This window comes from Pelobates fuscus, chromosome 4 (genome assembly GCF_036172605.1).
Source record: "Pelobates fuscus isolate aPelFus1 chromosome 4, aPelFus1.pri, whole genome shotgun sequence".
NCBI classification, from domain to species: Eukaryota; Metazoa; Chordata; class Amphibia; order Anura; family Pelobatidae; genus Pelobates; species Pelobates fuscus.
In genome coordinates this window covers 184,005,561-184,149,739 of record NC_086320.1, presented here as the reverse complement: position 1 = coordinate 184,149,739, position 144,179 = coordinate 184,005,561, and positions in this window count along the sequence as shown.

The window sequence follows — 144,179 nt, the reverse complement described above, 5'->3', positions numbered from 1 at the left end:
AATGCAAATAATAATTACCGTAGGCTGAAATATAATCACACTATGCTCCCTACTGCGCTAGGTTTGAATATGCATACCCTTACTCCTTTTCTCTTCTGTACCCTGTTGCAATGATCTTGACTCAATAAAAAGTGTCAAATTGAAAAAAAAAGCTATAGAAATCTATACACAATGTATGTCCTTTAGCTTACAATCTAAGGAAATTAATTATTTTAGATCATTACATAAATTCAAATGAGAAAAAGCAGCTATTAACTACTTGGGGGTGAAGATTACTTATAACATCTTAGAAATGGCGGAGTACAATTACTCACTACTACAAGAAATAAAAAGACAATTCAAGATATGGAGTAAAGTTGAATTATCTTGGTAGGGGAGAATAGAGACAACAAGAGCATATATGGTACCAAAATGAACATACCTATACAGAACTATACCACTCAGGGTAAATACGGAAATGCTACATAAATTCTACTCAAAACACTACTCAATCTTTAGATACCCACAAGCCCTTGAAGGGGGTATCACGATCTATAGAATTTATGCGATGTTTGGAAACCCACTGATTAAATGGGAATCTAATATAAACAACACCTTTGGAAATCAAGAATGGAAACAAAGTATAAAGTTAGTGAAGAAAAATGTACACTGTATAAATTTGATAGAATCATTTCAAAATATTATATAGGTGGTATTTGGTTCCAACCAAATTAAATAAAATCAACATCATACACACCGATCAATGTTGGAGATGTGGTAACAGCAGACGAACCCATTACCACATTTGGTGGCAAAGTAGAGAACTAGACAATCTCAAATTAAATTTTACTATACTATTGGAGAAGATTTGTGCCCGAATTTGACCCCCTAGCTCCTCCTTCTTCATATGGACCTACCAGAGTGGAACAATCCACTTATTAATCTTTTGATTCAATTACTGATGGCCTTTAAAATTAGCATAGCAAGGAATAGGAAACAGCGAGGAAAACCAGAGTTGTACGAGATAAAAAATCAAATCAAGTATCAGTTTAGAATGGAGAAGGGTTACAATCTATTATCTAACCAGTTAGACTCCTACTCAAAGATTTGGTCACTTTGGGAATCTTTCCCCTATGTCAGTTAAGATAATGAAAACTCAGATCTTCTCTCCCTGTGTCAGTATGAAGGTGGTATGAATTTAATAGATATGTTTTAATCGATACTCGAAAAAGATGAGATTGCTATAACTTTGTACAAAATGTTTTACTATCAAATATATGTATCTGTAATTTCAAACTGTTAATAATGTAAAAAGTTTTTCAAAAAATTCATATAAAGAATTATAAATATAAAAAAAGATCATTGGCACAAATGGTGACCAAATAATCCTTTGTTTGTAAAAATACACAAAATAAAAAATCAAAATCAAATATATGTGTGCTCGGCTGTTTTGTCCAAAATGTTTAGTACATTGTAGCAGAGAGAGAGTATTTTGAGTGTTGTTCATTTGCGTAAACAACCATGGCCGAAGATTCATTACAGTACTTTATTTTGGCGTGTGCAAGATGCTTAATTAAAATGTACTTAAAGATTTCCCTAGATGGGAGTAATAATTCTGTCTGTAAGTCTGGAAACTGTTTTAGTAGAGTAAAATGAAAGAGGTCCAGGCACTCCTTGGTTCAAGACAGGCACTTTATTGGAACCACAGCAGCAACGTTTCAACCCAAGAGTCTTTGTCAAGCTGGGTCTTGCTAGGGTCTCCCACACATATTGGAGTACTCATAGAAGAATCTATTTGATTTACTCAAAGAGTGCAGCATTTTCTGGGAAAGTAAGTCCTTAAGTTTCTTGCGTGTCTGTCAGTTTTAGGTGTGCATTGTCCGTTGAGAGTCTTTTATGGTGTTTGTAGAGGAGCTTCCTGTACCCCGGCTGGGTACCTCCGTCATGGATCGCTTCCTAGCTGGAACCGGAGAAAACTGCAGCTCTTCTGCCCCAGTCACCATTGCTTGACTGGGGTCCTTCTGGAGCTTTCCAACCCGACCAGGCTGCATCTCTCCTTTCAGGCAGGTATGGTCTCCTCTGCCTATTCCACTGCAGCCCTTCTTCCCGACAGTTATCGTCCTCTCTGCCTATTTCACTGCAGTCCTTCTTCCAGGCAGTTATCCACCACTAAAAAAAATAGAAGTTAAAAGCTGCGCCACTAGAAGAGTAAATAAATAGTCCAGATAAAAGGGAAAGTCCAAATAAAATAAGTAAAATCTTAGCTGGATAAATCTTCTTTAGGTAGGATAGTCTATATAATACTGGATGGGGAACGATGTCCTCGTCGTCCTTCCACAGGTAAATCCAATAATATGAAAAGATAAAACAAATATCCAAAATAGTGTAATATATTCAATTTAAAATTAGGAGCTCCTCTGAATACTATATTAGGACGTTCTGGTAGAATTTTATTTAGGGTGTCATCTTGTTTTAAAATATGCCAGTGTTTTTTTTATAATCTTTTTTATATTTCCACTTTTATTATTAAAATCAAAAATAATAGGGAGGGGCATAAATTCACCTGTATCTTTATATCTCTATCTAAATAAAATTCTACCAGAACGTCCTAATATAGTATTCAGAGGAGCTCCTAATTTTAACCCCTTAAGGACACATGACATGTGTGACATGTCATGATTCCCTGTTATTCCAGAAGTTTGGTCCTTAAGGGGTTACATCTCTCCTGACTAAAAATTTTACTAGAGAAACAAAAACTAAACCCTCTTTATCCCTATTTCCTAAAATTAAAGGTTTCTGCAAATGCAAATCGTGTATAGTTTGTAGAACTACCCATTCATCATTACCATCTAAAATAACTGAATTTACCTCTAAAATAACAAACAAGGTTTACAAAATTGATGATTTTATCAACTGTACCACAAAAAATGTGATTTATCTGCTGGAATGCCCTTGTGGCCTCCAATATGTTGGAATGACCACAAGGTGCTTCAAAACAAGAATAAGCGAACACTGCAGAAACATTAAAAATGGATATCTGAATCATTCAGTGTCCAAACATTTTCTCATACATAATAAAGACCCAAAAATTTTAAAATGTATGGGTATTAAGAAATGCTCTGTCTCTTGGAGAGGAGGAGACATAAAAAACATATTGGGACGAATAGAAATGAAATGGGTATATGAACTTAAGACTCTGATACCCCAAGGCTTAAATTCAGACTTTGATTTGTATAATTTTATCTGATATTTTGTGCCTTTTTATTCTGTATCTTCCTATGGTATCATCAGTTTTTATGGTTCCCATCTATATTTTACATAGTTTTATCTTATGTTTTATTTATACATATCTGTTCATTTCTAACATATGTTATTATTATTTCCTGTTTCCACCCATTTATTTATAAATTCCCCTTGCCCTTGTATTTACTTATTTTATCCCCTTGTATTATTATCTTTCCCCCTATATTGTTTATTTCCCAACACTCTGGTTCCCTAATCCAAATGGCTGCAGCTACTGTGCTAGCCGATTTCTAATTTACATATTCCCCGCCCATTCTCCCGTCACTGGTGGCTAGTGTTTCCACCAGCGTGTGTCCCTCCTCCCCTTCTAGCTATCTATCCGATTATGCGCATGCACGCACGCACGCTAGTGCGCATGCACGTGCGCTTGTAAAGACTACATTACCCATAACCCCTTGCGGCTAGCGGACCACGTGACCGCAATCAAAAATGAGTTATTAAGCAAAAAAATGCTCGTTTTCAAGCGAAACAATGCTTGTATTCAAGTGCCATTAACTCCTATGAAAGAATACTAGCATTAAAAGTGTATTTTAAATGTTTTTATTTATGTCACATTTTATTTCAGTTTCTTGGAATTTGATTGGCTAACCTCTGTTTTAGGCACCATTTCTTAACATCTGTACCCCTATTTAAAGTCATCCTGCCAGGTTATATGTTTTATTCCATATTGATAAAGCCATTATAGGCGAAACGCGTTTATGGACATTTTAATTGTGTATTTTATATATTAAAGACTTTTTGGTCACTTTTTCGTTTGTGCCAATAATCTTTATATACACTTTATCCTTTACCTGGCATTTCTTACCTTGGGACTCCAAGCAATCCTTGGTGGGGATTATTCCACCTACGCTATCATCAAGGAGCAGTCAGCCTGCTCCACCCTTGTGAGTACCATTTCATTCATTTATTTTATATATTTATTATTTTATACAGAGAACACTATTGGTTGTGTCTTTTTATTCTCTTTGAGTGGCATTTTTCCTCTGAAGATAAGAATAAGCTGCAGTATATCCTACAAGCAGGGATCTAAACCGCTGTACACGTTCCACACTAGAGCTAGCTATAGCTCTACCAAATGTGAGTGCTATACTTTTCTTACTTAATTTGTCACACTTTAGTGAATATATTACACTATTTTGGATATTTGTTTTATCTTTTCATATTATTGGATTTACCTGTGGAAGGACGACGAGGACATCGTTCCCCATCCAGTATTATATAGACTATCCTACCTAAAGAAGATTTATCCAGCTAAGATTTTACTTATTTTATTTGGACTTTCCCTTTTATCTGGACTATTTATTTACTCTTCTAGTGGCGCAGCTTTTAACTTCTATTTTTTTTATTGTGTTTTAAGGGTTTTGAGGGATTCCCTTTTAAAGTTGCAGCCTTGTTCTGGTTTTAGCGCTAACCCTTTTCCTCTATTTTTATAGTTATCCACCACGGCCTGCAATGTGATTTCTATTGCCTTTACAAAGGCACCTGCGGCTCTCAGGCCTAGCTCTCTTGATTTATCACAGGGCTAAAGGGATCATGCAGCCCGCCAACAGGTACAACAACTCTGTAGTTGGGATACCTTAAAATTCACACAGGACATTGTTCCAAATGGAACTAACATAAAAATACATTATTGTTTTTCTTGGAACTGGCCCAAATGCTCCTTACATGTAACTTATGGTGACAATTTAATAAAAATAGAAATAATCAAAACATATCAGAAAACATACAGGGAATAATAATAACACAATAACATATATACAAAGGGGTGGGGAAGTCAATAACCAACACAAAATATATCTCCTGCCTGCAGAATTAGCAATATGCAAATCTACTTAAATATGCAAATTAACCAGCCTTGCTATTTAGGTAGTGCATATTACTGTTGCTACCAACAGAGGACGCTTCACAGGCTCCATTGCCAATTCCACTAGTTGGTAACAAACATCAGCAGGACAGGAGAGCACACAAAACAATTAATAATATACAAACACATAATAAACACCCTGCACCTATAATGGATACAGGGTGACTTAGACATGGAAACAATTTAGGAATTGTTGTAAAGTGTCCTTCTTCTCCTAGTGATGGTGACAACCGTCACAGTGTTGAATAAGGTTCGCTGCTTGCTGGACTAGATCTAATGTAAATCAGGCTTGTTCTTTTTTACATTTGCTGATGTAGTGCCCGCAGATGATGCCTTTATACATCTCCCATACTGTTAATGGTGGGCAGTTTGGGATCGTATTTGTTTTGAAATGTTGTGTGAGCACTTGATGCTCCTGAGCTGCATCATCCAGTTCCATGAGTACGTTTTCATTCCTCTGATATTCTTTGGGCTTAAACAGAGGGGACTTCAGGTCCATCAACACAGGTGACTGGTCTGAGTCACACATGATTCCTACGTCAAAGAATATTAGGAGAAGGAGAAATGCACACCAGAATATCATGTATAAACCAGGGTACACCACCCTCCAACAATCTACAAGACCCAATCCTCATTGGGACCCTAAAGCAGTGCAAATACAGTGAGATTGGATATTGCTCACTTTTCTTGATGTCTCTGTCCTAGGGAAGAGGGGGATATTAAGATGGCCTGACTGCCCTGACAGCACAAACAGTCCTTCTCGGAACTTCTCAAGTATGAGTAATGTCTAAGCTAGGAAGACATGTTGTCTCTTGCTAGGACTATAGTTACATGCAAATTTTTTGAACAATAATAATGATATTTCTTTTTACTATTCATTACAGTTAAATACTTAAATGGTCCATATGACAAGTTGTTGATTTTTAAGATAAATCATAAATGATTAATGAAGATATTGCAACTTTTTTTATAGAATTGTATAAAATATTCATAATTGTTGATGAAAAATAATATAATTTAATGCATAGCTAAAATGGATAAACTCACAAACAAATTGCGCAAATGAAACTAATTGTACTTTAAAATATATGTAAATTGTATTGCATTCAATAGCAACATTTTACTTTTTTACACTTCTAAAAATGAATTATAATTATGTTATTTTACTGGAGAAACATGATCCATGTTTCTGTATGCTTCACTTGAGCTTGTTATTATTTCCTTTAGCATGATAATTAATCTATCGTGTAAAGATTTGCATACATAGTTTTTGCTGCGTGATATGTACTGTCAAATTAAATAAATAAATAGAAAAAATATATAGAGTAGAAACTGGCAATATCTCCAAACTATTATTTGAATATCTGAGTGGCACCCTGTTATGACTGTAGTTCCACAACAATGGGAAATAACTATCAATATATACAACAATTAAAGACCCTAAGGTTACAATTAATGTACTTGGTTTTATGTTATAGTGTTTGAATTTGTAGATAATAATTGTGAGGAAAAATGTACATAGACATAACAGACAAATAACTGAATAAATTAAACTTGTAACAGCGTTCTGAAGAGTGAAAGAGCTGATAGCAGCTCAGAATGTGAAGGCAATAACCAGATATTCTCCTGGGTAAATACAGAATAATTAACTTAAACTGAAGGAAAAGAGCAGAAATCTGTGAAAAGGAACTGTAGCAATACAATATAAGCACATGAAAGCAATCATACACTATCATGCAAATCATGCAAACATGTATAAGTATGTAAAACTCACAATGAGTAAACCATAAATTGTAAAAGGTAAATGATTATCAAAGTGAAAATACAAATAATAAAAACATTCCTAACAAAAAACTGGCCAAAATAACAGAAAAAGATAACAAGTTCCCACCCGAGTGGGGATGGGAAGTAGCATTCGCCTCCTGTCATTAAAATTAAGATTAAATGTACACTAACGATGGCATAATCTACAATTTTATTACATGACAGGAGGCTTCATATTTGCTTTTTTAATGCTAAGAAAGCATAGAAAAAGAAGCATGAGAAGAGGAATGAAAACAGAAAATTCTAAATGTTTATTTACAAGTTTAACCCCTTAAGGACTGAGCCAAATGTACAAGTTGTGAACAAAACAAAACGTAAACAAAACCTGGCATTTGCGCTATATGTCTGTCCAACCGTAATTCACCTCTTTCATATTAAATGCACCCCCCCCCCTTATTGTATATCATTTTATTCAGGGGGAACAGGGCTTTCATTTAATATCAAATATTTAGCTATGAAACATAATGTAATATGAAAAAAATGGGAGAAAATAAGAAATTTTGTTATTTTTTTAGTTCTACATGACATTTTAACTGTCAATGTCATAATACTGTTTACTTTTACTGCAATAAAATACACATATTTGTATTCAGCAAAGTCTCACGTGTAAAACAGTACCCCCTATGTACAGGTTTTATGGTGTTTTGGGAAGTTACAGGGTCAAATATAGCACATTACATTTGAAATTTAAATTCGCCAGATTGGTTAAGTTGCCTTTGAGACTGTATAGTAGCCTAGGAATTAAATTTACACCCATAATGGCATACCATTTGCAATATTAGACAACCCAAGGTATTGCAAATGGGGTATGTCCAGTCTTTTTTAGTAGCCATTTGGTCACAAACACTGGCCAAAGTTAGCGTTATAATTTGTTTGTGTGTGAAAAATGCAAAAAACGCCAATTTTAGCCAGTGTTTGTGACTAAGTGGCTACTAAAAAAGACCCCATTTGCAATACCTTGGGTTGTCTACTATTGCAAATGGTATGCCATCATTGGGGTAATTTTCATTATTGGGCTACCATAGGGTCACAAAGGCAACGTAAGCAATCTGGCGAATTTTAAAGTGAAAAAAATGACACACAAGCCTTATATTTGACGCTGTAACTTTTGAAAACACCATAAAACCTGTACATGAGGGGTACTGTTGTACTCGGGAGACTTCGCTGAACACAAATATTTGTGTTTCAAAACAGTAAAAAGTATTGCAGCAATAATATCGTCTGTGTAAGTGTTGTTTGTGCGTGAAAAATTCAAAATATGTCACTTTTACTGGCGATATAATCGTAATGCATTTTACTGTTTTGAAACACTAATATTTGTGTTCAGCGAAGTCTCCCGAGTAAAACAGTACCCCCCATGTACAGGTTTTATGGTGTCTTGGAAAGTTATAGGGTTAAATATAGTGCTAGCAAATTAAATTACCTACACTTTCGGCATGGGTTGTCAGGCAGGTCCCGCTAATTGTAATTAATTAGGATACCTAATTATGTAAAAATATTACATAAATATATGTGTAGAATTAATATATATAAATATATATATATATATATATAATTTTTTTATATTTTTATTATATATAGTGATATATATGTATATATTTAGGTATATAGATATATATATATATGACTTCATTCTACGTGTATTTTGATATAATATATATATATATATATATATATATATATATATATATATATTAATATCACAATACAGTTAGAACGAAATAACACACATCTATATATTTTTTAATTATTTATTTTTAATTATTTTTTTAATTTTATTTTTTTACGTATTTACATATTTTTTTATATTATATATAAATATATATATATATAACAATAATTATATATTTAATCAGTATCAGTCTACGTGTAATTTGATATTAATATATGTATATAATTATATATATATATATATATATATATATTAATAGTAAAATACACCTAGACAGTGTATGTGTGTGTATGCATATGTGTATATATATATATATATATATATATATACACACTTAGATCATATATATATATATATATATATATATATATATATATATATGATCTAAGTATATAATTTTTTTTTTTACACTTATTTTAATTTATTTCATGTTATTTCCAGCCAGCAGGGGGACTACCTGTCATTACAGTTAGTCCCCCTGCTGGCATTGCTGCAGCCAGCTATCCCGGCCATGTGATTGTGAGGTCCTCGCAAGGACCTCACTCTCACATGGCCCAGGGGGGCTGCTGGAGGGCGGATGTGCCGCGGGGGGCTCCCTGGGAGTCCCCCCAACCGCGATCGCCGGCTTGGGATCGCCGGCTTGGGATCGCCGGCGACCGGGTAAGTAAAAAAAAAACGGAGGGCGTACAATTACGCCCGGGGGCGTTTAGAGCCGCTTAAAAAAGGACGTAACTGTACGCCCTCCGGTCTTAAGGGGTTAATCAACCAAAAGCAATATATCTGCAGAAGACTCACCTGACGATATAAGGCACAATGACCCAAACCGAGTGAGCCCCTAATACAAGTTTCATCTCCCACTATTGTAAGAAGCAAATGGGTCTATCTTGCTAGAGTTATTGTAGAAATAAGTTAATGTGGTTAAGTAGCTGACCTGTTCTCAACCATTGCAAGGGAGTGGTAACCTCACTGTCACATAGAATGGGTAAAAAATGGTAAAAATGGGTAAAAATTGTAGAGGAATCCAAGTTAGTATGAGGAGAAAGGAACAAGGCAGTGCCCTCTGGAGAGAAGGAAAACATTTCAAAATCCTGAGGAAGAAAAGTAGGCAAAATAAAAAAGTGAGAAATAAGAAGTAAATAAGTGAGACAAAAAAGGACTAGTATATGTGCAATAAAGGGATGAAAGTTCCCCTTCAAACATTAGCTACTCTAGGAATTCCATGTGTAAGATGTCATCTTCCCACGAGTCTCAGAGCAAGACCATAGTCACCTGCAGTAGTTCATTGACATTCCAGGAGCCCCATAATCCATCCAATCCATCAGAAATAGACAGTCTTACAGTATGAGAGGATGTGAGAACCAGCAAGGAGGAGAGGAAATGTTGGTAAAATAAAAGTTTTAATGTTCTGGGTACAAGGCTTTGCTTTGCCATAGATGAGCTACAGGAGAATGGACATCTGTTGGGAGTGGATCTGATGAAGTACTCTCACTAGCATTGTGAATGGTGGAAAGGCATTACCCCATTGGCCAGGAATGCATCCACCACCATGCAATCTGAATCTAGCAGCCAACTGTAGTACCTTAGAAACTGACAATTGGCCTATGAGGCAAAATGATCCACTCTGAGAGGGCCTCTCAACTTGTCTAGGAGGTGAAATATGGACTGTGTCAGATGACAGTCACTGCTGTCCCTCTAGTGGCATGAGAACCAGACAGCTGTCTGGTTGTTCACCCTAGAAAGTTATTCTGCCTTGAGAGTGATGTTTTATGTGAGGCAAAAGCTGTCAATGGACTTCATGACCTCCATCCATAACAGAATACAAACAAGCATGTATAAACAAGGGAAATGAAAGTAGCGCAAAAATAGTAAAAAACACTAGTATAAATAAGAAAAAATAAAATAAAAGATATAAAGGATACCTCGATCTGGCTCTTTTGTAGAAGAATTTCCCTGACCGAACTGAAGCCATATTTCTTTATATTGGACATTTTATTGTTATTATTATACTTTGGTCTCTTTTATTATGTTAGTTTATTGCTCTTCCAGGGTAGCCCATGTGCAGAGCTTTGCTAAAGAGCTCTTGCATGAAAAAAAGGCCCTGTGTAATGTGCAGTGCTGTGTTTGCCTGTGACTTGTCTCTGTTGACCCATTAAGCGGGACCCTGCCCTTGGTCATGTGATGGGTAGTTGTTGCACCTTTCCAGTGCATTTGGAAGAGGCTTATGGTCCTTGGTAGAGACCTCATACTCACTTACGTCCTATCCTTCTCAAAGCATATTACACACAGAGAAATTAGAAGTTGGCTTGCTGGGTAATTGGGTAAGTAATCTAGACAGTGCCCACTTAATCATTAATCATCATTCGGAAGTCTTATGTTAGAAGAGGGGTGTCACTCAAAATTACATTGTGGGGTGTCTGAAATATCTTCCTGTGGATGATAGGGTAGATATTAATTTCATGTCAGCCAGGGTGGTGTGGTGTGTTTACCTGTAACTTGCAACTGGGGCTCACCCGTTATGCAATATTTTTATATCCCTGGACCACTAGGAAGCAATTATCCAGCCTACATTGACTGGTTACATGGAGGGAATTGTGCCAAAAGGGAGCTTATCCCAATCCCTTTGTATGGAAAAGTACCAATCAAAAGCCCCACAGGGGGTTCTCCTCTGATGAGGCAGATATGGAAGGGCCAAGTGTATATATTCAACAGTGCTGGTGTTATTCCCAGTATGTAAAAATGGGACTCACCATTAAGTCCATAGTATGAGCTATGTGCAGAAACTGACATGAGACGGCTGATCCAAAATTGTATTTCATGGGTGTGGCAAAACTAGCCACTTAAGACTGTATTTCCATTCATGCGATGTTGTAGCTTTAAGGCGATTTGAACTGTGCATGTTCCCTTTTCTGTATGTGATGCGAACGAGAACATTCGTATGCTGGCGGCATGAAAGCCACCAGCATTCATACAGTAGTGTCACGAACAGTGAATTTCAACACTGTTCGTGAAACGAACAAACTACCGAATGGGAGACCACACACAGAAGGTCGTGTGGCTCCCATTACAGATCGCAACATTGTATCTTTCAGTAGTTAATAGATGTTCAGGGTGGCCGCTGTTCGGATACTGACCACGCGGCGGTCAGCCATCTTGGATCCTTTGTTAGCCCAGCAGTATTTTGCCGTTGAGTGCCTGGAACTAAATTCGGCTACTCGACGGCACGAATACCGCTGGAATTCCAGGCCGTTCGGGAGCACCGGACTTTCGGTATTTTAACTCTGCATGTGTATTCGTGACTTTGGTGAAAAATGTGTGTTCAAGTGTACTTCGTGCGGCGTTCAGCTAATTGTGCTGGGATCTGAGCAGTATTTTCACGAAGTTTGCGCTCAGACCCCAGCTATCTGCCCAATGGTCATTCGGTATAATAACACGAATAATGTTAAAGTTATATATTTTTATGTAAAAAGCCAGTTCTGCTGCACGGATGGATAATCCACTTAACTGACTATTCTAGTGGGAGTATCCTTCTCATGCAGCAGTGCATGGTGGGAGAAATGTCCTGGTTGTTAAGTTCCCCATGTAGTCCCCTACTGTACAACCCCTGTAAAGTCAGTAAGGAAACCCCTTGCATGGGGAACCACATAAATACTGTGACCTGTGATTAACACTTCAGTTGACTTCCAGCCTATGTGTCATCTAGTTCTTGGGAAGTAAGGATTTATATAACGCTACCGGGATTATTGTATGCTGTACTTGTTTTACCTGGATTATTCTATGCTGTTCCTGTCTACCAGCGGAGATATTGTGGATTATACTACTTCTCCGCTACAATTGGTGGCAAGCGACGGGATTTCAAACACACAGCAAACCAGTGTTCGGCAGTAATCACACGAATAAAGAAGAGAAGCAGCAGTTCAACGGAACAAACCATTCGGATAAAACCAGTGTTCGGTAAATATGTCAAAATATACGAACTGGTGAATGGAGTCGAACTATGCAACATTGAAACGGACTATGCTGAAATAATTATTGGAAGCAAGGGGAAAAAGCGCCAGCAATAAATACAAAACGACCCTTGTGGCAGCACTCATGGAGGGAGACAGAGAAACCACTGCAGCAGCTGCACGGGAAGCAGAACATAGCAAATTTGATACAGAGCTAAAGAGCAGGCTAGCCTTTTATCCAGAGGCCACCCCCATGGAGATACTGTCCCGACTGATGGCGGACGTACAGGAGTACCTGGTGGTCAGACCTCCAAGCAAATCAGCAAGCCAGAGAAAAAGCCACAACGCCTGTCAGCATTACCTCGGGGAAAGCCAAAATTCCCTATCAAGCCTTTAAGAGCTATACAGAAGCTGATGGTGATGTAGATGACTACCTGCAAGATTTTGAGAGGTTGTGCCAACTACACGACATCAGCGCGGCGGATCGGGTGCCTCTACTAGCGGGGAGACTTTCCTCAGAGGCATACCGGCTAAAGTTTTGGGACATTAGGAAACCGAACAAAGACACAAACAGAGTTGGCACACCGCCTGCAGCGAGCCGCAAAAGGGTGGTTGGAAGCCACCCAAGTTAACACTCTGGAGGACCTGTTCCAGCTAATGGTCATGGAGCAGTTCTTCGACGGGATACCCCCCATCTACAAAATTGGGTAAGGGGCCGAAAACCACGCACGCTGCAAGAGGCAGCCAAGCTGGCAGATGAGTTCCAAGATACCAGGAGGGACCAGCGTACCCAACACCGACCGGTATATGCACCTACAACACCGTTACCAGCTGTGACCTCAACCATCCAGCCATGACCAGGGGTAAGCCAAAATACCTACACCCCTAGGTACCCTACCCATCCTCCGATCCGTTGACACACCTGCAACCAGCAGGAGCATATACAGCGAGACTGCCCCCACAACCGACCCAGGCCAAGCTGGAATATTGCAACATCCAACAACCGAGCAGCCATGCACTGTGTACAAGCAGAACAGTACGGTGCACCCTCATCAGCCACCCCAATGGAAGTTGAACACGCTGAAGGCCTGGCACCCAGTGTTTGCAGACAACTAACTGCTATTAGCTTACAGTGAAAAACTTTTTTCTTTGTAAAGGCACGCTATAGAGACACCAGATATGAGTGCCAATGTGCACTTGCAGAGGTTGGCAGAGTACACGCTGTAGGCCTGACACGCCCACTTGAAGACAAGTAACTGCTATTCAATCTATAACAGTGAAAAAAGTTTTTTGTTTTAAATGCACGCTATTGTGACACCAGATATGAGTGGCAATGTGCACTTGCAGAGGTTGGCAGAGTACATGCTGTAGGCCTGACACACCCGCTTGAAGACAAGTAACTGCTATTCAATCTATAACAGTGAAAAAAGTTTTTTGTTTTTAAAAGTCAAGATTAAGCTATTGTGAAACCAGATATGAGTGGTGGCACTGGGCAAATGGGCACAGTATCCACTGAGCCTGACACAGAAGCTGGCAGACAACTAACTGCTATTAGCTTACAGTGAAAACGTTTTTTGTTTTTAAGGGCACGCTATAGTCACACCAGATATGAGTGGCAAAGTGCACTTGCTGAGGTTGGCAGAGTAACTTTCAAAAACTCTATAAAACCTGTACATGGGGGTCTTGTTCTACTCAGGAGACTTTGCTGAACACAAATATTAGTATTTCAAAACTGGAAAATGTATCACAACAATTATATCATCAGTAAAAGTGCTGTTTGTGTGTGAAAAATGCAAAAAAAGTCACTTTCACTGACAATATCATCGCTGTGATATGTTTTACTGTTTTGAATCACTAATATTTGTGTTCAGCAAAGTCTCCCGAGTAAAACAGTACCCCCCATGTACAGGTTTTAGGGTGTCGTAGAACGTTACAGGGTAAAATACAGTGATAGCAAATTAAATTCTCTGGACTTTCGGCCTGGGTTGGCAGGCAGGTCCCTTAAATTGCAATCAATAAAATAACTTAATTATGTAAAAATATTACATAAATACGCACGTAGAATTTAAATATATATGCATATTTATATATTTGAAGTCTACGTGTATATTTATATCATTATTTATGTAATTTTGTATATGGACATATGAATAGTTTGCATTCTTTTTATTTATTTATATATACATAGATATATATACAATTTCATTCTAAGTGTATTTTGATATAAATATATATATATATATATATATATTAATATCAAAATACAGTTAGAATAAAATTTCGTATAGATATATAATTTTTTTTAATTTTTATTATTATTTTTATTTTTTTTAATTTAATATAAATTATTTATTATTCGTATTTTATAATAATATATATATACAATATATATAGTTATTATATATATTATATATATACGTGTGTAAATTAATTATAAGTGTATTTTTATATTAATATATGTACATATTAATATAAAAATACACTTAGCATGACATTATATATATGATATATAGACATATATTATATAGGTATAATATATGTCTATATATCATATATATACACATATATAATAATATTTTTTTTTATTAACTTTCACTTTAAATTTTTTTAGGATTTTACAGTTGCAGGGAGACTGCCTGTCAGCACAGACAGTCCCCCTGCAGGCAGACACATGGACACCTATTGTGACCATGTGGTCGCCCTGTTGGGCGATCACATGGCCACAGGGGTCCTAAACCGCCATGGGGAGACTGTCTGGGCTGCAGGCAGTCTCCCCACACCGGGAGCACCGACGATCGCCGCCGGGGGAACGACGGCGATCGGGTAAGTACATTGGACGGTTAGGACGGTTCAGGACCGTCACCGGTCGGCAACGCAAAAATGCCGATGACGGTCCTGAACCGTCCTCCGTCCTTATTTGGTTAAGCTATTGTGACACCAGATATGAGTGGTGGCACTAGGCAAGTGGGCACAGTATCCACTGTGAGCCTGACAGAAGCTGGCAGACAAATAACTGCTATTAGCTTACAGTGAAAACGTTTTTTTGTTTTTAAGGGCACGCTATAGTCACACCAGATATGAGTGGCAAAGTGCACTTGCTGAGGTTGGCAGAGTACACGCTGAAGGCCTGACAACCAGACGCTTGCAGAAAACTAACTGCTATTAGCTTACAGTGAAAAACTTTTTTTCTTTGTAAAGACACGCTATAGAGACACCAGATATGAGTGGCAAAGTACACTGGCAGAGGTTGGCAGAGTACACGCTGAAGGCCTGACACCCAGACGCTTGCAGACAACTAACTGCTCTTCAATCTATTACAGTGAAAAAAAATGTTTTCTTTTTAAATGTCAAGCTTAAGCTATTGTGACACCAGATATGAGTGGTGGCACTGGGCAAATGGGCACAGTATCCACTGTGAGCCTGACACAGAAGCTGGCAGGCAACTAACTGCTCTTCAATCTATTACAGTGAAAACATTTTTTTTCTTTTTAAATGTCAAGCTTAAGCTATTGTGACACCAGATATGAGTGGTGGCACTGGGCAAATGGGCACAGTATCCACTGTGAGCCTGACACAGAAGCTGGCAGGCAGGCAACTGCAATTACATTACACAAAAAAAAGAAGCAGACTGATGTTTTAGCCCTAAAAAGGGCTTTTTGGGGTGCTGTTCTTACAGCAGAGATCAGATGAGTCCTTCAGGACTGTAGTGGACACTGATTACCCTAGCCTAGCTATCAATTTCCCTATCTAATGAGCAGCAGCTACACTTTCCCTCCTCTCACTAAGAATGCAGCTTCAGAATGAATCTAAAATGGATGCTGGGAGGGAGGTGGGAGGGTCTGGAAGTGAGGGTCTGCTGCTAATTTGCTGGAATGTGTCTGCTGACCGTGAGGCACAGGGTCAAAGTTTGCTCAATGATGACGAATAGGGGGCGGATCGAACTGCGCATGTGTTCACCCGTGGCAATGAACGCGAACACGCTATGTTCGCCAGGAACTATTTGCCCGCTAATAGTTCGGTACATCACTAGTGATCAAAAGCTAACTTGGTGGTGCCATAGTTTATGAAGGCATTTGTGTATATTTTAACAGATCACTCATGTCCCACTACTGCAAACGCCACATATTTGTATTCTTCTTCTGTTCTCCACTACTATGATATCCCACATGTCCCCCAATCCAAACCATAATCTAGCTCCTTTTCCTACACCTAATCCAACTTTGAATTCTACCAATAATATGACCCAAATCCTACCTGTAGTTTGACACTACTCTGGTGCTAATCCAACCAATAAGTAGCCTTTACCCAGTACTGACGTCTGCAAAATGATTTCCTAGCTCACACTGGCCCTCTGTACAGTGTGACTGCACTGTTATACTGTAGCTGCAGCACAAAGAAATAGGTACAGGGCTGCTGGCAGTGCACAGCACTGATCCTGCTGCAGAGGGAAAGCAGGGAGAACCTGCTAAAAGCATTTTTAATTTTTAAGCACTGCTCGGAGATACCTGGAGTCTGGGGACAGTGAAAGAAATACCACAGCTGAATATTAAAGCGTTATTAGCAGCACTCACTTTGAGTCAGTCAGGATTTTGTCATGTACTCCTTAAGTAGTTACAATTATTAGTTTTGAAATTGAAGGCATCATATAGACATTTTTTTTTCATAAACAACAACCATTAGCTGTGTGGGTTGTCCAAAACCTGTGACTCATTATTAGTATTGCATGAGGGTAGAAACTAGAATAAAAATGACATACTGCAAACATTTACATATTAATGTATTGCTTTTATTAAATCATATTTTAAAAGCTTTTAATAACATATGTATATGTCAGTAATTTTTTAAGACTTAATGCAAGTTATTCAAATCTTAAAACACTACTGCACTTTCTGATTTTCATTATAATTTGATACATAAAGTATGTAAATATGCAAAAGCATATTTGAAAACATAGTATAGCATGTTTTATATTTTTTTTAAAAAACTGTAACCTTTAGATACTTAACTGTGATCAAATACACATTAGGTTCTTAATTTAAATTATTTCTTAAATATCAATCTTTTATCGGATGAACCTTATCTTGTTAATCATGTTTACACTAATAAGAATGGATTAAAGTCTGTATCTGTCCACTTTATTAAATCCTTGCAGTAATTTATGTTAGTTTAACAAAATATGCCAAATAGGAAATGTAATTGCTTCAAAGTGCATAACCCATCACTATCAAACACTTTTTAAAATGCAGATTGCTTTCACAATGGCAAAGGAAAACCTAAATGATTTTATTGTAATTATAGTTTCTACTATTATAATTGTTTTGCACTGGAAAAACAATTAAAATTTAAAATTATAATTATAAGTGTGTTTGATCTCCAAAACACAAAAATGCTGGACTGAACAAACCATATTCAATGAATGACTCTGTCAAAATGTAATGCATTTCTATACATGTAACAAAGCTGGGCACACCCACATTCCCCAACGCATGCACATCTATCTATTTTATATGTACAATTGTAAAGAAAACACGAGTGAGCAGGCAAACCATATTTCTTGTATTTCTTATGGGATTCAGATTCATATATGGTAATATATTCATAGTCATAACTATAGGTTATAACAGAATGGCACAGTCATAAAAGAAAACATGGCAACAAAGAAGAAAAATGAAATCACCCCTGTTCAAAAGTCTGCATACTCTTACTTCTTAAAACGATGTATTCCTCCGTTTAGGATCAATGACAGCGCATGGTCATTTGTAATAGTGCTCTATGAGGCCCCTAATTCTTGTAGGTGATATAGCTGCCCATTCATCTTGGCAAAATGCCTCAAGTAATGCAAAGTCTTTGTTCATCTTGCATGAACCACACGTTTGAGATCTCCCCAGAGTGGTTTGATGATATTAAGTCAGGTGACTGTGATGGCCACTCCAAAACCTTCACCTTTTTCTGGAGAGATCTGATAAGGTGAGATGGGACAGGATCAAGCAGGCAAGTGGTGGGGCGAGAGGAATGGAGAAGTGCAGCCATCTCTTGTTCAGTAGCCGGGGAGAAAGTCTGAAGTGTAGGAAAGTCATGATCTACGTGTGGTTGAGAAAGAGAAAGGCAGGGTGGGGAGAATTCTTTCCTTAGCTGTTCAATCTTGTCGGTAAAGTAGCATGCAAAGCTCTCGTCTGTAAGGTTAGTTTGAGGGGTGGCCACGGCAGGGCAAAGAAGAGAGTAAAGGAGTCAAAGAGACGCCTGGGGTTGCGGGAGCATAAACTAATGAGAGAGGAAAAGTATGACTGTTTGGCGAGGGCAAGGGCTGCGCTGTATGAAGACAATATGGATCTATAATGGAGAAAGTCTGACTGGATGCGAGACTTCCTCCAGGAGCGTTCAGCACAACAGGAGCATTTTTGCAGGTAGCGTGTTGATTTAGTATGCCATGGTTGGGGGCGTGTCCTCCTCGAGGCGCTTATTTGGAGTGGGGCTTCAGCGTTCAAGGCAGAGGTGAGAGTAGTGTTATATGTGGAGATGGCCAATGAGGGACAGAAGAGGGAAGGGATGTATAAGAGTTGCAAATCAATGTCAGCTGACAGCTGCTGGAGGTCAATGTGCTGGCTGTGAGTCCTGGGCAACCTTAAAATGTGTCTCTTGGGCTCTGACTGAAATAGAAATTTTGGGTTTAGATAAAAAAAAAAAACATTAATTATGCGTGGAGAGATATGCAGGTATAGAAGTGAAAGAGGGCAACTAAGGGAAGACAGCAGAGGAGAGGAAATGGGAGATTTAGAGATAGGGGGCATGGTAGAGTTCAAATATGTGAAAATGTTGTACATAAATTAACAGGAAAATAAGTTCAATAACAAAACACTAACAGAAAATAAAGTAAGTTATCAGTTAAGCAGATAGACTGTAGGGAAGTAGGACAGCAAAAGTAAATTAAACAGGACTAAAAGTGCTGATATTCTTGTGAAAATTATACAGAAATGCTACCTTAGCACAGGGCCGGTGCAGGGATTTTTGCCACCCTAGGCAAAAAAAAAATGTTGTGCCCCCCCCCCCATATGCTTTGCCCGCAATATGACATTATCACAATGCCCCACCTATACGATCTGCCCATGTCATGACAGTCCCACCCCTTTTTCAACATTTTCATTATTAACAAAATTATTGTTGCAATTAAGCATATTTAGAATAGTAGAGAATAACTTGCCATCACTAAAGAAACAAGCTACAGTGGTTTTGGTACCTATAGTCTCCCTCTAAGGACAAAATAGCCAAACTTGCAACTGGCTGAATTGGGGTGTTTTCCTCCATTTGGATATTGCGAAATTCACTTTGATTTTCTAAAAATTCACACTTATGAATAACCTGTAAAATATAGCTTCAATTGTACATTTTACCGACCCCCCCTCCCCCTCCCCCTCCCCCTCCTATGGTTGATGTAGTGTTGGTGGGGATCAGCTTAAAGCGCTACAGAGTCAGTAACAAAAACATGTATCCCCGATACTATAGTGCCAAAATAACTATTTAGATGTCTGGCCCACCTCTCCATCTTGAGGATCTCAGCCAATCCAATGCTTTCCTATAGAAAAGCATTAGTAGGCTATTGCACACGCGTGGGAAATCACTGCACCAATCAGCATCTCCTCATAGAGGACATGAATCAATGCATCTCTAAGATGAACTTTAGCTCCTCCATGCAGTGTGTGGAGATGCTGAGCGCCAGTGCTCCACACAGTGCAGTACTGACCCAGGTAGCACCTCTAGCGGCTGTCTGAGTAACCGCCACTGGAGGTGTCCTCAGGCTGCAATGTTTCCATTGAAAAGCCTGCAGAGACAGGATATTTTCAACAGAACAACTTTATTAAGCTGTAGTGGTTTTGGTGACTATAGTGTCCCTTTAATGTGAGGTAAATTAGAGATTATTGGTACTATAGTAGATTGCCTACTTACCTACAGATGAGGACAAGATGATGATGATCTTTGGCTGCAGTCTGGCTCTTCGGTCTGGTGTAGAACAGGCTCTCAGGAGGCTGCTTGCAGTTGCTCAGAAAAAAACAATGCCCTGGGGGAACATGAAGCATCTTAATTTTTAGCAGGCCACCTCCTTGGCTGTCCGATATGCTAGCAGGCACTGCTGATGCCCACTGGCCAGCTATACTTCTTCCTTGAATGCAGCATGTCTGACTCCGCCCCTCACATGTCTCTATGCACAGGGGTGGGAGGGGGTGAACAGTAGGAGTGCACAGTGTGCCCTTGCACTTCCTGCAGACCTACTATAATGCAGACTACAGGAAGCTAACATCAGATGGTTTAGACCTCAGACAGCAATGTGTCTTAAACAGTGGCACAACTAATGTAGTGAGTGCCCTGGTGTGAGAACTTTTTTGGGCCCCCCCTCTAGTGCAAGCATAGCCAAAAGGTAGATCTCCATCTGTCGTACAACTCCCACACTGCTATATCAGCTGGGGATCTACCATTTGCCAATCCTTGCAGTGTTGTATTTGTGAGCAGCGTTTGTGTGTTTGAATGTAATCGTGTTTTTGTATGGAGTGTGTGTGCGCATATAGGGGTGTATTTGTATGTATTGTTGCTATTAGAATGCAGTGGTGTTTTTCTATTGTTTATGTTTGAATGCAGGGGTGTTTGTATGTAGTGATGGCTTTTAAATAAGGGTGTACATTTGTGTGTAGTTTGAATGAAGGGGTGTGTTTGTATATCATTTTGGCATTTGACTGCAGGTGCGTGCTTTTCTGTAATGTTTGTGGTTATTTGCAAGGGTGAGTTTACATATAGTGTTGGCATTTGATTTCTGGCATGTAAGCGCATATACACATATGCTGTCACAAACATACATATTTGCACAGATACACATACACAATGACATATACATACATATTTACATAGCAATACACATTGACCCACAGATACACACACTGGCACACAAATAAACACCTAGATACACACTAGCACATACATAGATACACAATGAAGAATACAGACATAAACAGATACACACATATAATCACACAGACACATACACACTCGTACACTGACGTATACTTACACAGATACACACACAGAAGCACTAACACATACACACACTAAAAACAAAAACAGAATACCATGCACTCAGATCCTGCACATATGCTCAGGCCTTCCACCAAGGGGGCGCTCTGTATGTAGGATAGACACTGCTAAATCCATCAATGTAGTATCAAAGAAGAGAAACACAGGCAGCACTCCACGATATAGAAGGTGAATTTATTCGTGGGTTCACCACCTCACCAAAATAAGTGCCACATTTCAGCTCCTAAGAGCCTTAATCATGCATAAGGGATACAGCATAATAGCAGTGTTTAAATAACCCCAAAACCAATTAAGTTAATTAAAGATTACAATCACATGTTAAAATATATGTATCAGTGACATTTAAAAACAAGACATGGAATCTACTCAAGTATAGGATCAGGATTTAAAGATGCAGTAATATATTATACAATCACATAGTAATACACTCATCACTAGTTAATATTCCATAGCATAAAAGGGTTAAATATTCTGTCTAGTACAGCATACATTTACCCATGCAATAAGTTAAATAACAATAATTAATTAGAAAGTACTATATAAACAAAGTCTGTTCGACTAAACAGTCAGAGTCTTAAAGATACAGTGACCTATTATTTAATAGCATGGTAATGCGCTCATCTATGGTAAATATTCCATAACATGAAGAAATCCGATATCATATCTAATGCAGTAAGTTAAATAAGCATGTTTTTAATTCACATAGCAGGCAAAACATTTTTAGATATTAGATTAGAAAGTACAATACAAATAAGTCTCTTTACATGAATGATCCAGATCTTAAAGGTACACTAACTTAATATGCAGTACCATAATAATATAATCCTCTACAGTAAATATCCCATAACATGAAGAAAGTATGATGTCATGTCAAATATAACAGATAGGACTAATATCTAGAACTATATAAAAAGTTAGCAAAGTATCAATGACTAATTTCAGAGATTTCTCTCAACCCCGGTTTATGGCACTTTTCCGTGCCATAACTGTAATTCATGTAACTATTATTAAAGGTGATACTTTTTTTTTATCCTCAAACAGGCAAGTCACATATCATTAAACATTTTTTTTACATGTAAATGTACGTATGTTATTTATGCCCTCAAATGCCCATGTGGCCTTCTCTATATAGGGGAGATGAAAGTCTGTGAGCGACTTAATAAGTGAGTTCCCTTTTTTTTCATTCTGATAGCACAACTATCAGAATGAAAACGAAGGGAACTCCCTGTACCTGCTAATTTTTTGAAGCATAATCATATCATTTTCAAGTTATTGACCATGTGCCCCCATTGAGGAGAGGTGAGAACTTAATAGTGAGTTTTCCTTTATTTCCCTTTTGTGATTGGGTGTTTACTAACCATGATATAGTTAAAGTGCTTCTTGAAGTTATATTGTACCCTCTTGGAACCACCCAACATGTGGTGGTGTTGTTATGGTACTTTTTAGCAGTAAACCAAAATGTTTAAATGTCTATCTGTTCCTGTCCAAATCAATAAAATAAATTGCGTATATACGCTGAAGTAATTAAGTCTGACACACAAGGTTCAGGTTAAAATAACTTCGAGAAAATTTATTGGCAAGTGATTAAAAAGCGGACACGCAGGTCCTTTTAAGAGACATTTTACGTCATCATTGCTTATTAGAATATCAGTAAATAAACATCATTAATTGGATTAATTGTCAAGTGTCGGGATTAGTGTCCACCTATCAATATTATTAATTGGCTCAAAAGACTAAGTGGTTAATCCCGTGTCCACCCACCAAGAGGTGGGATTGTTCTGGACACGGGTGGGGGACAAGGGGTCTTGAGCGTCATTTTACACGGTCGGTGATCTCAGGCCTCGTGGCCAGGTGCAAGGTCTCTTATGAATAGAACATTTCATTACTACTGTGTTCGCATGGCCTTCAAATTATACTTTGTTGCAAATCTAAGGAAAAGTCAGCAATTCCTGTGTTAATCATATCTTTATAGAAAATACAGTCTTTGTTCTATTGTATTAGATGTGCTGGGAAATTCTGTCATGTAAGGTGATTTTAAAATGAACAAGTTAGGTTATGAGGACAAAATGGAGGATTGAAGAAGTCAGTTTAGGGGGACAAAATGGAGGATTGTCACAGTATAAAGTTAAAATGGAGTTAGTGCAATAATTGAATACAAATACAATAAGGTTTTTTAAATAATCCCACATCAGTCCCCCCTATGAAATGTTAGATTCTAAGAGATAAAACTTTATTAAGTTAGTACCAGGAAGACGTGTTAACCCAAAGGCACAGAAACCCCGTGGCCGCTAGCTAGGTGTTAATGCAAAGTGCAAGGCTGTCCCTAGATCTGACCCTAATAGGCTAACTCATCCGTCAGTATGGCTCTCGAACACTTCACACCCAAGGGTATCCCATGGCAGCTAACCCACCACTTCTCCACATGGGGCCTTTACCATTCACTGACAGATGCTGTCCCTGAGCTAGTCCCTTCCTAGAATTCCTGCACTTTATCAACAAAAGGGATTGTTTGCAGCGGCAGACAGGGTGAGTTGATGTCTTGGAAATCTTGGTCATCAACTTCAAGATGGGCGAAAGTGGGTGCCGCTTGGTCAACAGTCTTCAGGAGGGATTTTCTCAGACATGGGAGAATACAACAAAAGAGAAGAGCAAAGAGAAAAAGAAAAATTAGTATAGCCATACCAATATGCATTAAAGCCTTTTGCCATCCCGTCATCCAGCCAAACCATCTTTCCCAGGGATCTTGTATCCCAGAATTCCTTTTCAACTCTATAGACAGGTCATTTAATTTTTCTATGGCTAATGTAACTTTACCATTAGGGCCTGTGTTTTCTGGGATATAGGTACAACATGTCAAGGTGTCGGGCAAAATTTTACAAACCCCTCCTTTTTCGGCTAAGATCATATCTAGGGCCATTCTATTCTGGAAAGCCATTTGGGATGTGGCCTGCAATTGTTCGGCCAATCCCTGGAGGGCGTCTCTGGTATAATTAACAAAACGCTGTTGATTATAATAAATGTAGTTTATCCAATTTAAATTCTTGTTTGTGGTAACTATGGCAAAAAGTGATTCAAATCCTGCAGCAACTTCATCTCTCGCTTTAAATTCATTGGGCACCCCCCTAGGCACCCCAATGGCATCAATATAAACATGAGGATCAAAACTTCCTTTTACTGGGGCGTCACGCTTAACCTTAGTGTGCCTGGACTCATGGGTGACGAGGTGTGTGTCAGAGATGATATGTATAGGCATAATAGCTTTAGCCAAAGTACACTCCCCCCACCATTCCTTGTCCATTCTGGATCTTAGCTGTAAATCCCCACACAACCAGTAGATATCCCCTAATGACCTGGTGTGAAACTGCAACAAGTTCATAGAGACACTCCTGTAGGTAGCACAATACCCCTTAGAGAAGTTACCCAAGAATTTACCAATTCCATCATAATTAGCATAACAAGTGTAATTACCTTTATACACGGTAATACCATCTGGGGGTTTGACATCCTTGGTTAGGAGAGGATACTCCTTTGTCCATGCAATACATATGGACCTGTTAAAATCATAGTGATAGGCAAAAAGGCTTAAAACACATTCCTCTATATCTACTGGCAGGATTAGAGGTACAGTACCCAGGTGAGGCCGGGCACCACCACACACATAGCATGCAGTCTTATTATGCTTATTAGCATTATATTTCATCCATTCTAACCATAAATTTACATCATTAAAACCTGTTTCAGCGGCCATGGTATCTTCAAAGGTGGGGTTAGCAATGGCCATCATGTCTTGAAAGGTCTGGATGTGAGGTTTTAATGGGTTAGGGACCATATGGGTGGCCCCTTGCCACTCAGAAGAGTTGCACATATCTTTTAAGAAGAAATGCCCTAATTTACGGTAGGAACCCTTTTTCCAATACATTCCCATCACATACTGGTCTGCATCCGTTGGGCTTGGATGCTCAATGTTAAGGATTAATTTCATTGGTGTACCCCCCCCCAGGCTTTCTCAAAGTCATTCTCTGGAGAAGGGATCTACCTTGATCATCTACTTTAGATAAGGCACTTTTTGGCTTGTAACCCCAGGCAGGCCCGGCATTCCATCCCGCCGCCCCCCAATGATTACAATTGTGCCCCCATTGCTTGTCAACTACACAAACATATGGATCTTTTGAATGAGGGATATCTCTGTAAATACTCTGGATTTGTGATGTGGGGAACGGGCATTCTACAATATCACAATAGTCAAAGGTGTAAGTAGCCACATGGGTGCATGATGAATTGTACCAGAAGGTATACCCACTAATATCTTTGGTGATGGCTACTTGTTGGGCCTTTATGAGGCTGATTAAGGAGAAGATGTGCCAGAGGTACATGCTTGTGCGGTATCTGCTTCCTCTGGGGCAGGAGATTTCTTGCAGTGGGAAGCGTGGATCCAATTTGGCCTACCGGCCAGTTTGACGGAAGTTGCGGTAATCAGGAGAACTTGGAATGGACCGTCAAATCTTGGTTCCAGGGTATTTTTCCGCACAAACTTCTTGACCAGAACCCAATCTCCGGGGAGCAGGTTATGGGCACCTGTATCCAATTCGGGATCTGGAATTGAAGAGAAAACTTGGGCATGTATTTTGTTTAAGGCACTTGCAAGTTCAGTTACATAATCTACTAAAACATCTGATTGGAGCTGTAACTGCTGCGGATAATAACAACCTAGTCTGGGTGCTGTCCCAAATAGAATCTCATATGGGGACAGTGAATGCTTCCCTCTAGGTGTGTGCCTAACACTAAATAAAGCTATTGACAGGCTTTCTGGCCAGGGCATCTTTGTTTCTTGTGACATTTTTAACATTCTGGCCTTTAGAGTGCCATTCATGCGCTCTACTTTACCACTACTTTGTGGGTGGTAAGGGGTGTGGAAGGCTAAGGTCACCCCTAGAGCAGTCCAAATTTCTTTAGTCACTGTTGCTGTAAAGGCTGGGCCTTGATCACTTTCAATGACTTCTGGGAGTCCGAACCTACATACTATCTCTGTAAGTAGGCGTCTTGCGGTTGTTTTCGCAGTGATATTGGCCACTGGGTAGGCCTCTGGCCATCCTGAGAACATGTCCACTATGACTAGTGCATATTCATGGGGCCCACTCTTGGGCATCTGGATGTGGTCAATTTGAATTCGCTGGAAGGGGTACATGGGCTTTGCCAGGTGTTTTGCAGGCACCTTGATTGGTCTTCCTGGATTGCATTTTGCACAAATGACACAGGCCTTACAGAAGCTGCTGATCAATGTTGTGATTCCGGGTGCTTCATAATACTTCTGTATGAGGGCGGCCATTAATTCCTTTGACAAGTGTGCAGGCCCATGTGCCCATTGGACAACTGCTGGATATAAATTTTTGGGGAGACAGAATTTGAAGTTGTTGTAATATACTCCGTCCTTTTGGACAGCTCCTTTCTTTTTCCATTTCTGGATTTCTTCAGGAGTGACTGCAGCTTGCTGTTCTCGCAAAATTCGCAAATCAGTAGGAAGAGTTTGCAGAGCAAAAATAGGGACTTCTTCTTCTTCTTCTTGTCCGGACACGTCTTCATCCACTTCCTGCAAATCCCTGGCTGCTAGCTTAGCAGCCTGATCAGCCAAATGGTTGCCCATTGCTTCATCTGTATCCAACTTCCCATGGGCCTTTACCTTCAAGACGGCCACTTCTTTAGGGAGTAGGAGGGCATCCATTAGCTCCTTGATTGCAGTACTATGCTTGACTGGCGTACCGGCGGTGGTAAGAAATCCTCTTGTCTTCCAGATTAGGCCGAAGTCATGTGCCACGCCTAGAGCATATCTTGAATCTGTATAGATATTGGCACGTTTTCCTTCGGAAATTTTGCATGCTGAAGTCAGAGCCTGTAATTCAGCTTCTTGCGCAGACATTGCTGGTGGTAAGGATGATGATTTGATAACTTCATCTGTTGTGGTTACGGCATATCCTGTATGGTATCTTCCTTCTTCATCAGCATATCTTGAACCGTCCACAAACAGGGTAAAATCCGGATCTGGTAATGGATTCTCGTGCACGGTTGGTAGGTGCACTGTCTCCATTTTCATCTGTTCAAAACAGTCATGAGGTGTTTCGGGGTCATAATCATTCACTATGACCAGATCTTGAAATTCTTTTTCTAGGAAGTGGCGTGGCCATGCTTCCAGAAGGTCAGTTGTTGGGTATTTGACAATACCATTTTCCTGTAGCTGTTCTTCATCCATGGTGGCCCATAACTTTGCCATGGGCCCAAGATCATTCCATGACTTTGTCTTCAATTTGGTAACAGGAATATGTGGGATAGCAGTATCCCAATGGCGGTAGAGGTAGTTAAGTTGTTGAGGTAGTTGGACCAAGACCATGCTATTGCCTTCAGAGTCACAATAGAAATCTTGAGCAGTGAGCTTAACATCAGTCCAATGGTAGAGCTCATCTTCATAGCAAGGCTCGGGAGTAATGTCTGGTTTGTACCACATGGTACAGAAGGCGTGATCTGGGCCTTCACAGAGAGGCTTTTCACCTTCATAAAATGTCAAATGTGGATGCATGACTTTCTTGATACATCCACAAAGCAGGTAAATGTAGGTTTCATCTGTGATAAATCCATAATAGATACCCCCCTCAGGGAGTGGAAGAAGAGTGGATGGGTTAAGAACTTGACATCTTTGGATGGAAATGTTGTCAGGTAGAAGAAGATGGCACTGGAGGCGTAGGTGTCTGGCTGGAGACACGTGCTTGAGCTGGACTTGGTTGATGATGGCAGAAATGTCATGAGGGGCCAAAACAACCAGGGGGTGGCCAAGGACCAGGTCTGAGGTTCTTTCTATGAGCTCTCTTGCAGCAAAAACAGCCCTGAGACAGGAAGGAGTCCCTCTGGCCACAATGTCCAGTTGACATGAGAAATATCCAATAGGCCTCTGGCGGCCTCTTAAGTCATTAGTTTGGGTGAGAACTCCTGTTGCGTGGCCTTGTCTTTCAGAGACAAATAATTTGAAAGGTTTGGAGTAATCAGGTAGGCCCAAGGCAGGAGCAGAAGCAATGGCACGCTTGAGAGCATTGAAATTGTCCAGAGCTTCATTAGTTAAACAGAAAGGGTCAGACTTAAGTGCGTCATAGAGGGGTTGCATGAGCAGGGAGGCTTCTGGGATCCATGCTCTGCAGTAGGAAATGAGGCCTAGGAAGGCATGGAGAGATTTTGAAGTTCTTGGAGTTGGAATATCCAGTACGGCTCTTACCCGGTCCCGGGTAAGATGTCTGGTACCTTGAGATAGGCAATGTCCAAGGAAAATTACTGAGGGTTGGCAGAACTGTAGCTTGATGAGTGAAGCTTTGCATCCTTGTTCTGCCAAATAACAAAGCAGGCTAATTGAGCACTTTTCAGTAGTGGGTATATCATCTCCACAGAGCAGCAAATCATCCACATACTGAAGCAGAACAACTTCTGGGTGCTCGGCTTGCCATGGGTCAAGGATGGTGGCCATGGCCTTTGCAAATTGACTTGGTGAATTTTGTGCCCCTTGGGGCATGACAGTCCAGGTATACTGTTGCATCTCATGGGTGAAAGCAAACAGGTATTGGCAGGATGGGTCCAGTGGAACACTGAAAAAGGCATTTGCTAGGTCAATGACTGTGAAAAATTTTGCAGATGGTGGGACTCCAGAGAGCAGAGTATGGGGATTTGGTACAAGAGGGGTGTCCAGGACGGTAGCTTCATTAACAGCACGGAGATCCTGAACCATCCTGTACTTCTCTGGCTCACCTTTTGGAGTTTTCTTTTTCACAGGGAATAATGGGGTGTTGCATTCAGATTTGCATTTCACTAGGGCACCCTTCTCCAAGAGTGCCTTGATGTGGGTAGAAATGGCAGCAGCCTGTGCTGGTTTTAATGGATATTGTGGTTTTCTTGGTAATTTAGCCCCTGGAATAAGCTTTACCACCACAGGGGGAACATTTAGGTGACCTATGTCCTCTGGGCCTGAGGACCATAACTTGGCGGGCACCTGTGTTTTTAATGCCTCTGGGAAATTGGACCTTAATTCTGCTGCTTTCTCACGGGGCTTTTCTAAATGCAGCATTAGAGGCAAGGAGCACAAGGCTGAGGTGTCTGATTCAGATAGAGGTGTGGACATTTCTACCTGTCCATCCGGGGTGAAGGTAATGGATGCTTGCAGGCGTGAGAGAACATCAGCACCTAACAGGTTAATTGGGCATGTGGAGGATACCACAAAGCGAGCTAGCAGGCTGGAGCCAACTCGGAGTGGAGTTGTTAAAGGGCTATGTCTTGGCTGGCCATCCACTCCGACACAAGAGACATCAATATTTGACAGAAAGGATGGATCTGGCAGGTCTTGTTCACGGAGAACACTACGGGCTGCACCTGTGTCAACTAGAAAGGTGGTAGGGTGGCCTTCAATGGGCAAAGTCACTGTGGCAAGTGGCCCCCCTTTATCCCCTGTAGACACTGCCATTACAGGGGTTACAGACACAGGCTTGCCAATTTCCTAATCATCGGGTTCCTCAATTATCGGAACCTCTTTTTCGGCCTTAGGGGCCGGGGCAGGCCTGGATGGCTTTCTTGGCTCTCTCTTGGGTTCTGGACAGTCACTTTTAAAATGTCCCTTGGCTTTACAATTAAAGCAGAAACCATCCTCTGGTCTGGTGCCCCTGGGGACAGGGGTACTGCGTGATACCATAAGAGGGGCAGAGCTTGGCCTTCTGGGGGTCTGGGCAGATTCTAAGCCCCTAGCAACTAAAAGTAGGGTATCCAGGGGAACAACCTTATATTCAGGGCGTGCAGCAATGATTCCCTTGCGTATAGAGTCCTTAACACCTTGGACAAACGCACCTGACAGCATTTGTGAATGAATTTTGTCAGTAAGATCAAACCCCAAATCTGTAAACATTTGATACAGTCTTGCATGAAACCTTTCCACTGATTCTCCTTTATCTTGAATAACATCAGTAAGGCCAGCAGCCTGATCTGCAAGTTTGTCCTTAGCCCATTCTTTTAATTGGGTGCAAAAAGTTACTCCAGAGGGGTAATCAACATCACTGTTGAGCTGATCTGTACTGAGGTGTCGGGCCATACTTGGCCAATATGCATCCCCTGCTTTAATAGCACAAATGCTCAATAGATCACGCCATGCGGCTGAATAAGTCTTTTGAATTTGAACTATCCCTCGGTAGAAGGGCATGGGCTGCTTTTCTGGGTCCGGGAGTGATTTCATCAGAGCACTAGCTTGAGTGGGGTTAAAAGCTACATATTTAGGAGGGGCCTGTTCTCCCCGACCCTTGTGGCCGAAGGGATCATCGATAGAACGATGAGATGGGGCTCCTGCAGCAAGTTCCGATGAGACATGGGACACCCTGTCCATCTCGTCATCATCGAATTCTATGATATTGACTCTTCTACGCGGTGCAGGTCCCGCGTGAGGTGAAAGGGTCGGTGGCTGGGAATGAGCCCCAGATGCAGGGGTGGCTAGCGAGTCGTAACCTGGGGACAGGTAGTCGCCGGGAATTACTGGCATCAGGGCTGAACTGGGAGCCGCCATATTGGAGGCGGGGAAAGGAGTTGCTTCAGGATTAAGGGAAGGAGCGGCGGCCATATTTGATATGGGCACTTCCGGGGTAGATTGGGCCGGACTGGGCATGACCGGAACCTGGGGAGTGGCTTGGGGAAAGGGAGGGTAACCGGGGTAGGGCAGGGCCATGGGATATGGGAAGGGGTAGGGCCAGGCAGGGGAGGGCAAAAGAGTAGGGTGGGCAGGTACGGTTAAGGAGGTAGGATATTGGACTGGGGCGGAGCTGGTTATCGGAGGAGACAGGACAGGATTAGTAGGGATGGATGCAGAAAGAGGAGTCGTAGCATGGGAGGGAGGGGTAGTTAGCTGGACGGGTGCTGATGGAAGGGGATTAACCATAGAGAGGGATTGCAGGGAGGAGGCGGCAGATGAGATGTTAGGATTAGGCATGGAAGGAAGCGTGGGGATGGCTGAGGATGATGGGACCGTTAGAGAAAGGGAAGGGGTAAAGAAAGATCCATCAGAATTCAGGACCGGGCAGACAGGGGAGGTGATGGGATGGGATTCGGGAGGATCGGGAGTGGGGAACATAGTCAGCTGGCTATCACCTATGGCTGACTGAACCTTGGGGACGGACATCCCCTGGGCGCCATTTTGGGGCGCTGGCTGAGGGTAAACCCCAGCAACACAATTTTTATGATACACAAACAATTTTACACCTTTGTGATTTACTTCTTCCTCAACCCAACCTTCTAACTGAATAGCCTTCGCTACTCTGTACCATGCTTCAGCAGTCTTTAATAAACCATTATCTGTAAGCTTGCCTTTCATTTCTGCTAGTAACTTGCGCCAACTTTCTGGTTGCAATCTCCCACATGTCGGTACAGCAATTTTACATACTTTTGCAATCTTTTCAACACCTTTAACCATCTCTTCACCCTCTCTGTTCTCTACCAAATCACATGCTAACCAGCCCTTGCTGGGCTTATCTAAATCCTGTCCCATAGTCCCTTTACCCCTATACCAGCGTCCTAGATATAGAGAGAGAGAGGGAAATTTGAACAAGAACGTCTACAATGCTCGACTGCCACCCGAGAATCTTGGGACTTTCTCAGGTGCGTCTTCCCAAAACGTAGACTAGTCACTGAATCCGCCTACCCGGGGTGGTAGACACGGATTGGAGCGAGGTGAGAAGTGTGTGACCAATCACTTCTCTTTTAAGAGGAATGGGAGTGGATAGTATAACAATATAGAGAGTATAGAAAAGATGAAAGGCAAGGAAAAAAAAAATCCTTAGAGACAGACACAGGAGTACATGAGACTCCTCTTTAAACAAACAAGACAACAATACAGTTGAAATACAGTGTATGCATCACAGTTCAAATGAAATCAACAGTAATTCCTTTCCTTTACTCATGTGCTTACTCCAAAGTCACCTCCCTCAACCCCGTAGTGCCCCTATAAGACCCACTTATAAGTCTCACTACCACAAATAAACAGAAAAACTGGAATTCCACCAGCCCCCAGCGCTCAGGGCGGCGGTTACCAAGAGAAAACTGGAATCCCCCCAGCCGAAGCTGAGGTTTACCAAAACTGGAATCCCCCCAGCCTCGGTACTCGGGACAGTGGTTACCAAAATTGGAATTCCACTAGCCCCAGTACTCGAAACTGTGGGTTACCACGTGCACAATGAGGCTAGCTAAGCTCTCAGAGTGTCACGAGAAGGATCACAGGAAATTATGAGTCTACACAAAATCCACAGTTCCAACAATCCCCTTTTTCCTTACAGCCACAGCCACGAGGCTCCTAAAAGAGGTAAACAGGCAAAGAAGACCCCCAGGAACGCATCCACAGGTCAACCCCCCTTTTTCCCTACAACCACGGCACCGTGGTTCCTAAAAGGAGTAAAACAGGCAACAGAAGACCCAGGCAAATCCCCTCGGGTCCACCCCCCTTTATCCCAAAAGGGGCAAAATACAAACAGATAAACAGACAAAACAGAAGACCCAGGCAAATCCCCTGCAGGTCCACCCCCCCTTTATCTCAAAATGGGGAAACAGGCAAACAATTCAAACACAATTCAAACACACCCAGGCAACAGATAGACTAAAATGCAGGTAAACAAATGAGTAACGAGACACCGGGCAAGATATTACCTGTCTTTGATGTCCTCCCGGGAAGCAGTCACAGACACGTGGACGGGTCAATCAAAGGGGCCGGAACGTACCGGTGGCTCTGCAGAAGTCTCTACCGTGTATCTGGAGGTGATCAATCTCCCTTCCTTCCCCCTGGATTCCTCCGTCCACCCTTGTCTTCCTTAGGACGGCTCACCGGCCGGACATAGCCCGATGCCCCACGTTGGGCAGCCAAGTTGTTATGGTACTTTTTAGCAGTAAACCAAAATGTTTAAATGTCTATCTGTTCCTGTCCAAATCAATAAAATAAATTGCGTATATACGCTGAAGTAATTAAGTCTGACACACAAGGTTCAGGTTAAAATAACTTCGAGAAAATTTATTGGCAAGTGATTAAAAAGCGGACACGCAGGTCCTTTTAAGAGACATTTTACGTCATCATTGCTTATTAGAATATCAGTAAATAAACATCATTAATTGGATTAATTGTCAAGTGTCGGGATTAGTGTCCACCTATCAATATTATTAATTGGCTCAAAAGACTAAGTGGTTAATCCCGTGTCCACCCACCAAGAGGTGGGATTGTTCTGGACACGGGTGGGGGACAAGGGGTCTTGAGCGTCATTTTACACGGTCGGTGATCTCAGGCCTCGTGGCCAGGTGCAAGGTCTCTTATGAATAGAACATTTCATTACTACTGTGTTCGCATGGCCTTCAAATTATACTTTGTTGCAAATCTAAGGAAAAGTCAGCAATTCCTGTGTTAATCATATCTTTATAGAAAATACAGTCTTTGTTCTATTGTATTAGATGTGCTGGGAAATTCTGTCATGTAAGGTGATTTTAAAATGAACAAGTTAGGTTATGAGGACAAAATGGAGGATTGAAGAAGTCAGGTTAGGGGGACAAAATGGAGGATTGTCACAGTATAAAGTTAAAATGGAGTTAGTGCAATAATTGAATACAAATACAATAAGGTTTTTTAAATAATCCCACATCAGTGTTACTTTAGGAATGTTCATAAACATATTGTGATCTTTTTGCCATCTGCATATATATATATATATATATATATATATATATATATATATATCATATTTCATTTTTTTTTTATACTGCTAGGCTTCTGAACATTTTAAATGCTAGAATAACTATAAGTCCTTTTCTTTTGAGGTTCCCTTTTATCCCCGTTTATACAAAGAGGGAAAGCTTTTATTCTCTCATTTCTATCTCTTTTCTATAGAGTACTCTTAAATTAGTCATTGATACTTGTTATTAGTCACTGTATCTTTAAGACTAAGACTGTTTAGTCGAACAGACTTTGTTTATATAGTACTTTCTAATTAAGTTTTCTTGCATAGCAAGACCACTTACTGTTATCTCACATATATATTATTATAATTATTATAGCCAAATTTACCACCCTAACTCCTCCCACAGTTTTTACACTACATAGACAGTAATATACCGAAACGTGTGGATTGTTCCCGATTGGTGTGCTATTACTTTGTGGAACGTTTCGCCGAATGGTTCTCGAAATATCGTCATTCTTGTGGCGAAATTGGTCCCATAGGAATGAATGGCAAAATGTTCAAAGCTAGAGTGGGAGCTGGCAAAAGCTGAAAAATCAGGACATGATTTCTAAACTGCCACCACTCCCTCATTTTCAAGCCCACCTACACAAATCTTATATCAAAACGTTCAGCTATCCCTGCTGTCACTAAAAATGTCCACGGCTAAGCCATAGTCCTGATAGTTTTCAAAATATGGCCATTTGTTTGCAAATCACGCCGTCCATTGACATTCATTGAAACTACACTCTGCAAAGCTCACATTTGAAGGGCAATTTCTAAACTGCGACTGTGCCTTCATTTTTAATACTTCAGAGACATACTATACATCAAAATGTAGGTCTGGGTCTTGTGATTCTCACAATATACAGCTCTTCGATGTAAAATACGACTGTTTGAAGATGGCAACCGCCAAAATACTCTGACCTGTGCCAGGCTGCAGCAGCAAGTGATGTCATAGACAGGGCCTTTTGTACACCTGCTAATGTTTTTATAAATGTATGTTTTAATGTAACTGTGAAGCACGTTGGGCAACAACGTTGCAATTAAATGTGCTATATAAATAATAACAGTTACTCCGCCCACTCCAGTTGTAGACTACTGGTGGAGGCAAGAACACTTCACACAATTTCCCCAGAAATTGTAGCTTTTCTAGTTAATTATTGTTATTTAACTTATTGCATGGGTATATGTATGCAGTTTAGCTTGCTGTACTAGACAGGATATTTAACCCGTTTATGCTATGGAATATCAACTAGTGATGAGTGTATTACTATGTGATTGTATAATATATTACTGCATCTTTAAATCCTGATCCTATACTTGAGTAGATTCCATGTATTGTTTTTAAATGTCACTGATACATATGTTTTAACATGCGATTGTAATTAACTTAATTGGTTTTCAGGTTATTTAAACACTGCTATTATGCTGTATCCCTTATGCATGATTAAGGCTCTTAGGAGCCGAAACGTCACACTTATTTTGGTGAGGTAGTGAACCCACTAATAAATTCACCTTCTATATCCTGGAGTGCTGCCTGTGTTTCTCTTCTTTGATACATACACAAACTCAGACACGCACATATACGCACACCGACAATAATACACATGCTTACATACATACATACTGACACACCCACACACAGAGATACAAACATATAAACACACACAAATATAAACACACTGACACACCCGCACACAGATGCATACATACACAGATACACACATATAAACACACAAAGACACACACACACAGATAGACACATATAAACACACTGACACACCCACACAGATACATACACATATAGACACATATAAACACACAGATACACACATATAAACACACACATATATAAATACACATATAAACACAGTGACACACCCACACACAGATACATACATACACAGATATAAACACACACACACACGCATAAATTATAAACACACTGACACACACACATATAGACACACTGACACATCCATACACAGATACATACACATACAGATATACAAATAATTGTTACATTTCCATCCACATTTCATCTATCCTTTTATGTGCAGGCTTCCCAGAGTCCTGCTGGCTGAGGCTGATGAGTGTGGAGCTGGCTGGACTGGGTCTCTCCCTTCCTGAAGTTCCTACTTCGTCTGTGTCCCGTGCAGCGCTCTGTCGGGATATGGGAGGAGTCACTTCCTTCCAAGCTGAAGGACCCGGTCGCGCTGATAGAGGTCCGCGGCGCCTGACTGGGTCCCTGTTCAGCCATGCCCACTGGGTGGCTCTAAGTGCTTGGGCCACCTGATGGGCACCCCGATCGTGCAGGCCCTCGAGCTCCAGAAGGATTCGGCTGGTAGAGGTGCCCCAGGCAGCAATGCGGCATCCCACTGCCCCCTGACTCTTGTGCTTTGTCACCTGCTTCTGCGTGCAGGTGGCTGCAGCACATAGGACTAGATATGCCATGCTGGTGGGACAGAGTAAAGAAGAGGCACTTGCCTTGTGCCCCCTTTTCCAATGGGCCCTGGGCGACCGCATATCCCGCCTATAAGAAGCACCGTCCCTGCCTCAGCATAAGGCTTTAGTGTTGCAAGACGTGCTGGCTGTGAGTCCTGGGCAACCTTTAAATATGTCTGTTGGGCTCTGACTCAGCATAAGGCTTTAGTGCTGCAAGATGTGCTTGCTATAAGTCCTGGGCAACCTTTAAATGTGTCTGTTGGGCTCCGATTCAGCATAAGGTTTTTCACTGTAGGCCTTGTTTACCTCTCTCCAAACATAGCACTTATGGCTATTTTGGTCTCATCACTCCAATTCACAGTGTGCCAGAAGCTGTGAGGCATGTCAAGGTGTTGTTGGGCATATTGTAACTGGGCTTTTTTGTGGCATTGGCGTAGTAAAGACTTATTTCTGGCAACTCGGCGATGCAGCTCATTTTTGTTCAAGTATCGTCATATTGTGCTCCTTGAAACAACCACACTGTCTTTTTCCAGAGCAACCTGTATTTCTCCTCATCTAACGGGTATGGGTTGGGGTATGTATCGAGAATATGAGAAGGAATTCTACCATCCTAATTTCTTGATAATATGTACTGATATGTTCCTGCTAGATGCTGTGGTGACCTCTCCAATTCGGAAGGAGTGACCCGAGTAATTGGATGGTTTAAGGCCTAATCTTACCAGCAATACTCCGATATAGAGCATGAATTTGTTTGTAGTGAGAGCATTGCTGTGTAAAGTTAATAAAGGTTGATCAGGGGAACCGGAAACTACGGTTAAAAATGTATCTTTTATCTGTAGTGCGCACCATTTGGTTCCTGTAGGGTAAAAGGGAATCTTTACCACTTCATCCCTTTGTTTGGCTTTTGTATGGCTGAGAGATAGTACATTGTGATCTTGTATTTTGACAATCTGAGATCTCTTATTGATGTCTTGAGATGTGATGTTTATGGTGGTAAACTCTCTTAGTCAGAGGAAACCATAGAAAGCTAGGTAGATGGCGGTGTTAATGACGTGATTAGTGTTTGGTTCGAAGTGTTTAGTGATTAGTGTTTGGTTCCATGAAGTTCAAAGTAATTGGAAGAGTTGACTATGGATAGGTGACCTAGAGGATGGTGTTGTAGGGATTGAATTCTTAATGCCCTTCAAAATAGTTTTGATTTGATAAGATGACAAGAAACTGTGGGTGTTTGGCCAATGTGTAAGTATAAGGTGTTATATACCAGTCAGATATAATTTGATGTTGTTAAATGATAATTTTAACTTAAGGTGGCAAAAAGAAGTGAAAGCTACAATAGTTCCCATGGAATATTTATTTTCAACCTGAAAATGTAACAAAAACCTATTAAAAATAAAGAATGCCCTGTCGTACAATTTTTTTGGTATTATCCAACAGAGCCAACTGTGAGAGGTGCCGGCCATGAGTTAACAGATTTCCAAGTCCAATAACATGTCTTGTCATGATGGTGCCAGGGCCGCCATTGGTAATGCTTTGTGGAAATCCTGAAATCGAGAGTGAGACAAGTGATCAGCCACCAAATTTTGATTGCCAGGAATATGGACACATACCAAGAAGAAATTATAGTTAGCAGACAGACAAATCAATTTCCTCAGAAAGCGCATGATCGTCAGAGATGCTGAACGACTTTTATTAATTATGTGGCATGTGGTCAAGTTGACCAAAAAACATCTAACTGCCTGACCTGACCATATTGCTCCCCAAGCCACTGCTGCTGCTACAATTGAGTAGAGCTCGAATAAGGCCAAAGTGGTAGTGAAACCTGGTACCTTTCTAACTTCAATAGGCCAATCATCCCATAACCATAGGATCTGAATTAAGTTTTGTTTATAACTAAATAAAAACAAGAAATATTCAGCATTTGTATAAAATAATTACTGTCCAATTGCAGCTTAATCCCCAAGTAGGGTATCTCTCATGTACTATAAGAAAGCTGGGCAAAACAGGAGGTAGGCGTAGCACCTAGATAGTCTTTTTGGGGTTATATGTAGCAACAAACAGAAAAAAACAGAAGGAACTAGTAGTGAAGCATATTTAAACATCTTTGTAGAGTATATGTAAATAAAGGTATGCTCTCACACTTTTCTGGAGCCTCTTTTCAGCTCCAACATGTACGCCTGTATGGAATAATCCCCGCATAAGGATATCAGTGCTAATTCTACACATAGTTTTAGTTGTAGAAGGTATCCTCATAAATGATGAAAAATAGATTTAGAAAAATAGTCATGTAGTGTAGTATATTAGGCTGTAAAGATTTTGTTTGTTAGTTTGTTAATGCTTACCCTATACCAATAATATTCCTAACCCTATGCTTACACCAACAATAACCTTATATCTACCCCAACCATACCTTTCCTTAACATTACACTATCCCTAACGTTAAAAAATTAACCCCCCCAAAAAAACACAGAATTAATCCTTACCCTTCTCTAACACTATGTCTACCATACCCCTAACCCTACCATAACTCCTAACCCTAAAGATATCAGTACTGGGATCAACCGATAGCTTACTAGTTAAAACAGTAGAGAGTAGTATGTTGCCATACTGTGATGAAGCTCCCATACTCCAACAAAGTACCTCCGCTAAGTCCACATCCTCGTTGCCACAGGGGACCCTGGAATGCTTCAGCCCCAGTCGCCGAAGCTTGACTGAGATCTCTCCAGAACTCTTCCAGTTGCAGCTCATTTTCTTCTAGGTAGGTATTGTCCCCTTCTTTCCCAGGCAGGTATTGTCCCATCTACCTACTCCTTTACAGTCCTCTTTCCATGCAGGTATCTATCTCTGCCTGCACTATGATAGTTCCTGACTTTACACTTGCGACTCTCGGGCCTAGCTCTCTTTTTCTCTTGTCATGGGCTAGAGGGATTATGCAACCAGCCAACAGATTGGAAGACTCTATTACTGAGATCCCTAAAAATCTCACAAGACACACAATTTCATAAGGAACTAGCATGCAATTCTTTATTTTGGACAAGCCTTTGGGTACTAGCCCTTAAACATGTGGAGAAAAACATTTAAATATTAATACATGACTATGTAATACAATGGACAATTCCGAAGGATCAAGAAAACTGTACTAATCCAATGATATGTAAGGAGCAACTGGATACAATTAAATCTACATTTTTTGATAAAACATATGATAATGATCTTTTGAATTAATCTTTAGACAGGGTTACACCCATTAATAGAAAAGAGCTCCTTGCTTCTCGAGAAAAGCAGGTAACCGATTCTGGTAATGCCTTTTCGTGTCCTATGGTTTTTAATTACAGTGTGCAATCCCCATTTTTACAGAATAGTACAACAAAACACTGGCCTTTATTGTTTTCAGATCCAGTTTTAGCCCCATTTTACCCCTAGATCAAAGCTGATTTTTACAGTAAAGAGCTGCACAATGATTAATCCTGAATACTCAAAAAAGGCTTTTTCAAGTGCGGTACATGTAAAGTCTGCAGAACAGTGGGACCTTCCTATGGTAAAATAACTAGCTTTCAAGCCTTTGTAATTAAAATAATGTTTTGATATAAAGGATTGTAAAACTTGTCATTCAAAACAGGTTATATATCTGCTCAATTGTGCAGGCAATATATAGGACAAACAAAAAGAATGCTTGAAAGTAAGATTAGGAGAGAATGTCTGTAATATACAAAGACGATTTGAGAAGCATTCCCTATCAAACCACTTTAAAACCTGCCTAAAGATGATGATGATTTGGTTCTTGCTATAGCAGTTGGATCACAGGGGGTAGCCACTGCCCCATTAAGCTCCCTTTCTATCTCTCCCCAAGATGAGAAGATTAAACAAATCCAGCGAAGGTCCCCTAAGGGTATCCAAATTAAGTATAAGAAAAAGATGGGACCGGGTATTAAAAGAACAGATAAAGATGATGCTGAGGAAGATGAGGAAGCAGAACTTGATGAGTTAGACACACAGCAGACATATCCTTTTCTGACTGTAGGAGATCAATTAATTTTGAAACCTTTAACTCCAGGAGAATTAAAGGACATAAATAAGGGAGCTCCAAATCCTAGAACAAATCCCTCTGCATGTATTATGTATTTGAAGAGAATGTGCCAAGGACAAAATATGACACAGATTGACATAAAGTTAATTATTGATGGATTATTAGATTATGACTCAGAATCTGAGTGGGAATGGAGTCGAGTGCCCACTGTGAGTGTCCCACTTGATGGAACCACAGTGAGTACTTATCCATTAGCCACGGAAAAAGGGAGAGACATTATGTGGGATGAAGTGAAAACAGAGATGATAAGATTGTGGAAAGACAAGCAGTCTATCTCCACTGCTTTGTCCTGTAAACAGGGCACAAAGGAGACAGTGACAGATTTCACTAAAAGGTTTTATAAATGTTGGAAAGATGAAGCTGGACTTGGTTCAGAGGAGAGTGGTATGGGTTCTTTAAAAATACAGACTTGCATTGGGAATATGCTTCCAGCATATTCACTGCTAGTTAAACAGCTGATTTCCGAGTGGTCAACTTTAACTCCAGTTACATATTTGCAGAAAATACATGAGAGAGAGAAGCAGCAGGTGGTTTTGCTATAGGTAAAGATGGAAAGAGTATGTTGTATCAGTCACAGGGTTTACAGCATTGTGACCCTAATCAGGCAAGAGAAAGAGGTTTTGGAGGTGATAGGAGATTAAACCAGAGAGGATTCAGGAGCCCAAAGGGAAGAGGACGTGGAAGAAATAGGTCCCAAACATTTATTAATAGAGGGACACATTGTTTTAACTGTAGACGGCAGGGACACTGGAGGAATGGGTGCCCCAACCCTATCAGACCACAGACTGTACAAACCCCAGGTTATCAGGGTCCCTCATGGATACCCCAGCAGTCCCACTACTCCCCACAGCATCACTCTCCTACCACTAATGCCCCCTCTGCCCTCAATACTCCTTCTTGCCCTACCCATCACATCCAATGGCCATAGGGGTGCCCAGAAGGTAACACTCCAGCTTTTCCTGTATTATCCTCTAGTTTTATGGAACAACCGTTCATAGTCCTCAATGTAAATGGGAGGGATATGCCCTTTATTGTAGACACGGGTGCCACCTGTTCCACCATATGTATGGATGTATATAGAGGTTCAAGGGAAAAGTCAACACCTTCTGTGGGAATAAATGGAGTGTTAACAAAAACCTTCAAAACTATCCCTTTGAAAATTAAATTACCCATCTCCCCTATTTCTCTACACCACCAGTTTAGCCTAATTCCAGGGTGCCCTGTTAATCTCATAGGGAGGGGTCTCCTTGGACTACTGGGTACAACTGTGTATTTTTCCCTGTTGTGGATCAGAATGTTGATCTTTGTTATATTCAGAGGAAACCCAAATTGTTGTTACAAGTGCACTCGGAGAAGCAAGAATTAGACACCAGACACCTGTTGGTATTCAAAATAAGCCTCTGACGTTTTTTATTCATCAGCTGGGTTTTATACATTTAAAAAGTAAGTGCTTACGTGCAAATACTCTTAGAACAAAAATAGCAAGGGAATACAGATAAGACATAGGAATAGGACATAGGATAAGACATAGGAATGAGCGCCATGTATACTTAACAAATAAGTTTCTGGGTAAGAGAGAACAACAAGATTAGAGTAGAGACATCTTGGGTGGGGGCTCTCTGCTCCCGGGACTTAGACATATATGGTCTTAAGTGTTGTTCAAGCATCAAGCAATCAATCCTGATTCCAAGTTAGCCAATTTTAATATAGGATATCATTATATGACACCTATAAGCTTGAGCCTTGGAATCAAGATAAATTCTATCACAATCCCCTCTTTTGATCCAAGGGTCACCCAAATGTCCAAGGTATAACCAGGCCTGCTAGCAAAAGCCTGTGGGACTTTCATTTATTGCTTCACCACGGTTCCCTTGGACTGAGCGACCACCAGAATCAGCGGAGGAGAATTCCTTCATTTGTTAGGCGAGGTAACATCATAAAACCAGAAGTCGGAGCTGGAATGTAAGTTAAGGTAAGACCAACAGTAGGTTTGCTTTTACATAGAGAGGTTAGTAGACATGAAAAAAATCTAAAGGTTAGAAAAATAGCCATAATGACAAATATAGCTAATAGCAAAAAGTACAAAATTTTCTTAATTAGTAAAGTCAACCATGTTCCTAGCCCAAATGTCCAATCCCAATCCTCAAAGAAGCCGTTATCTTGTTTGATATCCTGTACTAAGTCATGTAAATCTTTTATATGTTTATGGATCATAGTGCCATGGTCAGATAGGTTAAAACAGCACATACCTTCAATAGCTTCACATCCTAAGTCATGTTTCATTAGTAAGTAGTCAATGGCTGCTCTATTCTCAAGGATTGCCTTCTTATTTGCCTTCCTCTAAGGTATTTACTGTTATTGACTTGGCAAATAAAAACTGACTGTCGGGATCCAGGGGGACACTGAAAAATGCATTTGCCAAGTCAATAACAGTAAATACCTTAGAGGAAGGTGGTATTTGTGCCAACAAGGAGTGTGGGTTGGGAACATTAGGGGCAATCAGTTCAGTTACAGCATTAATTGCCCTCAAATCATGTACCATACGGTAAACCACAGGTTTACCTTTCTCTTGCTTTTTCTTAATTGGGTACAATGGTGTGTTACAAGGGGAGGTGGTCTGGACAACTACCCCTGCCTGCAGAAACTCTTGCACAGATTGCGAAATAGCATCTTCCTGTGCTGGGCTTAGGGGGTATTGTTTTTGGTATGGAGGTTTGGCTCCGGGCAGGAGATTCACCTTGACTGGGGGCACAGAGAGTCTGCCTGTATCTGTCTTCCCTGTAGCCCATAAGGAATCAGGGACTGAGGACAAGTCAATGGTAGGTTCTGGCACATGGCTGGGCATAGTGAGAATTGCCAGAACATTTGAAAGAGATATCATTTGTTTGTCCTCTAAAGGCACAGACAATGTTACTTTTCCAGTGGGGCTATACTGGATATTTGCACTAAGAGCAGACAGTATATCACTGCCTAGTAGATTAACAGGGGCATTAGGGCTGACAAGTAGCCTTGTCACAAGGGCAGTAGAGTCGTGTAGCTTCAATTTCAGCTTGTGGGTAAGGGGAATGTCATTTTCGATACCATCCACCCCTACACATGATAATACATCATTAGATTTCTCATACGGGAACACATATTTTTCCTGTAACATCGATTTAGCAGCGCCAGTGTCCAACAGGAAAGGGACTATTCGGCCCCCAGGTAGTGTAACATCGAAAATGGGTGAGGGTCCTGCAGAGTCAGGGATATTTATAATATGTAGGGACACTGGTTTGCCAATTTCCTATTGGGGAGGGGGAGGTGGTGGAGGTGGTTGGCTGTCTTGGGAGTTATCATTAGAATCCTGGGGTTTTCTATTTTTAGGAGGACACTTGCAGTTACGTTTAATGTGTCCTTTCCTGCCACAATTCCAGCATTCTACCTGCCTTCTGTCTCCATCAGCTCTAGGGACAGTTACAGCCATTAGAGGTGTGCTCCTCTTTCTAGTATTTAGATTAGCTTCCACTCCCCTAGCCACCTTCACCAGATCACCATAGGTTAAACTTCTCCACTCAGGTCTAGCATTTTGGAGACCAGTCCTTATGGGTATGTGGATACCATCCATGAAGCAGTTAATAAGCAGTCTGGTCGAAGTGGTTTCAATATCTGTGTAACCCAATGCCTCCCAAGCCATCTGTAGTCTGGTGAAAAATGTTTCTACAGGTTCATCTTTCCCTTGTAATATATCTCCTAATTTATGGGCTAGTTCCTCTGTCTTTACCTTAGCCCATTCTCTTATTGCAGTGACATAGCATGCTCCAGATGCAGACTTGGTTCTAAACCATTCATCTGTTTGCATGTTGCTTTTTCTGAGGTTATCTTCATGGGCATCAGTATATTTAGCAATTATTCTAGCCAAAATGGGGCCAGCTTTTAGTGCCACAATCTGTTTTAAATCCATCCAAGTACACTGGTAAGTAGCTTGAATTGTGGATAGAGACTGAACTAGAGCTAAGGGGGCCTTTTCAACATCTGCCAGCTGCTGTATTATTGCCAGTTGTTCACTGGGTGTCCAGGGCTTATATTCTTCCCAGTATTTGATACTTGAGCTCGGCTGTCTGTTCTCATGGTACATGCTCTCAACTTTTGGTATCATTGGAGTAGAAAATTGTGGAGCTAATGGCCCCACTGGGGTGTCTATGGGGGCAACTAAGGGTTCCTTTAAGTCTGGACTATCTGCCTGCTCTAATGAACCCATAGGTCTTACAGGGGCTGCTAGGGGACCATATGAAGTCCCACTGCGTAATATTACTGGAAAGAGAGGTTTTGATCTCTGTAAAAGGGAAAGCGCCTGTCCTTTAGGGACCAAAGGAGTCCCTGCATTATCCTGGTAAAGGGGTGGGTTTACAAGATTTTTCCCAGGATCCTGCCTACTCTGGGACCCTAGAGGTCCAAAACATTGATAATATGGTACACCTTTCCTGGTGGTTTCTCTACAACCACATTTAGTTAATTCAACAGCAGTATCATGCCATTTTTGTGCAACTTCTACTAAGTCATTATCTTCTAACCATCCTCTGTAATTTGCCATAAATTCACTCCATATATGTGGGTCTAGAGTGCCCTCTGAGGGCATGCCAGCTTTCTTAAGTAACCTCTTAACATTCTTAATTGCTCCTTGTCCTTTGTGATGCTTGACAATAGTCAAAGCCGTAAATCCCCCTTTGGTACTTTCAGAGCTACCCATCTTAAAACTTGTAAGGGTTAATTACTTCCTTACCAAGACAAACTGTACAATAACAGTGTATTTAAACACTTATGACCGCTGCAGTGGAATTTTCACAGTTCTGTCTTCTAAACACAGATCAGGAGATCTGCCCTTGGAGGATTCTAACTCAAATTATAAAACAAATGACAAGGCAAACAATAAAAATAACTTACAACCCACAGTTCTATTCCACTATCTCAAGATTCCTTTCACAAGACATAACACAACCTCCACCTGAATATAACCATAATACCACAGAAAACAAGTTCTTTAGATCAGACGTTTTTAAAATCCTTACCCACCCGGACCGGGGTCTCAAAGAGCACCAGAGAGTCTAAATCATTTATAGGTAGAAAAATAAAAGCTTTTTCTTACCCGCTGCAGCTGATTAACCGTCTGGGCTCCGAGCCAGCCCTTCTGGGTCCGGATGAACTGGATTCGTCTGATCCCGGGTTTCGGCACCAAATTGTTGATATCAGAATGTTGATCTTTGTTATATTCAGAGGAAACCCAAATTGTTGTTACAAGTGCACTCGGAGAAGCAAGAATTAGACACCAGACACCTGTTGGTATTCAAAATAAGCCTCTGACGTTTTTTATTCATCAGCTGGGTTTTATACATTTAAAAAGTAAGTGCTTACGTGCAAATACTCTTAGAACAAAAATAGCAAGGGAATACAGATAAGACATAGGAATAGGACATAGGATAAGACATAGGAATGAGCGCCATGTATACATAACAAATAAGTTTCTGGGTAAGAGAGAACAACAAGATTAGAGTAGAGACATCTTGGGTGGGGGCTCTCTGCTCCCGGGACTTAGACATATATGGTCTTAAGTGTTGTTCAAGCATCAAGCAATCAATCCTGATTCCAAGTTAGCCAATTTTAATATAGGATATCATTATATGACACCTATAAGCTTGAGCCTTGGAATCAAGATAAATTCTATCACATCCCCTGAGGGTGGCATGGCAGTTTCCCTTACTGCCCCCTCCTCGGGAATTTTCCTGCAGATGGATATAGATGAGGTCTCTGCTTCTGTATGGGCTTCGTCCAAGCTAGATGTAGGATACATAAATTGTACCCCTTATAAAGCAAAACTACGCCCAAATGTCAGCCCAATTTATATTAAACAGTATCCCCTGTCACAGGAGAAGAAGTATGGGATCAGACGTATGATCCAGTCCTTCCTTCAGCAGGGTATACTAAGGCCTGTAGACTCCCCCTATAACTCCACCATTAACCCGGTCCCTAAGGCTACCAAGGACTACAGATTTGTTCAAGACCTTAGGGCCATTAATAATCTAATTATCCCAATAGCTCCCATTGTCCCTGATGTTAACACTCTGATAACAGCCATTCCTCATGAAGCTAAGTATTTTACAGTCATTGACTTAAGTAATGCATTTTTCTTGGACCCTGTTGACCAAGAGTCACAACTACTTATGGCTTTTACTTTTGAGGTGGTTCAGTATACCTGGACTCGCCTTCCCCAGGGCTATGTGGATTCACCGGCTGTTTATTCACTGGTGCTCCAGCAAACCCTTAAGTCATGGACCCCTAGTCATGGTTCCGTCCTGCTGCAGCATGTTGATGATATACTGCTGTGCAGCCCTGACTGGGAAGCCAGCACACAAGACAGCTTATTGAAACATTTAGCATTGGAAGGCCACAAGGTAGCCAAGCATAAGATCCAATTAGGTGCAGAAAAGGTTGACTATCTGGAATTTGTGTTACAACAAGGTACATGCTCACTCAGCTCCAAACGTATTGAAGCTCTACAAAAGATACTGTTACGACACTCACTGCCAGGTAGATGAAGCCGCCGTTTAGTGAATAATCCCCTTCTCCAGAAATGCAGTTTTCATCCAGCCGATTGTCAAACTCCCGAACGGAAAATACGAACGCGGCAACTCCCGATCAGTAAATCAGTCGAACTCCTTCCACAGCTAGAAATAACGAAAGCGCTGTCCCAATAATAATTCCCCCACAAACGAGACCAAGCTCCGTCTTGAGGGTCAAACAGGAATCTGTTTAATGGAGGCTACCTGCCCGGTATTTATGTAGGTCTCCACAAGGTGGACACTCCCCTAGGGGACCTTGTGGAAGACTGTAAAACATATTGGACAGTAGCCAATCGCAGTGGCTTCAACATAAGCCCTTCCCATCTTTCCCATAAATCCTACTTCTCTATCCCGGAGATAATTGGGAAGAAACCTAATTATCTCCCAGGATAGAGACAATCACCATTTTAAAATACAATAAGAAAAATACAGTAAAATACATAAATGCAGAAATACCGAATAAATATGATTCGTGTAACGTATCCCCAGATAGCCTGGATCTGAGTGCATATTTCTACCGAATAGCGCTCAGATCCGATGTACCTAGTTCAATCGCCATGGAGTCAAAGTCTTTCACCAGTCCTTCGGTATACGAATGACTCCATGGGACGGCTATCTGGGTAAAGTCCATACGAATGTTACAAAACTCCCGAACTGACCGGTGTTCGTACACCTCGACGAAATAGAAGGTGGGTGGCAGCTTCCAGCGATGTTCGGTAGATAAAGTGTCCATTTTTAGGTCCATAGGATTTGCACCGAACACCGCTGATCTTTCTCGTGTCCCAAAATGGCCGCCACCTCGTGGTCGGCATACGAACGACGACCACCTGTACGAATGGAATGGAGAGGTGTCTGCGGTTAACCACAACATTCTAATTGGGCCAAGAGTTTAACCAGCAGCACACTCCTCTCCTGGGTGGCCGTCGGTAGTTTCAATCGGTATTCCAGAATCACACGAACAGGGGCATATGGACAGGAAAATAAAGGCAAACAGACGAACCAGCAATACTAGTCTATACAGATGGATCTGTCACAGATACCCAAACCTTTTACAAAGAAGGAGTTGCTCACCTTCTTGGGTATGATTAATTATTGTCGTCAGTGGATACCTGAATGTTCATACTATGACTCAATTTTGAGAATGGCTGTAAGAGGGGACAGCCCAGATTATATCAGATGGTCACCTGAAATGGATGATGCATATGTGGCACTCAAGGTAGGCATTATTGTAAACCATTTCATCTTTATGCAAGGGACAACTGTAAAACCATGGCTGCGGTCTGTGCTCAGGAACATGGAGGTGGTATGCGTCCTGTAGCATTTTTCTCCACAGTAGCCCCTTTTCCGGTTCAGGGGATGCCGGCGTGTCTTAGGGCCCTGGCTGCTTGTGCAATGGCTGTTGAGACTGCTACTACTATCACTCTGGGCCATACCACTATTCTCCATACATCACATCAAGTGTTACATTTGATCAAGAATCTCACTACACAACATATGACATCACAGAGATTAAGTGGTTATGAAATAATTCTCTTAAATTCTACTAATTTACAGATCAAGTATGGCCCTATTAATTCTGGCCCTATGAGTGTACTGCATGCTATCCTTACTCATGACAACCCTAATCTGAGCGAAGCTCAGCCAGAGGAACATGACTGTATTCATGCTATACATACACATACCTCCCCCCGCTTAGACCTCATGGATACCCCTCAGCCAGGTTCTGAGGATGTGTTTGTGGATGGATCTTGTTCCCGACCTGTTGATGGTCAGTACCAGACAGGGCATGCAGTAGTCCTATTAACTGATAAGGTCCTTGAGGCTAGCTCCATACCCCACATGTCAGCCCAAGCTGCTGAGTTGCCCTTAGTTGTAGATGCACTCTATTTACTAACATAGATGTAAATATTTACACTGACTCACAATACGCTCATGGGGTTGTGCATGATTTTTGAATGATTTGGAAACAAAGAGGATTCATTGCAGCTGATGGTAAAGGCATTTCTCATAAGACATTAATTGAAGACCTCTTGCAAGCTTTACAACTTCCTCGTACAGTGTCTATCATCCACTGTAGAGCTCACACTGAAGGTAGGGATAATATATCCCTAGGCAATGCACTAGCAGATAGAATTGCCAAAGAGGTAGCATCTCGGACCATTTATTACCATATGATATTTCCAATTTTTTGTCCCCCTACCTGCCCAGAAGAACAGTTGTTGCAAGAACTTCAGGGGTTTGCAACCCATGAGGATATTGCATACTGGAAGAAGCAGGGTTTGGAAAAAGACCAAAATGGCCTTTTTTCCAAAGAGGGGAAGATAGGGATACCAGAAAGTAGTGCCCCTATTTTTATTTCCCAGGCACACGGAGTGGGTCACAAGGGTCTAAAGGTCACTTTAGGCCTTATTCAACAACATTTTGTAATTTTAAATCTCTCTCTCCACTGTCAGGAATACTTACGGAGGTGTGTCCAATGCTTACAGACCAATACTACTGTCACACACAAGCCTAGACACGAACACCTCCCACCACCTACAGGCCCTTTCACCCATTTACAGGTAGATTTCACCCACATCCCCAAGACAGGTAAGCGACAACAATACTTACTGGTGATTGTGGATCACTTCTCTAAATGGCCCAAGGCGTTGTTACTAATAAGGAGGATGCTAGGACTGTGGTGAAAATACTGACCACTGAAATTATTCCTCGGTATGGCTGCCCATTACAGATCAATTCTGATAATGGCCCTGCCTTTGCTAGCAAAGTTACACAGGAATTGACCAAATGGTTACAGGTTACGTGGAAATTCAATGTACCCTGCCACCCCCAGAGTTCAGGTATAGTAGAGAGGATGAATAGGACAATTAAGGAAAAACTGATGAAGGCCACAGATGGCACATGGGTTCACTGGCAAACATACTTATCTGCTATTCTAGCTGAAATAAGAATGACCCCTAACAGGACTACTAAATTGTCACCGTTTGAGATACTAATGGGAAGACCATTTCCTACTCCTTGGGTGAAGGGACAATTTGTTATTATGCCTGGTGATTTAGAATGAATCCAGGAAGAGTATGTTAAACAGTTAATTTTTAAACTCAATTCTGCATATGGTGATGTTTCCGTGCAGTTTCCTCTACCCTCACAGGAACCTACACATCCTTACCAGCCTGGTGATCTGGTCTGTATCCGACAGCTGAACAAGAGCAGGAAGGGAAAGTTTCCTTTTGGCCCGACTACCACTGTGATTGCCGTGACCCGAACCGCTGTGCTCACCGACTCTCAAGATATCTGGATCCATGCATCCCGTCTGAAGCCGTGTCCAAAGAGGGGTGAAGTAGGAGACAAGCTCAAGGCCCTCATTCCGATTGGCCCTGACGACCCAACATCCTTATCTGAAGTGCTATGGCTAAAGTAAACCTACTGGATCCCTTGAATGGGGCAAAGAATTTTTACATCATCCTAATTCTCTCCATGATTTTCTTCCTGCTGCTGATCGTCCTTCTTGATTGTCACTATGATTATGAGAATATGAGAGAGTTCCAGAAAGTCTGTTTCTGGAAAGATAACAACTCCACCAGTTACAGTGTCCAATTAGGCCTTGATCATCCTACTAATAGAACCAGTCACAACTCCACCAGTTACAGCGCCCAATTAGGCCTTGATCATCCTACTAATAGAGCCAGACACAAAAGATCACAACCCACAGACAAGACTTTACAAACTCAAACCAATTGTTCTTCTAAATCTGTATTTTGGTGGAACCGTGCCAAAGAGACTAGAACACAAGACGATTTCATATGTAATGGCGGCGAAACCTGTCTTGTACTTAACATTACAACTAATGGTCAAATATGTATTGCTGCAAAGACTGCACAAGTAGTGGTCAAACCATTGCATGATGATTCCGTAAATTGCTCTATAACAATTACCAATACTACTGGTTTTTATACTCTTGCTTGGCTATTTGAAGAGCCTTATCCTTTCACAAACAAAGGGGTTGGTTCAATATTTTATCATTTGCAACATTCTAATGTTTCTCTAGATCAAGACAATCCGGTTACATCTATTGCAACTGGTGATAATGTTCAAGGCACATATAATACCACCTGGCCAAGAGGATACGTCCGTATCATAACTAATCGTACTAGAATAGAAAACAGGGGTTGGTTTGCTGTTTTATTATTTTGTAGCCCACATACTACACCTACTGTTCATAATTATTCCCATATTCCAATACCCTCATCATGTGTGAACACTACTATAATTCAGAAGGCTGTACACATAACACTAAATATATCTACACCGGATGTACGATTATGTAAACCACTACCTAATAGAGAGAAGAGAGAATGGTATGATACCCTATTAGGAGGTACGGGAACAGCTATGGGAATATTACATGGTGTAGATATGGAAATCCTGAAGAATAAGTTATCCACGGCAGGGAAAGAATTAGGGATAGGATTCCATGTAATGGCTAAATGGGCCCCTACCGTGGTACAATCACAATGGCAGGAATTACAGCTAGAACAGTCTATGTACACCTATCTCGGTAATCTAACATATGCTATTACTAACCTTATGTGCCACTAGAGTTTTAAGGATGCATCAACAGAGGTTAAGACTAGAGAATACTCTTATGGTACCCAAAATACAGAAAGTCAGAGAAATGATGGAATTGACTGACGACTACTGGATTAGTTTAAAGTCAAATTATGTATATTGTGAAGAATGGGTAGAAGACGAGATATTGAGTTATTCATGTAGGGTTGGATTTACGTTATACGAAGTTACTCCAACCCATACAAAATTAGCATGTAAGTTCTTCACTTTACCTACACCTATGTTTAATGTACTTAATAATAATCTTACTTGGTGGAATCCAACTTATACAGGAGAATATATATTCCCCAAGGATAATAAAACATATTCATTAGGACACTGTGATAGGGCAGATAAAGGCTACACATGCAGAAATTCCTCACCCATCTATGAACCATGCTTATTAGCTAATCAAATAAGTAGTTGTACTTGGCATGTATATCTATCAGATGATTCAGTTATGTTAGAAATAGAACCACAAATAGTGTGCCTAGCTACCAACCAACCTGTCAATATTCCTGAAGTTGATAAACATTTGTGGGATGTATATCAAATGCCACCTGGATAACGTGGAAAGATCAGACTTATTTCCTGCAACCTATTCCTAGTATATACAGGTCCATAACATATATTCCACCTGCATTAAATATAGTTGATTATCAACTTCCTATAGGAATAATAATCAATTTAATAAAAGGAAAAGAGAATATGTTTAAACATTTGAAAGCACATAAAGATGCCTTAGTACATACTGAAATATTCACCCACATAGTTGAAAGGGAATTAATTAAAGTTAGTTCTAAAATCCAGGAAAGTTTTGCCCATTATTGGTATGATGCCCTCACAGGTTGGTCTCCTACTGGCGCACAAGTTGTAAGGTCCTTTTTCTACCCTATTGTCATTATTGTAATAATACTTGCATTAATGATATTGTTTAATAGTTATCTAACTTGCACACTTAAGAAACGTGTTCAACAAATGATTACAGAAGCTGAAAATCGACAGCTCGAACTCCTCTTAAAGGGAAAACCTACGGCACAGAGCAAATGGGGGAAATCGAGGTGAAGAAATAATGAAAGTCCCGCAGACGTGATTAGCACGTCTGAATATACCTCCTTTTGTTTCTCTGCCGCAGGCCTCCCATGGATATTTACCGTAAGATAGATCATGATATGATCAAAGAGGAGAATTGTAGATACAAATATCCATTTTGCTATCTAGCCTAGCTGTTCATATAAGGGTTAATTTGAACCAAGAATAAATTTGGCATTTTATCTCCTATTCTCTGAAATTTCGAAATGTTCTTGTTAATTGTCCAAGATATCGGTATTTGTAAATATCTGGTTTTAATCAAATGTGTAATGCGTTATATAACGAAAGATTATAACTAGAAACAGCTGTTTATAACTTGTGAAAAACATATTATGTAATTAAATGCTCATGACCCCCACCGACATGAAAATGGGGTATAAATGCAACTGACGTATAATTAAAATTTGAATTGGTTATAGAACAGATCTCTTGGCTTCTTGACTGATTCCCAGGATCCTGTCTGTCTATCTAAGAGGGTGTGGCTCCGGCAAAATATCCATCTATCTAAGAGGGTTTCGTGTATAGCTGATTTTATCCCCAACAACAGGGAACCCAACCTCCTTACAATATTGCGGGATTCAAAAAAAATGTACCATTGAGGGGAGGGGATCTGATAAAAAAATAATTTAGAGAAGTTCCGGATCAACAACATGAGAACATTGGCCCCTTTTGGACTAAATGCAGAATTGGAGCTGGCCAATATTTCATGATAGATTTTACAGTATACTTATTAACATTTAGTTTGAGAATAAAACTTTATATTTATCTTTATATAAATTGTGATTTAAAGTGTCTTAAGTTAATTTTTATTCATCTTAATGCATTGATCTCTTGAAAAGCAAATAATTTTAAGAAATAACTATACTAAAGAGAGTATATGTTGCAGCAGTTTATCTTTCCTTTTTTTTTCTTTTAAAGTTGTAATATTTTTATACTGGTCTATTATGCAAGTTAATTTATTTGTCTAGGAAAATGAATGTATATATGAAGGTTATCAAAATAAGGATAGAGTACAGCGAGTTGTCATAAATGGTAAATTTTCAAGCTGGACAAAAGTGGTAAGTGGTGTCCCTCAGGGTTCTGTTTTGGGACCACTTCTATTTAACATATTTATAAATGATCTTGAAATGGGCATTGAAAGCCATGTATCAGTGTTTGCAGATGACACAAAACTTTGTAAAGTAATAAAATGTGAGCAGGATATTGCTGCAGAGGGATTTGGATAAAATGGCAGATGAAATTTAACGTAGAAAAATGCAAAGTTATGCACTTCGGGGTTAAGAATGCACAAGCAATTTACACCCTAAATGGTAGTGAACTAGGGATAACCACACACGAGAAGGATTTGGGAATTGTTATAGACAACAAATTAGGTAGCAATATGCAATGTCAATCTGCGTTGCTAAGGCCAGTAAGGTTTTGTCATGTATAAATAGGGGCATAAATTCTCAAGATGAAAATATAATTTTGCCTCATTATAAATCGCTGGTAAGACCACACCTTGAATATGCTGTGCAATTTTGGGCACCTGTTCTAAAGAAGGATTTCATGGCACTAGAAAAAGTGCAGAGACGAGCTACAAAATTGATAAAAGGAATGGAGCATTTTAGTTATGAAGAAAGGTTAAAAAATGTAAATCTCTTCAGTTTGGAAAAACGGCGCCTTAGAGGGGATATGATAACATTATACAAATATATTCGGGGCCAGTACAAACCATTATCTGGAAATCTATTCATAAACAGGGCTATACATAGGACACGAGGCCACACATTTAGGCTTGAAGAAAGGAGATTTCATCTAAGGCAAAGAAAAGGTTTTTTTACAGTAAGAGCAATAAGGATATGGAATTCATTGCCGGAAGAGGTGGTTTTGTCAGAGTCTATACAGATGTTTAAATTGCAATTGGATAAATACTTGCAAAAACATAACATACAGGGATACAATTTCTAATTAGTGGGGTAATATCTGCTTGATCCAAGGAGACATCTGACTGCTATTTTGGGGTCAAGAAGGAATTTTTTCCTAGTTTGTTGCAAAATTGGAAGCGCTTCAGACTGGGTTTTTTGCCTTCTTTTGGATCAACAGCAAAAGCATATGTGAGGAAGGCTGAACTTGATGGACGCAAGTCTCTTTTCAGCTATGTAACTATGTAACTACTATGTAACTATGTAACTATGTAAAATACATAGAATAAGTAGCCATTAAGTATTAAACAGTGCCAATTATTTGAATCAGAATATTAATTGTCAAAAAAATCCATTTTAATAATGATCAAGACTGTCAATGATTGTGTCCCTTTAAGAATTTGAATGCAGGACCAGGTATATATGCACCTTACATCTGCCACAGCGTTTATCTTGACAAAGGCTGTTATAGCAGGCGAAACGCATTGAGTACGTTAAGCGACTATTCAAGATTTTAAAGCTCCAGCATCAATGGCAGTTCAGCGGGTCCTGACTTTGGCATTCTTCAGAGGCATGAGTGACTGATCCTGGCTCCGGTGCACAGAGCTGTCTGCAGAGCCAAGCAGCATCTACATACTGAACTGCAAACTGAGCCTTTATTGTTGTTCTTGGAAACAAGCACCACCATTTTAAAGTGTAAGAGTTCCTATAAGGGTGAGGGGAGGTTGTATCCATTAAATGTTACAGTGCTGTACTAGGTTTCATTTTTGTATCTTTTTATAGATATATCGAACTAAGGAGAAACTTTGTTGCACTGAAAACAGAATACAGACACACTGCCTTTTATCCTTTTTAATTTTGAACACTATTTTTTACTTTTTAGGGATTTTATCAAATATAACTGAAATAGAGAACTTGGACATATATTTTAAACATTATTCATTAATGGCACCCCGATCTAATTTAATTTAGGGGAAGATTCACTAAGCGCTGACAATAATATATACGATCAATTGCTTATTTTGTTGCTTTTATTTGCATGGCAAATTTTAGGGGCTTTTGGGACAAGGTCCATAGTCTGTGGGCAAGAGGTTAACCTTCAAGCCTCTCCAAAAGGCTGTGACATGGGACCTTCTCTTACATACACCATCTACTGTTTGTTTTTAGTATGACAGGAAGAATCCCCTGTAATATTGAATAAAGCATGTTTCCCAACATTGTTGTTGTTGCTGGCTAGCTGGCAAAGCCCAGCACCAATCACAATCAACCTGCATGGAGACCCTTTCAAGGTCTGTTCCGAACCTGGGTTTCTCTCTTCAACAGCCTGCAGTTGTAGAATCACCTCCACTAAGCGTGATTGCTTTGCTGTGATGATTTAAATGGATTTAAAGAGCTGTATGCAGCACTCTATATGAGTCATTGGTCAGTCTATGGCCACTAAAAATTGCCCTAGATAATAGAAGGAATCCCTAGCTATCTATTAATACCTGGGTGTCCTCGTGAGAGTATGAATTTAACCCTGTTCATGCTGCATTACAGCCCACAGGGATTTATATACTAATTTAAAGAGCTTAATTTGGATGCTGTATTCAGCTCATCTGCCTGTCTGGGGTCACTAAAATTGGTCTGAGCCGGCAGAGGGGACTCCCTTGTGTGAGCAGGGATTTAACCCTTGTCACTCTCAGGGTTGCTGGGGTCTTAATTGCTTCCTCTGCAACTTTCTCAGATTCTACCATCTCTCCAAGCATGTAATTTTCTTCTTCAGAATTCAGGTCCGAATTACGTATTTGCTGAGCTAAATCAGGCGCACTACGATGATGTCACAGATTGAGCCAACATGATTTTCTTCCACCCATATGTCATTTGAAACTCTAAAATGATGTTCTGCAGTAGGACATTTATATTCAACTGTCTCAGTCATGATTTCCTGTTGTGGTTTTTGTTAGCATTCTTATATTCTCTGCTCGATTGATATTTGACTCTTCACTTGTGTAGAAGAGCCCTAGTCCTGCCAGGACTTTCCTCCACTGGATCACCAAAAGTAGAAATCAGGAACAAGAAATTGCAAAGTAAATAGCCCACCTCCCCCCCAGTAACTGGACGACACACAGTTCTGGGAGAACAACAGAAGTGTATTCTGTCTCACACGGCTTTTATGCATTGCCCCTAGCATGGGGTTTCCATATCAAGAACATAGGGGTTTTATTCCCAGTAGCCTTTGTGTTGAAAGATAATTGAGTTAGAATTAGGATAACTTAATTATCTCTCATATACGGAAACTTACATGCATTTTTTTACAATACTCCAAAATACACAAAAGAAGTACAGGAACCCCAATCTGAATAGTCCCAATCTGAGCGCACAAGATATCCAAAAAGTGCTCAGATCAGTTTGGTAGAACAAAGTTTGCATACAATTTTGACCAACTGGCCACGAGGTGATAGCCCAAACAGTTCCAGAGGATTGGGCAGGATGGCCGGTCGGCTTTCAGGGGTTCCTGTGCGAACACTGATGAACGATCCCCCTGGCTGCTATGGAGCAAATGCTCCCCCCAGTCGTTAGATCATATCTCCCAAACGTTGTTGGTCTAGATGGTCAGGAAGTTGAACGGGCAGAGATACGAACTCTGCCCGGGTTCACGCACCCGCGTGGCCGAAAATAGTTACAGGCGTTTGACGACCATGTACCGCTGCCTGTGTTCTGAGACAAAATGGCCTGGACCATGTGCGTTTGAATATACGAATGGCAGCCACCCAGGGAAAGCACTCAAACTAATGTGTCAAATTGTTAATTTGTGATTAACAGCCAATGGTGTTCGCTGGGGCATTGTAACGAACCTCATGAACTTCATGAAGTACATTCGTTCACACACTCCCAAAATGCTAGAGACTTAGTGAGTATAGCCCGTTCGCATAGTACGCTAGTTCGTATCCTCACGAAATCCAAGCAGGTCGTAAGAACAAATCAATCGTTTCGTTGTTCGCATACCCAGACATCAGTCGAGACTTGATGAAGGGTACAACAGGAATGTTTTTTTCAGGCCAAATTACCCACTTATATACTCAGACCCCAAGACAGGGTTCTCAAGCAAATACATAGTTATACACGCCTAAAACACTCCCACAAAACGTCCAGGAGACTGTATCTTGGAGAAAATTTAGTGTACTCTGCTTAAACTAATTATCTCCCAGGCACTAGAGTTACAAATCATAAAACATAAAATATTAAAAATAAACATAATACATAGAGGAATCCCCCAAAAATATATGTCCATGGATAGCCTGGATCTGAGTGCCTAAGTTGTCCAAATAGCACTCAGATCCCACGAACACAGCTGAATGGCCATCGGGGAAAAGTTTTGACCGACCGCACACGTGGCTTCTAACCAAATTGGTTCCAGAGAAATAGTGGTAGTGGTTGGTAAATTTCTGTAGTTCCATATGAACAAACTGTCGAACGGTTCCCCTGGCTCATAGGTAGCGATTGTTCAACTTATTTGTGCGAACAATGCTACCAAGCAGTGCTCTCCTGGCATGTCGTGGAAAGAAGCAGCCGTTCGTACAAAATCACTGGTGTTTGCGGGGTCGAGTGTCCGCTCTAGAGTTCCATACACTCGATCACCAGGTACTGCTGACTGCTTTCGGGAGACAAGATGGCCGTCGTTTTCCAGCGCACCTGTTGTTCAGTTATTCAAATGGCGGTCACACAGAGAGAGCACTTGGGTTTGTGGTTTCTTTGAAATTCAATGAGCCAGAGGGTGGTCAGTGTTCAGTAGATCCATCTACCAAACACAGGGGAATTAACTTGGATAATGAAATACAGCATTTTGTCACAGGCATAACAAGGGGTACCAAACAATAGTCATTCGGAAGATGAACAAGTGGGTACGGACAACTAAATACAAGGGAATGGAGTCTGCTACAACTTGTTTATCATGTATTCTGACCCCTGTACTCCTTGACTTGGCTTTTTACTTGTTTTCTTCTGTCCTTGACTATTTGTCTAACTCTCTTCTCCGTTAACCCAGCCATTCTACCTTGTTGTGTTCTGGGTTTGTATAGTTTGGTTCCTACCATAATTCTGACACTCACACCAAAACTGCAGGACATGCCATCCTGTCCCAAAGCCATTAAAGCCCACTCAGTAGAGGGCTGCATGGAACTTACTAGCATTGGAAAGGAGTTAACTTAACTTTAGTCAAACACATGTGGCCCCTATAGACTCTTGCAGGTTATTAAGAAAGCAGGAGAAAATACTAAATTCTAAATTAAAGACACTGCAGTAAAGTAAGGTTAAAATGTACACAGGGTGTGTGTAGGGAGGTGTGGCTAAGGCTTTATAAACAAAGTGATTTAACTGATAAATGGCAGTGAATTGAGCAATGAACTTGTTGGGCGTGATCTATACACAAGAACTACTGCATTGAGCTAAGGTGATTTGGGTGCTTAGAGTGTACTATATCACCAATTTACATTTAAAATACTACTAATATTAAATAGTCTTCCAGGAACAATGTGTCACAATGTATAAATGTATAAATAGGGGCATAAATTCTCAAGATGAAAATATAATTTTGCCTCTTTATAAATCGCTGGTAAGACCACACCTTGAATATGCTGTGCAATTTTGGGTATCTGTTCTAAAGAAAGATATCATGGCACTAGAAAAAGTGCAGAGACGAGCTGCAAAATTGATAAAAGGAATGGAGCATTTTAGTTATGAAGAAAGGTTAAAAAATGTAAATCTCTTTAGTTTGGAAAAACGGCGCCTGAGAGGGGATATGATAACATTATACAAATATATTCGGGGCCAGTACAAACCTTTATCTGGAAATCTATTCATAAACAGGCCTATACATAGGACACGAGGTCACACATTTAGGCTGGAAGAAAGGAGATTTCATCTAAGGCAAAGAAAAGGTTTTTTTTACAGTAATAGCAATAAGGATATGGAATTATCTGCCTGAAGAGGTGGCTTTGTCAGAGTCTATACAGATGTTTAAACTGCAATTGGATAAATACTTGCAAACACATAACATACAGGGATTTGATTTCTAATTAGTGGGGTAATAGCTGCTTGATCCAAGGAGACATCTGACTTCTATTTTGGGGTCAAGAAGGAATTTTCCTAGTTTGTTGCAAAATTGGAAGTGCTTCAGACTGGGTTTTTGCCTTCTTTTGGATCAACAGCAAAAACATATGTGAGGAATGCTGAACTTGATGGACGCAAGCCTCTTTTCAGCTATATAACTATGTAACAATGTATTCTGGTAAGTGGCAGTTCACATTATTTTAAAAAAAAAGCTTTAGATTTTCTTTTTGCTATTTAGTTAATCCTGTTTGCATTTAAGGTTTACGTTTCAATTCATTAAAATGATATATAATGATATATAAAGGAAAGGGATATACATATATTCTGTCTGTTTCAAACAAATACTAGTTTACTGATAAAAACAAGATCAATAAATAATAAACATGACTTGAATGTTTTTAATTCAACTACATAAATTATAGAAAAGTAAAAAGTGCCCAGCTTGCTCACGCGGTAATGTGGAGCTACTCTGAAAAAGTATGATCACTATTATCTCAGTTATTATGCTTGATTTTTACACAGTTTGTCTTATAACATTCAATTAAAAAAAGCTTTTATTCTGCTTTATTTAGTGTTATTATTTTTATTAAAAGTTAATTTTTTAAAGAAATAAATTATTAAACATGTGCCAATTTAAATGTTCAAATGGACTAGAAAATGGTAAGTAATTTTAATTTCTGTTTGGAACTTGCACAAATGATTCAAAACATTAATCATTTCTTCTGCCCCTTCTTCTTATCCCTTCCACCGTAATCTTACTTTTGGCATAATAAACGTGAAGTCACAATAACATTTTTAGTATTTGGTTTGTTAACATAACCATCCTTCTGTTAAGTCAATTTATCTTTAGTTTTAAGCTCTTTCTTCATGAGAGCTGTAGACGACTATAAAAAGTCTTTGCTGCAGCTCTGCGGTCATTAATTATTGGGTGTTTTGTAAATTTGGGTAGTTGCCCAGGATCCCTTCTGTACTTTCTTAACTGTGAAATAATTTCTCACTGTATATTAACTCTCTGTGGCATTTTATATGTAGGTTAGTAAGACAGGTTGCATCTGCTTTCTGTTATTTTGATTTATTTGACTTTGAAAATACATCCTTCAGATGTTTTTATACACATGAAATAAGTTTGATTTATGTTGATTGTAAATCTATTTTTTTTACATTTAATATAAAATGATGCGATCTAAAAATGTACTTACCTCAACCTCATTTGTTTTTTTAATACACATGGGCAAATATGTGTTTTCCTTTATGTTTTGTATAGCATTTGTGTTAAATGTACTTAGAAGGACTTTTATATCATCTAATGCAGTTCATAGCAAACATTAGCATTATACATCAGCAACACATGTGAGTTTCACAATGAAAAAAAAAAAAAACACTGTTTATTCATTAAAGTTGTGGATTAACAAATGAATTGTACGGTTTAGCCCAAACTAGAGGAGCTTAAATAATATCCAAAATATTTGGCTACACTGTCCTAACATTCTAAATGCAATTGTTTATTCCTTACAATTACTGGTTTAATAAATAAACCCCATGAAAAATATTACCATTCATTTTGTCAGAATTAATGAAAAAATGGACAACCCCATAAATCCTAAATATTAACTAAATAAGTAACATGAAAAAAAGTGTGTCTGATAAATATCCTATTATGCTTTTTACATCCAGTCAGGTTTAAATGTAGTAGAGTCAATGCATTGTTAAATACACTTGGTCTGCTGTCACTCGTCAGTATTCAACCATGTTGGAGATCTGAGATGATATGGGCAGTCATTTTGTATGACTAATGAGGTAAAATGATTGCATAATTTGGTGATATATTGGCCCATGATTATAAAACCATTGTACTGGTACAGATGGATTCTATGGAACATAGAGTGATTTGCATAGTGGTTTTATGCCTCAGATGCCCCTTTGAAATTGACATTGCTATCCAAAACCTCCTCAAAGTGTAAATTTGAGGAGGTTTGGATAGCAATGTCCCTTTAATAATAATTTTGATTTAATATAGAGCAGATATATAATATGCATTGGGAGTACATCAAAGCATTATCACTTTAATTGTTCAGTTTTGACACTATATTTTATCAATAGGTTATCACATTCATTTTGCAATGTTTAACATTGTATTAACTATCCACAGACTTCAGATGGAAGGGGTTTTCAATCACAATTTTTTTCCCACCATATTTGTTTTGGTTGTTGCTTCAAGCCTCAAGCCTCAAAGCTAGTCAGTAACCAACCTCATGCTGATGATTTGCATTAACAATGAACCAGCTGTCCATGAGTGGTTCACTGGCTTTGCATCTGTTCCTAAGTTGTGTTTTAAAGCTGTTGTATACAGCAAACACAGACTCAAAGTGATACCGGAGAAACTGACGGAAGCCAAGCACAGAGAGATGGACACAGGTTTCTTCAGGAAGGAAGAGATCTTTATTCGATTCACCGACCGGGACTCAGAGGGACTAATGTCACCAAAAACAGCTAAAATCTGAGTCCTGACGTACAGTGAAGGCCCCTTATATAGACACATAGCTCCTCCTATAATCAGTTCCACCTACATGTACTCTAACCCAATCAACAGAATAAAGACTAACTTCCTGTTTGACCACTTGGCTTGCCCAGCACAATGGAGGAGGGGAATACTCGTTTATCCTGTATTCCTGCACATGCTCCTTACACCACTGATTGTATCGTTGCCACGTGCAACCAACCGACCGATACATCAGCATATGCATGTGCACATACCACGTGGCAATCTCGGCCTACTAAATTTATTTTTACTGAGATTCCACTACATTCCCCCTTTTGATGCTTCTGATATTTCATAATCCCAGATGCATCACTTAATCAGGGTTTGCTTACACCTCATGTTGCCATAAACCAGACTAGACTTTGCGACTCTCTAGAGATACGAACCCCTCAGCATTCCTCTTCCTGTACGTGTTCTCCTTGATTTAAAGCCTCGTACCTGCAAACAGCCATTATCTGTGCAGTGGCCTTTCTCTCTGCTATATTCTCTATAATGCTCTGCACAGACCTAACTACCAAAGGAATCAGACACAGCAGAAGGAGGCACAGCATCAAGATTAGCATGACTCCACCTACCAGTGCCTTGAGTCCTCCAAGCTGCTCGTACCAATTGCCAAACCAACTACTCGGATTATACCCTTTCCATACTTGAGTAGACACATGTGCTAGTTTAACCATATGGCTAGTAAGCTCAGCTATTGCTTGCCCTTCATCATCTATATGAAGACAACAATTGCTTAGATTAAACTTCCCACATACACCTCCCTCTACTGCCAATAGGTAATCTAAGGCTAATCTATTCTGGTAGACGGCTGTCTTCATCCTAGTGGTATGCTTTGCTAGGAAATTAAGCGCTTGTGATGTTTCATTGGTAATTATCTCAACCATTGCCTGTAATCTTATGATACGGTTAAGCATGTATATTGGGGTTCTGTATCCATAAGTACCATCCTCTGCCCATGTAGCTGGCCCATAATAATCTATAATACGCTGGGTAGGCCACTCATTATCTTCCCAGGTACCTATCTCTAGGGGTCCCCTTTTCTTTATATGAGTTACATCATACACTTTAACTCCCAAAGTCTCTCCTGTTTCAATTGGCAACAAGAAGGATGGTTTGAGCATACCTAACACACATGCCCCTTCCCAGTCCTGTGGTAACTCCGAATAGGCTTTCTTACCACAGATCCAGTACAAATTTGCTGGGGCTTTCCAACTAGATGTAGCAGATAGGTCAAACCACACATCCTTTAAACTGGTATAAATTGCAAACGGATTAGGTGGTTCTGAGACATTTGAAGCTGACCACCAAGTTGTATCTTTTGTATCATCATTATAAGCTTTTTGCCCTAGACAAGTCAATTCTCCTACAGATGTATTAAACATTATTCCTTCCCTTGCTATGCAAACATAACCTATAATGGAGGTCTTTAATCGCCACTCAGATTTACCTCTAACACTCACTTGATAATCAGTTTGAGAAGATATTAACTGTTCAACTGTCTCAGAACCGGAATACATTACCTCCTTTGCTTCCCATGGCCATTGGTCTCCCATATTAGTACCTCCACACACATAGCAGTTGGTTACATTAAGACTACCAGCAATGCTTTCGGCTAGATCTGTAAATAAGTTTTTCGCATTATGGGGGATCTTATTTTCCACACTCATCTCCTCATAGAAGGAATGAAAGACCTGATGGGTCTGGGTTTCCACAGTATCGGTCTCTATTCCTATAAATAATATTGTCCCAGGATCCAAACCTGTTCCATATATCTGGAACCCAAATAAGTTCCCAAACCTATCTATGAATAGTTCTGGGTCATTGATAAGTATATGGACTGGGTTACACTCCCTAGACTTACAATATGGCTTGGTAGGCAACTTAGTGACGATCATATCCTTATCTACTGACTGTCCCCAGGTTGCCCACCCCACACAGGACCAATACGGACAATAATTGTATTCTTTATTTGGGCATTTTGGATCTATATATTTATACTTACTACTGGGCAAATATACTTATCATTAGACCCATACGTTCTTTCCCATTTAAGATCGCCACATACATTCCACGGTTTTCTACCACCTGATATCGCCTGACATGCATCAAATAGCAAAACACCTGGAGAATGTACGGTTTCTAGTATGGTCTTATTTATCAGGGTCCCCTGTGAGTCTCCATTCCGAATAGTCAACCAAATTGTACGGGGTTGATACTCAGGGCTAAAACACTTAGGTTCTCCTGCTCCTAAATGGCATACACTATAATCTATGCCTAAGTATCTACACTTAGATACATGTCCTTTACACTCATACTGGGAATGCCAAACAAGGATCTGGGAAATGCGATTGCCGGTTTTCGTAGTCTTAATGCAAACCTCACAGCCTGGTGTGTCGGTACCTCTACCTTCTTGAATAATTAAAAACACACATAAATACATTATCAAACACATCACTCCTGACATCTTCTTCCTAACTCTTCGACCGTGCAATGGCACCTCAGCTTCCAGGATGTGAGGGCTGCAGGGAATGGAGTCCTTCTTATCCTCACTTTCCTTCACAGAGATCCCTTCAAGACACTCTGGCTATGAAACGTAGGCAGGTGGTCCGGCTTTATTGTGGCCGTCAAAACACCTACTTGTAGATTTTTGTTGATGTTCCCTTGTAACAGAACTCTTCTCAAAAATCACTTTCAATCCAACTGGGTCACTCTCTTCAACCGGATCTTGCAGTGATTCTCAGGATCTGGTGTAGCCTGCCAAGAATCTGCTGCTGCTGGTTTAACCCTGGAGTAATGAATCCACGGAATAACTTCAGCCACCTTTATAGCTGTTGTGGTAGACAAAAGAACAACACAAGGACTTTGGCCCCAACGGTACACTGTTCCACTCCTTTATCCAAACTTGGTCTCCTGGATGATAAGAATGGACAGGTGGATGAATATTCACAGGTAACCTATCTTGTACCCATTTCTGTACCTCCTCCATAGTTTTACCCAACTCTACAACCTGCTGCCGGGTAATTCCTTCTCCCAACTGACTCAAATCTCCCCTTAAGTTACTAAGTACGAGAGGTGGACGCCCATCCATAATTTCAAAAGGTGAGAGACTCATCCTTCTGGTAGGTGTACTACGAATGCGCAACAGAGCTATTGGCAAAAGAAAATTCCACTTGAGTTGGGTTTCTTGACACATTTTTGCCAATTGGCTCTTAATAGTTCTGTTCATCCTTTCCACTTTCCCAGAACTCTGAGGCCTATATGCCATCTGAAGTTTCCACTTAATACCAAGCATATGAGTCAGTTGTTGTAGGCACTGGTGAACAAAGGCTGGACCATTATCTGATCCTATAGAACATGGTAGTCCATATCGGGGTATTATTTCCCGCAACAGAAATCGCACGACTTCTCCTGCTTTCTCTGTACGAGTGGTACATGCTTCTACCCATCCGGAATAGGTGCACACAGCTACTAGTAGGTAATGATGTCCGGATTTAGGCATTACCGTATAGTCTATTTGGAGATCGGACATAGGGAGCCCTCCCATGTACTGGACTCCCGGTGGTTTCACTGGACCTTGCCTTGCGTTGTTTTTGGCACATAACACACATCTTCGTACAATGGCTTGAGTCAAGTTGGACAATCTTGGTATGTAGAAATGCTTCCTAAGAGATTCTTCCATACTATCTCTCCCGGAATGTGTCCCATTGTGATAGTTCTGGACAATTTCTACAGCTAGCGATTTTAAATTTAGTGTTATCGCTCTCACACTCTCTAATACTGATCACTGGAAATTCAACATGGTACGTCATGGCAAAGAACTCTCCGAGGATCTGAAAAAAAGATTTCTTGCTCCACATAAAGATGGTCTAGCTTATAAAAAGATTGCCAAGACCCTGAAACTGAGCTGCAGCACAGTCAACAAGTGGGCACAGTGTGCGTCTGTGTTTCAGTGTGTGTCTTTTTTTAAATATAGTCTCCTCCTTTACAGTGTTGATTTCCTTTATGCATTTAAATGTTTCTATTATACCCCCATCTCATCTTTCCTCCATCTGTACATCTGTGTGTCATGATAAATGTGTGTCAGTGTGTGTGTATCTGTGTATACATGTCAGTGGGTTTGCATCTGTGTGTCAGGGTGCATGTGTGTGTAAGTGGGCATGTATCTGTGTGTCAGGGTTTGCATCTGGATATGTGCCTATGTCAGTGTGTATTTGTGTGTCAGGATATGTGTAAATATGTATAAGTATGTATGAGATTTTCAGTTGAATTTGGGGAAACAACTCGAAGCATTTGTTGTGTAGAGCGTTTTCAATTACTTTTGTTTGTTTTGCTCATTGAAAACAGCTGAAGGTCTGCACATTTTCAATGAGGATTGAATAATTTTGATTAGAATGTATGTATGTATGTGGCAGTGTATGTATGTATGTGCATAAACCCATGCCATAAAAGACAAACACAACATGCAAACACACTTCTGCATTCACACACTCCTGAATTCAAAATTTAAAAATTATATGTAATCATACTCCTTCACCTAAACACAAATACTACATACAAATGTGCATCCACATTTAAAAGCTAACATTACATTCAAAAACACCCCTTCAATCAAACGCAAACATTACATATAAACACATTCCTTTATTAAAACACTAAAATGATATACAAGCACCCCTTCAATCAAACACCAACACTACACACAAACGCACACCTACGTTTAAAAACCAACACCACATACAAACACACACCTGCATTCAAATGAAAACACAAGAACATCACTGCATTCCAATGGCAACAGTACATACAAATACACCCCTGCATGCACACATATACTCTTTATAAAAACATGCTTACATTCAAATGCACAAAAACTGTTCACAAATACAACCCTGCAAGGATGGGCAAATGGTATATGCGCAGCTGGTATAGCATCTTTGGAGTTGTAGGGCAGATGAAGATCCACCTTTTGGCCACTCTTGCACTAGAGGGGGGCCCAAAACACTTTCTTGCACCAGGGCCCTCTTTCCATTAGTTCCGTTACTGAACCAGACCACTTCTTCTCAATTAAGTTTTCTGGGTGCCATGTCGCTGTCATTTTAACCCTGCAACTGAAAACATTACCGTTTTGGAACAACAATATTTTCATTGCATTGATAACATGCCTCTAGTGCAGGGATAGGCAACCTTTGGCACTCCAGATGTTGTGAACTGCATCCCCCATAATGCTCTTACATCCATACTTCTTGAAAAGCATCATGGGAGATGCCGAAGGTTGCCTATGCCTGCTCTAGTGGATGTCACAAAGACTAAGAGGTGCTTCCACAGCTATAACCATGTTATAGCTCAAATTACTTTCACTGCGAGTTGTGATTGGCACAGTGAATGCACACTAACCTCCCCTTCTCTATAAGGAAACATTAAATTGATTGAGATCAACAACATTGTTGAGATCAACCAAATAAGTGGAGTGAGAGAGAGGAGAGCAATGCATCACAGGATGTATGGTAATGAAACATATTATTATTATTATTCTTTTTTTTTCATTTGAAAAATGCATTGAATATAAATTATAGTGAACTTACATTTTAAACTCTTGCAAAGGAGGGGTGGTGGTGGATACTTAGGTAGGTAAAGGAACAATATAGTGCTAGGGATACTTGTTTGTGTTCCCACTGCTACATTGTTCCTTTAAGGTTCTATAAAAGGAGATTGAATCCAGTCTGTGTTTGCAGATAACAAACTATATTAAACTTTTCCAACAATTAAGTGGTTCCCTGCCCTTTAGGAAAAGGGGTCATGACTGCATGCAAGTGAGTTGACAAGGCTATGCTAGTGCTAGCAGTGCAACAATGTTTGAGAATGAGGTGGTGGGTGTGAGGCATTGATTGCATGGAGGACAAAGTGTGCTAGGCCTCCTTCGCGATTACCACTTAGCTCTATTGGGTGTTTCAGATGTGGTCATGGCAAGCTCTAGAGAGGGACTTAAACACTGCTGTATCCTTGCACCTATACTCACCGGATGAATTGTGGCAATTGGAGGATCAGGGAAAGAGTCATGGCTAGGGAGTTTTGACATATTGCACTATCGGTTCCCCCTGCTTTTAATCTCCTTTCATATATGGATACCCAAGCAACTTAAACAACTACACCCCCCAAGTCCACAGAACTTATGTTTTTTTTAGTCCTTGTTTTTATGTATGCAGTTAACTGTAGGGAAGTATTATTAAGTTATTTCAAATAAAGTATGTATATATGCTTGTTATACTTTTTATAAAACATGGTCATAGACCCGCCCACGTGACATCATTTTGGCGCCAAATTCAATTAATTTCACCATTATTTGTTTCCTATATAAACCTAAAGATGTCAGGTTAACTGTCTTATCTGTTTTTATCAACTAGAAAATGCCTTGCAAGGCGAAACGCGTTGCAGATTATTTTATATACTTTTTATACCAATAAAATATTTTGTAATACCTTTTATACCTGGCATCCTGAATTCATCACTCCAAGCGAGAACCAAAGAATCCTAGGTGGGGATTATAACACCAGCACCCTAATCATTGAGCAGTAAGTCTGCTCTCAAAAGTGTGAGTACATCTCCTCTACAAATATTTATTGTGATTTGATACAGTGAGCACTATATTTGCTACTCTTTTTTTTTCCGGTCTGAAATTGCCAACATTGGGAATAGCTGGAAGTTTTATCTGCCACACATATCCTAGATGTGGGGATCATTCCACTTCACACTATATACACCAGAGCAAGATATAGCTCTGGTAAATGTGAGTAATATACTATCCAGCTCTATTATTATATATTTTATTTCATTTTATACTGTGCCATTGGAGTTCCCTTCTTTTATGTCTTGCATGTACCTCTGGAACTACAAGAACAATTCTACCAAGAAAGTCTATTCCAATCAAGCTTGGCCGCTTCTCTTAAAGACTTTTATTTAAATTATTTTTTTCTTTTTTCTTCTTTTTTATAAACACTTTTTATCATTCATTTTTATTGTATTGTATCTGTTTTACAGGATACTCTTTTTATTATTCTGGAATACTCAATTTCCCTTAGGCGCAACCTTATCTCTTTGCATTTCTTTCATTGCATAGTGCTGCCTAATTTGTTGTCTATAACAAATCCCAAATCCTTCTCATGTGTGGTTGCCCCTAATTCACTACCATTTAGGGTGTAAGTTGCTTGTACATTCTTGACCCTGAAGTGCATAACTTTGCATTTTTCTATATTCAATTTCTTATGCCATTTTAGTGCCCAGTCCCCCAATCTATCTAAATCCCTCTGCAGCAAAGCAATATCCTCCTCACATTTTATTACTTTACAAAGTTTTGTGTCATCTGCAAACACTAAAACATGGCTTTCAATGCCTATTTCAAGATCATTTATACAAATGTTAAATAGAAGCGGTCCCAAAACAGAACCCTAAGGGACACCACTTACCACTTTTGTCCAGCTTGAAAATTTACCATTAATGACAACTCGTTGTACTCTATGCTTAAGCCAATGTTCTACCCAAGAACAAAATTATTTATCTAGACCAATTTTAGTTCGAAGACTAACCTATGGAGGAACTATATCAAATGCCTTGGCAAAATCCAAGTAGATCACATCCACTGCAACACCCTGATCTATATTGCTACTTACTGTGGTGAACTATATCACTTTGCATGCTGCTGCAAAAGTGCAGGAAAGCATGGGCAAAAAAATTGGTTAGGTTCGGCCTTCCTAAATTTGACATTTCAGCAATTCGGCACTTCAGCAATTTGGTTCGTTACTTCCAAAATTCGGGGCTTCGGCAATTCGGCACTTTGGCACTTCGGGTAAGTGTAGGGTTATGGGTAGGGGTAGGGATAGGGTTGGGTTAGGGGTAGGGTTAGGAGGAGGGTTAGGGGTAGGGTTAGGAGTAGACACACTGCTGCATAATGGGAAATAAACAGAGGAGTGGATCCTTACACTGCAGTTACAAAACATAATGTTGCCATTTAAATTAGATACTGGAGCTCAAGTTAATGTGATATCAAAGTCTGTGTTTAATCGGTTAAAGCTGAGACCAACACTACAGAAAACAAATATCAAGGTTACAGGATACTCTGGTGCAAACATACCTGTGAAAGTGACATATAAAACTGAAGTACACACTGTATCTTATATAGTGGTTCCAAAAAATGTTCAAGCAATATTAGGTTTATCATCCTTTGAAATACTGAATCTGGTATAAAGAGTACTAGTGCTAAAAACTGGAAATGATCCAAAAAAGGAAGGCTTATTGGAAGAATACAGTGATTTATCTGCCAGGTGAACACACCATCAGGATAGACAAAAAACGGTACCGCCAGTGGTACATCCCTGCAGAAAAGTGCAGTTTGCACTTCCAGACCAACTTAAAGCAGAGCTTGATAGAATGGAAAGCATTGGGGTCATTGCAAAAATAGATGAACCAACTGAATGGGTAAATTCTCTGGTAATAGTAGATGAGAAAAATGGAAAATTACGTATTTGCCTGGATCCTCACGATTTAAATAAAGCAGTAAAAAGAGAACATTTTAAGTTACCTAATTGTGAAGAGATCATGTCGCAATTTGGGAGTGCTAAATATTTCAGCAAATTAGATGCTTCCTTTGGATTTTGGCAATTGACGTTGGATGAAGACAGTTCAAAATTGTGTACGTTTAAATCACCATATGACAGATACAGATTTCTGAGTTTACCATTTGGTATTGCGTCTGCCCCGTAAGTATATCACAAAACTATTCACATGCTATACGAGCACATTGAAGGTGTAGACACATCTGTAACGGCAAGGGTGCATAATTTATTATTACACTATGAAATATTATCCTTTAATGTAATCTGTGTACTAAATGGCACAAATTACAGAGATGCTATTGCTGAGGTCAACAAGGGTTACATCTTTTGAAGCTGGAAACCCCCACAGAGGTCAGATGACAGAAGGGTAGTATGAATGGCATAGGAATGTGAAAAGGATTGTACTATATGGACGGGAAGTAATTAAGGCTCTGCAAGGTGTGAGGTTCTACACTTGCAAAAAGTCTGAATGTCTCTTCATCCATTTGGCATGTACCTTGTAAAGGATAGTTCAATCCTTTGATATGGTAACGGGATTAGTTTCATGAAGATCCTTGTGTTCCAATATCTTATCCAAGTGAAGCATTAATACTTACCCACAGGTTAATAATTAAGCCTCATATTATATTTGGAATGGGACAAGCCCAATCTCTTAATTAAGCCTAAATATGAGTGGCACAACTTAAACCGTGTGGCAGGAGTTGTGATGTCTGTCTTATTGGATCATGGGCGGTGCGTGCAACATGTCTATGGAATGGGAAAACAATAACAAATTCATAGAGGCAATTATTATTTCTGTGGCAAGTACAGTAGAGGAGATAAAACCAAAAGTTTATATTTGGCTTGTTGTTTCTGGAACAAAGGAGGTGGTCACTTAGTATCTCCATAGGTACGCCTTCGCTCCACCCCTGGGTGAGGTGTCATAATCCACAGGGTATATCTCCTGGGATCCTGAAGGGTGGTGGTGTACTTGCTTGGGGCCAAGATCTAATTTTGAGTGAGTCACCATCTTTCCTTGCCAGAGACCCCCTGGACAGAAGTTGTACTTTGAAAAACCTAAGTGAGTAATTAGGACTTCTGTATTTTATCATTTTTGCTTTTATCTGTTGTTGGTGTAAATAATTTGTTTATCATATATTTTGATATGCACTGTGACCATTTTTTTTACTCATAATAAACATTCATTTATTAAGTTCTGCCTTTGTCTGGTTAAGAATCACGTTACCTGAAGAGACTAGTTAGTATTTTTGTAATTCCTTAAATATTGTACTAAGTAATATTTGGTGGGGTTTATTGTTGATTGGCCTGGGGGACCAAGGCACCCCATTTATAAATTGTCTTGGTGGTGGCAGCATTAAAATAGTAATAGTTATATTATTATGTTTAAGTGTGGGTGGTGTTAAAACGCGGATTTTGTCATTATTTCCGGTCTAGTGAAGACAAATAGTGTACTTTAACCTTTTCACCACCACAACTACGTCACACACACTCTTGGAGTAGGGTGCGTTCGTGACAACATCCATGGATGATATTATCATATGGGGAACTACTAAGAAAGAACATGATTCTCATCTCAGAAGAGTTCTAGAAGCTACTCAACAAGCCAACTTGAAGCTAAACAAAGACAAATGCCAATTAGGATTAAAAGAGCTGTAGTTTGTTGGAGACATCATCAGCGATGAAGGGGTAAGACCTGATCCCATTAAGATATCTGCAATAGAAAACATGAAGAAACCACAAAACATAAAAGATGTGCAGAGGTTTCTAGGTATGGTAAACTACCTGGGGAAGTTAATACCCAACCTGTCAGAGAAAATAGCACCTCTGAGATGGTTACTAGAAAAAAAGAATGCATGGAACTGTAATCATGAGCAAGAAACAGTGTGGCAACACTTAAAGGAAGTGCTTACGCATGAGCCAGTTTAAGGTTTTATGATCCTGCTAAATCCATTAAGATTTCATCTGATGCATCACAAAACTGAATAGGAACAATTCTACTACAAGACTATGATAGCACCTGGCAACCAGTAGCACATGCCTCACGTTCCATGTCTGGTGCTGAAACTAGATATGCTCAGATAGAGAAAGAACTTCTTAGTATCTCGTTTGCATGCAACAGATTTTATCAATTTATTTCAGGACAATCAGTTAACGTGGAAACTGATCACAAACCATTGATACACTCAATTGATACACACAAACCATTGATACACTCAATGGCTGTCCTCTAAGGATTCAAAGAATGATAATAAAATTGCAAAGTTATACCCTAAAGGAAAAATTACCAGGAGTACCAGGAAAAATTATGTATACGGCAGATGCATTGTCCAGAGCCGTGGATGAAACAGTTGGTCAAAATGATAAAGTAGCTGAAGAAATTGAAGCGCAAGCACGTGGATATGGCCACCTCAGCTATCCCTATTACATATGCAAAGATGCAGATGATCCGTCAAGAAACAGAAAAAGATTCTACTTTGTGTGACGGACCTCCTGGCAACCCGACTGGTTACCTCCATCAATTGTTGCTTCCTAGTACTGGCATGTACCATAAGCACTGCACTGGAACACCATAACCACCGTAAACCCCACGAACTACCGCAGCTTGGTTAGGTTCTCGCCGTCCTCCACCCACCCTGGACCCAAGACCAGGATCCAGCTTCCAGTGGGTAGACCTCTCCTAGTCCAGAGAGCGTAGCAGGAACAGTTCTTATAAAAGCTAGTCATTATACTCAGGGGATTATTGTTATATAGCAATCCCCAGAGTGTATGTAGTTCTCCAATCCCTCAAACATGAGCCAAGACTTCATGAAGGTGCAAGATGATCTGAGAGTTTAATGGTACAGGTTGGATTTTTATACAACTTTTCACGCCACAGGAACACCTAATGGACCTGATGGGACACAGGACACAAATTTTACAGACCAGTAGAAACAATGTAACGATGCCTGACACTCCCACATACAGCACACAATCCCTCCCCTCTGCCTGTGATACAATTAAGGTAGATAATGTATTAACATAATTATCCCCAAGCATAAAAAACACATATTTTACAAAGTCTCAAAAGTGCCCCAAGAAAATCTTACATCCCCTGATAGCCCTGATCTGGGTGAACAACATATCCAAAAATCATCAAAATAAGAGTAGGGGTTCAGGAAATTCCTGGAAGTCTTATTTTTGACACACCATGCACATGATCCCATGCCCAAAACAATTCCAGAGAATTAGGGCTAACATTCTGTCTCTCTGTCTGGAGTACAAAAGTACATACTTCACATGAACAGAGCCTTTTAAAGTGCATTGGGCAAGGTATATTGCAGGGCCCATAGTCCCGAGGCAATAGGCTCTCCAACAGGCCCCTCCAAGAACCCTTGATAAGGTTCAATTTGTCACAGGGCCATAATCACAGGGTAGGAGGCTCCAAAAGCCAGTGATGAGGTTACTTTCGTCACACTTTGCATAGAGTTAAATGTGCTATTCCAATCGAATGGCCTGATGTCAAACAGAGTTACATAGTTGGAGTCCAAGAATACTGGAACTGCAAAGCTGAACTGACTGTCATAGATGGAATCATCTTTAAAGGCACCAAAATTGTGATTCCTGACAGTCTCCGCAAGCTCCGAAAATCCATGAAGGTCATTTAGGCATTGAAAAATGCAGGAAGAAGGCAAGAGACATAATGTTCTGGCCACGAATGAACCAAGACATTTCTGATAGTGTCCTCCTGTGACACATGCTTAAAGTACCATGTATACAATGCAAAAGAACCACTGCAGCCACATCCAGTTCCAGAAAGGCCATATCAAAAGGTTGATGTTGACTTGTTTACATGTAACAACACAGATGTTATCATTATCACTGATTACCATTCCTTGTATTCAGAAGTATGTGGATTGAGATCAACATCGGCTGAGAATGTGATTCAATGCAGTCGGTCTGTGCTAGACGTGGAGTACCTCAAGAAGTGTTTACTAACAACGGCCCACAATTTGCCAATGCCCGATTCAAACTGTTTGCCAAAGCCCATATTTTCCACAGTCCAATGGTCTGATTTAAAAATCTGTTGGAAGTGTCAAAAAACTAATGCGAAAAGCTGAAGAGAGCAAAAGTGAGTTTTATAAAGCGCTGCTAGCATATTGCAGTATGCCACTTGCATGTGGTTACTGGCCTGCACAACTTCTTATAGGATGATGCCTGCGTACTAATCTACCTATGAAGGATGACCTGCTTACTACAAGGAAAGGTGCACAGGTAAAGCAGTTTAAAGAGAAACAGAAGGAGAAACAGAAAGTCTATTTTGACTCAAGGGTTAAATCTTTACCTGAAATGCATAAGGGAGAAAAGGTGAGGATAAAGGACAAGGACAATACATGGTTACAGAAATACATGGTTCCATAGAGGAACAAGTGCAACCAAGATCTTACATGATTCGGACAGAGGAGGGAAGGATTCTTAGAAGGAATATAAGAGACATTCTAAAAGAACCAGAGCAGAAATGTTCCAACACTGAATCAGAGACTGAACAGGTTGTTAGACAGTTTACGCGTCAAAGGAAAAGTCCTGAAAGACTGATAAAGTCATGTTAATATATATATATATATATATATATATATATATATACACACACACATACATATATATATATATATATATATATATCCAGCAAGTTAGACAGTATGCATAAGTACTTGCTAGATAGATAAATATGTTTGGTTATAGCATGATGTTATCGCATTTGATTGGTGTGGTCACACTAAAGGAGGAAAAGGTTCCAGAGCCTCTCCCTCCATGCATTCCTTAATACAGTGGCCGGGCGTTATGAAGGACGCCGGCCTCTGCAAGGCAGCGCTATATAGTAACGCCGCCCACAATGATATCACTATTGACGTGAATGCGAATGCAGCATTGCGTTTTCATCGTGCACGCACATTCTGGGGTCATAGGATCCAAATCAGCCAATAACAGGGTTTACTGGGTTATTTAAACCCAAACCTGCAGTTGTTCAGTGCCCTGTCGTGCTTTCCATCCTGTTGGTTATCCGAGAGCACGTTCCTAAATCTATTTATTGGTTTTGGAGCTTGGCTTGGCTTGACTTCCCATATTTCTGGTATCCCTCACGCTTTGGTTCTGTTCTTACCATATTTGTTCCTTCCTGTATTCTTGACCTCGGCTCGTGACTGTTTATTCTATTACATTAATTCTGGCCATTCTAAGGCCCGGTAATATGTGGTTACTGTGTAACTGTTACTGCGTACATGTTTGTCTTTGTTACGTGTTTTACTTAATTCTGCGTGTTGGATCACTGGTTCGTCCTGACACAGTATCAAAGGCAGCAGAGGCATCAAGTAGAATTAAGAGAGAGTAATGATCTTTAGATTTATCTTGATTCTTGGAGGGTTTGTGGAAAGAGGGGAGTTTGCATTCCTAATTTGGTTAATCTTCTCACTTAAGTGACATCCTATATCACCACTTGTGAACTTAGTAAATTACAAGGTTGCAGTGGGTTAGATAATGTAGTTTTGAAGTATGGAAAAGTCATTTTTGATCATGAGAGTAGGTGAGCATAAAATTGGTAAAATACCCTTACTTGGCAAGGGTGGAAGTATAGTAAAAAAATCGAATTTCGTCGATTGCTGAGCTGCCGAATTTCGGAAGTGCAGAAGTGCTTTGGATTTCTGAAAAGTGGCAAAACAGGAGAGGGAGGAAAAATTACAAGAATGATGACAGGAATCTAATCCTACCCCTAACCCAAACCCTAACCACGGGACACTGAAGAGACATGGGAACACTGTGAGACATTGGGACACTAGGAGACACTGAGACATAGGGACACTGGGAGACATGCGGACACTGAGACACTAGGGACACTGGCTGGGAGATACGGAGACACTGAGAGACTTGGGGACATTGGGAGACATGGGGACAGAGACGCTAGGGACACAGTGTCTCAGTGTCCCCAAGTGCCTCAGCGTCCTATAGTGTCTCACTGTCCCCATGTCTCCAGTGTCCCCAAGTCTCTCAGTGTCCCCAAGTCTCCCAGTGTCCCCAAGTGCCTCAGAGTCCTCTAGTGTCTCACAGCATCCCCTAGTGCCTCAGTGTCCCCATGTCTCCAGTGTCCCCTGATTTTCCAGTGTCCCCAGCTCTCTCAGTGTCCCCAGAGTGTCTCAGTGTTCCCAGGTCACCCAGTGTCCTCTAGTGTCTCTCAGTGTCCCCATGTCTCCCTGCTGCCTTTTCCCCCATCCTTCACTTACCTGAGCTGTAGTCTTCTCTGCAGGCTGGGAGCTGCTGTCTGGACTCTCTGTGCTTTGTAGCTGCTCCTCCGCGGTTCAGTGAGAAGAGAGATGCAGGTATATGCTGTAACGTTCTATTCCTGCCTCTCTCCACACACAGCGACTAGCCGGTGCTGGTATTGCAAATTAATCTCTGTTTATTAGTGATGTACCGAACTGTCCGCCGGCGAACAGTTCCCGGCGAACTTAGCATGTTCGCGTTCGCCGCGGCGGGCGGACACATGCGCAGTTCGATCCGCCCCCTATTCGTCATCATTGGGCAAACTTTGACCCTGTGCCTCTCGGTCAGCAGACACATTCCAGCCAATCAGCAGCACTCCCTCCCTTCCACACCCTCCAACCTCCCTCCCAGCATCCATTTTCGATTCATTCTGAAGCTGCATGATTAGTGAGAGGAGGGAAAGTTTAGCTGCTGCTGATTAGATAGGGAAATTGATAGCTAGGCTAGGGTATTCAGTGTCCACTACAATACTGAAGGACTAATCTCATCTCTGCTGTAAGGACAGCACCCCAAAAAGCCCTTTTTAGGGCTAGAACATCAGGCTGCTTTTTTTTTTTCCTGTGTAATCTAATTGCAGGTGCCTGCCTGCCAGCTTCTGTGTGAGGTTCACATTGGATACTGTGCCTACTTGTCCAGTGCCACCACTCATATCTGTTTTTACAATAGGTTAAGCTTTACATTTAAAATAAATAATTTTTTTTTCACTGTAATAGAAGAGCAGTTGCCTGCCTGCCAGCTTCTGTGTCAGGTTGGATGCCTTGCCCATTTGCACAGTCAGTGCCACCACTCATATCTGTTTTAACAATAGGTTAAGCTTTACATTTAAAAGAAATAATTTTTTTTCACTGTAATAGAAGAGCAGTTGCCTGCCTGCCAGCTTCTGTGTCAGGTTGGATGCCTTGCCCATTTGCACAGTCAGTGCCACCACTCATATCTGTTTTAACAATAGGTTAAGCTTTACATTTAAAAGAAATCATTATTTTTCACTGTAATAGAAGAGCAGTTGCCTGCCTGCCAGCTTCTGTGTCAGGTTGGATGCCTTGCCCATTTGCACAGTCAGTGCCACCACTCATATCTGTTTTTACAATAGGTTAAGCTTTAGATTTAAAATAAATAATTTTTTTTCACTGTAATAGAAGAGCAGTTAGTTGTCTGCAAGCGTCTGGGTGTCAGGCCTACTTCAGCGTGTGCTCTGCAGACCTGTGCCAGCGTGCTTTGACAGTTGCCAATCATATCTGGAGTCTCTTTAGCGTGCTTTTACAAAGAAAAAAGGTTTCCAGTGTAAGCTAATAGCAGACAGTCAGTGTCCTTCAAGCGGCTCTGTCAGGCCTTCCTTCAGCGTGTGCCCTGCACAACCCTGCCAGCATACTTTGACAGTTGCCACTCATATCTGGTGTCTCTATAGCGTGCTTTTACAAAGAAAAAAAGTTTCCAGTGTAAGCTAATAGCAGCCAGTCAGTGTCCTTCAAGCGGCTCTGTCAGGCCTTCCTTCAGCGTGTGCTCTGCAGACCTGTGCCAGCGTGCTTTGACAGTTGCCAATCATATCTGGTGTCTCTATAGCGTGCTTTTACAAAGAAAAAAGGTTTCTAGTGTAAGCTAATAGCAGCCAGTCAGTGTCCTTCAAGCGGCTTTGTCAGTCCTTCCTTCAGCGTGTGCTCTGCAGACCTGTGCCAGCGTGCTTTGACAGTTGCCAATCATATCTGGTGTCTCTATAGCGTGCATTTACAAAGAAAAAAGGTTTCTAGTGTAAGCTAATAGCAGCCAGTCAGTGTCCTTCAAGCGGCTCTGTCAGTCCTTCCTTCAGCGTGTGCTCTCCAGAACTGTTCCAGTGCACATTGCCAATCATATCTGGTGTCTCTATAGCGTGCTTTTAAAACCAAATATTTTTTTTCACTGTTATAGATTGAATAGCAGTTACTTGTCTTCAAGCGGGTGTGTCAGGCCTACAGTGTGTGCTCTGCAGAACTGTTCAAGTGCACATTGCCAATCATATCTGGTGTCTCTATAGCGTGCTTTTACAAAGAAAAAAGGTTTCTAGTGTAAGCTAATAGCAGCCAGCTAGTGTCCTTCAAGCGGCTCTGTCAGTCCTTCCTTCAGCGTGTGCTCTCCAGAACTGTTCCAGTGCACATTGCCAATCATATCTGGTGTCTCTATAGCATGCTTTTACAAAGAAAAAAGGTTTCTAGTGTAAGCTAATAGCAGCCAGTCAGTGTCCTTCAAGCGGCTCTGTCAGGCCTTCCTTCAGCGTGTGCCCTGCACAACCCTGCCAGCGTACTTTGACAGTTGCCACTCATATCTGGTGTCTCTATAGCGTGCTTTTAAAACCAAATTTTTTTTTTCCCTGTTATAGATTGAATAGCAGTTACTTGTTTTCAAGCGGGTGTGTCAGGCCTACAGTGTGTGCTCTGCAGAAATGTTCAAGTGCACATTGCCAATCATATCTGGTGTCTCTATAGCGTGCTTTTACAAAGAAAATTTGTTTTTCACTGTTATAGATTGAATAGCAGTTACTTGTCTTCAAGCGGGTGTGTCAGGCCTACAGTGTGTGCTCTGCAGAACTGTTACAGTTCACATTGCCAATCATATCTGGTCTCACAGTAGCTTGCACGCATAGTACCACTAATCCCCCAAAAAATGACAGGCAGAGGCAGGCCACCCCGCAGGGGCCGTCGTGGTCGTGGTGCTGTGATTCCCTTTTGCCCTAGAATAATGCCCAGTTTTCAGAAGCCACGTACCCTGAACTTGAAAAGTTCTGAGGACATAGTTGACTGGCTAACACAGGACACCCAATCTTGTACAGCCTCCGCTCGGAACCTTGACGCACCATCCTCCTCCAGCTTAGCTTCAGGCACCTCTCAAGATACCACTCACCCGCCTGCCGCCACCACCAAAACTAGCACCACAGCCGCTTTACTTGGTATGTCAGAGGAGTTATTCACACACCCGTTTGAAGAAATGAGTGATACGCAACCATTATTGCTAGAGGATGTAGATAACAGGGATATGTCTCAGGCAGGCAGCATTAAACACATGGGGGTATGGTGTGATGATGATGATGTTGTACCCGCTGCTGCTTCCTTTTCTGAGTTGTCAGATACAAGCGAATCGGTTGATGATGACGATGCGTCCATGGATGTCACGTGGGTGCCCGCTCGGCAAGAAGAAGAACAGGGCGATGCGTTCAGATGGGGAGACAGAGAGGAGGAGTAGACGAGTTGGAAGCGGGGGGGGTCGTCGCAAGGAGCTAGTGGCACAGTCAGACAGCATGCATTGGCACCCGGGGTCAGCCCGACAGCACGCCAATCAACGCATGCTGTGTCCACCACCAGAATGCCGTCATTGCAGAGCTCAGCAGTGTGGCATTTTTTTTGTGTGTCTGCCTCGGACAACAGCGATGCCATTGGCAACCTGTGCCAATGGAAACTGAGTTGTGGGAGGTCCAACACCCACCTAGGTACAACTGCTTTGCGTAGGCACATGATCTCACATCACAAACGCCTATGGGATCAACACATGAGTACAAGCAGCACGCCTACTCTAAGTCGCCATCCTCCTCCTGGTCTAGCATCTTCAGCCACGTCAACCACTGCTGTCCTTCTTGCCCTCTCTCAACCATCCGCCACTCCGTCTCCCGCCATGAGCAGTTCCCGCTCATCTGCCAACAGTCATGTGTCTGTCAAGGACATGTTTGAGCGTAAGAAGCCAATGTCACCAAGTCACCCCCTTGCCCAGCGTCTGACAGCTGGCTTGTCCGAACTATTAGCCCGCCAGCTTTTACCATACAATCTGGTTGAGTCTGAGGCGTTCAAAAAATTTGTAGCTATTGGGACACCGCAGTGGAAGGTACCCGGCCGGAATTCCTTTTCACAAAAGGCAATCCACAACTTGTACTCGATTGTGCAAAAGAAAGTCATGGCATGTCTGGCACACAGTGTTGGGGCAAGGGTCAATCTGACCACTGATACCTGGTCTGCAAAGCTTGGTCAGGGCAGGTATATCACCTACACTGCACATTGGGTAAACCTGCTGACGGCTGACAAGCAAGGAATGCGTGGCATTGCAGAGGAGTTGGTGACACCGCCACGAATTGCAGGCAGTCCTGCTGCCACCTCCTCTACTCCTCCTACTCCCTCCTCTTCCATAACCTCCTCGGCTCAGTCCTCTTGTGCTGCTGCGTCTTGCTCCACATCAACGGCATCCCCCCAGCTCCCCAGGTACTATTCCACATCCCGGATACGGCAGTGTCACGCCGTCTTGGGTTTGACTTGCTTGAAAGCAGAGAGTCACACCGGAAAAGCACTCCTGTCCGCCCTGAACGCACAGGTGGAAAAGTGGCTGACTCCGCAGCAACTGGATATCGGCAAAGTGGTGTGTGACAACGGAAAATTTTTTATAGCGGCATTGAAGTTGGGCAAGTTGACACATGTGCCGTGCATGGCACATGTGTGTAATCTGATCGTACAACGCTTTGTGCATAAGTACACAGGCTTACAGGACATCCTGAAGCAGGCCAGGAAGGTGTTTGGCCATTTCAGGCATTCCTACACGGCCATGGCTCACTTTGCCGATATCCAGCGGCGAAACAACATGCCAGTGAGGTGCTTGATTTGCGACAGCCCTACACATTGGAATTCAACACTCCTAATGTTCGACCGCCTGCTCCAACAAGAAAAAGCTGTTAATGAATATTTGTATGACCGGGGTGCTAGGACAGCCTCTGGGGAGCTGGGAATTTTTTTAACACGTTACTGGACACTCATGCGCAATGCCTGTAGGCTCATGCGTCCTTTTGAGGAGGTAACAAACCTAGTCAGTCGCAACGAAGGCACCATCAGCGACATCATACCATTTGTTTTCTTCCTGGAGCGTGCCCTGCTAAGAGTGCTGGATCAGGCTGTAGATGAGTGTGAAGAGGAAGAGGAAGAGTTGTGGTCACCATCACCACCAGAAACAGCCTTATCAGCATCGCTTGCTGGACCTGCGGCAACGCTGGAAGAGGATTGTGAGGAAGAGGAGTCAGAGGAGGATTGTAGCTTTGAGGAGGAGGAGGAGGAGCAAGACCAAACACAACAGGCATCCCAGGGTGCTCGTTGTCACCTATCTGGTACCCGTGGTGTTGGACGTGGCTGGGGGGAAGAACATACCTTCAATGACATCAGTGAGGAGGAGGAACAGGAAATGAGTAGCTCGGCATCCAACCTTGTGCAAATGGGGTCTTTCATGCTGTCCTGTCTGTTGAGGGACCCTCGTATAAAAAGGCTGAAGGAGAACGACCTGTACTGGGTGTCCACGCTACTAGACCCCCGGTATAAGCAGAAAGTGGCGGAAATGTTACCGAATTATAACAAGTCGGAAAGGATGCAGCATTTGCAAAATAAATTAAAAAGTATGCTTTACACAGCGTATAAGGGTGATGTCACAGCACAACGGGAATCTAACAGGGGGAGAGGTGGAAGTCATCCTCCTCCTCCCACGACCACGCCGGCAAGGACAGGACGCTTTAAAGACGTGTTGTTGATGGAGGACATGCGGACCTTTTTAAGTCCTATGCATCGCCACAGCCCTTCGGGATCCACCCTCAGAGAGCGACTCGACCGACAGGTAGCAGACTACCTCGCCTTAACTGCAGATATCGACACTCTGAGGAGCGATGAACCCCTTGACTACTGGGTGTGCAGGCTTGACCTGTGGCCTGAGCTATCCCAATTTGCGATAGAACTTCTGGCCTGCCCCGCTTCAAGTGTCCTGTCAGAAAGGACCTTCAGTGCAGCAGGAGGTATTGTCACTGAGAAGAGAAGTCGCCTAGGTCAAAAAAGTCTAGATTACCTCACCTTTATTAAGATGAATGAGGGATGGATCCCGAAGGGACTGACACTGGGCGATACATTCGATTAAAAAAGGCCTGATGAGATGAGCTGCCTTGGGCTAAAAATGGTCCACACGCTGCTGTATTTTAGCTCTGAATGACTTGCGTGACTTATCCGCCACCAACTAGGGTTCAAGCCGCCATGTTTTAAGGCACTTTCTGCCTGTGAAACAAACATCATTTTTTCTGGCCGCTGCTACAGCAGCGGCTGCAACAATACCAAATTTTTCAGGCATGTGTACATGCCTAATTTTTAGGGCCACTGGTGCAGCACTGTGGCTTCAAAAATCAAACCAAAAAAAAAATCCTCCAAGATGGCACCAATATACCAGTGGTCTAAGCATCTTCCTACCTTGGCCTAAAAAGGGGAGGTGATTCAACAATTACAAATCTCTGCCATTTACACGTCCACTGATAGGAGACGCGGAAGGTATTAAACTGATATGAACAATACTAAACTCACCACTCCTATCTGGTGGCACATTAGCTTGCCCGTGCAGTGCCCCAAATTTCAAGTAAGAGGACCGACCAAGCATCTTCTTCCATCTCCCTGTTACATAAATCAATGCCATATCCATAGAAATTGTAGAGAATATCCAGGATAGTTTTACAGGGCCAAATCATGTCGCCTGTTGAAAGAGGTGACCTTGCTCGGGTCCCAGGTGTGCGGTTCCTAAATTGGCTGCCATATACACGTCCACTGATAGGAGACGCGGAAGGTATTAAACTGATATGAACATTTACTAAACTCACCACTCCGAGTGCTGTTATTTATTTAATTTTTTTGTGGTGAGGCTTTACAGGACAGAGTGCTTCTCCACGGGACATGTTAACTCACGGGCAGCTGGCTCATCAAGGAACCAGAGCAGCTTGAACGAGGTGACCTTGCTCGGGTCCCAGGTGTGCGGTTCCTAAAATGGCTGCCATATACACGTCCACTGATAGGAGACGCGGAAGGTATTACACTGATATGAACATTTACTAAACTCACCACTCCGAGTGCTGTTTTTTATTTAATTTTTTTGTGGTGAGGCTTTACAGGACAGAGTGCTTCTCCACGGGACATGTTAACTCACGGGCAGCTGGCTCATCAAGGAACCAGAGCAGCTTGAATGAGGTGACCTTGCTCGGGTCCCAGGTGTGCGGTTCCTAAATTGGCTGCCATATACACGTCCACTGATAGGAGACGCGGAAGGTATTAAACTGATATGAACATTTACTAAACTCACCACTCCGAGTGCTGTTATTTATTTAATTTTTTTGTGGTGAGGCTTTACAGGACAGAGTGCTTCTCCACGGGACATGTTAACTCACGGGCAGCTGGCTCATCAAGGAACCAGAGCAGCTTGAACGAGGTGACCTTGCTCGGGTCCCAGGTGTGCGGTTCCTAAAATGGCTGCCATATACACGTCCACTGATAGGAGACGCGGAAGGTATTACACTGATATGAACATTTACTAAACTCACCACTCCGAGTGCTGTTATTTATTTAATTTTTTTGTGGTGAGGCTTTACAGGACAGAGTGCTTCTCCACGGGACATGTTAACTCACGGGCAGCTGGCTCATCAAGGAACCAGAGCAGCTTGAATGAGGTGACCTTGCTCGGGTCCCAGGTGTGCGGTTCCTAAAATGGCTGCCATATACACGTCCACTGATAGGAGACGCGGAAGGTATTAAACTGATATGAACAATACACCACTCCTATCAGTAGGTCCGTCCCATTGTGATTTATGCCCCCCACCCACCGCGCAGGGATGGGGGCCGGGGGAAGGAAAGTAGGCCCCCCCATTGTGATTTATGGCCCCCACCCACCGCGCAGGGGTGGGGGCCGAGGGGGGGAGGACAGTAGGTCCCCCCATTGTGATTTATGGCCCCCACCCACCGCGCAGGGGTTGGGGAGGACAGTAGCTCCCCCCAGTGTGTATCATGGGCTTTGAGGACAGGTGTCAATCCATACCTGCCAAGTGACCCTATGTAGGGGTAACAGTCCCTATTCTGCTCTGTGTCAGTGTGTATCATGGTCTCTGTGGACGGGGAACAGTCTCTATTCTGCTCTGTGTCAGTGTGTATCATGGTCTCTGTGGACAGGGAACAGTCTCTATTCTGCTCTGTGTCAGTGTGTATCAGGGGCTTTGAGGACAGGTGTCAATCCATACCTGCCAAGTGACCCTATGTAGGAGGGACAGTCTCTATTCTGCTCTGTGTCAGTGTGTATCATGGTCTCTGTGGACGGTGAACAGTCTCTATTCTGCTCTGTGTCAGTGTGTATCATGGTCTCTGTGGACAGGGAACAGTCTCTATTCTGCTCTGTGTCAGTGTGTATCAGGGGCTTTGAGGACAGGTGTCAATCCATACCTGCCAAGTGACCCTATGTAGGGGGGGGACAGTCTCTATTCTGCTCTGTGTCAGTGTGTATTATGGTCTCTGTGGACAGGGAACAGTCTCTATTCTGCTCTGTGTCAGTGTGTATCAGGGGTTTTGAGGACAGGTGTCAATCCATATCTGCCAAGTGACCCTATGTAGGGGGAACAGTCCCTATTCTGCTCTGTGTCAGTGTGTATCAGGGGTTTTGAGGACAGGTGTCAATCCATATCTGCCAAGTGACCTTATGTAGGAGGAACAGTCCCTATTCTGCTCTGTGTCAGTGTGTATCGGGGTTTTGAGGACAGGTGTCAATCCATATCTGCCAAGTGACCCTATGTAGGGGGAACAGTCCCTATTCTGCTCTGTGTCAGTGTGTATCATGGTCTCTGTGGACGGGGAACAGTCTCTATTCTGCTCTGTGTCAGTGTGTATCATGGTCTCTGTGGACAGGGAACAGTCTCTATTCTGCTCTGTGTCAGTGTGTATCAGGGGCTTTGAGGACAGGTGTCAATCCATACCTGATAAGTGACCCTATGTAGGGGGGACAGTCTCTATTCTGCTCTGTGTCAGTGTGTATCATGGTCTCTGTGGACGGTGAACAGTCTCTATTGTGCTCTGTGTCAGTGTGTATCATGGTCTCTGTGGACAGGGAACAGCCTCTATTCTGCTCTGTGTCAGTGTGTATCAGGGGCTTTGAGGACAGGTGTCAATCCATACCTGCCAAGTGACCCTATGTAGGGGGGGCAGTCTCTATTCTGCTCTGTGTCAGTGTGTATTATGGTCTCTGTGGACAGGGAACAGTCTCTATTCTGCTCTGTGTCAGTGTGTATCAGGGGTTTTGAGGACAGGTGTCAATCCATATCTGCCAAGTGACCCTATGTAGGGGGAACAGTCCCTATTCTGCTCTGTGTCAGTGTGTATCAGGGGTTTTGAGGACAGGTGTCAATCCATATCTGCCAAGTGACCCTATGTAGGAGGAACAGTCCCTATTCTGCTCTGTGTCAGTGTGTATCGGAGTTTTGAGGACAGGTGTCAATCCATATCTGCCAAGTGACCCTATGTAGGGGGAACAGTCCCTATTCTGCTCTGTGTCAGTGTGTATCAGGGGTTTTGAGGACAGGTGTCAATCCATATCTGCCAAGTGACCCTATGTAGGGGGAACAGTCTCTATTCTGCTCTGTGTCAGTGTGTATCAGGGATCATTAGGATAGGTGTCAATCCATATCTGCCAAGTGACCCTATGTAGGGGGAACAATCCCTATTCTGCTCTGTGTCAGTGTGTATCAGGGATTTGACTATCTTTATTCAGATTCAAAAATTACAATTCCAGGAAAAATTTAACAAACATTTACAAGAACATGTTATGCACATCATAGAAACAGCGTAAACCTATTTAAAGCCACAAACTTAAGACAAAAAATACGTACACACAATGTGTAAGGGTTTGAAAGAATATTCTGAATCCTTACATGTTTACTTTATCGTTTGTTTGATTTTTGTGAACCATATATAAACTACAAGCAGCATGAAAACTATAAAAACTCAAGTGGCCATGCTGATCAAATTAAATAGTATGCTTTACACAGCGTATAAGGGTGATGTCACAGCACAACGGGAATGCAACATGGGAAGAGGTGAAAGTCATCCTCCCCCTCCCACGACCCCGCCATATCTGCCAAGTGACCCTATGTAGGGGTAACAGTCTCTATTCTGCTCTGTGTCAGTGTGTATCATGGTCTCTGAGGACGGGGAACAGTCTCTATTCTGCTCTGTGTCAGTGTGTATCAGGGGCTTTGAGGACAGGTGTCAATGTTAGGTGATTTCTGCCCTTTATGGATTAAAAGCAGACTCTGCATCAACTGTGCAATTTTCCATGGGAGTTTTGCCATGGATTCCCCTCCGGCATGCCACAGTCCAGGTGTTAGTCCCCTTGAAACAACTTTTCCATCACTTTTGTGGCCAGAAAGAGTCCCTGTTGGTTTTAAAATTCGCCTGCCCATTGAAGTCAATGGCGGTTCGCGCGGTTCGCCGGTTCGCGAACATTTGCGGAAGTTCGCGTTCGCCGTTCGCGAACCGAAAATTTCGGGTTCGCGACAACACTACTGTTTATACTGAGAAATAGGCCGGCATTTGTATTGCCAGGTTTACTGCAATACTGGCACTGGCCAGGCAGCTTCAAATACCATAAAATACCAGCCAGGTGGCAACCCTAACAGTAATGTGTAAAAAATCCAATGGGCCTATTCCATGGGCCTGGACCTGGAGCTGCAGCTCCATCAGCCCCTATGTTAATGCGGCCCTGCTTATGTATACATGACTGCCAGGCTATACAACCATATCCCACAATCGTGTATAAACAATTAGCTTAATTACAAATTACATTTGTTTATTGCAAATTATGCCATTACTACAGTCAGAGAGTAACTGATGAATTGTGTGTGCAAGGTCTGCATTGTGGGTGTGTGTGGGAGGGATGCATTGTGTCTGAAAGGGATGCGTTTTGTGTGTGTAATAGATGCATTGTGTGTAAGGGGTAGTGGAAAAGGGAAGCATGGTGTGTTTCTGTGTGTGTAGGAATCACTGTGTGTTTCGGTGTGAGTAGGAATGCATTATATTTTTTTGTGTATGTGTAAGGTTGCATTGTACATGTGTGTAGTGTGAAAGAGAGGGTTTGTGGGGTAGGATAGGTGCTGAGAGGGGAGCAGCTCTTTATTTTATCATTTTGTGCATATTTTTCTTTAAGTTTTGTGTCTTACACCCTACCATAGGCGTGCGCACGGGGTGTGCCGGGTGTGCCTGGGCACACCCTAATCACACCCCCGTGCTGCACTACCTCTGGGCAGACTAGCATGTCGGGTCCTCGGTCTATGACCGAGGACCCGACACAGGAGGGGGCCCGGCGGCTTGCCCACAATGCCGCCGGGTGCGAGGCCCCTCCTGTCCGTCTGCCCTGATCCTCAGTCTGCAGCTCCGCCGGGAGTGAGCTGCAGACTGAGGTGTCTCGCGATCTCCAGCCTGTAAGAGCGTTGCCACGGCAACGCTCTGACTGGAGATCGCGAGACTCACCATGTGGTCTGCAGCTCACTCCCGGCGGAGCTGCAGACTGAAGAGAGAGGGCGCCCACTGGACCACCAGGGCAGGTATTTAAACCCCCCCCTCTGCCCCCCCACCCTGCCTCTGCCCCCATACTTCCTAACCCCTGTCACTACCCCCCTAACCCCTGTCACTACCCCCCTAACCCCTGTCACTAACCCCCTAACCCCTGTCACTAACCCCCTAACCCCTGTCACTACCCATCTAACCCCTGTCACTACCCCTCTAACCCCTGCCACTACCCCTCTAACCCCTGTCACTACCCCTCTAACCCCTGTCACTACCCCCCTAACCCCTGTCACTACCCCCCTCACTCATGTCACTAGCCCTCTAACCCCTGTCACTACCCCTCTAACCCCTGTCACTACCCCCCTAACCCCGGTCACTAGCCCTCTAACCCCTGCCACTACCCCTCTAACCCCTGTCACTACCCCTCTAACCCCTGTCACTACCCCCTAACCCTTGTCACTAGCCCTCTAACCCCTGTCACTACCTCTCTACCCCCAACCCCTGTCACTACCCCCCTAACTCCTGTCACTACCCCCTAACCCCTGTCACTACCCCTCTACTCCCTGTCACTACCCCTCTACCCCCTGTCACTACTCCCATAACCCCTGTCACTACACCTCTACCCCCCTAACCCCTGTCACTACCCCCCTAACCCCTGTCACTACCCCTCTAACTCCCTAACCCCTGTCACTACCCCCCTAACCCCTGTCACTACCCCTCTACCCCCCTAACCCCTGTCACTAACCGTCTACCTCCGCTACCTCCTGTCACTGCCCCTTCACCCCCCTACCTCCTGTCCCTCTACCCCCCCAACCCCTGTCACTGCCCCTCCACCCTCCTAACCCCTGTCGCCCACACAGTGCACCCCTCACAATCATACACATTGTACCCCACACACACTGAATCCCTCACAATTAAACAAACTGTACCCCTTACAATTACATACACTGTACCCCTTACACGCTGCACCACTCACAATCACACACACACACTGCACCGCTCACAATCACACACACTGCACCTACGTATATTTGTATTTGTATATATATATATATATATATATATATATATATATATATATATGTATATATGTGTGTGTGTATGTATGTATGTATATGTATGTGTATGTGTATATAAAAATACATATACACGCGGCGTGTGTGTTTGTGCTTTAGGGTGCACACCCTAATGCAACAGGCTGCGCACGCCTATGCACCCTACTTTAGCGTATCTCTTACAAGCCCCTTGTGTGTCTCTTATCCCCTCCTCTCTTTGTATGTTTTCTACATCCTCCCAACCCCTTTCTGTGTCTTACTCCCCCCCCAGCCTCTGTGTTTTTTACTCTTCCCAGCTCCTTCCTTTATCTCTTTTACCCCTTGGCCCCTCTGTGTGTCTTTCTCCTCCCACCCCCAGGTCCCTCTGTGTGTCTCCCTCATGAGCGACTCCGTGTGTCTCCCTCCTCAGCCTCTCTGTGTGTCTTACACTCCCCCCATCCCCTAATGATCTCTTTTACTCCCCCACTGTCCCTTGTCCCTTAGTGGTTTCATCTCCTCCTCCTGTTCCTTAGTGGTTTCCTTTTCTCCCCCTGTCCCTTAGAGGTCCCTGAGAACTCCCCCCTCCCCTCCTGTCCCTTCGTGCTCTCCCATCCCCTCCTGTCCCTAAGTGCTCCCCCATCTCTTAGTGATCTCCCCTGCTCCAATGTCCCTTGTCCTTTAGTGCTCTCCTCTTCCCCCTTGTTCCTTAGTGATCTCCCCTGCCCCCCTGTACCTTGGTGATCTCCCTCCCTCCCTTCTGTCCCTTAGAATTCCCCCCTCTCCTCTCCCTTAGTGGTCTCTCTTCTCCCCCCCTTTCATATGTTCCTCAGTGGCCTCTCCTACCCACTCCCCCCTTAGTTGTCTCTCCCTTCCCCCCTCCTCTGGTTGTCACTCTTCCTCTTCCCTGATAGTCTCTCTCCCCCTCCTCCCCTGGTAGTCTCTCTCTCCCTCCTCTAGTGGTCTCTCTCTCCCTTTTGTCTCCCCTGGTGGTCTCTCCTTCCCCCCTCCCATGGTGGTCTCTCCCTGCCCCCCTCCCCTAGTGGTCTCTCTCTCTCACTTTCACCCCTCCTCTATTGGTCTCTCTCTCTCTCTCCCTTCCCCCCTTCCCTAGTGGTCTCTCTCTCTCCCTTTCCCCCTTCCCCTGGTGGTCTCTCTCTCCCTTCCCCCCATCCCCTGGTGGTCTCTCTCCCTCCTCTCTCCCCTTGTAGTCTCTCCCATTCCCTTGTGTGCCTCTTACCTCCCTGTGTAGCGTTACCGGACAGAGCTACACAGAAGAGAAGCTCCTGGCTGCTTGGCCACGCTACACTGAGTGACAGGTAGGAGGGAGCGCTGTGCACTTGCTCCCCAAGAGCCAGTGTGTCCTGATGGACACGCCGACCCTGACTGTGCTGCCTGATGCGCCCTAGGCGACCGCCTGAATCATTTATAGGAAGTGCTGGCCCTGGTTGGAGAGCTAGCAAAAGTTTCTACTTGGGATGTCCCGGTTTCCAGGATAAGAGGAGCATCATAAAGTGGACAACAGATATGAAGTAAAATGTGAAAAAAAAAAAACAGTTTAACTTTTTTAATTAAGGGTTCCATGGTACTCTTTGAACTGTAGCTACTAGAGTAAGCGGTAGTGGCTATGGTGTGTGGAGAGTTCCTTTAAATTATTAAGTTTCACTCAACTCTCTGTACTAATAAGCATAGTTGTGATTTTTTTAATATATGTTCTAATAGTGCTGGCCAGGTTTCTACATCACTTATTTAAAGCGGGACTGTCATGGCTGAATCCCGTGTTTGTTTGTTTTTTGTTTTCTTTTTACCCCCGTCCCGACTCCGCTATATCTAATTGGCCCCCTAGTTACCTCCAAATGCCCCAAAGCCCCCCCATATTACTTTTAATTATTTTATAATATTATATATATATATATATATATATATATGTATATATGTATATATATATATATATATATATATATATATATATATATGTATATATATATGTATATATATGTGTATATTAAGGCTTTTGTGTATATATATATACATATATATGTATTATATATATATATATATATATATATATATATATATATTATACATATATATGTATATATATGTTAATATATTATAAAATAATTAAAACATTTTATAATATATTATACATATATAATGCATATATATAGAAACATAGAATGTGGCGTCAGATAAGAACCATTCGGCCCATCTAGTCTGCCCAATATTTCAAAATACTTTTAATTAGTCCCTGACCTTATCTTAAGTCTAGGATAGCCTTATGCCTATCCCACGCATGCTTAAGCTCCCTCACTGTGTTAACCTCTACCACTTCAGCTGGAAGACTATTCCATGCATACACTACCCTCTCAGTAAAGTAATAGTTCCTGAAATTATTTTTAAACCTTTGCCCTTCTAATTTAAGACTATGTCCTCTTGTTGTGGTAGTTCTCCTTCTTTTAAATATAGTCTCCTCCTTTACTGTGTTGATTCCCTTTATGTATTTAAATGTTTCTATCATGTCCCCCATGTCTCGTCTTTCCTCCAAGCTATACATGTTAAGATCCTTTAACTTTTCCTGGTAAGTTTTATCCTGCAATCCATGAACCAGTTTAGTAGCCCTTCTCTGAACTCTCTCTAAAGTATGAATATCATTGTGAAGATATGGACTCCAGTACTGTGTACAATACTCCAAGTGAGGTTCTCTTTTTCTACTGCTAAAACCTCTCCCTATACAACCAAGCATGCTGCTAGCATTTCCAGCTGCTCTATTACATTGTCTTCCTACCTTGAAGTCATCTGAAATAATTACTCCTAAATCCCTTTCATCAAATGTTGAGGTTAGTAAGGTATCAAATATCCTATACTCTGCCCTTGGGTTTTTACATCCAAGGTGTATTATCTAGCACTTATCCACATTAAATGTCAGTTGCCACAGCTCTGACCATTTGTCTCATTTTTCTAAATCATTTGCCATTTGGCTTATCCCTCCTGGAACATCAACCCTGTTGTAAATTTTAGTATCATCAGCAAAAAGACATATCTTACCATCAAGACCTTCTGCAATATCACTAATAAAAATATTAGAGAGAATGGGTCCAAGTACAGATCCCTGAGGTAAACGACTGGTAACTAGACCTTGCTTCGAATATACTCTGTTGACTACAACCCTCTGTTGCCTGTGATTTAGCCACTGCCTAACCCATTCAACAATATTGTAATCCAAACTTAAAGATTGCAGTTTATTGATGAGCCTTCTATGTGGAACAGTGTCAAAAGCCTTACTGAAATCTAGGTAAGCAATGTCTACTGCACCACCCTGATCTATTATTTTAGTTACCCAATCAAAAAAATCAATAAGATTAGTTTGGCATGATCTCCCTGAAGTAAACCCATGTTGTTTCTGATCTTGAAATCCATGTGATTTTAAATCAATCCTATCCTTTAACATGGTTTCCATCACTTTCTCAACTACTGAAGTAATGCTTACTGGCCTATAGTTGCACGACTCCTCCCTACTACCTTTCTTGTGAATAGGTACAACATTCGCTAATTTCCAATCTTCTGGGACTACACCTGTTAACAATGATTGCTTAAATAAATCCGTTTATGGTTTTGCTAGTACACCACTAAGTTATTTTAATAACTTTGGGTGTATCGCATCAGGCTCCATCGACTTATTTGTCTTTACTTTTGACAATTGAAATAGAACCTCATCCTCTGTAAACTCACATGGAACAAATGACAAATTTTTCCTTCTTCCTAACTGAGGCCCCCTTTCCTTCATTTTCATCTGTAAATACTGAACAAAATTAGTAATTGAGTCAATCAGCTAGACCTTTTTTCCTCTTCTACATACATTCCTTCTTTTGTTTTTAATCTAACTAATCCTTGTTTTACTTTCCTTTTCTCATTTATGTATCTAAAAAATGTTTTATCCCCCTTTTTTACTGACTGTGCTATTTTCTTCTCTGTGTGCTTTGGAGGCTCTTATGACTTGCTTAGCCTCTTTCTACCTAATCTGTATTTCCTCACGCTGTTTTTTTTATATAATTCCTAAATGCTAACTTTCTGTTTTTTTATTATTTTGGCCACATCTGCGGAGTACCACAGTGGTTTCTTAAATTCTTTGCTTTTACTGACAAGCCTAATGCAATTTTCTGTTGCCTTCAGAATTTAGTGCATGGAAAGTGTTATAATACCACCATATGAAATACCCTAGGGTGTCTTCTTTTCAAAAATATATGGTTTGATGGGGGTAAATCACATTGTCCGGCTTCAAAAATGTCCCAAATAGGACATGGGTGCAGGATGACCAGCTGTGAAAATTCCAAGTTGGTAAACTGGAATGCACACCCTTCAAATAAGGTACTTTAGCCCCCAGATAACCTGACACACCTATACATGTGGGGTATCACTGTACTTGGGAGATATTGCTGAACACATATTGAGGAGTTGTTTGCTAGTAACCCTTAAAGTTCTCATTACATGTATTCTTAAATTGATATGTGTGTCAAAAAATCACCAATTATTATAATTTTTTTTTAATTTGGCATAGATTGGTGGTAAAATGGTTGCATGAAAAGAGTCAAAATACCCCGCGTTTAATACCGTAGGTTGTCTACTTTTAACAAAATATATACATGTGAAGGGTTATTCAGGGATTCCTGACAGATATCAGTGTTACAATAAAACTTGTGTTAATTTTGAAAAAAAAAAATGGTTTGGAAAAAGCAAAGTGCTACTTGTACTTATAGCCATATAACTTTTCAAAAAAAGCTAAGAACATGTTAACATTGGGTATTTCTAAACTCAGGACAAAATTCAGAAATTATTTAGCACAGGTGTTTTTTTGCGGTTGTAGATGAGTAACAGATTTTTTTTTTTTTTTCATATTTTATATTTTTTTTTTATAGTAAACGATATGATATGATGAAAATAATGCTATATATTTAGAAAGACCATTTAATGGCAAGGAAAACGGTATACAATATGTGTGGGTACTGTAAATGAGTAAGAGGGAAATTACAGATAAATACAAACAATGCAGAAATGTAAAAAGAGCCCTGGTCCTTAACGGTAAGAAAATTGAAAAATGGTCTGGTCACTAAGGGGTTAAAGAAAACTAGAGCAGACAGGAAGAAATGAAGAACAGATCCTGACAGAGGGAGAGAAGATGAATCGATTAGGGAAAGGTAAGTTTGGCATGATTGTGCCGCTTTAAGTTATTTTGTTTTTCTATTTATTTTAAGCAGTATTAATCATACACAGAGTATATCATTAATAAAATGTGTCTAACAGAGGAAGCATTATTATTGTAGACTAATCTATTACTCCATCTCACTGCAGTTTTTTGAATTAGATACAAACTCATAGTGACAACTCCTGTTAAGTAGGAAAAAATGGAAACAAATGTTTTCCAGTGGTTTTGTCAGCTTTTTTCTTCGTTCAAGAGGAAGTACCATTATTTCTAATATATTACAACTTTGTCACAAATGATTTTGCTAACTTCTCAATAATACAAAATATGAGAAGAAATCAATGATTTATTATGCTAGCTGTGTATGTGATTCTGCTGTCATGTCTTCCTCTCATTTCTCTCTATTACTCTGTTCATCCAAGTAAAATCCCTGTCAAATAATAAACTAAAATGGATACACTGAGAAATTGAGGTAGGAAAAAATATAGTCCTATTACTGATTCACCCTGTGTTAAAAGAAGATTCATATACTGATTACAGGGAAGCATAGCTCATTTCTTTTGCAAGTTTAATTTTAAAAATCTTTCTCACAAGAAGAGATTAATAAAGTATAAGATTGACTCCTTTGTGACCTAACTTTTTAGAAAGGTTCCATGTGTTTTGGTGACTGAGCCCATTTGGGGATTTTTGCTATGTATGTGTGTTTTTTTTGTTTGTTTTTTGTTTTTTTGCTGTCAATCTTAGTTTTTTTGAGGCAAAGATATCAACACTCAGACATTACAGAGAATGCATGAACAAACAGAAATAAGATATATTCAAGCATAACAAGTATAGCACTCAGTAACATCAAGCCTTATTTTTTTTTAAATAAAAAGATTCTAAATAAGAAAGATTAATTAGGCAGGGTTATGGTTATGAATAGTGATGTACCGAACTGTCCGCCGGCGAACAGTTCCCGGCGAAATTAGCGTGTTCGCGTTCGCCGCGGCGGGCGGACACATGCGCAGTTCGATCCGCCCCCTATTCGTCATCATTGGGCAAACTTTGACCCTGTGCCTCTCGGTCAGCAGACACATTCCAGCCAATCAGCAGCACTCCCTCCCTTCCACACCCTCCAACCTCCCTCCCAGCATCCATTTTCGATTCATTCGGAAGATGCATGCTTAGTGAGAGGAGGGAAAGTGTAGCCGCTGCTGATTAGATATGGAAATTGATAGCCAGGCTAGGGTATTCAGTGTCCACTACAATCCTGAAGGACTCATCTGATCTCTGCTGTAAGGACAGCACCCCAAAAAGCCCTTTTTAGGGCTATAACATCAGGCTGCTTTTATTTTTTTTTTCCTGTGTAATGTAATTGCAGGTGCCTGCCTGCCAGCTTCTGTGTGAGGTTCACATTGGATACTGTGCCTATTTGCCCAGTGCCACCACTCATATCTGTTTTAACAATAGGTTAAGCTTTACATTTAAAATAAATATTTTTTTTTTCACTGTAATAGAAGAGCAGTTGCCTGCCTGCCAGCTTCTGTGTGAGGTTGGATGCCTTGCCCATTTGCACAGTCAGTGCCACCACTCATATCTGTTTTAACAATTGGTTAAGCTTTAGATTTAAAATAAATAATTATTTTTCACTGTAATAGAAGAGCAGTTGCCTGCCTGCCAGCTTCTGTGTGAGGTTGGATGACTTGCCCATTTGCACAGTCAGTGCCACCACTCATATCTGTTTTAACAATTGGTTAAGCTTTAGATTTAAAATAAATAATTTTTTTTCACTGTAATAGAAGAGCAGTTGCCTGCCTGCCAGCTTCTGTGTGAGGTTGGATGCCTTGCCCATTTGCACAGTCAGTGCCACCACTCATACCTGTTTTAACAATTGGTTAAGATTTAGATTTTAAATAAATCATTTTTTCCAGTGAAATAGAAGAGCAGTTGCCTGCCAGCTTCTGTGTGAGGTTGGATGCCTTGCCCATTTGCACAGTCAGTGCCACCACTCATATCAGTTTTAACAATTGGTTAAGCTTTAGATTTTAAATAAATCATTTTTTTCACTGTAATAGAAGAGCAGTTGCCTGCCTGCCAGCTTCTGTGTCAGGTTGGATGCCTTGCCCATTTGCACAGTCAGTGCCACCACTCATATCTGTTTTAACAATAGCTTAAGCTTTAGATTTTAAAGAAATCATTTTTTTTCACTGTAATAGAAGAGCAGTTAGTTGTCTGCAAGCGTCTGTGTTTCAGGCCTACTTCAGCGTGTGCTCTGCAGACCTGTGCCAGCGTGCTTTGACAGTTGCCACTCATATCTGGTGTCTCTTTAGCGTGCTTTTACAAAGAAAAAAGGTTTCCAGGGTAAGCTAATAGCAGACAGTCAGTGTCCTTCAAGCGGCTCTGTCAGGCCTTCCTTCAGCGTGTGCCCTGCACAACCCTGCCAGCGTGCTTTGACAGTTGCCACTCATATCTTGTGTCTCTATAGCGTGCTTTTACAACCAAAATTTTGTTTCCACTCTAATAGAAGAGCAGTTGCCTGCCTGCCAGCTTCTGTGTGAGGTTCACATTGGATACTGTGCCCACTAGCCCAGTGCCACCACTCATATCTGTTTTAACAATTGGTTAAGCTTTAGATTTAAAAAAAATATTTTTTTTCACTGTAATAGAAGAGCAGTTAGTTTTCTGCAAGCGTCTGTGTTTCAGGCCTACTTCAGCGTGTGCTCTGCAGACCTGTGCCAGCGTGCTTTGACAGTTGCCACTCATATCTTGTGTCTCTATAGCGTGCTTTTACAACCAAAATGTTGTTTCCACTGTAATAGAAGAGCAGTTGCCTGCCTGCCAGCTTCTGTGTGAGGTTCACATTGGATACTGTGCCCACTAGCCCAGTGCCACCACTCATATCTGTTTTAACAATTGGTTAAGCTTTAGATTTAAAATAAATATTTTTTTTTCACTGTAATAGAAGAGCAGTTAGTTGTCTGCAAGCGTCTGTGTTTCAGGCCTACTTCAGCGTGTGCTCTGCAGACCTGTGCCAGCGTGCTTTGACAGTTGCCACTCATATCTTGTCTCTCTATAGCGTGCTTTTACAACCAAAATTTTGTTTCCACTGTAATAGAAGAGCAGTTGCCTGCCTGCCAGCTTCTGTGTGAGGTTCACATTGGATACTGTGCCCACTAGCCCAGTGCCACCACTCATATCTGTTTTAACAATTGGTTAAGCTTTAGATTTAAAATAAATATTTTTTTTTCACTGTAATAGAAGAGCAGTTAGTTGTCTGCAAGCGTCTGTTTCAGGCCTACTTCAGCGTGAGCTCTGCAGACCTGTGCCAGCGTGCTTTGACAGTTGCCACTCATATCTTGTGTCTCTATAGCGTGCTTTTACAACCAAAATTTTGTTTCCACTGTAATAGAAGAGCAGTTGCCTGCCTGCCAGCTTCTGTGTGAGGTTCACATTGGATACTGTGCCTACTTGCCCAGTGCCACCACTCATATCTGTTTTAACAATTGGTTAAGCGTTACATTTAAAATAAATAATTTGTTTTCACTGTAATAGAAGAGCAGTTGCTTGCCTGCCAGCTTCTGTGTCAGGTTGGATGCCTTACCCATTTGCACAGTCAGTGCCACCACTCATATATGTTTTAACAATAGCTTAAGCTTTAGATTTTAAAGAAATAATTTTTTTCACTGTAATAGAAGATCAGTTAGTTGTCTGCAAGCAAGCGTCTGGGTGTCAGGCCTACTTCAGCGTGTGCTCTGTAGACCTGTTCCAGCGTGCTTTGACAGTTGGCAATCATATTTGGTGTCTCTATAGCGTGCTTTTAAAACCAAAATTTGTTTTTCACTGTTATAGATTGAATAGCAGTTACTTGTCTTCAAGCGGGTGTCTCAGGCCTACAGTGTGTGCTCTGCAGAACTGTTCCAGTGCACATTGCCAATCATATCTGGTGTCTCTATAGCGTGCTTTTAAAACCAACATTTATTTTTCACTGTTATAGATTGAATAGCAGTTACTTGTCTTCAAGCGGGTGTCTCAGGCCTACAGTGTGTGCTCTGCAGAACTGTTACAGTTCACATTGCCCATATCTGGTCTCACAGTAGCTTGCACGCATAGTACCACTAATCCCCCAAAAAATGACAGGCAGAGGTAGGCCACCCCGCAGGGGCCGTCGTGGTCGTGGTGCTGTGATTCCCTTTTGCCCTAGAATAATGCCCAGTTTTCAGAAGCCACGTACCCTGAACTTGTAAAGTTCTGAGGACTTAGTTGACTGGCTAACACAGGACACCCAATCTTGTACAGCCTCCGCTCGGAACCTTGACGCACCATCCTCCTCCAGCTTAGCTTCAGGCACCTCTCAAGATAGCACTCACCCGCCTGCCGCCACCACCAAAACTAGCACCACAGCCGCTTTACTTGGTATGTCAGAGGAGTTATTCACACACCCGTTTGAAGAAATGAGTGATGCGCAACCATTATTGCTAGAGGATGTAGATAACAGGGATATGTCTCAGGCAGGCAGCATTAAACACATGGAGGTACGGTGTGATGATGATGATGTTGTACCCGCTGCTGCTTCCTTTTCTGAGTTGTCAGATACAAGCGAGGCGGTTGATGATGACGATGCGTCCATGGATGTCACGTGGGTGCCCGCTAGAAGAGAAGAAGAACAGGGCGAAAGTTCAGATGGGGAGACAGAGAGCAGGAGGAGGAGACCAGTTGGAAGCAGGGGGGGGTCGTCGCAAGGAGCTAGTGGCACAGTCAGACAGCATGCATCGGCACCCGGGGTCAGCCTGACAGCACGCCAATCAACGCATGCTGTGTCCACCACCAGAATGCCGTCATTGCAGAGCTCAGCAGTGTGGCATTTTTTTTTGTGTGTCTGCCTCTGACAACAGCGATGCCATTTGCAACCTGTGCCAAAGGAAACTGAGTCGTGGGAGGTCCAACACCCACCTAGGTACAACTGCTTTGCGTAGGCACATGATCTCACATCACAAACGCCTATGGGATCAACACATGAGTACAAGCAGCACGCCTACTCTAAGCCGCCATCCTCCTCCTGGTCCAGCATCTTCAGCCACGTCAACCACTGCTGTACATGTTCTTGCCCCCTCTCAACCATCCGCCACTCCGTCTCCCGCCTTGAGCAGTTCCCGCTCATCTGCCCACAGTCATGTGTCTGTCAAGGACATGTTTGAGCGTAAGAAGCCAATGTCACCAAGTCACCCCCTTGCCCAGCGTCTGACAGCTGGCTTGTCCGAACTATTAGCCCGCCAGCTTTTACCATACAATCTGGTTGAGTCTGAGGCGTTCAAAAAATTTGTAGCTATTGGGACACCGCAGTGGAAGGTACCCGGCCGGAATTTCTTTTCACAAAAGGCAATCCCCAACTTGTACTCGATTGTGCAAAAGGAAGTCATGGCATGTCTGGCACACAGTGTTGGGGCAAGGGTCCATCTGACCACTGATACCTGGTCTGCAAAGCATGGTCAGGGCAGGTATATCACCTACACTGCGCATTGGGTAAACCTGCTGACGGCTGACAAGCAAGGAATGCGTGGCATTGCAGTGGAGTTGGTGACACCGCCACGAATTGCAGGCAGTCCCGCTGCCACCTTCTCTACTCCTCCTACTCCATCCTCTTCCATAACCTCCTCGGCTGAGTCCTCTTGTGCCGCTGCTTCTTGCTCCACATCAACGGCACCCCCCCAGCTCCCCAGGTACTATTCCACATCCCGGATACGGCAGTGTCACGCCGTCTTGGGTTTGACTTGCTTGAAAGCAGAGAGTCACACCGGACAAGCACTCCTGTCCGCCCTGAACGCACAGGTGGAAAAGTGGCTGACTCTGCAGCAACTGGATATCGGCAAAGTGGTGTGTGACAACGGAAAAAATTTGATAGCGGCATTGAAGTTGGGCAAGTTGACACATGTGCCGTGCATGGCACATGTGTGTAATCTGATCGTACAACGCTTTGTGCATAAGTACACAGGCTTACAGGACGTCCTGAAGCAGACCAGGAAGGTGTGTGGCCATTTCAGGCGTTCCTACACGGCCATGGCTCACTTTGCCGATATCCAGCGGCGAAACAACATGCCAGTGAGGCGCTTGATTTGTGAAAGCCCTACACGTTGGAATTCAACACTCCTAATGTTCGACCGCCTGCTCCAACAAGAAAAAGCTGTTAATGAATATTTGTATGACTGGGGTGCTAGGACAGCCTCTGGGGAGCTGGGAATTTTTTTGCCACGTTACTGGACGCTCATGCGCAATGCCTGTAGGCTCATGCGTCCTTTTGAGGAGGTGACAAACCTAGTCAGTCGCACCGAAGGCACCATCAGCGACATCATACCATTTGTTTTCTTCATGGAGCGTGCCCTGCGAAGAGTGCTGGATCAGGCTGTAGATGAGCGTGAAGAGGAAGAGGAAGAGTTGTGGTCACCATCACCACCAGAAACAGCCTTATCAGCATCGCTTGCTGGACCTGCAGCAACGCTGGAAGAGGATTGTGAGGAAGAGGAGTCAGAGGAGGATTGTAGCTTTGAGGAGGAGGAGGAGGAGCAAGACCAAACACAACAGGCATCCCAGGGTGCTCGTTGTCACCTATCTGGTACCCGTGGTGTTGTACGTGGCTGGGGGGAAGAACATACCTTCAATGACATCAGTGAGGAGGAGGAACGGGAAATGAGTAGCTCGGCATCCAAATTGTGCAAATGGGGTCTTTCATGCTGTCCTGCCTGTTGAGGGACCCTCGTATAAAAAGGCTGAAGGAGAACGACCTGTACTGGGTGTCCACGCTACTAGACCCCCGGTATAAGCAGAAAGTGGCGGAAATGTTACCCAATTACAACAAGTCGGAAAGGATGCAGCATTTGCTAAATAAATTAAAAAGTATGCTTTACACATCACAAGGGTGATGTCACAGCACAACGGGAATCTAACAGGGGGAGAGGTGGAAGTCATCCTCCTCCTCCTCCTCCCACGACCACGCCGGCAAGGACAGGACGCTTTAAAGACGTGTTGTTGATGGAGGACATGCGGACCTTTTTAAGTCCTATGCATCGCCACAGCCCTTCGGGATCCACCCTCAGAGAGCGACTCGACCGACAGGTAGCAGACTACCTCGCCTTAACTGCAGATATCGACACTCTGAGGAGCGATGAACCCCTTGACTACTGGGTGTGCAGGCTTGACCTGTGGCCTGAGCTATCCCAATTTGCGATAGAACTTCTGGCCTGCCCCGCTTCAAGTGTCCTGTCAGAAAGGACCTTCAGTGCAGCAGGAGGTATTGTCACTGAGAAGAGAAGTCGCCTAGGTCAAAAAAGTCTAGATTACCTCACCTTTATTAAGATGAATGAGGGATGGATCCCGAAGGGACTGACACTGGGCGATACATTCACTTTAAAAAGGCCTGATGAGATGAGCTGCCTTGGGCTAAAAATGGTCCACACGCTGCTGTATTTTAGCTCTGAATGACTTGCGTGACTTATCCGCCACCAACTAGGGTTCAAGCCGCCATGTTTTAGGGCACTTTCTGCCTGTGAAACAAACATCAATTTTTCTGGCCGCTGCTACAGCAGCGGCTGCAACAATACCAAATTTTTCAGGCATGTGTACATGCCTAATTTTTAGGCCCACTGGTGCAGCACTGTGGCTTCAAAAACCAAACCAAAAATTAAAATCCTCCAAGATGGCACCAATATACCAGTGGTCTAAGCATCTTCCCACCTTGGCCTAAAAAGGGAAGGTGATTCAACAATGAAAAATCTCTGCCATTTACACGTCCACTGATAGGAGACGCGGAAGGTATTAAACTGATATGAACAATACTCCACTCCTATCAGTAGGTCCGTCCCATTGTGATTTATGCCCCCCACCCACCGCGCAGGGATGGGGGCCGGGGGGGAGGAAAGTAGGCCCCCCCATTGTGATTTATGGCCCCCACCCACCGCGCAGGGGTGGGGGCCGAGGGGGGGAGGACAGTAGGTCACCCTATTGTGATTTATGGCCCCCACCCACCGCGCCGGGGTTGGGGAGGACAGTAGCTCCCCCCAGTGATTATCAGGGGCTTTGAGGACAGGTGTCAATCCATACCTGCCAAGTGACCCTATGTAGGGGGAACAGTCTCTATTCTGCTCTGTGTCAGTGTGTTTCATGGTCTCTGTGGACAGGGAACAGTCTCTATTCTGCTCTGTGTCAGTGTGTATCAGGGGTTTTGAGGACAGGTGTCAATCCATATCTGCCAAGTGACCCTATGTAGGGGGAACAGTCCCTATTCTGCTCTGTGTCAGTGTGTATCAGGGGTTTTGAGGACAGGTGTCAATCCATATCTGCCAAGTGACCCTATGTAGGAGGAACAGTCCCTATTCTGCTCTGTGTCAGTGTGTATCAGAGATCATTAGGATAGGTGTCAATCCATATCTGCCAAGTGACCCTATGTAGGGGGAACAGTCTCTATTCTGCTCTGTGTCAGTGTGTATCAGGGGTTTTGAGGACAGGTGTCAACCCATATCTGCCAAGTGACCCTATGTAGGGGGAACAGTCTCTATTCTGCTCTGTCAGTGTGTATCAGGGCTGGGCTTTGAGGACAGGTGTCAATGTTAGGTGATTTCTGCCCTTTATGGATTAAAAGCAGACTCTGCATCAACTGTGCAATTTTCCATGGGAGTTTTGCCATGGATCCCCCTCTGGCATGCCACAGTCCAGGTGTTAGTCCCCTTGAAACAACTTTTCCATCACTATTGTGGCCAGAAAGAGTCCCTGTTGTTTTTAAAATTCGCCTGCCCATTGAAGTCAATGTTGGTTCGCGCGGTTCGCCGGTTCGCGAACATTTGCGGAAGTTCGCGTTCGCCGTTCGCGAACCGAAAATTTCGGGTTCGCGACAACACTAGTTATGAATGCCACTGCACATGAGACAGGCTGAATGATAATCTTGAGATAGGGACACAGCCAGTCTCCTGCAGTGTGTGGGAGGATATCATGAAATAACAGTGTACCGTTATGGCACTCTTGTAAACGAAACAGGGAACCTACATGTTAGTGTGCGGGGTATGCATGCTGATATCCCAACAACAGAGAAATAAGGCCTGCCCAGAAAATTTAAATAAAGGACAAACAATTACATAACTGTAAATTGACATACTATTGTAGTGCCACATCCAATATAACTTCAATGCAAAATGGCAGGGCAAAATAAAATTATTTATTTAGATTGTGGTAGTCATTTTATTTGTGTGCTCTCACTATTATTTAGCTGTTTATTGTTAACACTTTGTATGTGTATTGGAGTGTCTCACATAGGTAATTGAAGCACCAATTTTATATATGTTACCAAATATTTATTTGTATCTTTTATTCAGACATGATTATTTTTTAATATTTTTGTTGAAGAACATTTTAGTCACCAGAACAATTAAAGCTTAATGTAGTTGTTCTGTTGTCTACTTCCTCTCTATGCAGGCCTTTTAATGTAAACACTCTCTTTTCATTAAAAGAAAAGCCGTATTTGCATTGCTGGCTAGGAATACATCCAGGGAGAGTCACTCAGATGGCCACTGGAGGTGTTTCCTGAGTCTGTGCTGCACAATGTACAGCATTTACATTTATGGTCTCCACACTCTACAGGAAATGCTGAATGCTCCCCATAGAGAGGCATTTATTCAATGCCTCTCTATACAGAGATTCTAATTGGTGCAGAGCGACTTTTTGCCATGTGTGTGCATTAGCCTCCCAATGCTTTCCGATGGGAAAGCATTGGATTGGGTAAGATCATCAATTCTCAGCCAAGGAGGCAGATGGCAGAAGACCCCCGCAGGGCTGGAATAACAGGATGTTTTAACCCTTTGGATTTTAACATTTGTTAAGTGGGTAGCATGCACATTTATATTCTTGACCCTATAGTGTTACTTTATTGTTGCAGCCTTATGCTTCAATTGTTTAATTTTTTTTTTTTTTTTTATAATCTACACACAGTACCCCATAATGGCAGAGTAAAAAAAACAGATTCTTGAAAAATTTGCAAATATATTAAAATAAAAAGCTTATATAAGGGGGCGGAGCCAACTGCTGAGCCGCATGGATGTGTGATTTAGTCATTCCAGACTAAACTGGACACCTTAGGGTTGGACATGAAGCTGGTACGAAGCAGAGACTGCTCCCTAGAGGATGACAGGGAAACTATGCAGGCACAGCTTCAAGCAATCCAAGACTCTGTGGACACACAGTGTTACGGTTGCCTCCAGGCTGGCTGGAAGTTGGACCGTAGAAAGGATGCTCCTAGCGCTCACCAAAGGACCATCAGCACCGTAGACACCATAACTACTGCGTAGCCACCATAAGTACTGCAGACTCCATGAACCACCGCTGCTGGGCTGGTATCTCATCGTCTGCTCTGTACCTTGGACCTACGACCAGGCTCCAGGTTCCAGTAGGTAAACCTCTTCCTTCTGTAGAGCGAAGCAGGATCAGGAACAAGAGCTCTTACAAGAGCTCAGTAGCTAAGGGAGTATGAAGAGCATAGCAATCCCTGTAGTGATTATAGCTGTCCCCTACAAACATGAGTCAAGGCTGCAAGTTAGAGGGACAAGTCATTTTGTTTATTGGCACCCAAAGGGCTTTCTTTTATGCAGGTTTCCCTTAGATAGGACTGTGACGGAACGCTGGCACTCCGACCGAGTACCTCCGCCAATCGATGCTCCTAGCGCTTGCCGAGGACTCTGAGCACTCCAACCAACACCATCAGCATTGCAGACCCCACTTCCAGCGACGCCGTCTCTCACCCACCCTGTATCCACGACCAAGATCCAGCCCCCAGTGGGTGAACCTCTCCTAAATCCAGAGAGCATAGCAGGAACAAATCACCCTCTTTGGAGAGCTTACTCTCGGGAGTAAGTGATTATAGCAATCCCCAGAGTGTAGTTATCCCTTCCCCCAAGCATGAGCCAAGGCTTCAAGAAAGGTGTAAGTAGGTCTGGTTTATTGAGGGCTACCTTCCCAGTATTTATGCAAGTGTCCACCAGGTGGACACTCCCCTAGGGGACCTGATAGAACAATGGGACACATATTGTATATTAGCCAATCACAGACAATACAAACAAAACACTCCCACAGTGACATCACAATCCCTCCTCTCTATCCTGGATATAATTGGGAAGTAATCAAATGATCTCCCAGGACAGAGGCAAGACTCCATTAACCACATGGTTGCAAAAATACATAAAATTACACAATGTTACAATTACTACATAAAACATATACCTGCAACATATCCCCAGATAGCTTAGATCTGAGCACATATTATTACCGAATGGCGCTCAGATCACATACATACAGTTCAATCGGCATGGAGCCAAAGTCTTTTCCATAGTCTTTCGTTACACTAATAGGCTCCATGGCATAGCTATCTGGGGTAGCACTACTCACATACTGAAAGTCCCGAATGCCCCGGCAGAAATACACGACTAAACCTTTCTGCAGGGTAAAACACAGCTATCAGCACAGGGGCCATAGTCACATGGCAGGAGGCTGGCAATTAGTCCTCTCCAGGCCCAAGTGGCAAATGGGACTTCATCACAAGGACCACCCACAGGGTTTTACAAAACAACCAATAACACACGTACATTACAGAAAACACTGCCAGCAATTGAAATGACACAACACCCAGTGGAAGACAGAAACGTCCTACACTGGAGTTGGTTTGGTTGCAGGGTATAAGGGCATAACCCTAGAATATAATATGAGAAAAGAGAAAGAGACTGAACAGGGATTATAATGGAATTCTCCCAATTATCAGTCCCTATACCCCAAGTGCAAATTGTTCTTAGTTTTGTGGCAACAGATTGCCAGTATTGAACTTAAAAGAAATATACAAATAATACATTTTTTATTAAACCCTCTTAGGGAACCAAAATAATAAAAAGTTAAAAGATAAAACATATATATATAGGAATCATCTGTTATATGCTAAATGTTCAATACACCTTTGCCATAAAGCTACTAAGTTAGTTTCTGAGGTAGAAAGTATAAAATGTAATCATTTGAATTTGTAACAGTATCTCAGTGAACTAAAGTAGCTATTGGTGTATTAGAGAGAGAGGAAAGCTAGATCACTATATCCACATCACCTCAGTGGTGAATATGAATAGGTATCATCCCTTATAGTCAATAGCTAAGTAGGTAAGATAGCTTATCGAAATAAAAAGAAGAAATAGGGGTATAACCAGAAATGAAACTGGTACTATGTGCTTGTCTGCGATCAAATTCGTCAGAGTAATTAGCCCGTAATAGTATGGTGCAGAAAAGACCCCTACGTAATTATATATAAGAGAATCTACTCTATATCACCCATATTGCAAATCATAGGGTGTAGGTGTAGGACAAATCGTCATCGCATAAACATAGGATGTCAAAAATAGGGATGATAAAGAACTTCTAGATCTTACCAGAAAATCTAGTTAATAAAAGATACACAAAGAAAGAAAAGTCGGTAGCTGCCCTAGTAAATAGACCTCATTGCTAAGTACAAACATGAAATGCTGTAACTAAGGATAACAAAAAAAGTGAATCTAATGAGCAGCCACCTAAAAATTCTAAGTCCTCATATGAAGTCAGCAAACTAGAGATCCTAAGTCCTAAGTGTAGCGGAGGCCTGGTATTTCACAGGTTAACTCCACTATAGATCCCAGTGAGGCTCAGGAACAAGTATTATAAATCCATAGAGTAGTACTTTCAGCAGGCAAAACAATCCAATAATATCCCAACAGCACTACCAATAACTGGACGACACACAGCATCAGGAACAGAACTGACCTTTAATCCACACAGTCTCCTTATAAAGCATTCTCCCATGCAGGGGAGGGATTCACATTAATTAGGACAGTAACCAATAATATAACCGTTACCTCCCACACATCTCCTCCCCTCAGAGTGACTCATAATCCCCTTAACTATACTGTACATTTACCCCAAACCTGGATGTACCCCTAAACTAGTACATAGCATCAATCTTAGGGTACCGCCAGGTAGCCCTGATCTGGGTGAAGAATATATCCAAAATTCACCCAGATCGGACCAGGGGTTCGGTAGTTAGATGGAGGGTGAAGTTTGACCGACCGCACACGAGGTGGTATCCGAAAAGGGTTCCATGCGTTTGGGCCCTGCGGTCGGTCTCCGTTCGGCAGTAAAAACATACAGTAATCCTAGCCATCCATACTTAAATTCACCTGGATTATAGTTCCCTTGTTCGGTACTTTGTTTCTACCGAATGGGAGTTCGTTAGGTCTCTCCGTTCGGTAGTTACGGAGCTCTGGAGGTCTCAGCGGTGTTCGGTTGTTTGAGTGTCCGATTTGGGTTCCAGACACTCGACGACCAAACTCCGCTGAGATTTTTATGTGTAAGATGGCCGCCGCACGTGGTTCGTATACTGAACAGCGGCCACCCAGGCATTAGCAATTACAGTTTAAGTTGCGGTTTGCGAGAAGTGTGGCGCACACTTCTCACTGGGGTGGTCTAATGGTTCGGTAGTTTCATTCCCATGAAACTACCAAACCCACATACAAAATCATACAGAAATACATGAATACAATAAAACGAATACAGTCACATATGCATGTTACAGGACAGGCTTAATACATTCTGCTACACTAAGTCCTAAGATATAGTAAAAGCTTCTCCTAATATCGGAATCAGCTAACAGATGCCTAAACTAAATAATGACCAAGTGGTCGCAGTAACCGGCTCAACACGTGTTTCGGCGCTGGCGTTGCGCCTTTCTCAAGAGCTTACCGGGCTAGTAGATCGCGCCACGTTTTTAAACCCCATTCGCCACACCCCTAAATCCCTGACGTCATCGGCATAGCGTCAGTCAAGTGGGTGGGGGGACGGTAGTTAAGTGGCAGGAGCATCTACACTATAGGGGAATAACTGTGCTTAACCCTGTGTGCGCCTATTTCGGCAATTAGATGCTCCCAATGATCCTTAAAGGGAAACTCCAGTGCCAGGAAAACGATCCATTTTCCTGGCACTGGAGGTCCCTCTCCCTCCCACCCACCAATCCCCAGTTACTGAAGGGGTGAAAACCCCTTCAGTCACTTACCTGAGGCAGCGGCGATCTCCCTCGCCGCTGTCTCCTCCTCCGCGCCGCTCCTCCTACTGGCTCCTTTGGCCGGCGGGCAAGACTGATCCCGCCCACCGGCCGAGGAGACCTAATGCGCATGCGTGGCAATTCCGCGCATGCGCATTAGGTCTCCCCATAGGAAAGCATTGAAAACAAATTTCAATGCTTTCCTATGGGGATTTGAGCGACGCTGGAGGTCCTCACACAGCGTGAGGATGTCCAGTGACGCTCTAGCACAGGTTTCCTGTGCTATGGACCAGGAAGAGACCTCTAGTGGCTGTCTAGTAGACAGTCACTAGAGGTGGAGTTAACCCTGCAAGGTAATTATTGCAGTTTATAAAAAAAACTGCAATAATTACACTTACAGGGTTAGGAGTAGTGGGAGTTGGCACCCAGACCACTCCAATGAGCAGAAGTGGTCTGGTTGCCTACAGTGTCCCTTTAAGATAGGATATGAAATATAAAAGAAGTATGAGGTTATATTTCAAATTATTGAGCTAAGTAGAGAATTTAGTTAATAAAATAAGATTTATGGTATGATGAATTGAGAGATGCAGAAGTAAAAAAAATGATAAATAGTATTTATATGAACATTACAAGTAAACCAATGAAAGTATATACATATGTACACAAAGGACTATACAGCCGAGTAGAATAAGGCTTATGAGGCTTATTAGGTTGTATGTCAGAATCAAAATGACACAAAAATCAATTTTAATTTTTTTAAATAATCAATAAAAAATGGATTAATATTGTTGAGTGTGCCCATTTATTAAGAAACCCATTGTGAATATAAGACAGATGTTGAGATGCCCTAATGTTTAAATAAATGGTGCAAAAGAAAAACCTTCATTTAGTCCTTTTGGTTGTAGTGTTTTAAGTTTATAGATCCAAAAGCTTTCACGTTGCCTAAGGAATCTATCATAGTCACCTCTCCTCTTGTCACGTTTCACCAGTTCAAGCCCACAAAAGCGCAGGCCATGTGACTTGCTTGAGTGGTGTTCCTTAAGGTGATGAGCAATTGGTGTTTCAATGGTGAGTTTGGGTGACCTGACATGCTCTTTGATTCTTTATTTAAAAGGACGGAAGGTTTTGCCCACGTATTTATAATCACATTGACAGGTGAGAAGGTACACCAATCCTGAGGTATTGCAGTTGAAAAATGACGTAATGTTATAGACCTGTTTATTCTCACTATCAGTCACTTTTTTTGAATCCCGTTTAATGTATTTGCAAGCGACACATCGCCCGCATTAAAAAGTGCCAGTGATAGGTTTATTTAGCCAGGTCTTCATCTCTGTACGGGATAGGTGAAAGTGGCTAGGGACCAGAAGATCTCTTTTTTTTTCCTTTCCGTGTCGTTATTTAAACTTTTGGACCCAAAATCTTTGTGGGATGTGTATCACCGGTTAGTAATGGCCACTATTTTTCAATAGTTCAACTCTGTTCCATCCAGCGTCATATGTTGCAATCATACGAGGACACGATGTAGTAGGTACTACAGTTTTATTTTTCTTCAGAAGAGTTTCTCTATCTGACTCCAAAGCTCTCCTGTAGGCTTTTTTTAGGCACCGATTAGGGTATCCTTTGTCCTTAAACTGTAGGGTATCCTTTGTCCTTAAACTGTATCTGCAGGCTATCAGCTTGAGTTTGAAATTCCTGAATAGTACTGCAGTTCGTATTGGCCTATAGGTATTGGCCTATAGGGATGCCCTTCTTGAGGGGTTTTGAGTGAAAACTGTCCCAGTCCAGAAAGCTGTTTGAAGCAGTGGGTTTCTTGAAGAGAGTAGTTTGGATTAATTGGTTATCAATGGAGACAGTCAAATCCAAGAAATTGAGAGTATTACCTCCACATTCAGAGGTGAATTTGAGATTGTGGTCATTATCATATCATTCATTATGACCGACCGACAGTTCCATAGATTTGGGCTGTGCGGTCGGTCAATTTTATGCAGAAAAATGACTAAGTCCCATTCGAACGTGCGTTCGAATCTTCGAACGGGACTTAGTCTCTGCAGCTGAAAGTTCAGTGTAGGAGAAGGTAAGGGTCAGCGGTGTTCGCGGAAATGTGTAGCCGATTTCAGTTCCATGAATTTGGCTACACATACCGCTGACCTCGTTCAAATGAACAAAGAAGGCCGCTGCCACGTGTTCGTTTGCACGAACTGCGGCCACCCAATGGTTGGCAATTTACCTACAGCAGGCTTCCAGCCTGGGAGGTAAATTGCCTGCACACTTCCACTTCTGGGTGGTCCGCCTGTGTGGTACTTGGTCCAGTAAGCCCCATTTACTGAACCAAGTGGGAGAAAGCCAGGAACACAGTGTATTAAAGGTTTGGGGACACCGTCTTAAAGGGGCATTGTTCAACAAAGTCACAATATGTCCCCAGACGGTTCATAAAGGGCCATACACACCCAATAAAAGTCCATAAGTTTTCAGGGGCACAATATCCCAGGGGCCATAGTCATGAGGAAGGAGGCTGGCAAATAGGCTTCTCCACAACCCAGGGAAGCAGGGCAATTTGCCATTTAAAGGGCCAGTTACAAATGGCAGTTTGTAACACACAGAATACTCACTTTGCAGCGATGCAGTGCTCCCTCGACAACCTAGACAACAGGGTAGGCATAAAAACCTGAGAGTCAAAGGCCTACGGGAAAATGAGCAGGAATTCTACCATCAATACTACAGGTGCTCTTTAACTTAAGCTTGGGCAAACCTCCTGATGATCCAGTGGTTTTGACAGAGCTCATAGAGCCCTATTCCCGCGTGGAAGCACAGGGATGTGGGATGCATATTACATTATTATGAATGCAAAAATAACAGTCAAATGGTCCTGCAGCACTCTCAGCAACCACTGCTCTTCCACAATGCCCCTATAGCCATCTATGCAGAACTCTCATGGCTAACACTGGAAGCCCGTCGGGCACTGAAGCCGATTACAGACCAACTGCACGACAGAGACTTCCAGGGTTTCCCCTTCACGCTCTCATTCTCCTACAAAGGTGCTCCATAGCATTCACACAATTCTTTTTGTGAGCACTGGACTTTTACATTCAAGACAGGTATGGACCAATATAACCTGTGAATGTACCATGGCTACCGCAGAGACACAGGGGCAATGAAACCCCAAGAAGAGAAGAACCAAAATGACTGGGACTGCTTCCTTCAACGCAGTGCAAGGCCTTGATCCCCACTAACTTCACCAACACCAAAGACACCACAGAACTCTCCCCGAAGCTCTGTGAAATGCCATGAGACCCTTTCACTACAGTGATGTATATTGTACACCATTACTGTGATCCGCTGTGTACACCGAGACTCTCAAACCACTCCATATAGACCCACATCTGTACGTGGCAAAGGCCAGATTGAACTCAGAACACTCAACATGCTCCAGCAGCCATGTGACCTCTAATCCCTATTGGTAATACTGATGCCATACCTCACTGGCCATTACTTCATCCCTCCCACCGTATACCACCCTCCCAGCAGTATACCCCTATCATCTCCCCTAACACTCCCATGTCTCCCCTTTCCCCCACTGACATAACGAGCGACTACCAGAATGCTTTTGAGTTAAGGAAGATCTCAAATATTGCGACCCTAACTCCCGTTACCATTCATGTCACTCTTCTCCCAATCTTCCTTCCAGCCTCCCCTTCTTACCCTCCCCTCTACCCAGTGCTGCAATGTGATTTACCGCAATGTGATTTACGAACACTGTACAGCACCTTGCATACCAAGACGAAAGTCTCTCGGTGTTGTGGGGTCGCTATGCTTCCATAACATCCATCAACTACCCTATCCTCTTCCTAGGGAAACAAACGAATGATACCACTCTATCCCTGTCTCTTCTACTTACTCAAAAAAAATGTTTAACCCTATCCATCCCTTTCCCCTCTCTCAGGATATATCACCCTGTCAATGTTCATCTTCTACAATATTGTCACTTATGTACAAAAGTATGTTTACTCTTCTATCTGATTCAATGTACATAAATAATCCCTCTCTCTTCCCAGCTGTCTCCCTACCTCTCTCTTCCAATTCTAATCAACCACTATCTTCCTTATCCCCCTCTCAACCCACCCCCCTCCAGATAATGTCATAGGATACAAACGTGATCTTTTAATATTGTATGCAATTATGCTTATCACTGTTGGAATATGTATTCTCTCCCCAACCTCCATCCTACTCCCCAAGACTGCCCTCTGCCTCACTGACCCTCCTATAAAACCTTTCCCAGGTCTAACCTATAATGTATGAGATACACCACCCAACTACCCCCATACCTACCAGGCTGCCAGTACATATAATCTAAACCAAGTTCTGCTCCTCAATAATTTCCATGATTTCGGAACCTGACAGTACCCTGAGTCATCGTGGCACCCCCTATTCCATTGTCCCAAATTTCCACTCTATACACATGCTCATCCACGATATTGCACTAATATTGACGCGGATTTGCACTTTAAGAGGAAAGGAGGAGCAAAGTGACATATATTTAGTTTCTTTTCTTTCTTTTTCTTCCGTACACCCTACCAAAATCTCTCCCTCTCATTGAGGTATGTCAATCATTGCCAAACTCTGCCTCCCTCTCTTCAGCTTTTCCAAGCCCACTCATATGACCCCAATCAATTCCAAACACTTGGCTCATAATATCGGTCTGAACGACCTATTCCAAGGTGCACATTTCATTCCCAGGTGGTATTGATACCCCACTCTGGAATGTTCACCTACAGACGCCCTCCTATACTCCCTTCCACCTACACCTTTGTACATAGTTTATTTTGTTATTTTCATCCCATATTGAGATTTACCCATTTTTTCAAATCTCTAGATTGTACTCTCCTATACCCCTACTACATAAGCTTGACTGGGGAAATCGGAGGAACACTCTCCCTTCAATAACAATCCATATGGCCACTGTACAAATAGTTACCTTCAACATAAAGGGCCTCAATTCCCCTGAAAAAAAGATCACTGGCATTCACAGAAATTCACAAACTAAAAGCTGACATAGCCTTCTTGCAGGAAACACACTTTAAAAAAGATGCAGCGCCCACACTCCGTAAACGTAGATACCCAACAAGATACTCTAGCAACTACAGTGAAGTCAAAGCCAAGGGAGTAGCAATACTGTTATCGGCTCACATACTCTTTACATCCACAGCACACAAATTGAAAGATACTGGTAGATTACTGATGGTCAAAGGACAATCCACAATCACGCTAGCCAATACTTATCTCCCAAACATGCACCAATGTAAGACACTCAGGAAACACTTGAAAGCTATAGACCAATTTGCATAAGGAATCCTAATCTTTGGAGGAGATTTTAACCTCTCACTGGACTCAACCCTCGACACAACATCTCACGCAACCACCTACCAAACATCCTGACGCAAACAAATGCCTCATCTTTTGGACTGCTCACAACTGTATGATTTTTGGCACAACACACTCACTAACACGAAGGACTTTGAATTATTTTCACATGTCACACACATACTCTAGGCTTGACATGATCTTTCTCCCACACAGATTCCTCCACCTGATCCAATTCAGCCACTATGGTTCAATCACATGGTCAGATCATGCACCCCTGTCTCTTACCGCTAGACATGTGCAAAACTACTGAACCTGATCTACATAGCACAACACCTCCCCACTGACAGACTCCTTCTCTCTGTCGACGCTGAGAAGGTGTTTGAAAGGGTAGATTGGACCCTACTGATGGCCACCCTCTGAAAGTTATGTTTTGGACCTGGCTGGATGAGATGGATGTAAGACATATATTCATCCCCACTGCAAGGCTTCGGATCAACGGGCAGCTGACAGATCCGTTGCACATCAGAACCGGTATAAGATATCCAAATTACACAACTTATTCCTGAATACGCCTGACACCTGCTGGAAATGCACCCAATCTGGAGCGTCTCTAGCACATACTTGGTGGCATTGCCCACTGATCCAGAGGTATTGGATCAGTATAGAGAAAATATTCAAAACGGTGATAGGAATTCAAATCCCCCATACACCACACACTAGTTTTCGTGCTATACCCCAACCTTCTCCCCAAGCCGCAATGTCTGTCTTCTCACTCACCCGCTCACGGCCGTCAACTCACTCATCCCCACAAAATGGACAAATCCCAAAGCTCCCATCAGGGAATGGATCACCAAAGTAGACACGATTAAAACAATGGAAGAAATTCATGCCTCCATCTCTCATAGATATCCACTTTGCAAAGTTATATGGGAGCCGTGGGTACAGTTTATGACAGACCATTAGATCATTCCCGCACAAACAGAACAAACGCTCTAATACTCCATGCCGGCAAATGGGCTGTGATATGCACATAAAGAGTCCTGTCTAGTGATGTCGCGAACACAACATTTTCGGTTCGCGAACGGCGGACGCGAACTTCCGCAAACGTTCGCGAACCGGCGAACCGGGCGAACCGGGCGAACCGGGCGAACCGCCATTGACTTCAATGGGCAGGCGAATTTTAAAACCCACAGGGACTCTTTCTGGACACAATAGTGATGGAAAAGTTGTTTCAAGGCGACTAACACCTGGACTGTGGCATGCCGGAGGGGTATCCATGGCAAAACTCCCATGGAAAATTACACAGTTGATGCAGAGTCTGGTTTTAATCCATAAAGAGCATAAATCACCTAACATTCCTAAATCACAATGGATATGGATTGACACCTGACATATGACATATTGACACCTTGACATATGGCTTGACACCCGTCCTCAGAGACCCTGACACACACTGACACAGAGCAGAATAGGGACTGCCCCCCCTACATAGGGTCACTTGGCAGATATGGATTGACACCTGTCCTCAGGGACCCTGATACACACTGACACAGAGCAGAATAGGGACTGTTCCTCCTACATAGGGTCACTTGGCAGATATGGATTGCCACCTGTCCTCAGAGACCCTGATACACACTGACACAGAGCAGAATAGGGACTGTTCCCCCTACATAGGGTCACTTGGCAGATATGGATTGACACCTATCCTAATGATCCCTGATACACACTGACACAGAGCAGAATAGGGACTGTTCCTCCTACATAGGGTCACCATTTTTAGCCCAAGGCAGCTCATCTCACCAGGCCTTTTTTTAGTCGAATGTATCGCCCACTGTCAGTCCCTTCGGGATCCATCCCTCATTCATCTTAATAAAGGTGAGGTAATCTAGACTTTTTTGACCTAGGCGACTTCTCTTCTCAGTGACAATACCTCCTGCTGCACTGAAGGTCCTTTCTGACAGGACACTTGAAGCAGGGCAGGCCAGATGTTCTATCGCAAATTGGGATAACTCAGGCCACAGGACACCCAGTAGTCAAGGGGTTCATCGCTCCTCAGAGTGTCGATATCTGCAGTTAAGACGAGGTAGTCTGCTACCTGTCGGTCGAGTCGCTCTCTGAGGGTGGATCCCGAATGGCTGTGGCGATGCGTAGGACTTAAAAAGGTCCGCATGTCCTCCATCAACAACACGTCTTTAAAGCGTCCTGTCCTTGCTGGCGTGGTCGTGGGAGGAGGAGGATGACTTCCACCTCTCCCCCTGTTAGATTCCCGTTGTGCTGTGACATCACCCTTATACGCTGTGTAAAGCATACTTTTTAATTTATTTTGCAAATGCTGCATCCTTTACGACTTGTTGTAATTCGGTAACATTTCCGCCACTTTCTGCTTATACCGGGGCTCTAGTAGCGTGGACACCCAGTACAGGTCGTTCTCCTTCAGCCTTTTTATACGAGGGTCCCTCAACAGGCACGACAGCATGAAAGACCCCATTTGCACAAGGTTGGATGCCGAGCTACTCATTTCCCCTTCCTCCTCCTCAGTGATCTCAATGAAGGTATGTTCTTCCCCCCAGCCACGTACAACACCACGGGTACGAGATAGGTTGGGATGCCTGTTGTGGTTGGTCTTCCTCCTTCCTCCTCCTCCTCAAAGCCACATTCCTCCTCTGACTCCTCTTCCTCACAATCCTCTTCCAGCTTTGCCGCAGGTCCAGCAAGCGATGCTGATAAGGCTGTTTCTGGTGGTGATGGTGACCACAACTCTTCCTCTTCACGCTCATCTACGGCCTGATCCAGCACTCTTCGCAGGGCACGCTCCAGGAAGAAAACAAATGGTATGATGTCGCTGATGGTGCCTTCGGTGTGACTGACTAGGTTTGTCACCTCCTCAAAAGGACGCATGACCCTACAGGCATTGCGCATGAGCATCCAGTAACGTGGCAAAAAAATTCCCAGCTCCGCAGAGGCTGTCCTAGCACCCCGGTCATACAAATATTCATTAACGGCTTTTTCTTGTTGGAGCAGGCGGTCGAACATTAGGAGTGTTGAATTCCAACGTGTCGGGCTGTTGCAAATCAAGCGCCTCACTGGCATGTTGTTTCGCCGCTGGATATCTGCAAAGTGCGCTATGGCCGTGTAGGAACGCCTGAAATGGCCACACACCTTCCTGGCCTGCTTCAGGACGGCCTGTAAGCCTGTGTACTTATGCACAAAGCGTTGTACGATCAGACTACACACATGTGCCATGCACGGCACATGTGTCAACTTGCCCAACTTCAAATTTGTTCCGTTGTCACAAACCACTTTGCCGATATCCAGTTGCTGCGGAGTCAGCCACTTTTCCACCTGTGCGTTCAGGGCGGACAGGAGTGCTTGTCCGGTGTGACTCTCTGCTTTCAAGCAAGTCAAACCCAAGACGGCGTGACACTGCCGTATCCGGGATGTGGAATAGTACCTGGGGAGCTGGGGGGGGGGGGCGTTGATGTGTAGCAAGACGCAGCAGCAGAAGAGGACTCAGCCGAGGAGGTTATGGAAGAGGATGGAGTAGGAGGAGTAGAGGAGGTGGCAGCAGGCCTGCCTGCAAGTCGTGGCGGTGTCACCAACTCCTCTGCAGAGCCAGGCATTCCATGCTTGGCAGCCGTCAGCAGGTTTACACAATGCGCAGTGTAGGTGATATACCTGCCCTGACCATGCTTTGCAGACAAGGTATCAGTGGCCAGATGGACCCTTGCCCCAACACTGTGTGCCAGACATGCCATTACTTCCTTTTGCACAATCGAGTACAGGTTGGGGATTGCCTTTTGTGCAAAGAAATTTCGGCCGCGCACCTTCCACTGCGGTATCCCAATAGCCACAAATTTCTTGAACGCCTCAGACTCCACCAGCTTGTATGGTAAAAGCTGGCGGGCTAATAGTTCAGACAAGCCAGCTGTCAGACGCTGGGCAAGGGGGTGACTTGGTGACATTGGCTTCTTACGCTCAAACATGTCCTTGACAGACACCTGACTGTGGGCAGATGAGCAGGAACTGCTCAAGGCGAGAGACGGAGTGGCGGATGGTTGAGAGGGGGCAAGGAGGACAGCAGTGGTTGACGTGGCTGAAGATGCTGGACCAGGAGGAGGATGGCGGCTTTGAGTTTGTGTGCTGCTTGTACTCATGTGTTGATCCCATAGGCGTTTGTGATGTGCGATCATGTGCCTACGCAAAGCAGTTGTACTTAGGTGGGTGTTGGACTTCCCATGACTCAGTTTCTTTTGGCACAGGTTGCAAATGGCATTGCTGTTGTCAGAGGCAGACACACAAAAAAATGCCACACTGCTGAGCACTGCAATAACGGCATTCTGGTGGTGGACACAGCATGTGTTGATTGGCGTGCTGTCGGGCTGACCCCGGGTGCCGATGCATGCTGTCTGACTGTGCCACTAGCTCCTTGCGACGACCTCCCCCTGCTTCCAACTCGTCTCCTCCTCCTCCTCTCTGTCTCCCCATCTGAACTTTTGCCCTGTTCTTCTTCTTGCCGAGCGGGCACCCACATGACATCCATGGACGCATCGTCATCATCAACCACTTCACTTGTATCTGACAACTCAACAAAGGAAGCAGCAGCAGGTACAACATCATCATCATCACACCGTACGTCCATGTGTGTAATGCTGCCTGCCTGAGACATATCCCTGTTATCTACATCCTCTGGCAATAATGGTTGCGCATCACTCATTTCTTCAAACGGATGTGTAAACAACTCCTATGACATACCAAGTGAAGCGGCTGTGGTGCTAGTGTTGGTGGTGGCGGCAGGCGGGTGAGTGGTATCTTGAGAGGTGCCTGAAGCTAAGCTGGAGGAGGATGGTGCGTCAAGGTTCCGAGCGGAAGCTGTAGAAGATTGGGTGTCCTGAGTTAGCCAGTCAACTATGTCCTCAGAACTTTTCAAATTCAGGGTACGTGGCCTCTGAAAACTGGGCATTATTCTAGGGCAAAAGGGAATCACAGAACCACGTCCACGAAGGCCCCTGCGGGGTGGCCTGCCTCTGCCTGTCATTTTTTTTTGGGATTAGTGCAAGCTACTGTGAGACCAGATATGAGAAGCAATGTGCACTTGCAGAGGTTGGCAGAGGTTGGCAGAGTACAAGCTGAAGGCCTGACACCCGCTTAACCCCTTAAGGACACATGACATGTGTGACATGTCATGATTCCCTTTTATTCCAGAAGTTTGGTCATTAAGGGGTTAAAGGACACTGACTGTTATTAGCTTACAGGGAAAAACTGTTTTTCTTTTTAAAGGCACGCTATTGTGACACCAGATATGAGTGGCAAAGTGCACTTGCAGAGGTTGGCAGAGTACACGCTAAAGGCCTGACACCCGCTTTAAGGACACTGACTACTATTAGCTTACAGGGAAAAACTGTTTTTCTTTTTAAAGGCACGCTATTGTGACACCAGATATGAGTGGCAAAGTGCACTTGCAGAGGTTGGCAGAGTACACGCTAAAGGCCTGACACCCGCTTTAAGGACACTGACTACTATTAGCTTACAGTGAAAAACTGTTTTTCTTTTTAAAGGCACGCTATTGTGACACCAGATATGAGTGGCAAAGTACACTGGCAGAGGTTGGCAGAGTACACGCTGAAGGCCTGACACCCAGACGCTTGCTGACAAATAACTGCTATTAGCATACAGTGAAAAACTTTTTTTCTTTTTAAAGGCAAGCTATAGTGACACCAGTTATGAGTGGCAAAGTGCACTTGCAGTGGTTGGCAGAGTACACGCTGAAGGCCTGACACTCAGACGCTTGCAGACAACTAACTGCTATTAGCTTACAGTGAAAAACTTCTTCTTTTTAAAGGCACGCTATTGTGACACCAGATATGAGTGGCAAAGTACACTGGCAGAGGTTGGCAGAGTACACGCTGAAGGCCTGACACCCAGACGCTTGCAGACAACTAACTGCTATTCAATCTATTACAGTGAAAAAAATTTTTTGTTTTTAAATGCAAGCTTAAGCTATTGTGACACCAGATATGAGTGGTGGCACTGGGAAAGTGGGCACAGTATCCACTGTGAGCCTGACACAGAAGCTGGCAGGCAGGCAACTGCAATTACATTACAAAGAAAAAAAAAAGCCGACTGATGTTCTAGCCCTAAAAAGGGCTTTTTGGGGTGCTGTCCTTACAGCAGAGATCAAATGAGTCCTTCAGGACTGTAGTGGACACTAGCTATCAATTGCCCTATCTAATGAGCAGCATCTACACTTTCCCTCCTCTATCTAAGAATGCAGCTTCAGAATGAATCTAAAATGGATGCTGTGCAGGAGGTGGGAGGGTCTGGAAGGGAGGGTCTGCTGCTAATTTTCTGGAATGTGTCTGCTGACCGTGAGGCACAGGGTCAAAGTTTACTCAATGATGACGAATAGGGGGCGGATCGAACCGCACATGTGTTCGCCCGCCGTGGCGAACGCGAACACGCTATGTTCGCCGGGAACTATTCGCCAGCGAACATTTCGGTACATCACTAGTCCTGTCACCACATCCCTGGTTAGCTATTAAATTGTACATGTTACATATATTCCCCCACCTCCCTTACCCACACTAGCGACGCCGCTTAATACCGTCCCTTCCTGCCCACCCCTCCGATGTACCCACTCCATTCCACTCCACTCCATACCACTTTTGTGCTCCCCTGCACTGGTGGCACTCAGCTGATAATGGCTGACCCACAACATACAAAACCTGGTCATACCGCCTCAATACAATGGGGCCGTCAACTATGCTGAGATCCCTTAACTCACCATTTTGGGTTCTAATCTCTAAACGGCTTCCTCTGTTTCCTACTGACATTCCATGTCATCCACAAAACAGTTCTCCCTAATGTTGACTGCAACAAATGATGGTCCAGACCCCTGAACCTTGCACCCTTTTTGCACCTGGGTTCCTACACACTACACTAACACCAGAATGTATTGTACATGTTATAACTTTGGCTGTTGACTCTGTATAATCTGTTTTTATGGGGAACATACCTGAAGACCATCCCTGTAACCTGGAATGCAGTACAATGTTTCACCATGTGACTATTCATCAATCTACTACAGATTTTTGTAACTGCTGCAAATCCCTATGTGTTATGACCTAATGGTATGGTATTGTACACCTTTATAAATACAATAAAATTTAAAAAAAAAAGCTTACATAAGAAATGACAAACATTCAGACTCTTAAAAAGGTTTTGCAAGCAGCATGCACTGATTGAATTTTTGTGGGAAATTACTAAATGCAATATCCCCTCCTTTTTAGACACTCATTGTATGCTGCTCATAGTGCCCTTTCAGGCCAAGTTAGGAACCTGAAGATTTCCTACCATGATCCCATGAGACAACCAATGCAATTTTGGTAGGGAGTATTGAGACACACAAGGTATAAGGGGATATTAAGAGACGCACATGAGGTAAAAAGCGGATTAAAAGATGCAGGTGAGAGGCAAGTGGGGCCTAAGAGACACTCAGGGATATTTACCTAGGCTGGAGTGTATATTACTTATTAACCTGCACATAATAAAGTGCTGTTTCTTATGAATGTTTTTCCAAAGGACTGTGACTAAGACTTTAAATGTTCATTTTTTTCAACGTCCTGCAATGTGTCTTTGGCAGTGTGTGTCTTTATGTACAGTTGTAGCAAAAATCATTCAAACCCCATTGCAAATCAAGTTTATTGTCAAAGTTTGCAGACTTTCTGCTGCTTTCAATGCACAAATCAAACCAAAGCAATTAAAAATAGCTTGATACAATGAATGTTTCAAGTGCTTAGTAGAGTACCCTTTTGCTGTTATGACATGCTGCAAAGAAGATGCATAGCCAGACACAAGCTTCTGGCAGAATTACTGAGGAATCTTAGCCCATTGCTCATACGCAATGGCCTACAGTTCAGTAATATTCTGTCAGGGTTCGCACCATGACCTCCAGACTGCCAGACGGGGTCGCCCCTTTATTGCCCGAAGAGGGATTTGAACCTAAGTACTCTGCAGTCCTGGATCTGCTCTCTTACCTCTGAGCCACCATATCACTTCAAGAGATAGCCAAAAGTCTATCTTGCCTTATTCCCAGCACTGGGGGCTGGACATTATTCTGTGGCTGCTTCAACGATCCTAGCACACCTGCGGCTGATCACCCATTAGCCAGGTATAAGACAGTGCCTCTCCCTAAGGGCAGTGTCAGTTCAATGACTCTGGTTAGAGTATTGCTATTCCATGTTCCAGTATTCTCCTGACTTTGGATTGCTACTCGTTTGTACCCTGAATTCTGGCATCCTCTGACCATTGGCTTACCCACGACTATTCTCCTGGATATTCCTTTTATGTACTGCGACTTCAAGCATTGACCTGCACAGCCCCCGTGTACAGATTCACAGGCCAGGTGAGTTCTTCCTTGACCACCTTGGCCTGTGTCTAATTGCAAGGGTGAGCATATCTCTGCATATTGGACTCCCAGCAAGGTAAGGCCTGACATATTCTTGGGTTTGCATGCTGCAACTACCTTCTTCAAATCCTTTCAGAGATTTTTTATTGGGTTCAAGTCAGGTAACTGTGATGGCCACTGTAAAATTTTCCAGGACTTCTTCTGCAACCAAGTCTTGGTGGAATTTTAGATATCCTTGGAGTCATTGTCTTGTTGGAAGGTCCAATGAAGTTCAAGTATTAGCTTCCTTATTGACCTCATGATGTTTTCTCATAGGATTTCCTGATACTTCAATGAATCCATCTTGCCTTTCACACACTGCAGGTTTCTAGTGCCAGAGGATGCACATTTTTGTCAGTGTGTATATGTGTATCCCAATGTAGTCAATGTGTGTATCTGAATGTTTGTTTGTCAATGTGTGTATCTGTGTTGCCAGTTTATCTGCATGTGGTTCAGTGTGTGTATTTGTGTTGTCAGTGTGTCTGCATGTGTGTCAGTTTATATGTGTGTCTGCATGTGTGTATATGTGTCTGTATAGCTGCATGTGTGTCATTGTGTATATCTGTTTCTGCATGTGTTTCAGTGTGTAGAAGTATATATGTGTATGTGTATCACAAGGTGTGTGTGTGTGGCAGTGCATGTGTATATGTGCATACATCTCAACAGTACATCTCGCCAACACTACACACAAATACACCCATGCATTCAAACTTCAACCGTACATACAAACACACCTCTTTGTTAAACCACAATATATAACCACAATACAAACACACCTCTTTGTTAAACCACAATATATATATATAAAAACGAGAGAATATTCTTGCACTCCAACAAAACAAAGCAATGGTACCTGGTGCTCTGGTAGCAAAAATTATAAATATCCAAAAAATACCGGCACTCCAGGAATTCTCAGTAATACAAGTTTTCTTTAATTCAGTTCAGGACGTCAACGTTTCAGCTCCTCATGGAGCTTTCATCAGGACCTGATGAAAGCTCCATGAGGAGCTGAAACGTTGACGTTCTGAACTGAATTAAAGAGAACTTGTATTACTGAGAATTCCTGGAGTGCCGGTATTTTTTGGATATTTATATATATATATATATATATATATATATATATATATATATATATATATATATATATATATATATATATATATATATATATATACACACCCCTGCATTCAAAAACCAACACTACACATACATGTATGGTTGCATTCAAATGCCATCTCCACATACAAATGCACCCCTACATTCACACAAACATACTTCATACAAAAACATGCTTACATTCAAACCCTGGGCAGTGCTAAATACAACCCTACATGCATAGAAAAATGGTTGAGCCCCAACTGTCAAAGCATTTTTAGAATTGCACGTCATCTACCTTTTGGTCCCCTTTGCCATAGGCCCGCAAAAATTCATGCACCAGAGCCCTCTCTACTTTACGTCTGCTTCTGCGTTGTGGTAGGGAGCTTGATTGCATGCCAGGGAGTGTGGGGAAGGGGGGCAGGGTCCTGACAATATTAATGACAGCCCTGAGTATTCCACATGTTCAAATAAATGTGCCTGAAGACATTGGAGTGCCTGGACCATTTTTCTAACACTTGTATTTATTATTTTCCATTATTTCCACTATTGCTGCAGTAGCTGGCCCTTGGTTCTGTGTATTGAGTGTGGTTCCTTCTTTCATTTTGCAAGAATATAAGCAGACATCAGACTGTGAAGATAAGTTCTCATATGGCTATTCAATACTTCGTAGATGCCAAATGCATCACATGTTTCATTACCCTGCTGTACCTCACATGGCTAGTAGCATTCATAGCAGTACAACATTTTATTTTTAAGTCCATGGAAATCCGTTTATATATAAGTTTTTCTCTTGGTTAGTTCTGAGTCATTACATGCTTTATTTAGTCTAGTTTAGTTTGAATCATCAGAATTGGAGCAATTCTTATTATTATTTTGAAAAACATAAGATTTTTTTTCTATAGTAGCTGGTTTCTATGGTGACTTCAGATGTCTTGAAATTGAAGATTATGCTAGCTTTAGTGTACTTATAATCTTAATTTTAGTAATGACAGGAGGCAATTATTTTGCATAAACTCTCTTTACTAACTCCACAGCAGCACATAAAAACATATAAACAAGAACCAGTCAAAATGCAGTAGGAGGTATACTATCCACAGTGAATAGGCTCCTCCTCCTCTTTCAGCAAGTGACATTGCAGATTGATTAAGTTCCAAACCATAACATGAACATCATAACAGGAAAGTTATGTATGTAGGACAGAAGAAATAAAGTTCCCTGAAGGACACCATGGTGGTCCCACATCATCACAACCAAAGGGGGGAATAGGGTGGGAAAATACTAGCCTTCTGTCATTACTAAAATTAAGATTAGAAGTACACTAAAGCTTGCATAATCTTCAATTTTACTACATGACAGGAGGCTTCTTATTTTGCATTTTTAATGCTGGTGCAGGAGAGAAAAGGCCACACTAGAACCCTGCTGAAAATAAAATGTCCTAAGTGTAGACTCACAAGACCACCCTGAAGAATATCCAATAGTGATGCCCCTGCTGAGAGAGCCAACGAGGCAGCTGCAGAATGAGCCCCAAACGATGCATCTACGCCCGATAGGGACAAAACCCATCATATCCATCTGGCGAGCATAGTAACCAACACAGGTTTGTGCAGTCTAACGTAAGAAACCAGTATTGTCCGGATGTAGAGGCACGGAGTAGAGTTATAACTTCCACGTAGTGCCGTAAGGCCAAAACTACACAGAGCTGAGAGTCTGCTATAAAAAAGGGATAAAAAAAAATGATGTTGAATCCGACTTATCAGTAAGATCGACCTGAGGAAAATAAGAATAATATGACATTTTAAATTGAAGACATAGGGGCAGTAAACGAATTGAGGTCCCCTTCCATGCACCAAGTGGACAAGGAGGCACATGCAGAGAGAGAGCCTTGTTTTGTCCCCAGTGCCCATGAGTCCCATAGCAGGTTCTGAGCAGCCTGCGATAGTTCGCTGATCTTCCAGGCGCCCCGGAAAGAGTCCAAGTCATCAGGGGTAGATGATCATCCAGGAGTAATGAGTGAGGATTTCCCTTTGGATCCGTGAGAAGCGTAAGATAGGACGACAGTAAGAGAGGATCGGCGGTGGATAACGCCACTAGGTCTGGGAACCATGGTTTACTCCGCCATAGGGAAGTGATGAGTAACAGAGACACTTAGATATTGGAGTGTCCTCACTTTAAAAGCAAAGGGGGGAAATGCGTATACTCCAGTGGTTGACCACATTTGCAGGAAAGCGTTCGCAGCCCTGCTCTCTGGGTCTGGGAGCCAGCTGAAGAAGTCCGGAGTATTTCTGTTGTTGCGTGATGCAAACAGATCCAGTTGAAATGGGCCTCTTAGATCCAAGAGGATATTGAAAATTTGGGGGTCAAGCATCCAGTCACTGCCGTCTCGCCAATGTCGTATGAACCAGTCTGCCATGAGATTTGTCTCTCCTGGTGTCAAGATTACAGTATGATCCAGCACATAGAATTGTGTAACACAGAGGATGGATAGGTAACATATACCGGACATTAGAATGGCTGGACTAACGTACTAAAGAATATTCAGGAATAACCAGGGGTCAGGGATACCAGTAAAAAGGGAAGTCAAAATCAATGCCAAAGTCAAATAACCAGAATCAATAATGCGCTCTCGCACAACCACAGGAGAAACCACGACAGGGCACTGAGCAAGAGGAGAACTGGGCCTAAATACCCCGCCTGTGGATCTGATTGGTTTTAACTGGTCTTTGACCGCAAAGGCAGTTACCAGTTTCCTATTTGCATGATTGCTGCTCAGCACAAACCATCCTGTGGATTGATTGCTGCGTGGCACAACTTTTCCTGTCAGGACAGTAAATGCCATTAATCACATTTTTATGTGCAGATGAATACATGACATTACCCCCCACCTGAAGAACGCCCACCTGGCAGGCAGGACCAGGCTTGAGAGGAAACTTTGCGTGGAAATAGCCAATAGCCAGCATGTATATCAGATGCCAGTCCACCAAGTACTGTAAAGTGCCTCGAGAAAACCTGGAGTCAATTATGGAGGAGACCTCATACTCTTCCTGTCCAGAAACAACTAAGGGAGGAGGAGGGACACTCAGAGCAGTATATTTATTACAAATAAGAGGTTTGAGCAAGGACACATGAAAGGTATTAGGAATTTTCAAAAAGGCCAGAAGGGCTAGAGAGTAGCAACAGGATTGAGTCTACGAAGGACACGTAAAGGTCCAAGGAACCTAGGAGCAAATGTCATGCTAGGGACTTTGAGCCTGATGTTATGAGAAGATAACCAAACCCTCTCACCCACTTGGTAAACAGGGTTGGCACCTCGATGTGTATCAGCATAATGCTTGAAATGGTCAGCATCAGTACACAGAGCAGATTGAACTTGAACCAGGGCCGGACTGGCCCACCGGGATACCGGGAAATTTCCCGGTGGGCCGTCGGCACCTGGGGCCGGGCAGACACCTGGGTCTGCTGGCGGCCTCTGGGGGTCTGGTACTGGCGGCCGCTGGGAGAGGTCTGCTGGCGGCCGCTGGGGGAGTAGGCTGTTCTGTCTCTGCTCTCCCGCCCCAGCGTGCCGCTTAATGAGACCGCAGCCAGAATATGACGTCATATTCTGGCGCCGGTCTCATGCAGAAGCGCGCGAGGGCGGGGGAGCAGAGACAGAACAGCCTGCTCCCCCAGCGGCCGCCAGCAGACCTCTCCCAGCGGCCGCCAGTACCAGACCCCCAGCGGCCGCCAGCAGACCTCTCCCAGCGGCCGCCAGTACCAGACTCCCAGCGGCCGCCAGTACCAGACTCCCAGCGGCCGCCAGTACCAGACCCCCAGCGGCCGCCAGTACCAGACCCCCAGCGGCCGCCAGCAGACCTCTCCCAGCGGCCGCCAGCAGACCTCCCCCAGCGGCCGCCAGACTCCAGCACAAGTTCCCCAGCGGCCACCAGCACAGACAGCCGTCTGCACTGCACGACCCCCTGGCAGGTAGTATTAATGTGTGTTATGGTCTGTCTGTATGGTGTGTGTCTGTCTGTATGGTGTGTGTGTGTGTGTCTGTCTGTGTCATGGTGTCTGTCTGTATGGTGTGTGTGTGTCTGTCTGTGTCATGGTGTCTGTCTGTATGGTGTGTGTGTGTGTGTGTGTCTGTCATGGTGTGTGTGTGTGTCTGTCTGTCATGGTGTGTGTGTCTGTCTGTCATGGTGTGTGTGTCTGTCCGTCATGGTGAGTGTGTCAGTCTGTCCGTCATGGTGGGTGTCTGTCTGTCTGTCATGGTGGGTGTCTGTCTGTCCGTCATGGGGTGTGTGTCTGTCTGTCAGTCATGGGGTGTGTGTCTGTCTGTCCGTCATGGTGTGTGTATCATGGTGTGTGTGTGTGTGTGTGTGCGTCTGTCTGTGTCATGGTGTGTGTGCGTCTGTCTGTGTCATGGTGTGTGCGTCTGTCTGTGTCATGGTGTGTGTGTCATGGTATATGTGCGTGTGTGTCATGGTGTGTCTGTCTGTCTGTGTCATGGTGTGTGTGTGGGTCAGTCTGTGTCATGGCCTGTGATGGTGTGTGTGTGTGTGTGTGTGTGTCATGGTATATGTGTGTTTCTGTGTCTGTCATGGTGTATATGTGTGTTTAAAAATAGTGTTTTTGCTCACCTTTTTTTTCCCCACGCAGCGTGCTGGTCTCCCCTCGCCTGGCCCTGCCTCTATGGCTAAGATCATCAAGCTTGATGATCTCAGCCAATCCAATGCTTTGCCATTGGATTGGTTGCAAAATGTTACACCAATCAGCCTCTCCTCATAGAGATGCATTGAATCAATGTATCTCTATGGGGAACGTTCAGCACCTACAGAGTGTGGAGGCCCTGAATGTAGTTGCACTGACACAGGAAGCACCTCTAGTGACCGTCTGAGTGACTGTCAGTAGCGGTGTCACTTTGAAGCAATGTAAACACTGCCTTTTCTCGGAAAAGTTAGTGTTTACGTTGAAAAGCCTGTAGAGACATGCTATAGATACCAGTACCACGACATTAAGCTGTGTGTGTGTGTGTGTGTGCGTCTGCTAGTGAGTGAGCGAGCTTGCTTGCATGTGTGTGCCTGCTAGTGAGTAAGCTTGTGTTTTTATGTCTGTGAGCTGATGTATATCAGTGAGATTCTTTGTCTATGAAGGTGTGTATCAATGAGCTTGTGTGTGTCATTGAGATGTCAGTGTCTGCATGTGAGTATGCTTACTGTATAATTAAACATTTTACTCTGAAAGGACCAATATTTTATATTAGAAAAAGCTATATATATATATATATATATATATATATATATATATATATTACTCAATCATCTGTCATGGCAAGACATAGCCTTACATGTTACATGCGACAATATATTGCGCAGTGACTTATGGGGCTGGCATAAAATTTTTTTCCAGGGCTGCTTTGTATCCCCAGTCCGGCCCTGACTTGAACCCAGGTATCACGGATGGAAGCCAGACCGTCATCCAAAGCAGGAATAGCCGTATCAGAAAAAACAGCCAGTAGGACAGTAGGATGCCGGCCATGATTAACAAAAAATGGATTATGCCCAAAGGAGTCATGGTCAGCATTGTTCTTAGCAAACTCGGCCCATGGTAGTAATTCAGACCAATTGTCTTGAGTGCTATTAATGAAACAACGCAAATATAATTCCAAGGACTGGTTAGCCCTCTCAGCTGTACCATTGGTTTGGGGGTGGTAAGAGGAAGAAAAAGACAATTTAATCCCTAATTGTTTATTGAAGGCCCTCCAAAACCGGGACACAAACTGAGAACCTCTATCAGATACTATATTGTGAGGAATGCCATGCAGATGGACAATTTATCGTATAAAGATTAGTACCAGGTCTTGAGATGATGGCAATTTATTGAGAGGAATAAAATGAGCCATTTTAGAAAAACGGTCCACAACCATGAGAATAGTGGTATAACCATTAGAACTGGGAAGTTCAACAATGAAGTCCATGGACAAGTGGGACCATGGGACCTCAGGAATAGGAAAAGATTGCAACAAGCCACAAGGGAATTTCTGAGGCACTTTGGACACCGCACAAACAGAACAAGCCTGCACATACTCCTTAACATCTTTCCTGAAGGAATCCCACCAGAAATACCTCATGATAGCAGAAGTGGATTTATTAATACCTAAGTGACCAGCAGACACATTGTTGTGGAACACCTTCATTATATTAACCCTTTCCCCCAATGGAATGAACAATTTGTCCTAAGGTTTACCGCAGGGCGCCTGAGACTGAGCCTCCATGATGGAGCAAACCAGTGGAGAGGACAATGAAAGGACAGTGGATGCAATAATACATTCCGGGGGAATGATATGGGATGTTTCTTGCTCTAGTATAGCTTCAGTATCAAACTGCCTGGACAAGGCGTCGGCCTTGACATTTTTAGAACCAGGTCTATAAGTGATGAGAAAATTAAAGCGAGAAAGAAATAGAGACCACCTAGCTTGTCTAGAAGCCAGGTTTTTGTGATCAGTAATGATCAAAAGGGGGTCCTTAGAACCCTCTAAAAGATGTTGCCACTCCTTGAGAGAGCTAGAATAATGGCCAACAATTCTCTATTGCCAATATCATAATTGCGCTCAGCAGGAGACAACTTTCTAGAAAAGTAACCACAAGGATGTAACAAAGTTTCCTTGCTCTCCCTTTGGGAGAGTACTGCCCCTACCCCTGTCTCTGAAGCATCAACCTCCAATATGAAAGGCTTACTGGTGTCAGGATGTATCAATATGTCAGTGGAGGCAAACCGCTGTTTGAGAGTTTCAAAGGCTTCAATAGCCTCCTTAGACCATATCGTACTACTAGCCCCCTTGCGTGTCATATTGGTGATGGGGGCTATTACTGAAGAAAATTTACAATTAAGTTGATTTTTTTTTTTTAACAAGGTTTGCAGAATTTGCTTGACGTGATCGTGGTGAGACTAGAGGTCGGGAGAATAAATAAGGATATCATCCAGATAGACCAAGACAAACGAGTAAATATAATCCCTGAGTACATCATTAATGAAATCTTGGAAAACCACTGGAGCGTTGCACAACCCGAATGGCATCACTAGATATTCATAGTGTCCACTTCTGGTATTAAATGCAGTCTCCCACTTGTGGTTTTCCTTGATTCTCACTAAATTGTAAGCGCTTCTAAGGTCATGCTTAGTAAACACTTTAGTGCCCTGGAGTCTGTCAAATAATCCAACAATAAGAGGAATGGGGTAGGCATTCTTAATGGTGATTTTGCTCAATGCCCTGTAATCGATACATGGGCACAATTCACATCCTTATTAGATACAAAAAAAGAATCCTGCACCAGCAGGCGAGGATGATTTTCATATGTGGCCTTTATTCAATGAATCCTTTATATATTACTCCGTTACTCTACTCTCCTGAGGTGACAGAGCGTAGACTGCTCCCTTAGGTGGCATAGCGTTAATGGAACAGTCATATAGTCTGTGAGGAGGAAGAGTATTAGACTGAGTTTTGCTGAATACTTCTTTAATGTCTCGGTATTGTATAGGAATTTCAGGGTCTTGAGATGTACTAGTGGGTAATTCAATAGTGCCCACTCTTTTGGTGACATGCAATATACATCTTTCATTACAATCCTTACCCCATATGAGGGTTATTTTGCTAAGCCATGGAAAGCCTAATATGATAGCACAAGAAGGAGATGCAAAAACCTGAAATTTAATCTCTTCCTTATGTATGGCACCAATGGACATATTAATGGGTAAGGATTTGTGCGTAATCAATGGTTGCGAGAGTGGTCTCCCATCAATAGCTTCAACAGCTAGGGGTGATAGTCTCTCCTTGATAAATTGGACATCAATGAAATTTCCAGTCCATCAGGGCTTTGCATGAAAAGTCATTTTTGTCAAGAATAATTCAAATATAAATGAGAATCTCCATTATACCTAAGACCTGTCTCCTTAAGGCGCTTAGGTGCGGTAGTTTCTTTGGACGAATGGGATAATTGTTTCTCATATGTCCATTACTACTGCAGTATAAACATAGACCTTCATTTTTCCTATATTGTTTGTCAGCCTCTGACAGTCTAGTGACCCCCTACTGCATGAGTTCAGGTTCGGACTGTATAGGAAGGTCAGGAACAACTGGTTCGAAGAGACGGGGTGTTAAAGGCATAGTCATACGTCTGGTCTTATTTCTAGTATTCTCTCTGGTTCTTAGTCTATTATCAATTTGCATAACAAATGTGATGAACTAGTTAAGTTTCTTGGGTAGATCTTTGGCAGCAATCTAATCTAGCATAGTGTCAGATAGTCCCTTTTGAAATGCAGACCCCTCGGAAGCCAGGGTACAAAATTCTATGGCATACTCCGAGATAGACCGGTTCCCTTGTCTGATGTGCATCAGGGCAGTGGAGGCGTCGTCCTCCCCGCCTAATGGTTCAAATGTAAGTTTAAATTCCATAAGGAATTCCTGGTAATTGTGTGCCACACTCTCATTACTCTCCCATAATATATTGGCCCAAGCTAAAGCTTTACCTTTTAGTTGGTTCATCAGGTAACCAATTTTTGCTCTATCTGTGGGAAAAGATCCCGATGAGGCATCAAAATGATACTCTATTTGGTTGATAATCCCTGTCATTCTTGAATATTACCATCAAAATGCAGGGGAGGAGATAGAGAGATAGTTGGCACCTTGTATACTAAAGGTGGAGGGGAGATGGTAGAGGAGACCACAGACTTGTTCGGGAAAAAAGCGTATTGAAGGCCTGGGCAAATTGATTCATGCAGTGATCATTCTCCTCTAGTTTCCTTTCGTAGGCAGCTATGTGCTTACACAAAAACAGTATGATCCAGCATGTAGAATTGTGTTACACAGAGGACTGATGGGTAACGTATACCGGACCTTAGAATGGCCGGACTAACGTACCAAAGAATAGTCAGGAATAGCCAAGGTCAAAGGATACAGAAAGAGACACAACGATAAGGAAAAGCCAGGAGTTAGGGATGCCAAAAAACAAGGAAGTCCAAATCAATGCCAAAGTCGAATAACCAGAATAAATAACGCGCTCTCGGACAACCACAAGGGAAACCACGACAGGGCACTGAGCACGAGGAGAACCGCGCCTAAATACCCCGCCTGTGGATCTGATTGGTTGTAACCGGCCTTTTATCCCAAAGGCAGTTACCAGGTTCCTATTTGTATGATTGCTGCTCAGCATAAACCCTCCTGTGGATTGATTGCTGCTCGGCACAACTTTTCCTGTCAGGACAGTAAATGCCATTAATCATATTTTTATGTGCATATGAATACGTGACCCCTGGTAAGGATTCCGCCTTGTGGGAGGTGTTGCGGGTAAGGCAGAAGTAAAAAATCTCCGTTGTTATTTCCAACAATAGCCGGGATCGGGCTCCACCCAGGCTGTTGATATAGCGGACTGCTGAGACATTGTCCATCCTGAGGAGAATGCAACATTTGGACCTGTCCCTCGCATATGGCAAGGATCCCACCAGGAGCTTCAGGCAGTTGATATGCATGTTGAGTTCCTGTGACGTCTAAATGCCTCCTGTCGATATGATGTTGCTCGTCGCTCCCCATTCCCATAGACTGGTGTCTGACTCCAATACGAAGTCCGGCATGTCCCCGAAGATGACCTGACTGTTCAATGCCTGCGTGCTGTCCAGTCACCATCTTAGTTTTTCCCTGACTTCCTCCGGCACTGGTTGGTCGTAGGTAAGGTTCTGTCGAGGCCTTGAGGCATTGCATCGCCCCTTAGTGGAGACATCCCAGGAAAAATGTCTGGATGGATGCTGACAGGAGCCCCACAACACAAGTGAGTCCACGGAGGAGCGCGGTTTGGCAGTGGATGACGTTGTGCAGTTCCTTGCATACGGCTGAGATCTTTGATGCCGGTAGACGGAGCATGCTGGACGTGGAGTCGATTTAGAAACCTAGAAATTGTATAATTTGTGATGGGGTCATTGCCAATTTTGGGCGGTTCACCACAAACCCCAGTGATTAAAGCAGATCCACGGTATAGAGTGTATGTGTGTGTGTAATGTTAGTCTGGACCTGTTGGAGCAGAATAGTAGGAGGTCATCCAGGTAGGTAATGCAGCAAATTCCTCTTGCACGAAGATGAGTAACTATCAGCTTCAGCAGCTTGGTAAAACACTATGGAGCTGAGCTGAGGCCGAAGGGGAGGCACGTGAACGTGAATTGCCAAGGGTGGTTGAACCACATGAATCAGAAGAACTGACAACAGGAAGGGTGGATGGGTACTGACAAGTACTCTACTTTGAGGTCCAACCTTGTAAACCAACCGCCGTTCTGAAGAAGGTCCCGTGGATGCCCTCCGTCTTGAAGTGAAGATGCACTATGTGAGTGTTAAGTTTTCGGAGGTTGATAACGAACGGAAATCCCCAGTTTTCTTCTTTACCAGGAACATATTGAGCAGGGCGGGTGGGGGCGGGTGGGGGCCCTAAAGTAAAATGATGGGGGGGACCTAATGTCCTCCCCGTGGCCCCCACCCCTGAGTGGTGGTGGGGGCCCTAAATACTAATAAGGGGGTACCTAATGTCCTCCCCCCAGGCCCCCACCCCTGAGCAGTGGGTGGGGGCCCTACATTTGAATAAGGGGGGGACCTAATGTCCTCTCCCCTGGCCCCCACCCCTGAGCGGTGGGTGGGGGCCCTAAATACTAATAAGGGGGGGACCTAATGTCCTCCCCTGGCCCCCACCCCTGAGCGGTGGGTGGGGGCCCTAAATTAGAATAAGGGGGAGACCTAATGTCCTTCCTTCTGGCCCCCACCCCTGAACGGTGGATGGGGGCCCTAAATACTAATAAGGGGGGACCTAATGTCCTCCCCTGGCCCCCACACCTAAGCGGTGGTCGAATACATAAACCTCTTGGGCGGAGCCCGTCACGGTCCCTGATGGAGGCAATGAGGGATATATACCGTTTCTATCTTCCACGCAACATTACAACCCTTGGATTTAATAACTGGTTGAACCTCCTTTGGCAGCAATAACTTCAACCAAACGTTACCTGTAATTGCAGATCAGGCGTGCACAACGGTCAGAAGTAATTCTTGACCATTCCTCTTTAGAGAACTGTTTCAGTTCAGCAATATTCTTGGGATGTCTGGTGTGAATCGCTTTCTTGAGGTCATACCACAGCATCTCAATTGGGTTGAGGTCAGGACTCTGACTGGGCCACTTCAGAAGGCATATTTTCTTCTGTTTAAGCCATTCTGTTGTTGATTTACTTCTATGCTTTAGGTCATTGTCTTCTTGCAACACCCATCTTCTGTTGAGCTTCAGCTGGTAGACAGATGGCCTTAAGTTCTCCTGCAAAATGTCTTGATAAACTTGAGAATTCATTTTTCCTTCGAGGATAGCAATCCGTCCAGGCCCTGACGCAGCAAAGCAGCCACAAACCATGATGCCCCCACCACCATACTTCACAGTTGGGGTGAGGTTTTGATGTTGGTGTGCTGTGCCTCTTTTTTGCCACACAGTGTTGTGTGTTTCTTCCAAACAACTCAACTTTGGCTTCATCTGTCCACAGAATATTTTGCCAGTAGTGCTGTGGAACATCCAGGTGCTCTTGTGCAAACTGTAAACGTGCAGCGATGTTTTGTTTGGACAGCAGTAGCTTCCTCTGTGGTATTCTCCCATGAAATCCATTCTTGTTTAGTGTTTTACGTATTGTAGATTCGCTAACAATAAGACCCGGATGAATTGCTCCTTATGTGAAATGTTTGGTTTACATGTACCTTCTTAAATATAAAACCAGTGTTTAACCCCCATCATGCACCACAGCCTCATGGCTTTTTAATGTGCATACATACTCTCACTCTAATTTTTCTAACTGTTGCATATTCTAGTAAAGCTGTTCTACCATTATTGTATTTATTGGACGGGTCTCCATCTTTGCACTCATATGCCCTTTGTGGGCCTATTTGTCTATTTTGTAATCTAAGGAGAAAGAGATACATAATGGAAGGAGGGGGGGAGACATAGAAGACAGAGTGGAAGAGTGACATGGAAGGAAGGAGGGGGGAGACATAGAAGAAAGTGGAATGGAGACATGGATGGAAGGGGGATGTGAGACATGAAAGGAAGAGGGAGAGCTATATGGAATGAATGGGGAGAGAGGCATGGAAGGAAGGGTGCAAGAGAGATGTGGAATGAAGGGGGGAGACATGAAAGGGTGGAGATTCATTGAGATTTCATTTTAATCAATTTATAGGAAGAGGTGTAATTTATTTTAGAATAGATTTTAACAAATATATTGGAGAATTACTCAGAGATGCCTGCCTTGAAAAATGTTCTATACATTTGCTACTATTTGGAATTTAATTGTGTGCCACTATTTAAAACATATCATTTATCCTGAATATTATAGATTTCCAGTTTAAGAAGTATTTTAAAAATCTGTAAACTAAGAAAGTCAACAACCTATTTTCCTACTTAAAAGCCAGATATATTAGATATTTGTTTTTCAACTGATTGTTAAAATGCAGAAAAAACATTTTAGAAATCAAAACATAAATCTGACATAATTGTTGATGAATCTTTGTGAAATGGTAGAATATGTCTATCTGGGCTGTTGGTTGCCTAAAGCAGTTTATTCAGATCTGTTTAATGAAATCGTTTTGTGCACTCCCAGAAACTGTCTGGCAATTTGCATGAAGGTTATTACAAACTACCTCATTTATATGTTTATTATATTGCTGATGACAAAACCACTCATCTGTATCTATGCTGACTAGCGTTCAACATTTTAACAATATTTTGAAACTATTTATGTCAAGCTGATAATTTTAATCCTGCAGTTAAATTTAGAAATGTGTAGTTAATAAAATGCTTTTGAATTAAAGAGTTCCTGTCATACAAATACAAAAACATATTTGGCAAGTGCATAGATCAAAATATGCTAATTCATCTGAGTTTTTCTTTACCTCTATCATAAAATATTTATCTTCTTCTAAGCTGTCTCCAATGCTAGTAGAAAAGTAAGATTTTGCCTTTATATGAATATCTGCAAATAAGTTAACAGGAGTAGTCCCAGAATATTGAAAATTGGTTAATTGTGCCCATTCACAAGAAAGGTAGCAGAGAGGAGTTGGGCAACTATAAGCCAGTAAGCCTTACTTCAGTGGTGGGGAAAATGATTGAAACCATGTTAAAGGATAGGATTGTTGAACATCTAAAATCACATGGATTTCAAGATCAGAGACAACATGTTTTTTTGTTTTTTTTCAGGGAGAACATGCAAAACTAATCATACTGATTTTTTTGATTGGGTAACTAAAATAATAGATCAGGGTGGTGCAGTAGACATTGCTTACCTAGATTTTAGTAAGGCTTTCAACACTGTTGCAAATAGGAGGCTCATAAATAAACTACAATCTTTAAGTTTGGATTACAATACCGTTGAATGGGTTAAGCAGTAGCTGATTGATAGACACTAGAGGGTTGTAGTCAGTGGAGGATACTTCGAAACAAGGTCTATCTGCCAGTGGGGTACCACAGGGATCTGTACTTGGACCCATTCTCTTTAATATTTTTATTAGTGATATTGCAGAAGGTCTTGGTGGTAAGTTATGTCTTTTTGCTGATGATACTAAGATTTGCAACAGGGTTGATGTTCCAGGAGGGATAAGCCAAATGGCAAATGATTTAGGTAAACTTGAAAAATGGTCAGAACTGTGGCAATTGACATTTAATGTGGACAAGTACAAGACAATGCATCTTGGGCATAAAAACCAAAGGGCAGAGTGTAGAATATTTGATACAGTACTAACCTAAATGATTTAGGAGTAATTATTTTAGATGACTTAAAGGTAGGTAGGCAATGGAATAGAGCAGCAGGAAATGCTAGCATAATTCTGGGTTGTAAAGGGAAAGGTATTAGTGGTAGATAGAGGTGCTCATGCTATTGTACAGAACACTGGTGAGAAACACCTTGGAATATTGAACGCAGTACTGGAGACCATATCTTCAAAAGGATATTGATAGTTTGGAAAGAGTACAGAGAAGCGCTACTAAACTATTTCATGGATTGAAGGATACAACTTACCAGGAAAGGAAGGATATTAGCATGTATAGCTTGGAGAAAAGACGTGACAGGGGGGGATATGATATAAACATTTAAATACATAAAGAGAATCAACATATTAAAGAAGGAGACTGTATTTAAAAGAAGAAAAACTACCACAAGAAGAGGACATAGTCTTAAAACCTTTTTAGACAGGTAAAGGTTTAAAAATAATTTCAGGAAGTATTACTTTACACAGAGGGTAATGGATGCATGGAATAGCTTTCCAGCTAAAGTGGTAAAGGTTAACACAGCGAGGGAGTTTAAGCATGTGTGGGATAGGCATAAGGCTATCATCAGATAAGACCAGGAACTAGTGAAAGTATTTAGACACTTGTGCAGACTAGATGGGCCAAACGGTTCTCATCTGCCATCACATTCTATGCTTCTAAGTAACTAGTAACTAAGTAATTAGTGTAATTACTAAATACTAGTGAAACAGGATACCTGCTTTAACCCCTTAGTGACCAGACAGTTTTTCAATTTTCTTACCGTTACCATTTTCTGCTGTGTCTGTGTTTAGCTGTAATTTTCCTTTTAGTTATTTACTGTACCCACACATTATATACTGATTTTCTCACCATTAAATGGTTTTTCTAAAGATACTATTATTTTCATGATATAATTTACTATAAACAAATTATAAAATATGATGACAAAATGTAAAAAAAACACACTTTTTCTAACTTTGACCCCCAAAATCTGTTACGCATCTGCAGCCGCTCAAAAAGACCCATGCTAAATAGTTTCTACATGTTGTCCTTAGTTTAGAAATATCCAATATTAACATGTTCTTAGCTTTTTTTTTTTTTTGCAAGTGATAGGGCAAAATGTACAAGTAGCACTTTGCTATTGCCAAACCATTTTTTTTTCATAATTAACAAAAGTTCCATTGTAACACTGATATCTGTCAGGAATCTCTGAATGACATTTCACATGTATATATTGTTTAAAAGAAGACAACCAAAGGTATTAAACTTGGGATATTTTGACTCTTTTCATGCAACCATTTTAGCACCAATCTATGCCAAATAAAAAAAATATAATAATTGGTGATTTTTTGACACACATAGCAATTTAAGAATACATGTACTGAGAACGTTAAGGGCTACTGCCAAAGAACACCCCAATATGTGAAATCCAGTTTTCCAACTTGGAATTTTCACAGCTGGTCATGTAAATTTAATTTACCCCCATCAAACCATATATTTTTGAAAAGTAAACACCCTAGGGTAGTTCAGATGGTGGTATTTTAACACATTCCATGCACTAATTCTACCACCAGTCTTTGTCAAACATTTGCGTAGTCATTTTTTTGTGTTATATTTCTCTCACATTGTACTTTAGACATGGATTTTCAGTTCCTGTGATGCGTTACTGACAAAGAACTACCCAATATGTGTTCAGCAACATCTCCTGAGTACAACAGTACCCCCAATGTACAGGTTTTATGGATTTTTGCAAACTCACAGGGGTCAATAGTAGGGCTTTCCTCTTTTCCATGTTTGCACATTAAAATTTGCCAGATTGGTTTGCTGGGCCTATGTTGTCTTTGAGACCGTATGGCAGTTCAGGAATGAAAATTAACCCCATCATGGCATTTGTAAAAGTAGACAACCCACGGTATGCAAAATGTGGTATGTCCTGTCTTTTTTAGTAGCCACTTATTCACAAACCCTGGGCAAAATTTGCATATATATATATATATATATATTTTTTTTTTTTTTTCACACATAAACTGCCATTTCACCGATGGTATTATTGATATAATAAATGTTCCTGCTCTAAAACACTAATATTTGTATAGAGTAATGTTTCACAAGTACAACAGTACCCCTCAAGTAAATATTTTATAGTGATTTGGAATGTTACAGGCTCAAACATGAGATTTTACAATTTCTGTTTTTGTAAATTGCTATTTGCCAGATTGGATATGTTGCCTTTGAGATGGTATGGCAGCCCAGAAATGAAAATGAACCCCACCATGACACACCATTTGAAAACGTAGACAACCCAGGGTATTCAAAATGTGGTATGTCCAATCTTTTGTGGTAGCCACTTAGTCACAAACGCTTGTCAAATTTAGCGTTCATATTTGTTTTTTGCATTTTCTTTACAAAAAAACTGCACTTTTACTGGTGATTTCATCATTGTGATAAGTTTTACTGTTTTAAACACTCGTATTTGTGTTCAGCGAAATATCCCGAGTATAACAATACCCCCCAGGTACAGGTTTGATGGTGCTTTTGAAAGTTACAGGGTTAAATATAGGGCTTGCCAATGACATTTTCTGGAGTGTCTGCTTGGGTTGTCAGGCAGGTCCCTCAAATTATAACTAATAAAATCAAATAATTCCGTAGTTAATAGTTAAATATATATGTAGAGTGTGTGTGTGTGTGTGTGTGTGTGTGTGTAAATATAAAAGTAAATATAAAAATAAATGTTTTTTGTTTATTTTTATATATATATATATATATATATATATATATATATATATATATATATATATATATATACACATACACACACGCATATTTTATATATATATATATATATATATATATATATATATATATATATATAAACATGTGTATAACCATTCATGTCCACTTATACTATCAAAAATATACTTAAGGGTATTCAGCGGGTAGGCCAGGTGTACACACCTAAACGACAACCTATTGACGGCCCCCTGTTTAGAGCCTTATCCGACATGCTAGACAGCAAACCATTTAACTCATAAGCCAATTTCTTTATTAAAGCAGCCATCTACATTGTCTTTTATGGTTTCTTACGTACCCACAAATTTACCATAGGTTCCTCAGTGGCTGCACCACAATGTTTGAAATTCAGAGATCTCATTAGAACAGGAGATCATTACAAGATTATAATCAAACACAGTAAAACTAACCAAACAGGTCCAGCAGTAGAAATTCCATTTTACCCCACAGGAAACAAATGGTGCCCTTTATCAATCCTAAACGAATATAGTCAGTCTTTCACAGCTTAATCATACAATATACCATTAGTACCCTTACATGAGCAACCCCTAACTACATTTAAATTCATGTTGTACATTATGACCCTATTCCTGAAATAAGTTTTGGACCCTACAACATTTTCAGGGCACTCGTTTAGGATGGGAGTGGCTTCAGCCGCATCAAGCAAGAATGTACCTGTTCACATAATCAAAAAACTAGGAAGATGGAAATCCTCTGTATATGTTAGGTATATCTCACAACCAGAATTAGAATTAAGGCAAGCATTTAAAAGTTTGGTATCATAATATGTTGTATAAATGCAATAAAGTGTGTATTTTCATTGAAACCTTTTGCCTTCTTTATTTATACAGGCTTACCCGAACGTCGGTTTTGGCACTACACAACCGACTCATTTCATTCTTGGCCTTTGTATTTTTAATTCTTGGCCTTTATATATATTTACACACACATACACTTTTATTTCCTATAAATGTATAATATATTATGAAATAATTAAAGCATTTTATAGCACATTATACATATATAATGCATATATATGATTTCATTATAAGTGTATTTTGAGATATATGTGTATATATCTCAAAATACACTTATATTGAAATCATATATATGCATTATATATGTATAATATATTATAAAATGCTTTAATTATTTTATAATATATTACACATATATAATGTATTTATAATATATTCATTTTATTATTGTATTTTATTTTATTTATTTTTAGCAGCCTGGGGGACTGCCTGACAGCTCAGACAGTCCCATGCTGGCAGCTCCATAGACTACTATTGATGCCTTGTGATCTTGGTGATCACATGGCCCTGAAGGGCCAGGGTGGCTGGAGCTGCTGCAGGGGGACTGCTGGAGTCTCGGGAAGTCCCGCCCGACTGGGATCGCCGCGGATTGCTGGTCCAGGTAAGTCGAGGGCTCCTGTTTTTAACGACCGTTACGGGGGTATATGTATTGATAACGTCATTCTAAATGTATTTTGATTTAAATATATATGTATATTAATATCAAAATGCAGTTAGAAACGGTATATAACTGGTATACATTTTTAGAAAAAAAAAACATTTGTTTACATTTTTTTAAATTAAATCTTTTATTTATTTTTTAATTTTTTTTCAATTTATGTATTTTTATTTTTTATATATATACATATAAATATATATTTAACATTATTCTAAGTGTATTTTAATATAATTAAATATAATATACCGTATATACTCGAGTCAATGTCTGTATTATGGCAATTTATATTGCCATAATACAGACAAGGGGCTGTGTAGGAGGGGGACTGGCAGAGAGCGTTTACTTACCTCTCCTGCAGCTTCTGTCAGCTCCCTTCTCCTCCGCGCCGGTCCGGTCAGCTCCCCGTGTAAGTCTGGCGAGAGCTGCGGCCACGAGACTTACACTGGGAGCTGACAGGGGAGCTGACCGGACTGTCGCGGAGGAGTAGGGAGCTGACAGGAGCTGCAGGAGAGGTAAGTAAACGCTCTCTGCCAGACCCCCTCCACTGAACTGCCAATGCCACTGGACCACCAGGGAGTAAGAGCCCCCCTCCCTTCCATGTATCAAGCAGGGAGGGGGGTCGAAAAAATATTAATAAAATAAAATTTATAAAATAAAAAATAATTTTAAAAAAAATATTAAAATAATTAAAAAATAAGAAGAAAAATGCCCACCCCCCACGAAGGCTCTGCAACACATACACAAACACACACTGCATCACACTCACACTGCATCACACACACTGCATTCATACACACACACTGCATTCATACACACACACTGCATTCATACACACACACTGCATTCATACACACACACTGCATTCATACACACACACTGCATTCATACACACACACTGCATTCATACACACACACTGCACTCATACACACACATTGCACTCATACACACACATTGCACTCATACACACACATTGCACTCATACACACACATTGCACTCATACACACACATTGCACTCATACACACACATTGCACTCATACACACACATTGCACTCGTACACACACATTGCACTCGTACACACACATTGCACTCGTACACACACATTGCACTCGTACACACACATTGCACTCGTACACACACATTGCACTCGTACACACACATTGCACTCGTACACACACATTGCACTCGTACACACACATTGCACTCGTACACACACATTGCACTCGTACACACACATTGCACTCGTACACACACATTGCACTCGTACACACACATTGCACTCGTACACACACATTGCACTCGTACACACACATTGCACTCGTACACACACATTGCACTCGTACACACACATTGCACTCGTACACACACATTGCACTCGTACACACACATTGCACTCGTACACACACATTGCACTCGTACACACACATTGCACTCGTATATACACATTGCACTCGTATATACACATTGCACTCATACACCTATACACATTGCACTCATACACCAATACACATTGCACTCATACACCAATACACATTGCACTCATACACCAATACACATTGCACTCATACACCAATACACATTGCACTCATACACCAATACACATTGCACTCATACACCAATACACATTGCACTCATACACCAATACACATTGCACTCATACACCAATACACATTGCACTCATACACCAATACACATTGCACTCATACACCAATACACATTGCACTCATACACCAATACACATTGCACTCATACACCAACACACACTGCACTCATACACCAACACACACTGCATTCATTATATACACACACTGTAAATAAATATTCAATTAATATAATTTTTTTAGGATCTAATTTTATTTAGAAATTTACCAGTTGCTGCTGCATTTCCCACCCTAGTCTTATACTCTAGTCAATATGTTTTTCCATTTTTGGGGGGTAAAATT